The sequence below is a fragment of the Cyprinus carpio genome, chromosome A5 (genome assembly GCF_018340385.1).
Source record: "Cyprinus carpio isolate SPL01 chromosome A5, ASM1834038v1, whole genome shotgun sequence".
Classification (NCBI taxonomy): Eukaryota; Metazoa; Chordata; class Actinopteri; order Cypriniformes; family Cyprinidae; genus Cyprinus; species Cyprinus carpio.
In genome coordinates this window covers 4,449,072-4,575,781 of record NC_056576.1, presented here as the reverse complement: position 1 = coordinate 4,575,781, position 126,710 = coordinate 4,449,072, and the positions used below count along the sequence as shown (strand labels likewise).

At 34.7% G+C, this 126,710-nt stretch overlaps 1 protein-coding gene across 1 annotated transcript; it reads left to right on the top strand.

Annotated features, from left to right (window-relative positions):
• The first annotated feature begins 8,312 nt into the window (after positions 1-8,312).
• Positions 8,313-114,721, top strand: LOC109068678 (peripheral-type benzodiazepine receptor-associated protein 1-like). The gene is given in 36 exon segments (XM_042757246.1): positions 8,313-8,536; positions 8,853-8,897; positions 10,784-11,797; positions 60,640-60,747; positions 62,015-62,143; positions 64,532-64,696; positions 65,411-65,563; positions 74,822-74,983; positions 75,540-75,623; positions 75,717-75,806; positions 76,718-76,840; positions 76,934-77,038; positions 77,894-77,944; positions 78,867-78,887; positions 82,045-82,225; positions 83,743-83,820; positions 86,805-87,025; positions 89,634-89,740; positions 89,935-90,044; positions 91,552-92,439; positions 92,570-92,721; positions 92,816-93,310; positions 94,053-94,205; positions 94,207-94,557; positions 95,011-95,169; positions 95,600-96,312; positions 96,376-96,403; positions 100,145-100,241; positions 102,380-102,510; positions 103,615-103,783; positions 105,574-105,642; positions 107,110-107,163; positions 108,766-108,869; positions 108,950-109,021; positions 111,785-111,904; positions 113,046-114,721. Coding segments are annotated over 34 exon segments (6,801 nt in total). The 5' UTR covers positions 8,313-8,536; positions 8,853-8,897; positions 10,784-10,882; the 3' UTR covers positions 113,289-114,721.
• Positions 114,722-126,710: the final 11,989 nt, after the last annotated feature.

Sequence of the window (126,710 nt, the reverse complement as noted above, 5' to 3'; positions counted from 1 at the left end):
ATCATTACCGCCCATGTGCCACTGTGTGTTTGTGAAGCGTTTTACCTCAAATAGCCTTTGACCCATTGGGTTTTCAATCTATACACCATAAAACCATAATGTACCAAATCCTACAGGTTTCCATGCGTTGTGAATGTCCGAATACCTGAAGCGTGTGACGGAAATGTTACCCATTACAAAGAAGGCATTTGTTGCATCCAGTGGGGACATAATTACTGATTTTAATGACTTACGGTATATGGTCTTTATACACGTTGCGTTGTGTATTGTGCTGCATAAACATAAAACCATGTCTGCATTTGTGATCGGAGAAACGACAAACAACAAGCGATACTCTACACTGCTCAAAACTCCCGTTTGAACCATCAGTGGTGAACTCTTTAAATATGAAAACATACTTACAGGTTCTGAGTCAGAACAGCCGGCATTGCACAGATACGAGTCTAAACTTTTATAAAGAATATCTCTCTGTGTTTGAGACTTTAGTCTTTGCAACGTTACTGATCTTATCTATGCACGAACAGCTTGTAACACTCCAAAGAGAAAGGAAAATTAAAGGGTTAGTTCACCCAAAAATTGAAAATTCGTCCATGTTTTACTCACCCTCGAAGCATCCTAGGTGTATGTGACTTTCTTCTTTCAGACGAATCTGATTGGATTCGCTACAGGAGGCCTTTATTCACCCCCCGGAGCCGTGTGAGGGACGATTTATTACAGATGCACACACTTTATTTCTCGTCTTCTGAACGGTTGAAAACAAACACCCGCTTACCCTCATTGAAAGGCTTGGAGGGGCCAGGACAATAATAAAAATAAAACCAAATTCATCCATCTGAAAGAAGAAAGTCACATACACCTAGGATGCTTCGAGGGTGAGTAAAACATGGACAATTTTTCATTTTTGGGTGAACTAACACATTAACTTCAAACCATTGCTTCTGGCCAAAATATGAGTCTTCTATCCATAATAAAGCTTCCTCCAGTGAAAAAGTCCATCCCCTGTTGTCCTCTCACATCAAAAGTCACCCACATATTGGTTTAGAGCTGTTTTGTCTTGTAAACGGTGCTTGATCTGTACAGTTTTCTCTCCTGATTCAGATCAGACCACTTTTTCATTACTATGGATTACTATAGATTATGGTTTTAATATATAGCTGGAGTCAAGGAAAGCAGACAGATCTGACAGTAGCCAATATCTTAATCTTTTCTTATTTTTACCTATGCGGTCATGTAATTTGAGGAAACTGAATTAAGAAAAAAAGGACGATTTATTATTCCATGCAGAAGTAACATAATCCAGGAACTAGTGTGATGTCTGGAATCAAGGAATATCCCGGAATATCACACTAGTTCCTGGATTACATATTTCCTTTTGTGTGGTTTTTGGATATTTTGTATATTTTTGTTTCCTGATTTGACATAGTTTGATGTTTCATAAACACTGAAATATAATCAGTCCACATGTACAGTAGTTTTCATTGTGAAATGACACGTAGATGGAACATCATTTCTAAACATTTGATTTTTGGGTGATTTTGTAATTCATTCCCTTTTTTTCCCCGTTTCAGATAAAGATGGGAGACTTTTAAGAAATAATATAACCAAAAAAAATGTTATAGTATATTTTATGATTCTTGTGTTGCCAGTGATGGAAATACTTTTGTAGCCCAAGCCTGGCATTTCATAAACATCTAAATGAGCATTTTCTGGTAAGCTTTATCATTTTACTTTATCAAAAATAGAGAAAGTGTGCACAAAACTAAACTGTGTGCATATTGTTTACTATTGGACTTCCACAGACTTACATTGAAATTTTGACCATAAATTCTTTGCATGTTTACATTCATTTTGTTTGCAAGGATTTTTTTTTTCTTTTTTTCTGCACTGGCCCTCTACACTGAAAAACTATTGGAACACTGAAAGACTGAAATATTTCGTCTAAATCATATTCCAGGAATCTTGTTTAACCTTTTATTAACAAATTAAAAAAAAAAAAATTATGAGTACCACCAATTTCAGAAATACGGAAACCTGTTTCCACCACACACACACACACACAAAGTAATTACACCTTTTTATCTCACAATTCCATTTTTTTTTCTTGCAGTTATGAGAAAAAAAGTCAATTGTGAGACATAAACTCAGAATTTTAGCTTGCTTTCTTGCAACTCTGAGTTTAAATTTCATAGTTCTGATTTATTTTATTATTTTTTTTTCCAGAATTCTTAGTTTAGGCTACATCTTGCATTTTTTATGTTTCTAGCACTTGTAATTCTCAGTTTATATCTCACAATTCAGACTTAGCAACTCTGAGAAAAAAAAAAGTACAAACTTGCAATTGACTTTTTTTCTTGCAATTATGTTTTTTGTTTCAACCACAAAATAAAAAAAATAAAAAAGGTAATTATGACTTTTTTTTTCTCAGAATTGTTGGTTTATATCTTGCAATTCTGAATTTGTATTTATGATTTATATCTATATTTTATATCACACTTTTAGCCTTTTTTTCCCGTAACTTTTTATAGAGGAAAAAAGTTAGAATTGGGAGGAAAAAATGACTGAATTGTGAAATAAAAAGTCGTTTTTTTATATTTTTTAGCACCTTTAAACCAGCTTCCATAGATATCTGCACTAAATAGTACATAAAAACCAAACAAACTGTAATTGTCTGCTTTGCTTGTCTGTCAGACAGTCTTTTCCTGTCAAAGTGGGTGTTCTTGGCCTGCATTCAGACTTATCCAGTGTTATGCTGATACTGGACTGTACATGTGCATTGGCAGGTCCAGCCTAAAACATAAGTTTTTAATGCTATTTGAGCATGAGAAAAAACATTTATGAGATGAATTGAGTCAGTTTCTGCTATCGATTTGAAATGTGTTATTTAGTAACACTTTACAATACTTTAGTTAACATGAACTAAGCATGAACAATATACTTCTACAGCAATTATTAATCTTAGCTTATGTTAATTTCAACATTTACTAATGCATTATTAAAATCAAAATTTTTGCTAATTAACATTAGTTAATGCACTGTGAATTAACATGAATTAACAATGAACGACTGTATTTTCATTAACTAACATTAACTAATAGAACCTCATTGTAAAGTGTTACCTATTATTTAAAGCAGTTTTTGAGATTTCAGGATTTCCCCATTCAAGTAGATAGGACTTGATTCTGGGTGCCCAAAATAGCTGCCTGAAGGCAAATATGCTGATGATGCAGTCTGCTTCATGCCCACTGTACGCTATCCCTAGTGTATATTAAAAAAAAAAAAAAAAAGTATGCTTTGGGCTTCACTGTATAACAGCTATTGACTCATTTGCATCTATTTGTATTATAAAGTAAGAATTAAGTTTTTTAATTGACCTAATAACATCTAAAATAAAGCAGTCCTGTTCGATTCTTAACCAATTAGCAACTTTAATAACATCACTTTAAATTTGATTATTTCCAAGTTTCCAATCAATGCACTTCCTTTCCCACAAACCTACTCTTAAAAGAACCTGAATTCTCTCTGGAAGCTACACAGGTGACCTAATTTTCCCTACATGAACCCCAACCTGTTTATCACCAAGTGCTCCGTTTCATGTTTGCTGTTGCCAACCTGTTTTATCACCAGTTGCCAGGAAGCAGGTTTAAAAAAAGAACACAAAAAAACATAGCTGGTGTTTGTGTCACTAATACTCAAAATAAAGGAGGACAATTCATGGGAACTCAGTTCTTTTAAAATTTTGACACAGACTTTATTTGATCTAATGAGTACTTAAAAAATTAACAGTGTAGCTAAGCATGCTGGGAAGTCAAAAAAAGTAACATGTTGGGACAATATTGGTACAAGTTTTGGACAAATCTTTTCAAGTTCATAAAAACTGAACAAACTTTGTATTCTTTTCAGTTCATAAAAATACTAAACAATCTTTGTTTTACCATCTTTGAACAAACTTTGTTTTAATATTTGTTATAGGCAGGGATGGGCAGTATTTCAGATACATGTATTTAAAATACTTATTTGAAATACAAAATACTTTTTTGTATTTTAAAGCCTTTGAAAAAAAAAATTGCATTTAAGTACATTTTTCCACACAGTATTTTGTATTTGTATTTTAAATACATTTTCATGTATTTATGCCCATCTCTCTTAATATTTTAACATTAATTCGATATCTGAGAAATGAAATTTTACAGTGTGTCGATATCTGAGAAATGAAAGCTTTAAATTGTATTATTTTAACAAATGCTTGAATTGCAAGTTAAAATCTGTTTTTAACATATTAAAAAAATGCAAATGCAGAGACCCAAGTTAACCCAAGTTAAAATAAAATCAATATTTTTTCGTTGTTATTTTTCTTTCTTTTTTTTAAAATAAAAAATTCTAATCCATTTATTTTCTTAATGTGCTTTTTTAGTCTCTTTGACATCCACATACAAACTGTACATTTTTCCCCCTTATGTGTATAAATAAAACATTAGAGTATGTTTTAAAAGAATTAAATATAACAGTCTTTTGTTTAATTCAGTTATAAAAACTAATATTATATATATATATTTGAAAAATACAACAACATTTTTAGAGAAAAAATTCCAAAATTCTTTCTATAATATATTCTGCCAGTATTTATGAAAATTATTTTTAGCCCAATAGCTGGATGTTTTATACTGTACAGCATTAAAAATGTATAGTTCTGCCTTGTGAAAATGACACTGCTCACTGCCTCCTCATGCATTTGAAGGTCACGGTGAACTTATGTAAGTTTCTCGATGTCTTCATACGGGTTATATAACAGTAGCACATGTACAGATATTCATAATTCTGACACATTCCAGTTTAAAATTTCGCACCACTTTGACTTTTGGCACTTAAATGGGTTATGAAGCTGTTCATTTTTTTTTTATATCTATAGGTTTAGTGAGGTGTTACAGTGACTTTACTGCATCTAAATGGTGAAAGCCCTAGTTAGAGGAACTTTGGTGGTTCTTCAGTTGGACAGAATGATTATGAAATGCTGGATTGAATGGATTTAATTATGTCTGTCAATTTTGTATTAAAATATTTGTATTATTATCGGACGCTTGTTAGAGTATGCTGTGTATTTTACACAAACAATGTTCTTAAAAATGATCAATAAAGAAAGAAAGCAGTATTAGTAATCAGAATTAGTCTAATCAGATAATATTAATAAATGTATTCTCATTATTATCATCTGTAATTATCAGAATAGAAACTTCTAATAAGACAATATTTATTAATAATACTTATTCTCATTATTAGTCATAATTATTGGAATATATTCTTCACATCAGATAATATTTGCAAATAATGTTTATTGTCATTATTACATATTTATTGGAATTAATGTCTATTCAGATAATATTTGCAAATAATTTTTATTGTCATTATTACACATACTTATTGGAATAAATATGTCTATTCAGATAATATTTGCAAATAATGTTTTTTCCTTATCAAAAATAATCCGAATAAATACTTCTACTCAGATAATAGTTAATGTTTCTTCTCATTATTATACATAATTATTAGAATATATATAATCAGATTTATAATGTTTATGATGATGTTTATTTTTTATTTTTTTAATACTATCTATAAGTAACAGAATAAATATTTAGATAATATTTATTGTTGTTTATTCTTATTATTATACAGTACATACCTTTTTGGAATAAATACTACTAATACTAATAATATCAGATAAAATTTATAAATAATATTTATTCTCTTTATTATCTATACTGATTAGAATAAATACTTCTCAGATAATATTTAATAAAGTTTATTCAATTTATAATACATAATTATTGGACTTAATACTCAATCATTATGTTTATTCTCAATATTACCTATAATTATCAGAATAAATGCTTCAATAAGATAACAATAATTATTACTTAATCTCATTATTATTCATAATTTTTGGAATAAATACTTTTGATCACATAATGTTTATAAGTAAAGTTTATTCTCAGTATCTATAATCATCAGAATAAATACTTCAGTAAGATTAATATTTATTATTAATAGTTATTCTCATTATGTTCCATAGTTATCATAATAAATGCTTCAAACTGATAATATTCATATTTTTCATGATTCAACTTTCTTTCAAGAACATTTTTTAAATTAAATTTATAGCAGTTTCTACTAATTTAGCTGTGATTATGTTTAGAATAGCATGCATACTATTCCTATCACAGTATGTACTATATAGTGTGCCAGTATGTGCAGAATATGACACTGTATCCCAGAAAGCAGTGTAATGAATGAACCACATTTTAATTAATCAACCATTTCTTTTTTAATCGACTCTATCAAAAATAAAATAAATGCAAAAAAAAATTATAAATGCAAAAAATATTAAAACCTAATATTACATCTGAAAACAATCAAAACAATATAAAATAAAACATAAATAAATTAACACCTAATAAATAATTTATAAAGTAGTCAAATAATCTATTGTTCTGCTGGTACAAAATAATAATATATATTTTTTTAAATAGTAGGCCAATCTTTTTTTGTTCTGGTAGCCTTAAATATGATATTGTATATTTGTATTTCAATGCACCTGTGGTCTTAATGTGCAGCAGATGCATGATGATCTGATGCTCGTGTCAGACTCTCTCAAATAAAGAAGCGGGTTAGAAAGGAACAGACTCGAGTGTCCTGGAATGAAGGTGTGTATGTGAGATCACAGCCTGCAGCAGCAGGATCATCCCTCGTGAGGTTTTGTTGGACTCATGAATGAATTAATAGCGATTATGGAAGGGGTTGCTGCTCCACTTTGCCAACGAGGATCATGTTGTAGCTTCTGGGTTTTATGATTGAGAATGAAGTATCAAAACGACACCAATATATGCAGTCGTCTATGAGAGATGATAAAGTGTTCTGCTGACAGTTTGAAGAAATAGTGTCAAGTATTATTCTTGTAAATCTTTTTTAGTTTTTGGAAACTATAATATGACCTGAAGCTTTAATATATGAACTGATCTGATGAGCCTGTAATGCAAATAACTATATTTTAATCTCTAAAAGAACAAATATACAGTAAAAAAGAGTCTAATAATACAAAGTTCATTGGTGAACCTAAAAAGCATAAAAAATCATCATCTGACCTTTATTTAAAGCAGGTTTGAGACAAAGGTGTTTTATTTTAATAGTGATTTATTTAGTCATTTTTGTGCTATTAAGAATTGAAAATAATGACAAAAATGATCATTTATAAATCCAAGTTATTATTCTAATAATAATGAGAATAAACATTATTAATAAGTATCTGATTTAGAGGAGTTCTTTATTCTCATAATCATGGATAATAATGAGAATAAATATTAATAAATAATATCTGGCTAGAAGTATTTATTTAGATAATTATGGATAATAAATATTGTTTAATAAGTTTTTATTCTGATAATTATGGATAATAATGAGAATACATATTATTAAACATTATCTGACTATAAGCATTTATTAAGATGATAATGTGAACAACTATTCTAAATTAATATTGTCTAATTAAAAGTATTTAAGCACAAAAAATAAAGACGTTTCTGGTGACCAAATTATTTTAAAATATTAAGAAAAAAGTGCAAAGCAGAACATTCCTGATCTTAATTCCCTTAAAATATATTTATTATAGATTAAAAGATCAGTGTTGAGAATAAGTCACACAAATAAAGTTTTCTGGTGACCAAATTAATTTAAAACACTAGGGAAAAGTGCAAAGCAGAATATTCCTGATTTTATAAATTTTAAAATATATCAAACGCTTTAAAATACAAAAAAAAAGTTTTTTGTATTTCAAATATGTTTTTTAAAATATATGTATCTGAAATACTGCCCATCCCTGTTATAATGTATATTCATTATGGATTAAAAGGTCAAAGATTAGGAAAAAGTACAAAGCACTGATATTTTATTTATATATCAGAATCAGAATATATATATACTATATATATATTTATAACATTTTAACACTAATTCTGATTATAAATATAAATAAAATAATATAATACATATTCTGATTATATATATATTAGAACATTTTAACACTTTTTTAAACTATTTAATTATAGATTACAAGGTCAACAAACCCAAACACAAAAAAACCAAACAAAAAATAACCCTTTAAAAAATAAAAAAATAACAATTAAAAAAATTAATAAAAATAAAACAAATAAAAATAAAACTATAAAATCTATAAAAAACAGCCCTTTAAAAAAATCAGCTGGGATACAGAAAATCTACCCTAACATGATTAAAGTCAAACCTGTAAGTCTGAGTGTTGCACTGTCTCCTGGTGTCCAGCAGCGGTCGCTGTGTGCTCAGTGAAGCTCTGATGGACAGCGATGTCGTGCACTGAAGCAACTGGTGCTTAAGACGCGTTCAACAACAGCGAACAACGAGCGACATCGCGCTGACGCCGACTCCAGAGGATCAACGCGAATTTGAGCGCGTTTCCAGAGGATCTGGAGGAATATATGAAGCGCATCCTGGAGTTTCCGTGAGGAGGAAGGTCAGTGTGTTTATGTCCCGCTCGTTTAAAGACACGCGTCTCAGAAGAGACTCTTACTGCACGATGACGCTTACATGTGTCGTTTTTAGGGACATATGATACATTGTATCGTTTTGTTTGTGTATCATCACGTTTGTGTCATTGTGACAGTGTGACTGACTGTGTGTTACTGTATCATTGTGTATTATTGGATCTGTGTGTGTGTGTGTATGTGTGTGTGTGTGTGTGTGTGTGTGTGTGTGTGTGTGTGTGTGTGTGTGTGTGTGTGTGTGAGTGAACAATCAAACCAGTAACATTTACCTCGTTTTCTCTGCAGATTTCTGAGTGACACAGAGGTTTTGGTATTTTCTGTGAAACACAGGTGAGATCCAGCCTGCGTTTAACAGTATTCTGTGTGTAAAGAAAACCTGTCTTGGAATATATGCCTTAATGACGCCAAATATACTTTTACTGTCAACCAGTCAAAAGAGATGACACACTCGACTGAGTTTAATATTAAGGTGTATGCTGAAATATTTAAAATTGTTTTGTAAACTAATACATGTTGTTGCAAATAATGTAAGCTATATGCACAAATAAAAAAAATTATAAATTGTTTTTGATCACTACATCATTCCCATACATCCATTTGATTTTTTTTCATAGACTTTATTGTTGTTCTAAAACTTAGAAATGATATATAACAATGGGTGTGTCCAAACTTTTGACTGTCAAGGAGTTTTTATTGTTTATATAGTTTTGCTTGTTCAAACAAGGGCAGTACTGGTGTGTTCTTCTGGGAAGTTCGTATTCAGGAGATGGGAAGTCTTAATTACAACATCAGATGTGTTCAAGTCATTTTGGTTGGAGCAAGATCACGATGTAGCTATATATATATATATATTTCATGCGATTTATGAAGGTGTTGTAATTTGATTTATGCATTGTTTTCTACAAGAGTATTCAACAATATAATTTTTTTTTTAAACATTTTTATTTATTTTTATGTTTTTATTAAATTTACGAAGGTGCTGTAAATTGATATATATTATATCCTAATTGTACAGTACTACAATATTTTGTACATGCAGCTTAGCTAGTTTTATTATACCTAAGAAATATATATCATTTTATTATTTACATCAATACAAATGCTGCATCTTTTGGGTCTACCATATTTTCTCATGGACTACTTGGAAATTCAGGGCTTCAAGATAGTTCAGAGCTTCCCGCTCGTAATTCTGACTCTGTGATGACACTCATGTAGGGTGACCATACATCCTCTTTACAGATCCCAACGTATGGTCATTCATGTGCATAAACACGATCTTTCTGACTGCTTGACTTGAACGAACCGAATTCCCTGAGCTCTTCAGTGACTGATTGCATGTTAAATGCATTTTTTTTTTTTGTATTGCTATTTTGTATCAGTTTGTTTATAAAGATGGTGCATGTGATCCTAAAAGCAGTGTGGGGGGAAACACATTACACGTAACGTGAGTCACGTAATCTGATTACTTTTTCAGGTAATACATTACTTTTTAATTTACAAGAAAATATTAGTTACTCTCCAGATAAGTAATGTCTGATTTATTCGCTGACAGCTCTCCTGTTGAGAGAAATCAGGAATGAGTGCAGATGTGTTGCGTGCGCTGTAGTGCTAGACTAAATGTGAACATGCATTTATTCATATCTCACTTGCACAAAAACAGAGTCAGCATTTCTCAAAATTAATAAAAACAGTCAAATGCAAACTCAGAATATGACGCAAACCTGCGATTAATTAAATGTTTACACAAATATAATTAATTCCATTTTATTAACCAATGTCTTTGTTGCTGATCTTTGATGTTCCAGTTTAACCACACTAATAAGCAAAAATGACCATAGAAAATATTGTTTCAGTGTATTTTTTTTTATTACTGAAGATTGTTGAACTTTCTTTTCCTGTGTCCTAATCTTCATGCAATCCAGAAAGGTTTGTTTGAGCTGTGCCCTCTAGTGCACAGACCTGAGGCTTATTCGTTTCACTTTTGGTCTGAAAGGGCTTTAACATTTGCCAAAAATATAACTTTTTATATTAAAAACAAAAAGCAAGCCCATCCCAGATAAGAAAAAGTAATGCAAAAGTAACGTTGAAATATTGAACGTTGAAACAATATTGTAATGCATTACTTTTAAAAGTAACTTTCCCCAGCACTGCATAACAGCTTTCTGAATCTTTCTGTCGCCATGCTGATAATCATCTTTCATCTTTACTCTTTTCAGTTGGCATGTTGGATTGTATGTGCATGCTGTCTGCTGTACAACATCGTCATTTTCATCCCACCTGCATGCTACTTCTGTGTGCGCACCATTAATGTCATCATGGGTGAAAACTGTGATGCCACTAACCCTCCGATTCTCTCCTTCAAGAAGCACAGAAGCTGCAAGCGTGATTCCGTCTCCGATCCGTGGCGGGACGTGGAGCGTCTCCGAGCGGCGTTAGAGGTGGAGCGCAGTCGTAACCAGCAGGCCCACCGGCGCTTCTCTCTGGAGCTGCGGAGGCAACGTGAGGAGGCGCGTGAGGAGCGGGAGCGAGCGCTGAGGGAGCTGACCTACCGACACGAGCAGCAGAAGACGCTGGAGCTGCTGAGGCAGCGGGAAGCTCTGGACCGAGAGCGTGCGGCGGAGGTCCGGCGTCTGTTACGCTGGCGGAGTCAGGAGTTGAAACATAGCGAGAACTTGACGCTCAGGCAAACCCAAGAAGTGGATCATCAGCTAGCGGATGAGATCGCAGGTGGATCTGCATTTCAAGGTCTCAAACTTGGATGTAAGGGCAATGAGGCGGCATATCGCAAACTTGAGGAACTCTTGAATACTCTGCTTTCTCAGTCAGATGGACAGCAGGTCGCTGTCCTGCAGCTTCTCCAAGAGGAAGTGGAATTAGAGAAGAGCTACTTCCTGTGCCACCTGCTGGAAGCCCACAGCGGGACGTCCCGCGTTGTGAAACGATCCAGGCCGAGGTCGAAGAGTTGTGTGCATTTTCTCCTGCAAGGCCAAAACCTCCCGGAATCCTGTAAGGAAGGAAAACTCGCTCTATTTCGCTCTTGTTCGCTATCCCAGACATCCCGAAGTGAATTGTCTCAACCTATGAAGAAGAAAAAGAAGCAGAACTGCGAAACATCTCCTCTCAGCTCATCTCCAACTGAGGAAGAGGATTTACCTGAGCCGTGTTCATCTGATGAAGGATTGGAGAAGTGCTCACCATCCAGATGTTCAGAGGACAATATGGATGATCTGGTAAGAACTTTATGGATGTTTATGGATTTTTGTTGTTTTCTTCTTCAGGGCAGTCCTGAACGTTTTTTTTAAGTGCTCAAGCAGGATTTCATGCATTGTTGTGTTCAGAAATGTGTCATAATTTGTTACTTAATGCAAAGATGGTTTGCATTTTCTGCATTGCTCTCAGTTTTCTCTTTCACCTGCTGTCATAATGCAAATCAATTCACATAGATCAGGGATCAAAAAGCCAGTATTTGCATGCATATGGCAACTCCTGAAAACTAAATACTAAATACTGTAAATACTAAATACTAAATACTGTAGGATTTTTTTTTTTTTATATATATGCACTACCATCTAAAAGTTTGAGGTAAGTAAGGTGAAAAAAGTCAAGGCTGCATATATTTGATAAAAAATACAGTACAATTAGTAATATTGTGAAATATTACAATTTCAAATAACTGTTTTCTATGTGAATATATTGTAAAATGTAATTTATTCCATTGATGCAAAGCTGAATTTTCAGCAACATTACTCCAGTCTTCAGTGTCACAGGATCCTTCAAAAAATCATTCTAATATGCTGATTTGAAGAAACATTTATTATTACTATCAGTGTTGAAAAGAGTTGTGCTGCTTCATTTGTTTTCAGTGCATTTGTGTTGGTTTATTAGAGCTTGTATTGTGTCCTTCCACAAATTTTCATCAGCTCACACATCCTGCAAACAGAATTTTATTCTGAAGCTTAATAAGCTTTTATTGGGGCAGTTGGCAGAATCTGGCATTAGATCAGTGTAGAAAAGCACCTCTTAAAAAGATTCCCTCTGCACATTTCTGAAGAGCTGCTGAGTCTTCAGCCTTGTTTAGATGTGATCGATTGTGACTGTGAATGCAACCAGTCTGGAAATTTTTCCTAAACAGTCACGTCAACTTCACTGCATTGCTGCCAACATGTTACATTTTAGTTTAACAGATTCTTTAACATTCCCTTTGGTCTTTAAAGGAACCGTTCACCTAAACATGTAAATTTGCATCCATCCAGGATGTAGATGAGTTTGTTTCTTCAGATTTGGAGAAATGTAGCATTGCATCACTTGCTCACCAGTGGATCCAAAACAGCTGATAAAAACATCACAATAATCCACAAGTCCATCAGTTAATGTCTTGAGAAGCCAAAAGAAACAAATCCATCATTAAGCCATATTCAGACCTTTGCTTCTGGCTAAAATATTTGTCATCTATCTATAATATTGTTTTCCCCATTGCTTTATAGTGAAAGAAACAGACATTTTTGTGACACAGATATCGTTTTATTAGTAGTTCTTTTTGCTAAGGCATGCACCACTATTGCTTTTGTTCATGCACAAAATTTTTAAGTTCAGTGTGAAGTTCAGTGTCTTCAGAATATGTACAAAATCTAGTTTTTTTTGTGTAATGCAAACCATGAGGAGAGAGTGAGTGAATGTGGGCTGGTGGTGCTATGAATAATTCAGAAGTACAGGGAATAACCATAAACTGCCACTGTGAAACCGTAGACTAAACTGTTGTTCGGCCCTTAAAATTGATGTACTTGGAGAGAGACGGATAGTGGCTAAAAGTTGAACTTTTGGACACTGGCGTTATGTTTATGCATTGAAGGGCTCTTATGATGTTTAAAGGGATACTCCACCCCAAAATGATTTTTTTTACATTAATCACTTACCCCCATGTTGTTCCAAACCTGTAAAAGCTTCATTCATCTTCGGAACACAATTTAAGATATTTTGGATGAAAACAGGGAGGCTTGTGACTGTCTCATAGACTGCCAAATAAATAACAGTGTCAAGGTCCAGAAAAGTATGAAAAACATCATCAGAATACTCCATCTGCCATCAGTGATTCAACCGTAACGTAATGAAGCGACAACAATACTTTTTGCAAGCGAAGAAAACAAAAATAATGACTTTATTCGTAGCAAGTGCAAATCACTGACCTTTGTGACCTGGAAGCAGACTGCAGTGGCTCCATTGGCGTGAAATGGTAATGGCTCAGATATCTGCATGAAAACTAAGGTCAGGAAAGGGCTTCTCTGAGGTGTCACTTGCACAGATCAGACCACTAAACACTGTGACTGTGCTCTGAAAAATATCAAGCACATGCAGAAATGCAAATTATTGCTCTGAATGGGTAGACGGCTTAATTTCTTTCATTTGGTGTTTCTTGCAATAAATATAAACAGCTACTTATGAATCCATTAGGATAATGTGTATATTCATGTCTGTGTTTGTGGGAGTGAGCGATTGACTGTTGGAAGTTTATAGTCACTTAATTTGAAAACGTTAATGGCACATCTGTCAGAGAAACTGAAGGATGCAGCCACACAAGTGAATCACATTACAGGAGACCGCTGATGCACTGTAAACAAAAAAAAAAAATATTATGGTAAAATAGAACTTCGTAAAAAAAAAAAGGTAGGTAGCTACATGTTAGGTTTTACAGACTTTAAAGTTTAAATTCACAATAAAAAACACACTTCATTAAATGATGTAATGTTAATAAACCAGCATATTGAAGTACTAATATCTATTTTGAACCATTGTAATATACTGATAACCACCAAAAACAGGTGGTGATGAGAAAGTCACATGATGAATCAAAGCTCATCACAAACAGCTCTTCCACAAGCTGAGCAGGGAAATACTATATATGTGTGTGTGTGTGTGTGTGTGTGTGTGTGTGTGTGTGTGTGTATGTATGTATGTATGTGTGTGTGTAGAAGGTCATTCACACAAACACTAAACACCATCATGGTATCACACATCATACAGAATAATGCAATAAACATTAATTTAACAACATTAAATGTAAGATAAAACCCTAATGTACACAACTTATAAGAAAAACCTAAGAAGAAATATAGTTATTTCAATGAAAAAACCTAAAATATGAAGTGTCATGCAGGGAATTCTGGAAGTGTCAATTTATGGTTTTTCACTGTAAATTATACATTGACTTTTTCTTTTTTTCAAAAACCGTAATTTTAACTGTATTGTACTGTAAAATTACATTAAATGTAATTACAGTTATTCACTGAATATAGTATGGAAACTTACTGATAACAAATCAACAGGCTTTTACTGTGTCATTTTTACAGTGTGGTTAATTAGATAATTTTTGGTCATTAATGTCTGTATTTGTGTACTGCCTACTCTTGAGAGAAATAGCACATGAAACAACATACATTAAGCAATGATAAACATTGAAAAAGTAGTATGCTTCATGTTGTCACTTGACCTCACTACATTGCATGTTTAATTCAGCCTTTCATTTAGCATTTTATAAATTTTTGTGGGCAAAAAAAAAAAAATATATATAAATAAATTTAAACAATTTAAAAAAACAAAAGACCAAAAGACCTAATATCACATCTGGTTCAGGAAAGTAGAAGATAAGATTTAGTGCACTGCATTTTGGCGAATGTAGCTCCTTTGCGTATTTCATATTTTCAGAAAATGTGCATGCATGAAAATAATTGTGCATTAATGCAATATTTTCAATATGCAACTGTGCATAAGTGTGCATACTGTATTCTGCTTCTGACCAGATCAAAACAAATAGTTAATGTGTGCTTTGTGTCAGTTTAGCATTGTGTTAATGCATTTAGCATATTTTGAATGTACACACATTTGTTTTGAAACAAAGCAGTGTGATAAATATCGTATGACATGAACAGACAGCATTATGTTAATCTGATCTGTTTAAGAAAGACTTTAAATAGCCTAGAATATACTATGCTATTATAGGTATGCAGTGCAGCTGGTGGGATATAAGAAGAAACTGACATGTGGTGAGTGTGTGTGTGTGTGTGTGTGTGTGTGTGTGTTTATTTTAAGAAATAGGCCTATACACTACTGTTCAAAAGTTTACCAAGATTGTTTAAAGATTTTTGAAAGAAATCTCTTCTGCTCACTAAGGCTGCATTAATGTGATTAAAAAACAGTTAAAACAGAGAAATTGTGAAATAGTATTACAATTTGAAATAACTGTTGTGACTATATCGTGGAATATAATTGATTTCTGTAATTTTAAGCATCATTACTCCAGTCTTCAGTGTCACATGATCTTTCAGAAATCATTTGCTGCTCAAGAAACATTTAACGTTGAAAACAGTTGTGCTGCCCAATATTTTTGTGGAAACTGTTGCATTTTATTTTTCAGGTTTCACAGATAAACAAAGTTCAAAAGAACAGAATTTATCTAAAATATAAATCTTTTGTAACATTATAAATATCTTAACTGTCTTTTTTTTTATCGACGTCATGCATCCTTGCTGAATAAAAGTATTAAATTCTGTAGTGTGTATTAGATTCAGCTATGTTTTTCCTCTTCCTTTGTCCTTCACAGATCTCTTTGACGCAATAATACATTTGATTAAATATTCACATATAGATTACTGTTTATGTATGTAGGTTTGGAGCCAATTTACCAGCACTAGTTTTTGTTATCAATATTTTTGGTCAGTACTTCCAACCACATACATTTTGGTTGTCACTGAAATGTAGTGACAGATTGTTGTGTTGAGGTAGGATGTTGCTTATGTTTTATTTTGAGCTAATAGAGTCACTGGGGTCTGTTTGTGGCATAACTGGGTTACCCACTCCCTCCCAAAAACTGGTGTGAGGTTACACAGAGCAGCTCTGAATTATTGATATTAGCTTGAGATCAACTCAAACAGCAGTGTGACAGCGGCAGACGCTCGTTCACTACATGAAAAAAAAAAAGGCCATGGATGTCTCAAGCTTTTTCATCCTGGAGAAAATATGTTATAGTTGTGTTTTGTCCATATATTTTTATCTCTCTGTATGGTACACGAGTCAGCTTATTTAGGCTGTTTGGCAAAGAGTCACTGCTGATCTCATTTTCCTCTCTGCTTAAGCCAAGACACTGATGATAAATCTCATTTATATATTTGAAAGAAAAGCAAAATCTCCTGCTGCCCATATTTTGCATTGAAGATCTAAATTAGGACGAGTGCATCCTTCACGCTGTTCTGTGTCTGAACTTCCAGTTGGGAAAACCTTTTCAAAAGCTTAAAAGACATTGCAGTCAGTTGGGATGTCTAGTGAATTCCCTCAGTATTTCTTCACTGCATGCACCGTACCATCCGAGCTTAGTAATTGATAAAGCAGCCAAGAGCACCGCAACCACCCCATGAAATTGTGTCTCTTTGTATGAAGACCTGACGTCTAATGAGATGTTAATGGAGTGTGTGTTTTACCTCAGACACACACACACACGGGGGTTTTCATCAGCCTGAGTTGGGTTCTCCTCCCCGTGAGGGTTACACTCGATCTCTGTGTGTGTTTGCTCAGTGGAGAGGCAATTAGCGCAGCGCTTTTACATGTGAGAGTAAGCCAGTTGAACTCCACGGAGGTGGATAGCATTGCTTGATAATTAGATTTCAAACCACTGGGAGTTTCACTGCAATTTATTTGCTTCTGTATGTATTTGTCTTTCTGTCATCAAATTACATTATTTTAATTAGGTTTTATTTTAAAAATTTTCTGTTTTAATTTTTGTTAAATATAATTTAGTTAAATATAATACGTTTTAGTTATTTTGTTTTGTGTTTTTGTCACGTATTGTAGTTTTTTTTTTTTTATATGTGTCTATATAGTTTTTATTTCAGTTTTAGTTATTTTAGTATTTCAAGTAAAACTTAAAATGAGAAATGTTGTCTCGGCAAATAGCTGAAATAATTTTTTTTTTAGTTAATGTTGTTTTATTTCAAGTAACAAACTTTTTTTTTTATTTGTAACTTTTTTTTTTTGTTGTTGTTGTTGTAGTTAAAGGGTTTGTTCACCCAAAAATGAAAATTACTCCATAATTTGCTCACCCTCAAGCCATCCTAGGTATATATGACTTTCTTCTTTCAGATGAATACTATCAAATCCTTACAAAAAAAATCCTAACAATTCCAATCAAAATAATGTCAATAAACAATAGTCCAAAAAAAAATCCAATAAACTGTATCCATCCATCATAAAATAGTGTTCCACATGGCTCTGGGGGGTGAATAAAGGCCTCCTAAAGTGAATCGATGCATTTTTGTAAGAAAAATAACTGTTGTATGCGCATTCACGATGAGGATGAGCGGATGACGTAGGACGAAGCGTAAGCTCCGGTGAGAAATGATGAAGGCAGAAATGCAGAGGAGAGAGCAAAACAAAACACCATCACAAATTAAAAGTACAAAACTAAAAATAATAAACAAAATATACAGATAAAATCCAAAAAAACAAAAATTATACCTTTAATCCTTTAATAAAGTAAAGCTGTGTTTCCACCGCTGGAACTTTACCCAGGAACTAGGGACTTTGGGCTGGTACTCGGTGTGTTTCCACCACAGGAACCAGGATCTAAATAAACCTCCGGGTAAAAAAAATGCCCCTCAGAAAGTCCCTGCTTGCGAGGTAGTACTTTTTCAAAGGTCAAAAACTTTCGGGGGTGGGACATTAACTGACTGGATTATTATTTGTAAAATAGGGGCTTTATGGAGTGTGTTTATACATGGTTATAAGTATAATTTAGGGAAATGAACAAGTGTCTTAGCCCTCAAGGGACTTTTTGGCCAACCAGCTTATTCCTGCTTGAAATGCAAAATGTTACTGATATTGTAAAAAACATCAACTTTGAAGCACCTGCTGATTGATGGACTAGCATTACTCAGCATTACTTACTACCTTCCAGCAACACTACATTCAATGAAGCTAAAATAGTAAAAAAAAAAAAAATTGTTCATTTAAATGGAACCAGAATCAGAACCGGAAAATTTCTAACTAAACCCAACCCTACTTATGAAGATCTGTATGCTGTAATATATGTTGAATTTTGACATTGCCAACCTTTAAATTAAGTTGACAGTAAGTAATAAACAGTATTGACTATTGAGTATTTGAGTATTGTGCAAAAATAGTTGTTTAAAGATTTTAAAATGGAACCGGAACTGGAAAATTTAAAGAATGTTTAGTTTGATGTTAATTATTTTTAAATAATAATATAAAATTTAAATTAATATTATAACTTTTATTTTTTATTTATATTTACTTTATTATTTTTTTTTATTTAAATTAATATCTACCAGTGACTGAATATAGCTGACATTTAACTAATACTGACATTTTATCTACCAATGACTGAATATAGCAGACATTAACTAATACTGACATCAGTCCTTTCTGAGGCAGAACAACAAATTATGTTTAATTTAAGATTTTGAAGACTTGAACTTGATAAATAGTTCACAATAAGATTAACAGCATGCATAACAGAATCACTAGTAATAATGCATTGCGCTTGTGTATTCCTATATTTCCACACTCTCCTGTTTAATTCCACATTCCAGACACCGTACGTCATCGCTACCATTGTCTCTCAATGTTAATATTGGAGAAAGTGCGTGTGGCGGTCCTTTGGTCCTTTCTGTTGAGCCTCTTTGATGATCAATAGAGCGACATCATTCCAGCATCATCTCCATGGAAACCATCCTGCTCCGCCACCAGGATTGGCTCCCTCCCAGGGCTTGCTTGAGTGTGATTGGAGGACCCCCCTCCCCACTCTCTCTCTCTCTCTCCTTCGCTTTGCTCAACCACACACTCTCCTCCTCTTCATCTTAATGTTGTTATCTTACCAAACACACATTTAGGCAGAGCACCGAGATCCAGCGTGACCATTGAAGCATCACTGAAAACCAGGATCACTCCTTCATGAACTGGCACGTCAGAGTGGAGGAGATGATAAGGATGAGAGGACGGTGCAATGAGCCGAGTGCAAATCCAGGCCACGGAGAGAGAGGAAATTAAGAGACCTGTTAGAAAATAAGACGTCACCTATTCCGTTGGCTTCAAACTGGTCTTTGTACAAACCAGTTGTCTCTTTTTCTGTCTTTGAGTCAGCAGGAGGAGGTCGAGCAATATATGGATGATGGCAACACACTGGGACTAAATATCATCAGATCGTCTTGCGATCTAGGATTTTATTTTGTACTGGAAATGCTCTTTTTTTTTTTATACAAAACATTGACATTCCTGCATTTTATATAATGGGGGAGTTACTTTGAGAGTGATGCACTTGATTTGTGGTACTTGAGCTTGGTAATGTCTCTTTAAGAATTTGCAACAGCTGTGCTGCTTTTTTGCATTCTCACTTGCATTAATGAATTGTTTTGGGTCGTTGATAAGCGTCTTATTGCTGTGCATTTACAAACTGGACCAGAAGAGGTTTTGACTCTAGATGAAGCATTTCTTCAAGGCTTGGGAGATTAAAAAAAGTGTTAATTTTTCTCCATGTACTGAGTTGCGAACATATCCTTCTCGAGACATCCTTGAAACCTGTCATTGCGCTCGTAAACAGAGTAATGCACGACTTGTGTACTAGGCCAGACTCCTCCGAACCACCTCAGCACTGTTCACCCACGCCGGAGATGAGTAGTGGTGAACCTGAGTCTCCGGCTGAAACCGGGCATCCTGACAGAGCGAAGCCAGAGGAGCGAGCGCTAGCGTCAGATGCATTGAGCGGGATGAACCTGGGATCCTCCACCATGACTAATGGAAACGGCAGCGTGACGGTGCCATCCGCTGTTCTGTGCAAACGGCATCATTCTCTTTACGAAGGGCTGAACGGATGTGAAGCGGGAGGCTTCGGAAAGGTGCGTTTTGTTGGTTGAAAATATGGTTAATGTGTGCAGATTTTGAGGGCCTCTTATAGTCTTTCCATTATACAACCAGTGGGATCCATTTGATATTCTATATATTCTTTTTTTAGGCCATTTAGTCATTTTAACCCTTGAATAATGTAATATTGCTTTACCTTGTTCCATATTTCAAACTATTAATACTTTTATCCTTGATTAGTAATTAATCTTGGGTATCTAGGTTTGAGATTTCACATCTGTAAACCCTGAGCTGATGTTCTTGATGTTGCGTAGTTATGAGTATAATGTGGATTGATCATGCAATATATGTGTTTATGTGGAAATGTTGCAATTTAGATCTCAGACAGTGTCTATGTGAATCTTTTTAATGGTTTGCATGCATTTTTATCCGAAAGCTGACACCAAACCCAGTATATGAAAGTTTACTAAGCTCATTAATATTCAATGAGGAGAGCATCTATCCAAGTAATGATTGGTTGGCTATTCTAGAACTCTCTGTATAGTGCTGCATTGTTTTATGGTTTTTCCAAGGGTTAAAAGCAGTGCGAACCCACTATCAAGATCTAAAATGTGGTTTGACCCAGGGTTAAAACTTTCCATCATTCAGGGTTAACCCATGGTTAAGAGTAGTGTGGAAATCCCTGTAGTATTTCACCCAGTTGTTCTTGTATTCATTTGCTGTTCAGCGTCAGAGCTCAAGGTCTATCGAATCAGAACACTATCCAGAAATCAGTCGTGTGGATCTCAAACACATGCAGAATAGTAGGTGTTTACTGAACTGTCAGATTGAAACTTGCATCGTGTCTGTAATGCATTTGACAGCAGCTAAATTCAGACGCAGTGAGTGACCTCAACCCATATTCACCGCTGCTGCAGCAGACTCAATGTGGGACAGCGCAGGATTCACTTAATGCAGCCTCATTGAAAATCAATAGCAGCACTGCAGATTGTGATCATTCTGAAGGTGTGAAGGCGTGAAGGCGTGGCTTAAGTGACCTTGACCTGGACAAGTGTGCTCTTTTCTCAGCAACTTGTAAAGCTAGTAGTGCTTAACTGCACTTTTTGTACAGAATGAAAGTAGTGTTTATGTTGTTTTTAACAGTAATGTGCCACAAGTAGTAGCATAACATGATAAAACATGAAATCACTGACTTTTGTTTTGTCACATGGTATTTATTCAGTGAACGGAATAATTAAATGATTAATCTTATTGCATTTGTTCATTAGGATGATTCATACACCAAATCAGTTAAAAAATCATAAATGCTGGTATCTCAAAACTATATGGTAGCACTTTACTTAAAGCTTTTATAATGAGTTATAAAGGTATTCATAAAGTAAGTTATAATGCATTATAGCTTGTCATAAATAATTGTAACCAAAGTTAAAATGCAAAGTTAACATTTTTTTTGAAGGTGTTTTAATACATTATATTTTCAAATGGTGTAGCAATGAGTAGATATGTATTATAATGTATTACAATGATTTTAGGGAAGCTTTTACTTTAATATTTGTTTTAAATTATTTTATTTTTAATTGTTTTGAATGCATCTCTTTTGCTTATTGTATAATTTTTATATGATGTATTTTATTTGTTCTTGTAAAGCGCTTTGAGATTTTAAAGGTAACATTTTAAGTTGCCATATAAAGATTATTATTATTATTATAACTTAATTATAGTCTTTAATTATAGTCTTTATAGTCTATTTATGAGACCATACATGCATTATAATGTGCATTACAAGGAATAATTAATGCATTAAAACTTCATTTATAATGCATTATATATTAAAGCTTTAAAGTGTTACCTATCTATTTAATAATATTGCTTTCATATTGCTACTTTTTCTAAAGGGTAACTTGACTGTTGTTTAACTACTTTAAATTGAGTAGCTTGGTACTTTTTACACAAACTTTGTTTTGCTCGCACAAATAATCGTTGTTATTCAATTGAAGTCATACTGATTGTGGTGAACATGCTCACATTCCTCCCATTGGTGTCTTTCGTGTTTGCATTGCAGTTAAACAAGTGTGTGTTGAATATTTCTGCATCGCTTTAGGTTGAGAGTAATGTCTCTAAGTTGTACGTTTAGATGCATGACTGTGCGGGTTAGTGCATAAGGTTTCTGGTCCAAAAGTCTGAAGAGTCTGACTGTGTCATGTCCAGCAAATTGCCTCAAGATACATTGAGGTCAAGATTTATTTGATTTGAGCTCTTTGCATCTTTGTAGTTAAAGGAATAGTTCATACAGAAATAAAAATTTCCTTAAAATCCTCTGCAGTGAATGGGTGCCGTCAGAATGAGAGTCCAAACAGCTGATAAAAACATTATAATAATCCACAAGTAATCCACACAGTTCCAGTCCATCAGCTAACATCTGCAGTAGAGGAAAGCTGTGTTTCTAAGAAACAAATCAAACTGTTGAACAATAACGTAACGTCAAACTCTTAATCAGGAAAGAAATCTTCACAGAACAAGCACAAAAAACAAAACAAACAATCCAAAACAACAAAAAAAAACAGAGACATCAGGAGATGGACTTTTTCACTGGAGGAAGCGTTATTATGGATTAGCCAGAAGTAATGATTTAAAGTTTTTAACAATGGATTTGTTTCTTAGAAACACACTACTTTTTTCTTCCTTTTTTGTGCCTTTTGAAGCTTGACATATGTGATCAATTTGCAGTGTCATTGTGTGATCATTTTGTAAAAATATGACAATATGATTGTAAATGACTTTTGGGTGAACTATTTCTATAAAGGGCTATGAATTCTAAAGGCTGGAGCTCCGGGGCCAGAAATAGAAATAGGTTTGAGAATAAGATCGGGACCCTGAGAGGGAGGAGAGCGATCTCTGTAAGAGGTGCTCCCATGGGAAGCTGTGATGATGGATGAATAGAAAGATGGATTTTGGCTCATGCATGATTGAATTGGTGGCAGGGATGTGGTGTGGTGCGTTATATCGTCCTGACTGATTCGTGACATGCTCTCCAGCCCTGTGGGGGGCAGACACAGTTCAGACACTATCTGATATTTAAAAGGCCTTTCAGAGGACGTCCAAATTATCATCCTGTCTCAGTCCAGTTTGGATCTACCAGTTATTTGATGCAACGTTCTTTGTTATTCTCATGTGCACCTACTAATTTGGGGGTGTTTTCTCTGTAGGAGTTTCCTTCAAATGTTAGTTCACTTCTTTCCGAACAGCACTAGTTTCTTGATGTTTTTTGTTTGCTGCTGCAGTAAAGACCACAGCTAATATCACAACACTAATAAATAAATACACTTAAAATAATGAAAGCCTCTGTGTCAAATCAACCAAATTTCTGATTTGATTTTGCTAATATTTTTTTCTGAAGAAAGATAGACGTGTAAAGTGATGAAAGCCAAAATATTAAATGCCATGGATGAATATTTACTGAGTAATCCACTATTTTGTAGTGGGTGGTCAAAATGGCAATTTTTCTCCTGAGATTCAGAGCCAAATTACAGGGGGTTAAAATGACTTCATAAATATGGCAGCTTCATGATGTTATTTTTACACAGAGATTGGTAGGTCTGTTAGTAAAATCTGTTGACTTTAGCCATCTTGGTTGCATTGTGCCACTTGATGGCCTGGTTACTGTCTGCTTTGTCATGCTTTCTGCTTAACATCTCATTTTGTGTTGTACTGAAGATCATACGGTTTTGAATGACAGAAAGGTTAGTAAATTAGCTGTTATTGTTGTGTGAGCTATTCTTTTTAATGTGAAAATTGTAATCTTTTGCTCTTGAGTTGTGAATGTTGTGAATGTTGGTGTGATGTTGAATATGAAAAGTCTGTCATTGTAAGAATGCATGTGTTATTTGGAATGAATAAGGGGTACAAAAAGAATCAAACAGAGAGGAGTAGTACCGGGAAATTATCAAATATAGGCACAGAAATGGTTATATATACAAACATATAGAAGGAAACAATGTGATTTATACCAGGCTGCATTTAATCTGCACTGAAATTCTGAGCAAATTCACTTGAACATCCAAAATATATCACATTTCAATCAAACATTGAATCATTGTGGGCACTGAGTCTTTGTATTTAATATATGTAGGAATGAAGATTCACTTCCTTTTCACACTCAAATCACTGTGTTTTTGTTGGTAGTAGGAACTGGAGGATCAGTCTTGAATTTGAATACTGATATTGTAGGATTGAACTTGAAATACTCACTGATTTGAATCCTTCCTGAATTCAGGTTTTGGGTTTTTCCCAGGAACTGCAAGAACTGATAGAACTGCATATATTTTGAATGCAATGCAATTCGCTTTGCCAGATGCATAAATGTAAACCTTCTGAATCAATTGCTGTAATGCATACATAATAACAAACAAACAAACAAAAAATCTAAAAACAAATAATTGACTATGGCCATGTTAAATCTGATTAAGTTGTGGGTCTTTTGCACCCTTGAATGTTTCTGACATTATGAATAAGCTCAGTTGAAGTTTCTGTAGTGAAATGGGGTCTGCTGGTGAGTTAAAAGTTTTGCCCAGACCAAAAAAAGTTTCACAGACCAGGCTTAAGCCTAGTCCCAGACTAAAGTGTAAATCTGAGCTGTTTTAACTGAAAGAAACTTGCACTGACTGATCTTGAAATATATCAGTGCCTTTGTTTTGTCTTAAGATGCACACAGGTAATGTTTTTTTTTTAAGGCATGTTAATAAAAATTAATTAAATGTCCTAATTGAACTATGGCCTAATCCTGGCTTAGTCTAAATCGTGTCTGTGAAACTGAGCCTTGAAGTGTTTTAAGAGGTTTGATGTGTTTTTATGAGATGAAGAACATTTAATGTTACGCCTCAGGACACGCATGAACAGAACACATCACATATGTTTTCTCTCTCTCACTGTGTTTTGTTTTGTCTTCAGACTATTAATTTTCCTCCTGCATGGACAGCCGGTCTCTGAAGAAAACCCCCTCTCCATGTTTGCTGTCTTCTATTTTAAATCTTTCACTTCATTACATGCTGTGTTTGCTATTTCTTCTTTTGTCGCTCCAGCCCTCACATCCTGTTCTATTTCTCTCACATTTCTTCACAGGACTCGCTGTGCTTAAAAGGCAGATGTTAACAATGTTATTTTTGGCTGTGTGTCCCGTCTGCCAAGGGGTGAATCAGTTTTTGGATACCAAACAAAGCGCTTATCGAATTGATTAGGGTGTAGTTGTGTTCCTTCAGCAGAGCCAGAGTGAATGCACTTATTTCAGATACAATAGCACTGGAGTAACCTGAAATTCAGTTACTTATTCAAGGACACAGCGCTGGTTGTTCATGACTCTCTTCATATAGAAATAAGAGACCATCTGAAAAGATTGCGAGAGGTCCCAAGTTCAAATCCCGGACGAGCCCCCAAACTGGCTCACAATTGCAACAAGAGCCAACACGGACAGCCGAGTAGTGAAGGAAGTAATTCAATGAAACATCATAATTAGGGATTCAAGCAATCTGTAGTCAGTATTAATGGAAGTCAGTGGTGAAAGTGTACATGACAGGGGACTGCTCAAGGACTAAATTGGATGCGAACATAATAAACATAACAAACAAAAAACAGTAAAATAACAGTCACTTCGTAGCCAGCCCCCCCACCAGACAATCATAGTGCTGTAGTTATAATAACCCAATAATGAACCTCAGGTGGAAAAACACACCCCAACTATCCACCATACCTGCACACAAAACAAAGCAGAAGAAAAACTAGCCCAGCACTCACTGGGACATAACGCAACAGACTGGAACTGGTGATTGTCAGCAGGTCTTGTCATTTTTGTGCGCAATATGAATGTATTTGTCTGTAGAAGAGGGCTGTGCAGATTTGTAGGGCAATTTCTTATGTTAAACCAGGCATGAAACCCACACACACACTCTCTCTCTCACACATCGACACACACAGCACCTGTCAGATTGCCAAACGCCCACCGTCTGCACTGGGTGGCCAAGGTGACACTTTAGCACAGTAAATCTCTGACTGAGAATAGATCTGACATCTACAGTCCTGTCTCACACTACAGCCTCCACCACTGTGACCTCGAGTATCACACTTAAAAGTCATATATATATATATGTGTGTGTGTGTGTGTGTAAGCATTGACTTTCTTTTGCATTTGCATGTGCTAATAATAGCATATGTATCAGCATTTAAGTTGATAAATACCAATGTATGTGATACTTGCACATGCAAATCCAAATAGGTTTGTCTTAAAGGTATATGTAAATATGGGTATTAATGTTTAATGAGCATTTTTGTTGTGATCAGAGTTATTATCTTTTATTAAAACTAAAACCATAAAATACCATTACATGAAACAAACTGAAATCTAATATATATATATATATATATATATATATATATATATTTATATATATATATATATATATATAAAATTTCAGGGAGTTGCCAAGGCAATATTTATAATTTTTGTTTTGTGCGTTAAAAGTAGTAAAGTCACTAAAAATAAATAATCTAAAGCTAAACTGTAATGAAATCTTTACAGACATATAACAAAACTAGTAAAAAAGACCTAAAAAATTAATAAAACAACAGAAGATATAAAATAGTTAAAATAGTTGTGATGTTAATAAGCTATTATAGATTTTTGTCTTTTCGATATTGCATTAATGTAATGTCCTAAAAAAAATAGGCTTCATTTCTTTCTTTAGTTTTGAAATATGACCTGCTCATTTTCTTGGCAAGTTCAATGTTATTCGATCACCTAGTGCACTGATATCTCTTATTTAAAAAGCACAACATCCTGTTTGTAATGATAAAAGCCTGTTATAACTTGTAATTCTTGCAAATCTTCTTTTGTGTCTTTTGCTGTCGCAAAAGATCAATAATATCAGAATGGATGGAGCTCTTTGAGAACATGAGCAATCATGTTATCTGATTAATAGCACTGAGCTGTAATACACCTCTGGGAGCAGTGTGTGTGTGTGTGAGGGGGGTTTTGAAGGAGATTCGATTTCTTTTATATATCGATCCGGATTCTCCATTCTCCTCTCCATATTGTGCTTTTCCTCTGGAGCGCTCGGAGAAGATTGATTTCAGTTTTCCGGTTTCAGTTTTTCAGAGACGGCCGGTCTCTGAAGAAACCCCCCTCTCCATTTTTGCTGTCTTCTATTTTAAATCTTTCACTTCATTACATGCTGTGTTTGCCATTTCTTCTTTTGGCGCTCCATCCCTCACATCCTGTTCTGTTTCTCTCACATTTCTTCACAGGACTCGCTGTGCTTAAAAGGCTGCTGTTAATGATGTTATTTTTGGCTGTGTGTCCCGTCTGCCAAGGGCTGAATCAGTTTTTGGATAACAAACAAAGCACTTATCGAATTGATTAGGGTGTAGATGTGTTCCTTCAGCAGAGCCAGAGTGAATGCACTTATTTCAGATACAATAGCACTGGAGTAACCTGAAATTCATATACTTATTCAAGGACACAGCGCTGGTTGTTCATGACTCTCTTCATATAGAAATAAGAGACCATCTGAAAAGATTACGAGATTTCCCAAGTTCAAATCCCGGACGAGCCCCCAAACTGGCTCACAATTGCAACAAGAATGAGAGCCAACTTTTGAAGGAGATTCGATTTCTTTTATATATCGATCCAGATTCTCCATTCTCCTCTCCATACTTCTCTATCCCTCTGAAAAGATTTATTACAATATTCACAAAATTTATCACAAAATCCAGTACATTCTCCTTCAGTCTGACATGACAAGAAAGAGGTTTTCTTTCAAAGAGCCCTTGAATGATCTCGACAGCTCAGTTTAGAGCCAAAGAACAAATAACCACTGTAAAAGCAGCAAATAGTCCTTTCCTTCTCCATTATCTTCATTTTCACCCAACAGTAGATGAGTCGTTTTCTCATGTTTAGTTCAGGCTGAGTTTAGTTCAGGACAGTGTCATTTCACATCTGAACAGGACGGTGGTTGTAATGTGTCATGTTTAAGGTGGTATTGACTTTCTGCTCACATTATTATAGGCAGTTTCTTGCTAGTTTGGGTCTGTGCTGTGGGACATTACATGACAGGAGATCCATTACACAGATATGAGGCTTGCATCCTGGTTTTTAGCTAAACCTAAATGGGTTCGGTCTTTAAACCTGCGTCTCTTTTAATGTGAGATGGTTCAGTTTTGTAAAAAAAAAAAAAAAAAAAAAATTAAATAATATTTAGCTGGTTTTGTGTGTTTACATCTGAAAGGTGAAAGACATTTTGGGGAAAAATATAAAGTAAATTTTTTTACTGAAAAACAGTAAAAATGCTACAGTAAAAAACTGTTAATTCATTAAAAAATGTCAGCACATAATCATAAATAGATTAACATTACACTATATGCAATTTCACTATAAAATAATGTAAATTTTATGCAATTTCTTAAAGTAAAACTATGAATTACCATACTTTTATGTTGAAAAACAATAAAAGAAGTCCCTGTGTAACACCACATAATTTTGTTTTTTAAAAGTTTTTTTGTTTATTATTTTTGTTATCAGTTTTTAATGTACAGGCAACTGATGCTGATTCATCATGTAACTTATATTGTACCATCTGTTCTGTGATGGTTGTGTGTACATTTAAATTTCCACTTGCTTCAACTTATTATCCTCCAATCTGCCAGTAAATAAACCTCCTTAAATATTTAAGTATAATCAAATTTGTTGTTTTTTCAACTATTTTAACTATTTTTAAATCTTAACCAAGTAAAACTAAATCAACCTAAAACTCAAAAATGAGTGAAAAAAGTGGTGTTTTTTATTTATTTTATTTTTTATCATCATGCTCTTCTGCTGCGTTTCTGCTGCAGTGAGGAACTGCATTGACCCAGTTCTCTACCATGATATTAGCGAGAGAAGTGGAGCGATGCTTCACAGCTCCCTGCTTTCATTCAGATATATGTGTGTGTGTTATTTTCACCCTCTTGTTCTGCTGTGCTGTCAATCAGAGCGCTCTGCTGCTGTGAGTGTGTTCAGTCTGGCAGCAAGTCGTGTCAATCAAAGCTCAGTGGCTTCCACAGCCGCTCACACACACACAAACACACACACAAACCCGAAGGACTGTGGTTACCCCCGTTTCTGATCCCCCTCAAAGGGGCTTTTGGGACTTTTGGAGCTGAACTATCAAAGCAGATTGTGAGTGTGACCCGAGCGATCACACCCAACGCTCTGATGTGCTTTGAAAGAACGCTTGTCAGCTGATTCTGACTGTAGACCAGTCCATCGCGGTCCCGTTTGGGAATGCTCTGGATGTCAAATAAAGGAAACATTTCCATTGGATTGAAATGGAATCCAAACATCTCCTCCCAGAACGCTTTAAAAACACATCAAGACAAATCAAGACAAAACAAAGAGAATTCTGATGAAGTAGATCTGTTGAGAATCAGGGTTATTAGTTTACTTAGACTTAAACCATTTATATATAAAAAAAACTTTTAACTGAAATAAAATAAAATATGAAAAAGTTTTTTCAGATAATAATTCAAAATATTCTTAAAAAACTATATCTTGATGATACTAAAATATTTCATCCCAAACTCAAATGAACAAAATACTAAATTTTATTTAGAATAATGCAATGACTATTTTTGGAATTACTGTGAATGTGACACAAAACAAATACAACTTAAGCATGTTTCCTGTCAAAATTATCATTATTATAATGCAAAATCTCATATTTATTACGATGTGGGGAAAAACAACAACAACAACTTAATTTATGTCTCATTAAATGTCTCATCACTAGATGTTTTTTTTTATTATTATAATTATCTATTAATTTTATTAATTTATTTCTTTGCATTAATAATTCTAATTTAGGAGGAAAAGTCATGAATATCATTACTTTATAATAATAAACATGCATCCTAAAATAGACTTCATTTTCTTTATGCAAAATATTGTGGTTGCTCTGAGTCTCGCTTGCATTTTTGGTGCAGTTTCAGTCATGATCCAATTATCAGTCAATTATGATGCATTGATGCATATGTGCTGCTATGCGTATGATATCTTATGACAGGATCGTTGCTGATACCCTAGTGCACCCACGCACACTCATTATACACTGTGAGCTCATCTTCTTATTGTAAAATTCACACAGCCTCATACTTTTCAGAAAAGATCAAAGGACTGGCAGTATTATTTATTTATTTACGTGTCACATCAGAATGCAGCAGGATGAATATTAATGACTGCTCTCTGGCCCTGTCTCTCTCTTTTCTATCATCCAGGCTGCTGAAATGTCTGACGTGATGTTTTTGTTTGGTTGAAAACATCACGTTTGATGGGTTTAAGTGCTTTGAACAGCACAAGGGAATGAAACAGCACTGAGCTTATGAGTGTGTGTGGGTGTGTGTGTGCGCGCGCATGCCTGGCCAGATGTGGTTGTCACTTATCTTCAGAGTATTTTGTCTCATTCTGTACACACAGAGTTCAGTTATTTACTGAAATGACAACTGTATCGTGAAGATTTCAGGTGATGATATTGTGAGATGTAAACTTGCAATTGTGAGGAAAAAAAAAGTCACAAACTGTGCGATTTTAATGGCAGAAAAAAGAAAAGAAAGAAGTGTGAGATGTAAACTCTCACGTAAAAAAAAAAATCAAATCTATACGATAAAAAAAAAGACATCAAAACTTTAAATAAAAAGATAAAAAAAGTCACAACTAATTGATTAAAATTAAAAAATCTAATTTTTTTAAAAAACACTGAAGAATTATAAGAATTTCTCAAAATTTTTATCATAAATTTCACATTTATAGAACACAGATCTGTTTATACAGAAGAAAAAACAAAATTTTTAAAAACAGATTTTTTTTTGTGAGTTTATTTGATATAAACTTTATTTTTTTTATTCCATGGCGGGGATAAAAGCTGAATTGTGAGATGTAAACAGAATTCGAAGGAAAAAAAAAATCAGAGTTGCAAGATATGAAGTCAGAATTGCAAAAAAAAAAAAAAAAAAACTGAATTGAAAGATATGAAGTCAGAATTGCAACAAAAACACAGAATTGAGAGATATGAAGTTGGAATTGCAAAAAAAAAATCAGAATTGAGAGATATGTATTGGAAAAAAAAAAAAAAATAAAAAAAAAATAAGAATTCAGAATTGCAAAAAAAATCAGAATTGCGAGATATGAAGTCAGTATTGGAAAAAAAAATAAAACAATTGTGAGATATGAACAGAATTGCGAGATATGGAGTCAGAATCGCAAAAAAATAAATAGCAGTCTAGATGATGACAGCTTAAAGAACATGAAGCAAACGATTACATTTTGATAAAAGATCACGATGGCATGCATCTTGAGAATAATGTACACTGATAAATCATTTGTGAAACATGATCTTGGTTTTATTAAGAATGCAAATAGAGCTAATTCTGATTTCATGTTGACTTCAGTGTGGAGGCAGAGAATGTGAACACAGACAAAGCCTGTTATTGGATCCGTTCACCCTCTCAGTCTCATGGGAGGCGTGCAGCTTCTGAATCTGTTGTCTTTTCAGAGCTGCATTTCCAGTGTGTTTGTGCGTCATTATTTGTCATTTTACTGAGTCAAGAGGACTCATTGTGTTCATGAAACGACACCTGAGCTCTGATTGACGTTCAGCACAAAGTAATGAACAGAAACCACATCTAATGATGCTTTAATCTTATATTTTATGTGCAGTGACTGAAGACTGTCTTTAAACCGTTCTCTTTGTAAGCTACAGTTGAAAAGCTTGTGTTTAAATGAGCATTTGGGGATCACAACAGTTTTATGCTCATGTTGTTCATAAAGCACTCATTAAATATTTACAAAAGTAGGGATTTTAATTGATAATGTTGTCTAGATCGTACTTTTAGTGGTGGAGCTTTTATTTTGGTGGATGATTTTAGTATTATTGAGATTCTATTGTAGTTTTTTTTTATTATTAATATCTGGAAATTACTTTTGTTTTTATATTTTCTATTTTCTATTTAAAATCAGTTAATGTTTTTCTAATTTTGTTGTTTTTGTCCTTTAGTATTTTTTTTTATATTTTATAATTTTTTATTTCAGTTTTAATCTTCATTGTTTTAATACATTACATTTTTAACCATTTCATTTTAACCATTTTACTTTTTTATTTGTTATGCTTCCGATGTGATTATTTATATCTTTTTATGTAAATCTCTTTGTATTTACCATTTTGTATGAAATGTGCCATATAAATAAGCTTGCCTTTTTTATTATGTATTAAATGTATTAAACTGTAGTACATCAAGATACTTTAAGTGAAAACGAGAAATGTTGCCTTACCAACTAGCTAAAATTAAATAAAAATTTAAAGTTTTAGTTAAGTATAACCATCATACAATACCAAATCATATCTCTTTAAAAACAATATATTTTTTTTTTAACAATGTTTTACAAAATTTAGAAGGTTTTTTTGTTTTTACAATGTTTTACAAAATTAAGAAGGTTGAAATCGTGCATTTGTACTGTTGCTGCCTTTTAAAAGAATGAGAAATTGAAATGATGTTCTGTGCTGATGAACAGCGTGTCACACATGCTCTCTAGAGCTTGACATTTGAACCCGAGCCGTTTCTTTAATTATATTTGTGGAAGGGGCGTGTCTTATGGGGGTGGCTATGAAGGGGGCGTGTCGATGATGGATCAGCTGACCTTTTGTGTTTGTCACACTCATTTGCTTTATTCCTGAACTGAGCGCACACATTCATATCAAGCGATGAAAAACATTAGGAAACAGGATCAGTGACAGATCGCGTCCTCTGAAAAATGCGTCCTGTCTCTGACCGTCCTTGGATATTAATTCTGGTCAGACACGGACCGTCTCGCTGACTTTAGTGTCAAGGTCTCGCAGCAGCTGCCATGTCCTTGGGTGTGTTTGAAATTCTTCACAACTGTACTGCAATTTTTGCAGCATATATTCCTGACATATTCAGGGAACCTATATTGCCACATATGAAATTACTGCCAATATGGTTTGTGAGACTTACATCAGTATAACTTCTGTTCACTTTTACAAATAACAACTATATATATATATAAATTAAAACTTACAATACAGATAGTTTCAAAGCAGCTTCATAGTAATAATATATGTAGCATTTTATACTTACAATACAGATAGTTTCAAAGCAGCTTCATAGTAATAAACATGAGAGAAAATGTTAATGTTGCAAAATTATGAAGCAAATAAAACATGAGCAATAAATAATCTCTACAGAAGGCAATACTGGCATTATTCGGATCAGTTTAAATCAAAACCACACAATTCAGTGTAGATTCAATTCAGTTCAATAACAATGCAATATACTATAATCATAAAATACTATCAGTGTAGAGTCCATTCAGTTCAAGAACAATTGCAATATACTATATCAGTTCAATAACTAATATAAATATACATACATAAAATACAATTATATTACACAAACCTAATTCATGCCAAAAACACTTTTAAATAAAATATATATTTATAGTACTTACAGATAATTTATGATTATAGTTTATATTGATAATGTGATTTTATAAATTTATTAATTCATAATTATTGTATTGAATAATTTATGGTATTCATTTATTTTTAATAATTGATATATTAACTGAAATTACGTTTATACCATTTATAATAGAATACAAAATCACAATACACATTTTAAATGTCCTACTTAACAATAGTCTAATCTATCCCTCTATCCCTCCTCTAGACTCACAGTACAGTGTGTAATGTGTTTCATAGCTTGTGTCTATTGGTTGGCACAGTGCCGGCTCTCTCTCTCTCTCTCTGTTGGCAGTGATTATTAATCAGAGGTGTGCACTTGTGCGGCCTGTTGGGTAAGATTAAGTGGTTAAACATTTTACTCATTTGTAGAGTCATTCACACAGACCCGGTTTGCTTTAACCCTATAAATCCTACTTTATCATATTTGTAGATCATATTTCTATGGCCTCTAAATGATTAACATGATCAAAATTGTTGCACATGCCTTCTGTTGCCTGATTGACAGTTTAGACTTTTTAACAATGAAGAGGTCTTTAGTGTAATTGTACAAATGTCCTCACATCTTTTGAGGTGGGTTTATTTGTTCATCTCTCAATCATCATTGGATTGCATTGCATTAGATGTTCTTCTATGTAATGGTTTATTTCTGACACTTTACACTGTTTTAGCCGGCACATTTCCAGAGACATTTGAAACATCCTGCATATGTGAAAACACCTCATGCCTTTGCCTCGTTCTGTCTCTCACTCTCTCTCTGATTTGGCTCATTAGCGGCTCGTTTAACCCCTCATAAGTCCGGACTCTGCTGCTGGGACTCCCACGATGCATTAGTATTCTGTAAACATTGCTCACATTGGCGCTCAGACAGACACACATCTGTATTGACTGCATCGTCCCGCTGGGATGTTTGGGTGACATTTCACTCTCAGACACATGCAGGTAATCAGCAGTAATCTGCTTCTCAATGGGAATTTCACCGGTCAGAGACACAGGGAGGAGGCAGATGGTCACTGATTAGGTTTGGATCATTTCTGATGACTCTATTTAGTGTCTTTAATCAAACTTTTGGTGACAAAAATGTTGTTGTGCACCTCTGATATTGAGCAGAAATGTGGCTAGTCTATTTTGGGTAGTCTGTGAGTTGTGAATATTAGAAAATGTAGGGTAGGTAAAACTAAAAAGGTAATGTATTATTTGCTTTTTTTTTCTTGTATTTGTTTTCCTGTTTTTTTTTTGTTTGTTTGTTTGTTTGTTTGTTTTTTGCATCTGTTCTTATTTACAATAACAAAGATCAAATAAAAATAGCTATATTTTGATTATTAATATAGTAATTATTATTAAGAGAAGAACTGGAAGAAAAGATTGCAGGTGATTTTCCTTTGGAACCTTCAGAAAACTTTAATTAGATTTTTCTCAAAATTGACTTTGCTGACTCTATCGACTTCAAACTGGCATAGCTCAGTCATTTTTCATCCAATTCAAATCATACATCATTATGAAAGTCTTTTAGTGGAGAATGTAAACATAAAAATAACTCATTTTTTAAAATTTGCTCTATATATAATTTGCTGTGTGTGTGTGTAAGTTTATTAATTTAGGAAAATGTTGAGTAGCAGAAGTTTTCACAATTGTAAATTTTAGAAAATTGGTTTCTCTGGGGTTAGTGTTGCTGTGCCCTGCTGAAACGGTGCTCTTGTCAGAACACTAGTTCTGAATTGGAGGCACTGGTTTGAAACACAGAGATTCGCTCCTGACATGATGAAAGAGCCATTGCAATTTGCACCACGAAATGCATTTATATTGAACAGATGAATTAATATGCTGCTGTGTGATGTACTGCAGCTAAAACAGAAATCACTTTCCCTTGTGTGTTTAATTAAAACTGGCAGTGGAATGTGAAGGCCTCTGGGCTCTTCTCTGTCTCTGTCTCTCTGCTCTGGTGGTGATGAGGGACAGTCCTTTATACTGAGTTTGTATTGTTCTTTTAGTACTTTGATAGCATCTACAAAAACGCATCCTTATCTAGTCATGCAGCATCGATTCAACGAAGTTTGCTTTGCTAAATTCAATTCAAGTTTATTTGTATAGCGCTTTTTTTTTACGATACAAATCATTGCAAAGCAACTTTACAGAAAATTAAGTTTCTACAAATATTTAGTAGTAGCTTATCAGTGGTGACTGTCAGTTTATGTGTATAAGGCAGAAATGTTCTGAAAAAATTAATAAAAGACATAAACAAACAGACGATTAACACTATTAACAGCAATTATGCAATCAAACTTATAGCAAAATGTGGTAGTTCTGTATGTTGTCTCTGGGTTAGCATCATCTGAGGTCCTCTGAGGGGTTGGCATCATCTCTTCTCAGGTGTTCTGGATCCAGACTGGAGCTTGTGTAAATCCTAGTTACCACGGGATGTAAATCCCAGCAGAAACAGAGAAACATATAGAGACATAATTAGTGTAGCTGCTGTTCCAGCCAAGTAAAATTAATTAGTTTAACCCAAGCTAAAATATAATAATGCACATTTGATCAGATATAACTGCAGTCCAAAATTATGAGATGCATTATTTGAATGCTTGGCCAAAGAGGTGTGTTTTTAATCTAGATTTAAACAGAGAGAGTGTGTCTGAACCCTGAACATTATCAGGAAGGCTATTCCAGAGTTTGGGAGCCAAATGTGAAAAAGCTCTACCTCCTTTAGTGGACTTTGCTATCCTAGGAACTATCAAAAGTCCAGCGTTTTGTGACCTTAGGGAGCGTGATGGGTTGTAGCGTGGTAGAAGACTAGTTAGGTACGCAGGAGCTAAGCCATTAAGGGCCTTATGGGAGAGAAAGTTCAGACATTATACTTTCTCTGGAATCTGTTAGCATTCATCAGTCAGTTTGAATTGAGTCGTTGATATGCTTAAATGCAAGAGTTTATTAAATAATCAAATCACAGTTGTGTCCATCAGTGTTGGAGGACAGGTTGACCAGCAGACCTCTTCAGCATTATGAATGTAAATGCATTAGCGGCTGAAGAGCGGCGCTGTTATCATTTGGCATGTTTTTTGCAGCTCTGTGGGGGTGATGGACACAAGGTCAGCCGCTTCGCTGAGAGCTCATGACACCCCGCTGTGTTAATGGAGCTATTTACGTGTTTTTAATTTATTATGGTTCATTTGGGGTCTGCTGCATAAGAGTAATGCTCTGGATGTATGTCTGCACATATTGAAGACCCATCTGTCTGTGGGAATCCCTTACTGAAAGTTGCATAGGACTAAATCTTCTAGTGTAAGGTTTGCACTTCATGAATTTGATTATAGTAATATTTTAATAGAGTGCAACGGTGTCCGCTCACTTTTCAGTGAAGTTGTTTCTAGAAGTGTTTTTCTCATTAAACAGCATTTTTTTTTCTCCTATAGGTATTTTAATAAGTCCTTGTTATAGAGTTATAAACCACAAACTTTGATTTGAAACAAAAAGTCTTTGAAAATTGAACTAAAAGACAAAGATACAAGACTTAATGACTTTACTGAGGGAAAGAACTACAATCCCATGAAGCATTGCAAATTATGTAATCAAATTAAAAATGGAGAAATATAAACTATTGACTTGTTTTGTATTGTTGTCATTGAACGTACAGTAAAAAAAACAAAAGCTGTCACTGTGCAAACGGTATTTAAAAGTACTGAAATGACACTTTAGGTTATTAAAAAATTGGTGTGCAAATAGTATTTCATGTTGAAATGAACCTGTTAACACACCAATAACAATAATATAACAAACTAAAAAATAAGTAATCAAATAGTAATTCATTAAAAAGTAACAACATGTATTTGAAACCTGTTTAGTTCACTATTCTGCTTTTTTCTCTTATCTATTAAAAAAGTCATAATTTATAAGTTGTAATCTTGTAACAAGATGTAAAAAAAGTCAGGTAATTGTGAGACTTTTTATCTTGCAATTCCCTTTTTTTTTAATTTGGTGAAAAACCAGCTCCCATAGTGTTAATCCCTAGAAAAAAAGTCAGAATTGTGAGATGAAATGATATGCAATTACCTTTTTTTTCATCCTGTGGTGAAAACAACCTTTTCCCATAGTGTAATGATTGACTGTAATGTGCAGATTATTTTAATGCACCCTGTATTTCTTAAATATTGATATATATTATAAATACTCTCAATACTCAATATATTTAATTTCTAGGCCACTTCCATGTGTGTGTGTGTGTGTGTGTGTGTGTGTGTGTGTGTGTGTGTGTGTGTGTGTGTGTCGAAGCTTTAGGCCACTTCCATAAATATCCTCCGTATCCTGCTGTTAAAGTGATACTAGCCTGTCAGTGTGAGGCGATGTCAGGCTTGGAGTGTGTAGTGCTGTATGAAACACATGACCAGATTAAGGGCTCATGAGCGTTTGAAGCGGTCGGGGTCTGGGGTGCTTTGGGGGTGATGAGATTAGATGGCAAATACAACCCCCGTTCTTAAACAAGACACTAGACCCAATTACTGACCCGCTGTGAAATACATGCCATAATCTGATGAATGCGTCTTTTGCATGCTTGATATCTAACGCAGGAGCCACAGCTGCGCTCTGTAATTGAGTTGATAAAGCAGCAATCATTCAGAGTTAGTCGATTTCTCTGTTTGTATGTGTGTATTGACAATCTATTTCCTGTTTGACACTGTAAAACTGCTTTGATATAATCAGTATTGCATAAAGCGCTAAATAAAGACTTGTCTTCACTCTTGAGCATCTGTGTGAGTGTGAAGTGTGTTTGTTGTAAATCCAAGAGGATGAATGACAGTAATATTGTGAAATATTATTACAGTTTAAAATAACTGTTTTCTATGTGAAAACCTGTTAAAATGTAATTTATTCCTGCGATGCAAAGCTGTATTTTCAGCATCATTCCTCAAGTCTTCAGTGTCACATGATCTTCAGAAATCATTCTAATATGCTGATTTTCTGCTAAAGAAACATTTCTGATTATTATCAATGATGAAAACAGCTTCATATTTTTGTGGAAACCGTGATACATTTTAATTTTCAGGATTCTTTGATGAACAAAAAGTTCAAAAGAACAGCATTTATCTGAAACCGAAATCTTTTGTTACATTATACTGATGAATAAAACTGTTCATTTCAAACTGAATATAGTGTTTCCTTAATTTTTATTCGAAAGAATGCAAAAAATGTTTGTGCATTTAGTGTTTAATTCAGTAAATGTGTTTCCATCATAGATACTGAAAAAAAAAAAAACTAAAACTACAAGTTTTGCACATTTCGTGATTCTATGTGGTTTGCATGTTTATGCATAAATATATTGTAGTTTTAAACTGGTAAAAGGTACGTCTTGTACACCTTGAATGCAATGCAGATCAGTTTGGATAAAAACCGAAAGCTCTCCGAGATAAAAACACATCAGACCACCCAAACTAAACTGACATCAAGCACAAAAACACAACACAGACCAACCAAACATAAACCGACATCAACCACACTAGAAAAAGCGCTTATGGGGCCCAATACCGCTGGTGGGTGGAATTGGGTGTAAAAACAACCTCTGCGTGTGTGAAGTCATGTGCTGAAGTCGCTGCAGGTCATTATTTAAGCAATGACCCTGGTATTTGCTTTATATTAGCATGCGATTACAAACAGTATGAGGCAAGGACAGGGCTAATACCTGCATTAAAGATCTGCTGTGCTCGCTGCTTTTGAATTATTCCTCACTGATGGGGTCATGCTTCATTATCATAGCATGGATTACAGCAAGGTTTTAAGGGCTCAGGGGGGGAAACTTCTGAAAATAAAGGTTTGGAGCATTTCAGTAGCCATATCAGTGGTTCCTTTTGTTTATGTGTGTGTGTGTGTGTTTTAAAAAAGTTAATGCTTTTAATCAGCAAGGATGCATTAAATTGACAAAAAGTGACATTAAAGACATTTGCAATGTTACAAAAGATTTCTATTTAGGGATGCACGATAAATATCGGCACGATATTTAATGCACATCTCATCAGTTAAAACCCGGTTCTGTAATCAGCGGTAGATCTCTATATGTGCATGCTTTCACATGGAGCAGCATTTATTACACAGAGCCGTTGTTCACGAGATGCGCATTTAATATCGTGCCGATATTTATCGTCCATCCCTATTTCTATTTCAAATAAATGCTGTTCTTTTGAACTCTCTTTGCGTTAAAGAATCCTAAAAAAAAACATGTATCATGGTTTCCAAAACAAATATATGAAGCAGCACAACTGTTTTCAACACTGATAATAATCAGAAATGTTTCTTGAGCAGCAAATCGGCATATCAGAATAATTTCTGAAGATCATGTGACACTGAAGACTGGAGTAATGATTCTGAAAATACAGCTTTGATCACAGAAATAAATTACATTTTAACATACATTCACTTAGAAAACACTTTAACGTTCACTCCATTTATTCTAGCCACATGCAAACTACATTTTTTTTTTTAAAATAGCATGAATGACTCATTCAACTAATCAGTCTTTTACATAAATCTACCAATGCATGTGTACATAGGCTAGAAATTCACAACATAATGCAGACAGAATGCCTACAAGCTCGTATTGACTTCTAGATTCAAGGACAGAGATGAGTTTGACCTGCAGCGGAGGATTTCTGTGGATTATCATCAACATCTTCATGGTGACAGTCAAGACCTTTTAAAGTGTGTGTGTGTCAAAGCAGATAGCGTGCACCTGGGGCTTTGTCCAGTTTACCCTCTTCAGTACAAACCGCCTGGAGCAGACAACAGTTAGAGGGCATGTGGGTAAATGTAGGTGACAGATAGAAATGTTAGCGTGTGTGCTGAAAAAAATGGTCTGGATGAAACTGGATGGAGAACCCTGATGTGATTTTAGTGCTGCTGATGTCTGCATACTTCCTCATGAAACCCCCAACACACACACACACACACACACACACACCCGCGACAAATCATGTGAGGGAAGCAAGCGGCACTTAAGGGTCTCTCTTCATGACTTATATATGAGTTTGGGGGGGTTGAGGCTCGTATTATCTGCCTCAGTGCTGCTGTAACCTCTGCTCAATATTGCACAGGTTTCATTTTGTTTTTATCGCTCTATTCCATAACCTAGTGAGCTACATACGCTGCATTTTAAGGCAACATATGTGTAAATAAATAGTTTTATTTCATTCAGTATCAAAACATTGATGATAATGTACTATTTTACCCAATATTTGCATGCACTTATGTGTTTCTCATGTACTTTGTTATGGATTTTACATAGCACTGTCAATCTTAAGTATTATTTTAGTATCGAGGTACTATTATAGTTTTTATTGATGTTTTGAGTCAGTTTTTATTTTATTTTGTTTTTATTTTCATTTTAGTTAAAGTTTTTGTCATTTTTAAATGTTTTTATTTAAATACCTACATAGTTTTTATCAATTTAATAATATTTCTGTATTTTATTTTTTATTTTATTTGGATATTTTATGTTGTTTTATTGTATTAGAAGTAGTGCTGTCAAACGATTAATCGCATCCACAGTAAAAGTTTTTGTTTACATAATATGTGTGTGTACTGTGTATATTTGTTATGTACATATAAATACGCACACATGTATGTATATATTTAAGAAAATTTTATATTTGTATATTAAATACATTATATATATCATCAATTATATAAATCTATACATGTAAATACATGTTAATATTTTCAAAATATGTATGATTGTGTATTTATATATGCATAATAAATATACACAGTACACAGTATATATGTAAACAAGAACATATTTTGAATGCCATTAATCGTTTGACAGCACTAGTTAAAAGAAAATTTTTTTAAAACTTTTTTACTTTTTAATTTTATTAAATTTTTTCATTTTAGTTTTAGTTAAATATAGTAACCCTGCAACTTAGCAACATTTTGATGTCAAACTTTGTTGTTAAAGTAAGTTTTGTTAAACTGATTAAATTTGACATAAATCTTAGTGTGTATTATTATTATTATTATTATCATTATTATTAATTAGTAGTGTGTTTAGTATTATTAGTCTTTTTTTTACAGAAACAATAAATGACCAATAATCTCGCAAACACTGTAATTGTCCAAGTTCTGTTCAAATATAAATATAAATAATGCATTCCTACAATTTCATTCATAAATAGTTGCCACTTTATAATTATTAATGTTCTATCATATTAAATTAGTTGTAATTCTTTCAAGTAATATTACATATGAATGTATCTTAAATATATATATATATATATATATATATATATATATATATATATATATATATATATATATATATATATATATATATATATATATATAAATGGCGATTAAAATAAAAAATTATGCATATACTTGCTAGTGTGTCTGTAGAGGGTTGCTTAGAAGTCAGCTACCTATGTAGGCTGTAGACAGCATGCTAGGGTACAGAACTATTGTGTTTTTCTCCTTATAAAGGGATCCAGGAGACCCCGTCCTCATCCTCAGGGGCTTTTTGGGTTGTTTTTCATTATCTTTCCAGTGTGATTAGATTTTGAGTCGACCACACTAGTCTGGGTTTTCAATTAAATGCACAGGCGTTAATCACAGCTCAGAGGAGACGTGAAAGCATGTGGTAAAGTGGTCAATGTTTTAATCTTATTCTTCGTAATATGTGCTGATGTGAAGAACAGGAAGGCAATAACAGAGACATGCGGTGTGGGAGTGTTTAATTATAACGGCGGTGGGTGTGTGAGAGCGCGTGTCTGGCTTTGTTCAGCTCTGCAGACAGACGTGAGCTAAATAAAGTTGCAGTTTCCATGCAGACTTTTTTTTTTTTGTTCTTGTTTTTTAATTAATATTGCAGATGTGGACTATATGCTCTAATTATGTCATTGTAAATGAAGACAAAGAGTTTCTTCCTGTATAACTTTCATTCATCAGTTGCACAGAATGAATGTTGCGGCTGCTCTGTTCTGTAATGCAGATGTCAGATGGACTACGTTTATGATTCTGTTTTCGTTCCAGTCAGATTTAAAACTGCAGCTCCCATATGAGCTTCACAGCGCAATGTGTCTGGAGAGATGAATTTACTTGATATTAAGCAAAATTGCATTGAGACTTGTTTTTCACTTGAAATTGGTTTGTATTTATTTCTCACCCCATTTGGTGTTCTTATTCATTAATCTAACAAAATTAAACGAGATTAAATCAAAACAATTTGCTAATGTGGTAGAACATTTTTTTTGCAATTACTATTGAAAATTCCATACTTTAAATGATCTTGTTTTAAGGATTGTTGTAATGTAAAACAAGATTATAATACTGATCGATAAAATAACTGTGATGTTATTTGAGCATTATTTATACACTATTATTTATAGTATTATCAATATTTTGAATTTTATTTGAGCTTTTATTTTCAGTTTTAATTTCATTTAGTTTTTTTAATATTTCTATTTAGCTTCATTTAAATTATATATATATATATATATATATATATATATATATATATATATATATATATATATATATATATATATATATATATATATATAATTTATATATAATATTTATAAATTTTAGTATTTCAACCTTAACTTATTTTCATTTAGTTGCCAAGGCAGCACTTCTCATTTTCATTTAAGTTTCTTAAGTTTTTTTTTCTTTTTTTGATTTTATCTAATATTTATTTTCATCTAATATTTATATTTTATTCATTTTTCAGCTTTGTCAGTTAACAAAAACGATGGCCCCTTTTCACAGACTGTGATGATGCATGATGTGTTTTTATGTCATTACCTTGGCATTAGATTTCAGAAAACTGGTTAATGCTGCTGCTCACCAACATAATCAATCTCTCAGCATTTTTCTCCTCTTTTGGAAAGTCATAGAAATGCAAGTGTGGATTTATTTTGCTGTTGGAGCAAATGGGTGTATGTTTGTTATAGTTTCCATTCACCACTATAGAAGTTTACCCAACTGTGATGAATGAAACACTAGTGAGGTGAATGAATGACTAGAGCTCCTCACACAGATTCATAAAGTACACAAGAGAACAATATCTTGTTTTTGCATGTGGTTGTGGCATCATCAACAACAGATGATGACCTCCATGTCAGAAAAATGGTAGAAAATGTTTATTACCAACTAAATTCTGCTTGCTGATCAAGGAAGACCTTGATTATTGATAGAGGGGGAGTAGAATAATAAAATGCTATTCAAGTGTAGAATATGATCTGTTTAACATACTGTAGAGTAGCACACAGAACTGAATGACTTTTATTAACAGCACAGTGTGGAAAATACGACGGCATGGCTCATTGTGTGGATGTAGGTCACAGGAAGCCGGTCGCTGGATCAGGAAGCTTTATTCTCCTGCTCCACATCCAGCCTCACAGCTCTGATTTGAAGAGCACATGGTGCTCAGGCAGCAAAAATAGAGAGCGGTAGGAAAAAAATCACCACTGAAATTCTTTTTCTAAACCGCTAAAACTTCAGGAACTTCAAGGACTTCACTGAGGGGAGCTGAGTGTAGACATGCGTCTGTTTGAAGTCTGATGAAAAGCAGCACAGAATATTAATGCAGTCATTTTTGTGTCTAGGTTGCATGCAGTGAATTTAGACTGATAGTAAGGAGTCTAAGTATTTTTGCTGATAATATATTTCTGTAATAATTTAATATGTATAGATGCATATTAGTGCTGTCAAATTTACCGCAGGTGATTAATTTTTTTAATTTAACGCAGAGGTGGAGCTAGGGTTGGCCACTCCACTCACAACTGCTGCTTCTGTCTCATTTTTTTTTCTTGAGAAGAATTGTGTTTATTTATACGCAGAATGTCTTTATGACCACATCAAACGGGAGACTTTTCAGATGCACATTCCAACTTCACTTCAGCAGGCGCTAGTCAGATGAGCGTGGAAAAGCTACAGGCGACGAGGAGCTGAACTGCGGTCAGATGAGATGTTTTCAGGCCATATGTCAGTAAAAACCAATTTTCCTCTCCTGTCAGCGGTATACTGTGCTTGTAGCATCCGCACAAATGCTGCAGCGTGCGCTGTAGCCTGTATGATTTCATATTTAAGCGCAAAAGAAACTATGAGCATGCAACGTCATAGGTATTTCATCAGTTAAGTCATGGAGTTACCAAAAAGGTGATTTAAGCTGCCTTTATGTACTGTCTTTATGTTGTTTCTACATTAATTTAAAGATATATTTAAAAACTATAACAATAAAAAAGAATAATAAAAAATAATTAAATTTTAAGAGTAAATATTAACAATCAAACAAACTTTTGCAATTAATTAATAATAGGGCCACAGGCCAACAAACATGGCAGCAGTCGCCTGTTAGACAACTTATTGAATTGAACCAGCAAGCTGGCATGGGACATATCAATGAAATATTTTATTTTATTTTATTTTAACCCATTTATTTTTATTTTATTTTATTTTATTTTATTTTTTTTTATTTTATTTTATTTTGTATTTATATGTCTGTAACATGCTTTGGTTAAAATTACTCAGGTTGTGTAAAACAACACCTCTTTTACGTTGTCAAAAACAGCTCTGTTCACAGCGAGCCCTGATAACAAAACAAAATCAAAACATATACCCCTCCCAACCCCCCGCCCCCTCTTCCTTTTCTTTTGCACTCTACCCCAAAAAACCAAAAAAAACCACTGAACTAAACTACATCGTACTCGATGGCCCTGATGTGATGAGAAAATTAAAACTCTTAAACACGTTTGATACTTAAACTCGAGCTTCGCGTCAGCGTAACTTCCTCGTGACTTAAGCTGCAGACTCATGAGAGTATTCACACTGGAAGCGTTTGTACAGCGTCACAGCAGCAGCTCCAAAGCTACATATTTCTTTACAAAGACAACTGTACATTTGTTTTAAGAAGCTGATCAGTTATAAACTTGAAAGTTTTCAAGTCTTGAAAGTTTGCGTGAGTGCGTGCTACGCAGCAAAGATAGACTCGGTTTGATAATTCAGAGTGTTTAGGTTTTTTGGGGATTTAAAAAAAGGGGGAAAAAAATATTTTTTTGTTAAACTAAACAGATCTGAGTTCCTTGTGTGTGAAAATCAATGTGTCAAAATCTGATTGTCAATGTGCACAAATCCACATACCACATACATCAAAAATTAAAAACCATATAACACCTTATTCTTTATAAAAAAATAATTTAAGCATAGAAAACACAGGAAGAGCAGGTTAAATGGGGAATTTAACTGATTTCTATTTATGATTTCCCATAATCACACATACACATCAGTTATGCTGTTCCATCAGGACACAGACACATTACTAACAAGATGTGCTTGTATTTCTGAATGACACTGATGGGTTTCCAACAACTGTGGATGTTTCTGGAAGCGCTTTTTAAACCAGGTGAAGGACTGTTGAGGTTTCTCCTAAATGAAATTCTTCCTAGTCCAGACAGTCGCCATTTTTAAGGCGATTATTTCATAGTGCCACAGACTGGCGTTCCGCTCAGGTCGGAAATCACATCTCGCCCATCACATCCACTCCAAAGCAGGACAACACACATCCCGATCCAATTTAGATGGCGGAATGGAATTTCTCTGCATTCCAAGGCATTCTGACATATGGAATTCCCGTGTATAATAGGAGTTCCCTCAAGGAAGAATTTTTGGAATTTAAAAAAAAATCATGATGATGTTGGATTGGCGAACGGCGTCTCATTGTTATGCAGATGTGGCGATTGTTCTCAGAAGCAGGTTTTCGCACTGCAGACGCTAATATCCAATTCTAATTTATATTCTGACACTTTAGACAAATGCAGCCCGTTTTCTTTTTAATGGAAACGAATCACAGGATGTATGATTGTGTTTGATTGAATGAGACGGGAGAAGGGATGAATATAATGAGCTTTATTGTCTTGGTTACTGGAGTATATTTTAGGACGCAGACGCTCTTATCACAGCCGTACACAGCAGCGTCTCTGAGCTGTCAGTCATGTATCAGCAGAGAGTTTAATATTGAATGTTAGGTTGACTAAAGCTCCTTCACATGGAGTTAATGGACCCCCAGTGCTTATTTAATCAGCGACCTCTCATACACACACTTGTGTTTAATGTTGCTCCAGCAGTCTTTAGCTAAAGCACCTGACAGTGTTATACACAGACCTGCAGAGATGCTGATGTTCAGTTATTCAACTCATAATGCAGTGATTTATGAATGCACACTGAACTCAATGCAGCATGACCACATCTGATTGTGTTTTATACCATTGTCTCTTTGCATTGCTTTTATATAAAGGTCAGTAATTTTGTGTAGACATTTCTGATTGTAAATGTCATGCACTGTTTTGTCTGAAACACAAGTGCTAGTGAAGGCTGAGCGGTGTGACCTTCAGTGTTTCGCTGTATAGAGCAGCTGCCAACTGTGTTTGAATTATCAATGTCTCATTCTGCTAATACTAGTGCTGCACTTCATCAAAATAATGCTGAAGTCGGGACATGAAGAGCTTATTGTCTGTTTTCAACAAAAGAAGCTTTAAGGTCTCCCTGAAGTTTTCCACTAAAATAAAAGCTTGATGGTTAAAAGTTTGAAAATGAAGAATTTAAGAAATATTAGTATTGTAATTTTACAGTTATTACATTATATTATATTTTTCTAAAATACTTTATTTTGTTTATTTTAATGGAAAATATTAGAATAGTAATATTTCATTTTAAAAGTATTTCATTTAATCATTATTATATTTTGTCATTTTTTTCATTACAGTATTATATTTTTCCTAAATACTATTTTACATATTACTATAATATTTTTTCAAATATTATAGTATAAAATATTTAATAATATATTATTATTATTATTGATTATAATAATAATAAGTATTATTATTGTTATTGTCATTATTATAATATTATTTCACAGTATATGTTCTTAAATACTCAATTGTTATTTTACAGTAATCGTAGTGCCTAGATCAACCTAGACACTTTGACCATAGAACCTCCAGCATCTCTCTTCTGTTGATTTCTCCTCAGCCACTGAGTCAATAGATTTCTACAACTAATCTCTGAGCAGTCTTTTAGATTTCCATGTTCCTATCAGAACTATAACTGTCACCTTTTCGCGCTCAGCTCCCTGGTACACCTGCGAACTGCGAAAGGTGAAGACAGCTGGGCGTGTCCTTGAGCGTCGCTTTATGGCCTCAGGACTTACTGTTCACAGGCAAGCCTACAGAGAGCATCAAAAGGTCAATGCGAGGTCTTTGAGAGATGCACGGTCACAGTTCTACTCCAATATCATTAACAATAGCCCTGGTAACTCTAAGCAACTTTTTTCTACTATCAACTACATCCTTAAACCTCAAACTCATTATCATTCAGGAGCTGCAGAGGAGAGGTGTAACAACATCCACTTCGTCCTATCCAGCTCCCCTGTCCTGTCTGTCCCGACTGTCGACACGCAGCCTGGGATTTCCCAACCTCACTACTGTTCCTCTGACATCTCACAGCAAGCGGTTGAGAACATTATTAGAAAGATGAAACCATCCACCTGTGCCCTGGACTCCTTTTCCACATCCTTGGTAATATTTAACCTCTGTGTTATAAGTCCCCTGATCACCAAGTTCATCAGTCACTCCCTCCAGACTGGCCATGTTCCATGTGCATTTAAAACTGCTGTCATCAGACCACTTCTCAAAAAACACACCTTAGACCCAGAAGTCCTTGACAACTACAGGCCTATCTCCAACCTTCCATTCCTTTCCAAAGTGCTGGAAAAAGTAGTAGCTGTGCAGCTTCTGGTCCATTTAAAACAAAGTAAACTGTTTGAGAAATTCCAGTCTGGTTTTCGCTCCGGCTACAGCACGGAAACAGCCCTGGTCGGGGTTATGGATGACCTACTGATGATGGCAGATGCTGGCTCCCCATCTCTCCTTATCCTGCTGGATTTGAGCTCAGCATTTGATACTGTGGGACACAGCATTCTCCTTCATCGTCTGCACTCCACCATTGGTCTCTCTGATTCTGTGTACAACTGGTTCTCATATCACTGGAAGACTCACTGGAAGGTTAAATCCTGAGTGTCCCTCATGTGCTCGGCCCCATCCTGTTGCTCCCCTAAGTCATGAATCAACCAGATGTTTCTTTCTTGCTACACTGGACACTGACCAACTCAACCTCATCTGCTCTCCTGCCAATCGGACACTCCAAGGAGACCGTGGATAAAGCAAAATTAGCTAAACAGCTCCAAAACTGAAGCCATCCTATTCGGCACCCCCAACCAGCATCTTTACCATTACCTTCTGGCCAGGATATTTCACTTTCAACATCAGTCACCAACCTGGGTGTTAAAATGGACACTCATCTGACCTGTGAGGACCACATTAAACATCTGTGTCAGACCTCTTTCTTCCACCTGAGGAACATCGCCAAACTTCGCCCCATGCTCACTCTTGCAGTTCAGAAAAGCTTATCCATGCCTTTTGTTTCTTCCAGGCTGGACTATTGCAATGTGCTCCTTATCGGGAGGTACAAGGTTTCCCTTCTCACCCACCAGTGATGCCCAACCCCCCACCACCACCACCACAAGAAACTCCTCACTCCACAATGCTCTACACATACCCTCCGTTCTGTTTCAGCATATCTCCTGAAACCTCCTAGGACCAAGCTCTGTACTATGGGAGATCGGGCTTTGTGCTCAGCCGCTCTCAGTCTGTGGAATGACTGTGAAATGACTCCCAGACCATCTGAGGACACCACAGTCTGTGGATTCTTTTAAATGTGGCCTTAAAACCCACCTTTTTAGTAGAGCTTTTGCATGATTTTTTTTCTTTTCTGCTCAGCCGCTCCCAGTCTGTGGAATGCTCTCCCAGACCATCTGAGGACACCACAGTCTGTGGAGTATTTTAAATTTAAAATTTTAAATATATTATTATTTTTATTTAATGTTTCATGTTTTGTTATTTATTTAATAGTGTTTCATGTTATTTAATAATAATAATTATAATAATAATGAAATAAAATAAAATAATATTATTTTGAAGTTATATCACAAAATCTTTGGCCAAACCTGGAGTTTTTCTTTTCTTTTTTTAAATGTATTTTAAATTACAATTTTAATAAAAATAAATAAATGAATAAAAATTGCAATTAGATTTTTCCCTAACTCGTGCAGCCCTAACTAGTACTATTGTAGAAGTATGAAGTAAATGCACAGTATACATGCAATGTGTATGTAAAAAAAAAATGTTGCATTAAATACCTGGAAAAACTGCTATATTTGCCAAAATGTGCAGTATAGAACCGGAATGCATTCTAAGCAATAGCCATCATTGCAGTGTGTTAAACTGACTGCCAAATGTTTAGTTATTTTGACAAAATCAGATTAAAAATACAAAAGTGAATATGTAATGCATAATAGATGAAATCTGGATGCCACTCGCTGAGATAATGCAGCATAAAGCATACTAACGTTTGAAACCTTCATCTCTGCAAACTGTTTCACATGCTAGTTTTAAAATAATAAGCAGTATTGAGCATACAGCGCGGTGAGCAGTGCACTAGTGCTCTCGTCTGAACATGACCATTATCTATAAAAACCATCAATAAACAGAAAGAAACTATAAAAAAAGTCTATACCCCATCAACATACTCTTTCCCAGCACTATGTATTGGTGTGGAAAGAGTGGTTATGTTTTCATTAGAGCTGGAGAGCAGGACGAGACCTGTCAATCAAAGCAGGAACTGCGTCTAACCCTAAGACCAATTACCAGAGGAAGACTAGGAAAGTCTAAACTCGATTTTTACATTTACTGAAGAAAATGTAAGGAGCATTAGAGTGTTGTTAGGTTGCCAGGGTGCTGCTAGGCAGTTGCTAAGGTATTTTGAGTTGGAGGAGTTTCTGTGCTGTTGCTAGGGTGTTAAGAGTGGTTGCTAGGCACTTGTTTTTGCAAATATCTCTCAGGTCCCTCCTTAAATGTGCATCTGTTGGATTGTCCATCAGGTGTAATTGTAAATATGAGCACTTAGTAAAGTAACAGCACATACTCTTAAAATGACTCAGGGGCTTTGTAAATATCGCAATAATAAATATCATAATAAAATCTCTAAATATCACTTTGGTGCATATTTTGTCAAAAATGTACATATGTCATAAAAGGTTTTTTTAATGAAGAGAAATTAGTATTTGACTAACAAATTATATTTTTAAGATATACTTTTGTTCAATTTCAGTCAGAATATTTGACAATTGAGAACTTTAATTATTAATTCCATGCAATTATTCTTCATATTTCACAATATCCTAAGATGTGTGCAATCGCTAGCTAATTTTTAACTGCTTTTTTATTGTATTCAGATGAAATAGGTTCATATCACTCATAATTTTTTTTTTTTAAATTGATATACTCAACTGTTAAAGTTCTGCTAAATTTTGTCATGGTACCAAATTTACATAGAAAAGGAAATGGTGTATAAACAATTTTCACTCAGAAATCATAAATTTCACAGTTAATTATGAATAAACAGCATTGCAGAGTAACAGGAGAAAAAAAGTAACACATTGAATTTTAAATTAGACTGACTAAAATAGTATTTTCTTGTAAAACTCCAATAATCTTTATTTACAACTTTGATTTTTTTTTTTTTTTTTTATTTTTTATGTGTTTGTTTTACAGTTTCTGCTGCTTACTTAAATGTTAAATGCATCTTAGTTTACATTTTTAGAGTTTGAGGAACAAACTGTGCAGAATTAAATGTAATGCTTCATGTTTGAGATTTGTTTATGATCAGTCTTACTAGTGATGCGTGTCTTAGCAATAGAAATTACATATCTAATCAATAATTTTGTTTATAAAGGAAAATTACAATAGAAAGTACATCTTGAGTTATTAATGTCCCTGTAGATAGTCTGACTGAGCTCATCAATCTGTTCTAATCATGCATTGTAATACACTCACAGTATCAGACTTTTGTCTCTTGCAGACATCTGGAGTGTGTGTGTGTGTGTGTGTGTCTGTAGGGATCACACACACACACACACACACACACACGTTTTATTCTTCTGTTGCTCGTAACAGCCGGTGTGCTCGTGGTTTCTTGTCTCTGGGGATTAGTTGATGGTAAAATGCTGATGTCTGTGTTTTCCATTGACCTGCGAGAGGCTGATTTGGTCACGTGCATCTTTACAGTATTTTAAGAAGAGAAGTGCACTGTTATTTTACTAAAACAAAGGCTATTCTTCCGAGTCTCTTTACTGTACATGTTCACAACCACTTCACCTAACACATTAACCACAATTACATCAAAACCAAAATAAACAACACATATAATTAATGAAAGAAATAACACATATATGATTATGCATTCATATTTAAAGCAGCTGTACTCGATGTGCTCTTGTGTTTTATATAAGATAATCACTGTAAAACGTCCTAGAGTCCAAGGAGAAATTAAAAATGCATTGCTAGATGGATATGAAAGTAATCTGCAGGATATGATGGTGTTTCCCCTGTACTCAGAGTCCAACATGTCGTTTTTCTGCACTGCCAATAGTGGGTGAAATGAGAAAAATTTAAACTGCATTATTATTTTTATTACAATTTTTTTATGTCCTTTTGAGAATGCAATTATTCAGCATTTTTTCATGCACGTTAGTGGAAGAAAGCACAGGTGATTGTGTTTGTCACCGCCAGAGTTATTTTAGCATCGAGATATTATTATAGATTGTACTATTATATTATAACACATATTATCATATATCATTTTTAATCAATTTTTATTTTCATATTTTCTTTCTTCATTTTAATTTTAGCTATAGTACTTTTGTTCCATTGTTTTTGTCTTTTTTTAGTAGTTTTTAAAAAACAGATCTATATAGTTTTTTTAATACTTTAAAGTAGGTTTATTTTAAACGTCTTAGTAATCTTGTTGCGTGTTTTTGTCATTTTTAGTAGTTTTTGTGTTTTTAAAACTGTCTGTATATATTATGAATGTTTCCTTGGCAACTAGCTGGAAGAAAAACTGTTAGTTTTAAATTTTTTAAATGTATTAACAATTATTTTATCAAATATGTTTTTTATATGGTTTAACTTAACTATTATAATTCTGGTCACAGCATAATATTTGAGATGAGTCTCTGTCTCTCATTGTGTCTTTTTCCTAGTGTTTTGGTTTCCTGGAGACAAAAGTATCAGTAGTAGATATTTCTGATATTCTATGAATTTTCCACTTTGATGAAAGTCTTTAGAAGTGTAAAGATTCATGACATTTGTTTCTTTCATGGATGCTTTGTATTGCTTCGATTTACAGTTTTCATAAAGTTAGTGTGTGTTTGTTTGTGTGTGTGTGTGTGTGTGTGTGTGTGTGTGTGTGTGTGTGTGTGTGTGTGTGTGTGTGTGTGAGTGAATGTCAGGATGTTTTTATGTTGCTCTTATTAGACACGTCATCTGTCTGTCCATCTGTCTCTCACTCTCACCCAAACTGAATATGTTTAAAAATCCCACTCCAGTTTTAGACGGTGAACCCAGTCAAGTATTTCTGACTTGTCACAGTTTGACTGTCACATCAAAACCGATGTCCTGACATATTCTGAACTTATTATTCATCTCACAGCGCTGTCGCTTCACACTGCTGGAGTTTAACGGAGAGTCACTGTGTAGAGGATAGTTCACCTGAAAATGAAAATCCTGTCATTATTTACTCACCCTCATGTCTTTCCAAACCTTTATTTCAGTACTATTTTAGAGTTTATTTCTTTTGCAGAGTAGGGCCCCATAAATTTCATTTTATTTTGTTCAAAATTAAATTTTTTGTGTTTAAATTTTTCTAGATTCCAAATTTGTATCATGCTGATTACATATTACTGTAGCACAGTTTGTGCTGAATACAGTGCAGTCAGACTTTAGCCATTAATATGATTTTAAGATACTGAAAAAGCACAAATGTCAGGATGTTTCAAAACTTCTCCAGGGCCCTAAAACCCCCTCAGACCCCAGAGGGTTTAATTCAAACAATGAGGGAAATTTTCACTATTCCATAAAATTATTATTATTATAAAATAATATTATTGATCTTACTTTGAAAAGTACTGTATTTCTGTAAGCGATGTATTTCTGTCACAATTTCTTCAAATTAAACCACTAATTAGTTTGGTAGAATGTTGCTCTTTCTATACAATAAAGTCAGACAGTGATGAGGACTTTCATTTGCATTTACATTTATGCATTTAGCAGACGCTTTTATCCGAAGTGACTTTCAATAGAGGAGCACAATCAGTTTGTCAAAGAACTGACTTTTCAAGCTCCAAAAAGATTTAATGTGCTGTATATGTTTAATGGAAGAAATTGACATTATGATGAGCAATTGATGACTGATTTCAGGCAAACTATTCCTTAAACAGGCAATTAGGCAATTAAAGCATTTGTTCACTGTGTAATTTTGTTGTATTTATGTACTCTTTTCCAGTGCTTCATTTATGCCATGCATAAATGTAATGAACAGTGATGATAATGTTCAAAAGTCGCCCACAATATGGGACAATAACGAGCTCAGATTTACTCCGGCAGACCTTTGTTAGATGAGCTTTTTTTTTCTCTGTGCTGAATTTGGTCTGATTAATTGACTTCCCGTGGAGTTCTTGGCTGAAACAGCCCAATTTGTTAAAGACGAGTCTTTGTGCTGGTAACCCAGGGGCCAACGCACTTCATGAAAGAGACCTGAAACATTTGTGTGTCGATGAATGTGTCGTCACTGATCTGAGAACAGCTCCACCTGTGTCTCTCCTCACATGCAGGGGTCGCCCCCTGCGCTTCATTGGTTATGTGTTTGTTAATGTTATTTCCCCGGAGTAATAAACTCGGTGGCCTTTCGCTGAATCGGCTGATGGAACGCTGGCTTAAAAGCACCATTGCCATGGAAACCGCCTCCAGACTCGTCGCCGGGTCAGCGTGTGTTTGAAAGCAGCGCGCAGCCTTCAATTATCTCTGTTTGTATCTCCGCTGATTAGAGAGGAAGAGAGAGAGAGGCATGATGGGAACTCCAGCAGACAGTCTTTTCTCCGCCTGAATCTTCCCACACATGCAGTGTGTGTTTGTCAATGCAGTAACAAATGCAGAAGTCCAGCAGGCCTCCGGTGGACTGATTACAGGAATATTTCAACCAAACATGGGAATATGTTTTTAAACAACAACTTTTTTTATGTTTTAGAATCATTACATTTAAAATAAGTGAAGTTGAAGTAAATATCTCTGAGAAAAACTTCCCATTGTGGTTTATAAACTCTGTTGGAAGTTTTAATTGCGAAGTGTAAACTCAGAAATTTAAGGTTAGAATTGTGAGATGTAAACTTGCAATTGTGAGTTTTTTTTTTTTCTCTGAATTGTGAGTTTGTATCTCACCGTTGCAAGTTATTAATTACAAGATGTATAGTCAGAATTCTGAGAAACAAGTAAGAATTGCGAGAAGTGCACTTGTAATTTCAGACTTCAATCCAAAATTACAATCACAAATTGCGAAATGCAAACTTCGAAATCTATACTTTTTTCTCTGAATTGCGAGTTTAGATCTTAATTATAAGTTATTAATTTGCAAGATGTAAACCCAGAATTCTGTTAAAAAAAGTCAGAATTGTGAGATGTAAACTTGTAATTGCAATTTGTAAACTCTCAATTTCTGACTTTTTTCCTTACAATTGCAACCCCAAATCCCACAAATTAAAAACATTAAAAGAAGCAAAATCAAAACTCAAAACTTATTTTATTCTTATTTGTTTTATTAACTTATCTCATTAATTGTTACTGTGATTCTCATTAGGTTAACTTTACTGTAATACAGTATTTTAGAAAGAGTTGTCAGAAAATAATGTCAAAATGCAATTAAATGATACACATTATAAATCATAAATAACATTCAGTCTTATATTAAAGATATGATAATTTTAAAAATAAGAGATTATATTTTGCATAATGAAAATGAAAGCTCTTTTAAAAGTAGGATTATTAAACACATTTTACTAAAGCATAGACATTTTATTTATTTATTTTTAAATTTTTATTATTTTTAAATTCTCATTCTTAATGTTATTCATGTTAAATTATCATTACGGTAATACAGTATTTTACAGTGAATTGTCATGGAAATAATGTCAAAATGCAAAACTTTTCATGGTACTAAAATAGGCTTCATATTATGATTAATTTCAGACGTTAATCTCAAAATGTAATTTCCTAAGTTTTTGAGTTTTAGGGTGAAATATCTAATCATGTTGTTGGGCATTCAGTCAGGGAATGCTGCCGGATGTGTGTTTTCTCTTCCTTGGAGCAGAAAGGCCATCTGTGCGCGGGGAGCCCCTGTCGACTCCATTATGCTGCTAATGGAGGTTTGTGTTTTAATGGAGATGAGCTTTGCTCCAAGAGCCTTCGCATCTGAGATGCAGCTATTAATGTAGAGTGGCGTGACCCATCTATTATCAGGACAAAAGGCTGGTCCTGCCGTCTGTAATGAGCAGGCATCAGTCATATCCCATCAGCCCCGGCGGGAGACCCGAGCGCTCGGATAAGAGTCATGCACACGTGCGCGGTCAATCACAGCGGATTCAGGCAGGATCGCTTTCACACGTGATTGACAGCGCTCTTAAACATTACTTAAAGTGTATTTAAGATAATGGCAAACCTGTATAACTGCAGAATAACTCTCATGAATATTATAATTCAGCAGGGGCCGTTTTAGAGGTTGTGGCTCTTATTGGGGTCTTTTATTGTTCCCAACTCATATACTGTTATTTTTTGGTGAAAAACAAAAGAAGAAATTGTTTGAATGTTCATTCCGCTCCTTTCCATACAAAAAGAAACAAGATTTTTAGTGAATAACAATTTATTTTTGGCTCTGTTCCTCACAATTCCTCTTTCAAATGCCTTAAGAAGACCTAGAATTTAAAGATAATTTTTCTTGCTTTTATGGTGTTTTCTGCAGTAAAAATACAATAAATACAGCCGTATACATTAAAGCACAGTAGAAACAGTAACATTGTGCAACATTTCTATAATTTAAAATAACTATTATTTTCTATTTGGATATATTTTAAAATGTAATTTTTTCATGTGATTGTTTATTCCTTTATGGTGTTTTTGGAGCTGTTAAATAATAATAAATAATAGGGCTGCACAAATAATCAAAATAAAAACAAAATTATGATTTGGCTTAGTGTGATTATCAAATCACTGAGGCTGAAATTTCATTAAAATAAATTAATTAAATTTGATTGATTGATTTTACTTAGTAACAAACAGAAACACATACCAGAACCACCTTGAACTGAGGTGAAAAATACAAATAATTTAAATAACATAGAAGTAAAATATTATTATTGTTATTATAATTAATAATTAATAATAATATAATAATAATAATTCTGATTTATGCAACCCTGCACAATTATTCAAAATAAAATCTAAATTTTGGAATGGCTTAGTGCAATTACAAAATCACAAAGACTGAGAATATATATACATATATAGTATTATTTATTTATTTATTTATTTATTTCACTTATTAACAAACAGAAACAATTACCAGAATCACCTTGAACTAGACTGAGGAGGAAAAAAAATAAACAATTAGAATAATTAAAATAATTAAATGGAAATGTAAAATACAATAATGATAATAAGAATTAGACATATTGCTATATAATTACATAATCACAACATTTTGGCCAAAGTGTGCAGCCCTACACACTTGTATTAAAATTTTTAAATTGCACTAAATTGCAGTTTTTATCAGAAAAGAATCCACGTTTTTCCACAAAACATGCAGCCCTGATAGATAATAACTGACAGTCCTGTCACTGTAACTAAAAGTAACGATTTAAATGTAAGACTGAACAATTAAGTCTCCAATCTGGTGTAGCAAAGCAGGGGTTGTTTCAGAGCAATTCAAATGATCCCAAATGCTGGATGCTGAAGTGCCTGTCCGTCTGGCATCTGGACGTCCTGGCAGCAGGCGAGTCTCGTTAGACGCAGAGTCTCTCATGTTTGGCGACCTGAGCTGTAGTCTGGTTTCATTAGAGGAGAAAGAGAGAGCGGCAGATGCTGCTACTGAGTTCCTGTCTCAAGAGGTTTGTGAAGAACCTTTATACCTGGATGGAGAATTCAGATGCACGCTATTGCTGCTGCGTTAATGTGTATGAATATGTATCTGTTGATAAATGACTTGCGCAGCCCTGCATTATGGATGAAGATGGGATCTTTTCTCCGTGGTTTGTGGTGTCTGCCTCTTCGGCTTTAAATATAATCATGCATATCGGCTCTAGAGTTGATTGCATCCCAGTTGCACTCAGCAGACGTCTGGATTGGCATCTGTACAGTCAGAATTAGCAGTAGGATGAGCGGCTGGTTTGTATTTCGTCTGATGCAATAGTAACACCCAGTCGACACCAACAAGAGCAGTGTGTTGTGATTTAATCAAATCTGGTTAACTTGTGCTGTTAAGCTGTGTGTATAGAGTGAAGTTGAAGCTGGAGCACTGTAGTTATGATGCTTTGTGACATGCTTTTTGCTTTCAGTCAAGATAAAATAAGACAAACTCGAATTATCCATTATAAATGCATCATTCATTCATTAACTCAGAAGTAGTTCTGTGTAGTGTCAGTTTAAAATACAACCAACATCCTTCAATATATAATGCATATTCTATGTTTTCAGATCAGTTTTAGTGATTTTGAGTAGATCGTGTGTATTTGCACAATTTAAATTCAACATTGTACGCATTAAATTTTATTATTATTATTTATTTTGAAAGTCACTTCTGCTCACCAAAGGAGTATTTATTTGATTAAAAATATTTATTATATTATTATATTATTATTGCAGCATTTTATTATTATTATTATTATTATTATTATTTTTATTATTATTATTTATTTTGAAAGTCACTTCTGCTCACCAAAGCAGTATTTATTTGATTAAAAATACAGGGGGGAAAAACAGGAATATTGTGAGATATTAATACAATTAAAATAAAATTTAATTTTTTTTCTGTGTGAATGCGTTTCTTCAGTGTCACATGATCTTCAGAAATCATTCTAATATGCTACTTTGCTGCTCAAGAAACATTTCTGATTATTATCAATGTTTAAAACAGCTGCACTGCTTCATATTTTTAAGCAGACATACATTTTTGTTCTGTGATGAATAAAAAAAGCATTTATTTGAAATAGAAATCTTTTGTAACATTATAAATGTCTTTCCTGTCACCTTTGATGAATTTAATGTGTCATTGCTGAATAAAAGTATTGATTTCTTTAACAAAAAGCATTGCACTGTGTTGCAAAAATCCTGCATGCTGCATGCACTGAAAACAGCGTTCATCCTGAAGTGACAGCAGTTCCAGCTGGCATGACACGAACAAAACACACACGCTCTGCTGAAATCAAAGCTGTCACCCGTCAGATAAACAACCAGGCAGAAATTAAGTACCAAAAAATTGAATTATAAATTGTTTATTGGTGTTTTAAACTATATTTACAGCAATGGACCTAGCGAGGAGTTTACTGAAACTATATTTAGGGGGGTTTCGTGGCGTTCAGTACCTAAAAAAACCCATTTAAAATCACTTTATGCACCCCAAAAAAACACCTTTTAAAATCACGGTATGCAGGCCTTGAGTGGTTTATTACTTTATGTTGCTGTATTTTCTGCTCTTTGCATCACAGTGAATATACTGCGTGCCCATTTCTAAAATCTTGGTCACATTTATGATGATTTAACATTGAGTTGTTTTATTGTTTATTGGTGTTTTTAATTATATTTATTGTTTTTTTATTTGTAGAACTAGAGAACAGAGCGGTAGCTGATATATGCTGATTTTCCAGTTAGTTCAGTGCCTAAAAACACTCCTTTACTCTGGTAAAAATCACTGTGTGCTGGCCTCGGCCTTTATTTTGCTGTGTTTTCTGCTCTTTGCATCACAGGGAGGAGACGTTTCTGATGATGATGATTTAACGTTGAGTTCTTGATGTTTTTGAATCATATTTATTGGGTTTTCCAGTGAAAGCACTAACTAGAGATCTGCCGTATGCTGATTTACCACAATTAAAGTTATTAGTACCTAAAAACACCCCTTCACTATGGTAAAATCAAGCCTGATTTAGGAGTGATTTGTTACATTATTTTGATATATTTTCTGCTCTTTGCATCTGAAGTTTTTCATCACAGAGAGGAGACTGCGTGCACATTTTGGTCACATTTATGTTGATTCCACATTAGTTCCTGAATTATTTATTGCACATTTGGTGTTTTTGTAATCATATTAATTGGGTTTTTCAGTGGAGAAGCTGAAAGCAGAAACTAGAGACCAGCATCTTGGCTGATATATGTTTGTTTACCATGATTAAAGTGTTTTCCACTTGGTTCAGTTACTAAAACACCACTTTACTTTCTAAAACCAGCATCTTGAGTGGTTTATGATGTTATTTTCTGCTCGTTGCATCACAGGGTTTGCCGTCTGTATCTGTTCATGTGTCTTTATTGCTTTCTTTCTCAGATGAATTAAGTCGGACAGATACAGTAAGGGACTCTTCAGGGTCCACGGCTCAGATAGTTGAATGTGTGTCTGTCTGTCCTCTGGACGCTTTAGAAATCTTCATGCTAGCACTGAAACTGCTCTTCTGGTGTGTTTGCTCTGGACAGAATGGCAGGGATTACGGTTTCCTGGTGCGGCAGAACTCAGAGCTGCTGCGGGCGCTGGAGGAGGTGGAGAAATCATGCAACGCTCTCAGAGAGGAGAACAGGATTCTGGTGAGGCTCCATCAGCTCATATGAGTGTTCAAACTTCTCCACTGATCGGCCATGTGTGCAGTTTATTTGCATTTGTAATTTACATAATTTGTTTCTTCAGTATATTCAGTTAAAATGATGAAAATATAGAATTTGTAATGGAACATATATATATATACATACACAGTAAACTGTGACATATTATACCCAAAAATTCTTCATACAGTGGACTACCACTGACCTGACCATGTTTTGCTTAAGTGTTATCTAACATTATCAAGATGACTTTGTTCTGAGTTCTTTTTTTTTCATTTTCTAAACTTTTCTAAACTAGCAAATAAACTGTGATCATGTGTGAAATGTTGAAGGTGTCTGAATACATTTTGGTTTGACTCTATATATTTTTAGACACTATATATAGAATTTTTTCACACACACACAAAATATATAGTTTTACATTTTTAGCTAAAACTAATAAAAAAATTGGTAAAACTTTATTTTAATGACAAATTCTCATTATTAACTAGTTGCTTTATATAAGCATGCATATTACTAGCATATTGGCTGTTTATTAGTACTTATAAAGTGCATATTTATGCCTTATACTGCATGAGCTTATTTTAGATCCTTTAATTCTAAACTTAACAACTACCTTACTAACTGTTCACAAGCAGCAAATTAGGAGTTTATTGAGGCAAAAGTCAAAGTTCATAGTTTAAAAATTGGTCCCCAAACTAAAGTAAAAATAAAATAAAGCAAAATAAACATTAAATGAAATTAAATTGAATATTAAAAATGTTTCTCATTTTATTTATGTACTAGAATAACGAAATCTAAATAACCTACAACTAATAAGGAAACGTTAACAAAAACTATATAGAGATATAAAAAACTAATAAAAATGACAAAAAAAAACAAATTTCTAAAACTTTCAAATTAAAGTCAAAACAGAAAATATTAAAATTAATGTACTTCAAAATGAAGACAAAAACTATAATAGTATTATCAGTGATACTCAAACAACACTACCTTTTATTATTAATCTCTTTACATTTTTCCTAATTTTTTTTTCATATTTAATCACATTTTAGCTTGTTTGCCATTCTCAAACTGTCCTGGTGTTACACTATTTTTTTTAAATATCCAGTTTTTAAAGACAATCTGCATTGTTGAGCTTGAATCTGTTGTTTATGTTTCACCACTTTGAACATCTCTGATGTTGCTTTCAGTCTCTCAGATTCTTTCTTTGTTCTCCAAATCAAGTCGTCCATTATCCGTGTTTCCTCAGAGGAAGAGCAGTTCTCCAGAGACCGAGGAGAAGGTGAAGAGGTTGAGGAAGAAGAACACCGAACTCGCCGTCATCGCCAAACGTCTGGAGGACAGAGCACGAAAACTACAGGAAGCCAATCTGAAAGTGGTGCGTACACAATTATGCATCTTCATATGATTTAGTGTGCAGAGTTGATGCACTACAGCAGGAGTTTTAGCACTTACACTGCAGGCAAAACCATCGTTTTTTCATGCATGGGTCAAGTTTGAGGCTATTTTGCTTCCATAATACATCTTCTTTCAGACTAGTGGAGAGAAAGCATTCAAAATACACATTTAAAATCCACACTTTGTCTATTTGCATCTGTGGAATTCATTTCAAATCCATATCTTTAAAGAGTTTTCCTTCACTTCAGCAGCACTTACACCAAACTTTACAGTTTTTTTCCTATCTATATTCTGAAGGGTTTTTTTTACACAGTGGGTTTGTTTACATATCATTCACCTTATTTTATACAACATATTATTCCTAAAAACATGGTAAAAATGCATTTATTTATTTAGTTATTTATGGCTGTTGACAGCATTTTCTGATTTATGAAGTAATAAAATGAGAAACCCCAAATTCTCTAAAAACCTTTACCTCTTATATATCAACAAAATCAAACGAGAATGTCAAACGTGGCTTTAATTAGTGTTTAGATTTCTGTTCTGGACATGTATGCAAATTAGTGTGTGTTTAATTCGATCATGTCTTTTTTTATTTGCATATTTCAACATAACATTTCAGAAAACTTGTAATAGAACACAACTGTACCGCAAAATGTTCAGTAGAATAATTGATATCTATTAGTTCATTTTTTACCCTATACACCTGTTGTGTTTTGCCTTAAATGCATTGCATTCATCAGTGTAAAGATAAAGTCAGCCTTTCTAGCTTGGATTACCTTTTAGGTCTCATTATGAAGATGTTACATGCTCTTTAAACTTTTAAAGCGATAGAGGATAGGTGAATGACTGCACAATATTTATTTTTGATAAAACTGTTCCTTATTTGTATTACTGGACTGTTGTTATCATCTGCCCTTTTGCCTTTGCTGGTCACTGAATCTTGTCTTTTAGTGTCTTTTAAACTGAATACAATACAATAGAGAGCAGATGACCTGACCTGACCAACCCATCCAGATCAGAATCACTCATTGCTCTCTTTTGTCTCAAATATAAAGCCAAACCACAGACAGAGCTTTTAATGACTTGTCTTGCTGTTGACTTTGTCCTGAATGACTGTGACTAGTTAAATACATTTCAGATCTATTCTTAAACAGGCTTCTGTTTCACAATGACATTGAACTTTTGATGTATAATGACAAAACTGGTTACATAAGACGAGACGATACTGCACACAATACTGTAGTAGAGAAGAGAATGGTGACGTGTGTGTGTGTGTGTGTGTGTGTGTGTGTGTGTGTGTGTGTGTGTGTGAGAGAGAGAGAGAGAGAGTTTGGACATAAAGTCACCGAATCCTCGCCCTTCACCCCTCTGTATGTCTGTTACACTGTAACTCTAGTCCACTTGTGCGGCCACCTGTCAGCTCCCAGGTGCTCATGGGTAACGACATCTGTTACACACTTGTATCAGTCCTGTCTCTCTCTCTCTCTCACACACACACACACACACACACACACACACACACACTGGACATACAGGTGGACTACAGGCATGCCCTCTGTTCCTAGATCAGCTGATTCTGTCTTTGAGTGTGTGTTCTTTTAATTAGTTCACATGTTAATATACTTAAGGTATGTTTTACAGTGTTTTCAGAGGACTGTTGTATTGATTCTCACAAACTTTTTAAATATCAAGACCACCTTACCTTACTATAAAAAATAACCTTCAATTAAAAATATAATAAACATTCAAAAAAAAATATAAAAATAAATAATAAATAATAATAATAAAAATAATAAAAAAAATTTAGTTTTAGATATTGTGTCTGTTTTTATAAACTTTGTTTAAAAAAAGTGTGGAAATTGTTTTAAGGTCCATTCAAACCCAGAATGAAAACTAAATATAAAGATAACTAAAATGATAACTATTTTAGCATCCAGACCAAGTTTTTCAGTCAATACTATATTGAAGTTCCTCCTCTTTTTGTTTTTTAATTTGCAATTCTTCTCAAATCTTTTTTGAGATCTTTAATCTTTAATTTTTTATTATTTTCTTTAATTTATGTTTTTATAAACTTTATATTAAAATGACATTATCATTGTAGTTGTGCCGGACTTCACTATTCAATCAGTGATGACATCATTTGTGAAATTTACATATCGAACTGTGATTGGTTTCATTCGTGCATTTATTGCAAGCACTGATATTTCCTTCAGAAGATCCAAGAATAGCATCTGATTGGCTGGTTTATCTGAAGGCGTGTCCTCTCTGTCATTTCTGATTGGTGGAATGATGTGATTGACAGCTGGAGTAATTCATAGCACTGACTGTAGTAGTTGTAGATGATTTCTCTATAAACTGTTTCCAGGTCAATACTCCGATGCCGGTGAGAGCGAGCGCTGTGGAGCAGTACAAGCGTGCGTTTGCCCGTCAGAGAGCCAGAGACCTGGCGCAGCACGCAGACACACTGCTGTGTAAAGACAAACAGATCGCAGCGCTGCAGCAGGAGTGCAGACAGCTGGGACAGGGGAAGGTACACAAACACACACTGAAACCATTCGGCATCTTTAACAAGTACCATTCGCCACATCACTAGTCAAACATCACTAGTAGCGTTACTTTAATTAGGACAGTTTTGCATCAGAATCTCAGCTAGAGCTCAATCCTCAGAGTCTTCAGAGTTGATTATTGCCAACAAAGTTCTAGTCAGCCATAGTCATATATATATATATATGATGGCAATTTATTTTATTTTGGCTAATGGCCATTTATTTTCAGAATCAGAATAGATCTGTTCAGATATCTGACCATCTGCAGCTGCATTGCTCATATATTTCAGCTATCAGTTCCCTCTTTGGAGTGTTCAGTGTTGATTACTGCCACAAAATTTATTTTATTGTATTTTTGATAGCATATAGTAAAAAAAAAAAAAAAACTTAAAATATCTGACCAACATATTGTTTGTAATTACTAAGTATCTAACATGATTTCTGTGCACGTGGGTATGTATATCAGCTCTCAGTTCCCTCATGCATTTTCATTAATATGACTTATGTCGCCACCTGCTGGAGATGACATGTACTGCACAGAGTCAGCATTTACTCAACACTCGCTTTTAATACATAGACATAAATTTGGAGTCTGAACCTGGCACAGAAATTCATCTGTCACACCGCAGGATCATTTATGTGAACTGCTCCTAAAGCTGTGAATGTCTTTGAGATAATTGATCTTCTCTCTCTCTCAGGGTCCTGTGGGAGTCAGTGAGTTTGAGCGTCTCCTGAAGGAGTCTCAGAAGGAGGTGTTGCGTCTGCAGAGGCAGCTGTCTGTCACCTCCACCAGAGACCAGAGCAGTGTGACGGCAGAAAACCCTTCAGAGAGACAGGACAGAGACGGCAGGGTGAGAGCAAAAACACGCCCTCTGCTACAACACAGGAACGCTTACTCATGAAAGACATATTTTATTCCTTATTTAGCAAAAAAGTATTAATTATTTAAATGGGTCAATGGCATTTTAGTATTACTGAGATATTATTATTGTTTTTATTAATATTTTGAAGAAGTTTGTATTTGTATATTTTTTTTAATCTGAAGTTTTAGTAATTTTTTTTTAAAAACAAAATCTATTAAAAACAAAAACAAAAATTTATAAAATAAAAATTTATCAATTAATATTTATATTATAAATTTTTTTTATGATTTTAGTGAAATATAATAGCCTTGGTCAATGGTCATTTTTTATTTTCCTATTCAGCCCTCAGTTTACATATTGTTTGTTTAATGTGCAGTTTTTGGTTTGATTTTAAGGGAGTTTTTGTTTAATTTTGTATAGTTTATTGTAGAAAATGAGTCTAGTTTTGATTATTTTAGTGGTCGGTTGCCTTGTGTAAAAACCACTGAAAATCTCTGTCCTGCATCAAACTGACCAGTCTGGTGTAATCCTCTCAATCCACTGGTGAACTGTCGTAATGCTGTTATTGCTCAGCCGTTTCTCTGTGCTCTGAAGTGTCATTGATATAAACAGATATCTGGAGGATTCTTCCTGGGCAGAGTCATCTGTTCTGTGAAAGCGGCTGGTCAGGAGTCGGATTATTGTGTGTGTGTGTGTGTGTGTGTGTGTACACGCGTGTGTGTACGCGTGTGTGTACGCGTGTGTGTACGCGTGTGTGTACGCGTGTGTGTTTGTTATGATGGGTCTGTTCCTGTGGGTTTTTTTCAGGGCTTATTTTTTGTTTACACTTTTGTGTTTCTGCTCATGTAATGAACTACACCATAATCTATAATAATAGCTAATGAACAACTCTATATACTGAACCCAACATGTACGTGTGTGTGTGTGTGTTTTTTTTTTTTTTTTTTTTTTTTTACCACCCTGTGTGGTGTGTGTGAGAGAGAGAGAGAGAGAGAGACAGAGAGAGAGAGAGAGAGAATGCTTTCCCGTATACCAATTTAATACTCAACTCTGACTCAACCAATGATGTGAGTTTGGGGTGGGACTATCTGTTTGGTGGCCAATGATAATTAGGGGTGAAGCAAGTGCAGTAGGAGTGTTTAATTAACAAAATTTATGACTGTTTTTTCTAGGTTAGTGCTTTCAGTGTTGCAAAAATGATCACCTTTAATGGAAAAGTTCACCCAAAAATGAGAATATACTCATCCTCCGGCCATCCAAGATAAAGATGAGTTTGTTTCTTCATCAGATCTGGAGAAATGTAGCATTGCATCAGTGTCTTAGCAATGGATGCTCTGCAGTGAATGGGTGCCGTCAGAATGAGAGTCCAAACAGCTGATAAAAACATTACAATAAACCACAGCACCATACTCCATAAAAACGCTTCCTCCAGTGAAAAAGTAGTTTTGTCTGAATCAGGAGAGAAATCTGCACAGATCAAGCACCGTTTACAAGCCAAAACAGCTCTAAACAAATATGTGGCTGGATTTTGATGTGAGAGACAACAGAAAATTTAAATTTAAAAAATATTATTAAAACGTCATGTTTTGGCCAGAAGCAATGGTTTAAAGTTAATAAATATTATTAATATGTTAATAATGATGGATTTGTTTCTTACAAACACACAGCTTTTGTCTTCTCCAGATGTTAACTGATGTACTGGAGTGGTGTGGATTACTTGTGGATTATTGTGATGATTTTATCAGCTGTTTGGACTCTCATTCTGACGGCACCCATTCACTGCAGAGCATCCATTGCTGAGACACTGATGCAATGCTACACTTCTACAAATCTGATGAAGAAACAAACTCTTCTACATCTTGGATGGCCTGAGGGTGAGGACGTTTTCAGCAAAGTTTCATTTTTTGGTGAACTATTCCTTTAAGTCTTAATCAGGTTGATTACATCAGTTAACACACTGTCTTTCTCATCAATATGCATGTTCTTTGCATACGTACATTGTGTGCAAAAGGCTTCTAACTAAATGCTTGAGGTAAGTTAGTGAAATGTCTAAAGTTTTGACTGCTGGTCTGTGTTGCACACACTTTACTGACCATTTGAAGTTTCAATCTCAGCTGTCCTCACTGTCTCTGTAAAGCCTGGATGAGAATAGCGGTACAGGGTAATCTGGTCATTTGTGACACACACACACACACAGAAAGAAAGGGGCCATGTTGTGTGCGCTCTAATCCCCTTTGACAGCAGAATGGTATGGTCCCATAATCCTCTGGCTGTTGCTGTGGTAGCGTTGAGAGGGTTTTGGATGGTAGCTACGACTTCAGCCCAAAGCGAACCAAAGATTCCCGCAGCCGTCCCACACGCGGACACTTTTCTTTCCATCGGCTCACAGGACAGGGGTAGGCCACATTTACATATAGTGTTCATACTGTACGCCGTTGCTGAGACGAACACATCCTGTAGCCGTGATAATTGCATGAATGCTGTAATGATGTAACATGCATGTGTTATTTGAGACTGAAGAGTGTGTGTGCGCGTGCCGTCAGCACAGGAGCGATTATAACACTCACCTGTCCTCATCAGCAGACGAGCGCTGGCGTATGATTACGGCCCTTCCAGCTTCTCAAAGCTGCCTTGTACAGTTTTGTCTTTGCATGCATAAAATGTGTGCACTATTGTGCATGAATGAATAGCTACAGTAGAGTCACTTTTAGGTCTAGTTTGGATGGTGCATAACAAAATTTGGTGTTTTACAGTAGTTCGGCTCAGCCAGATGTGTGAGTTTGAATATGCAAACAGATTGCAATAGCAGAAGGAAGAGATGCATAAAGACAGTTGATGCATTTCATTTTAAAGCAAACCAGCGGCAGGCAGGCCAATCCATTAAGGTGCTTTTTAAAGAAGTGATCTAGTTACCCGTTTCAGTAGTCCACGGGGATTACAGCAATGTGCTTATAGCGAACGGAGGCCGGCGTATGGGGTCGAACCGCCTTAGTGCAAATAAAATAAGCCTTAAACCGAAGGTTCGGTTTCAGATGAGTTTATTTGACTGAGTTTTAATTCTTAAAGGTGCAGCTGAATAGGATGGTGAACAGGTTTTAGCTTTAGCCACCATCAGGCCTGTGCATGAGGACTCAATATAAGGCAGTTTAACCAATAAAGTGGGTTAGTTTTGTGGGTTTAGTCTTAATTTGGGGGTTAGTTTTGCCTTAAATGTAGAATATAGATGTATACTCTCATGATGACTGTTTGTCAGTGCAGATCTCATGTAATCAGAACGAGAGTTGTGTGCATGTTAGCTTTGCAGCTAATTTCAATATGCTAGTGTTTTACTAAAAGTTGACAAATGTTCAGCAGATGTGCATATTTAAACTTCTAGGGAAAAGGAAACTGTTGAACATTTTGATCAGGACAAGTTTTTGTCTAACAAAGTGCTCACTAGATCGAGATTCAAGCATAATTCAACCTGTCGGTGACTAGCAATAGCAATTAGCATGTTAATGACTGGGACGGAAACGAGATGCTAGGTTAAAAATGTGCATAATCACAGGAAACAGTACTGCCATTTATGAGCTCACTGATATTACGTATGAGTTGTTTTCCTGCTTCATCACTGTTGCGTCTAGTGTTTTTTCAGGATCACATGAACACAGAAATGCACATAAACACAGACTTGTTCATAACTCTAATGCACTGTTTATGAGAATATTTAATTCGTCAGATATTTAAGGCAAGATGCTAGAGGCAAGTCATTGTTTTTTCATGCAGGGGGCAATTTTGCTTCCATATCATGTCTTCTTTCAGACTGGTGAAAACATCAAAAATACACAATTAACATTAATTTTATTACACTTTATCTTTATGCATCTGTAGATTTAAATGCCAATACATGTCACTTCAGCAGCACTTAAATATACCAAACTTAACCGTTTTATTCCCAATCCACATGAAATATTTTTTACATTTTTTTTCTAAAAACATGGTAAAAATGTTTTTTTTGTTGTTGTTGTTGTTTGTTTGTTTGTTTTTTCTTTCAGACTGTTGACAGTATTTTCTAATATATGGAGTGATAAAAATACTTACAGTAAAATCTAATATAAATACAGAAAAAAAAAAATATGAAACAAGACTTCATCCGATGTTCGGATTTCAGTTCTGGAATTGTATGTAATAATAATGAGATAATATATCATTTGTATATGGATATACAGTACAGACCAAAAGTTTGGAAACATTACTATTTTTTAATGTTTTTGAAAGAAGTTTCTTCTGCTCATCAAGCCTGCATTTATTTGATCAAAAAATACAGAAAAAAAAATGTAAAAATTGTGAGATATTAGTACAACTTAAAATAATTGTTTTTAAATTTATTATACTTTAAATTTATCATTTATTTCTGTGATGCAAAGCTGAATTTTAAGGATCATTATCACATGATCCTTTAGAAATCATTCTAATATGATGATGGATTATCAAAGTTGGAAACAGTTCTGCTGCTTAATATTTTTTCAGAACATGTGATACTTTTTTAGGATACTTTGATGCGATAAAAAAAGTAAAAAAAAAAAAAAAAAAAAAAGAATCTATGTTTTTAAAATATAAATATTTTTGTAACAACAATATACCACTACTGGTCAGTAATTTGGGGTCAGTAATTTTTTTCTTTCTTTTTTTTTAAATAAATCAATACTTTTATTCAGCAAGGATGTGTTAAATTGATAAAAAGTGATAGTAAAGAAAATATATTATTAGAAATATATTATTAGAATTTTTTTTTTATTTTGAATAAATGCAGTTCTTTTTAACCTTTTATTCATCAAATATATTAGACAGCAGAACTGTTTCCAACACTCATAATAAATCAGAATATTAGAATGATTTCTAAATGATCATGTGATAGACTGGATGTTACATGTGACACTGAAGACTGGAGCAATTGATGCTGAAAATTCAGCTTTGCATCACAGGAATAATTATTTTTTTAAAGTATATTCAAATAGAAAACTATTATTTTAAGTTGTAAATATTTCACAATATTACTGTTTTTTTCTGTATTTTTGATCAAATAAATGCAACTTCTTTCAAAAACATTAAAAATAGTAATGAAATTGTTGTTGTTTTTCCCCCCAAGTATGTAATAATAATGAGATAATATATCATTTGTATATGGGTCAGAGAGGAAAAAGGGTTTAAGCATAAAAACAATAAGTGTAATACTGCTTTAAATTGTTGTTGTTTTCCCCCCAAAATTAAAAAATAAAAAATAAAATAAAAAATATTCTACATTTTTCCCTGATTTACAGAAGAGACCCAGTAAAATGTCATTCAGTGTAACAATGTTGTCAGGCATATTTACAACAAAAAGCAGTAATTTTACATTTTTAAAATTTGTCACTATCCTAAGTTTTGCCCATTTGTCAGTAAGAATTTTTTTCTCATTTAAAACACAATCTAATTTAATAAGCTCCCTTATTCTTTTATATATTTTAATATGTACACATCAGAATAAGCATGTTGTTTGAATTTTTCTATGGACATAAAATCACTTTTGTGAATTTCTTTTGATGCAGACAACCTAATGTCTTTGACCCATATTTAAACATAACATTTCAGAAAACCTGTAATATAAAACCATTGTCTTGATGTACTTTGATTCATCTTTGATTTGTGTATTTTAATGTATTATCTTTGTACAAGTCAATGGGGACCACGAACTGAAATTCTGTCATCATTTACCCTCAAGTTGTTCAAAGTTATGTAAAACATAAAATAATATATTTTGGTAACCAAACAGTTGATGGTCCCCAAAATGCTATACAAGTCAATGGGGACCACGAGTTGCTTGGTTACACACTTTCTTTAAAATATCTTCCTATGTTTTCAGCAGAATTCAGAATTATCCATAAGATGTGTTTTTGATCATCTATCCGGCTCTCCCAGCAGTCAAATATCTCGGCTGGATGTGTCTGACAGTTTAATTAAAAGTGGATGCACAAATCTGTCATTATACGGCTGTTTCAGGGACTCTGGAGCTTTTACTCGTTTCCTTTAAATGACAGATCATTTCCACTGCAGATTGTGTGACAGATCAGATGACAAAAACAAAAGACAGGTGCTCAGTCAAAAGAAGAGGAGATTTAACTCAAAAACACACATCTCACACTACAGAGGAAAAGTACTAATGAAAAATAAAAGCAGAACACAGAATTAGTCACTCACTTCTGCTCGGTTATTTCATCATGTGAATCATTTTGGACCTCCACAGATGTTGGAGATTTCAGCCGTATGTGGAATAGCGTGTTATAAGCCTTTAATTTGAGCTAATGAGGGTTTTTATGCTGCTGATTGTTAGCGGTTCAGGGAGGTTTATCATTTTGCATTGCTGTGTAAACTTGTTTTGCCTGTTGTATTTTGTATTACAGAGCAACAACCACTTCTTCAGCAGCCTTGGTTCCAGAATTATTTTCTGGAATTTAGAAAAATTATTTTATGAAATATGGCATTAATTAATTAGACCGGCCTGAATGAAATCCAATACTCATTTCTTACTAATTCTGTGCTGCTGATTGCAAAAATAGTGTCTGTTTTGCTGGAAAATGTTGCATTTTCTCACAAAATATGAGGCATTTTGTAGCGTTTTTGCATTTGACAACCATTTTTAAGGTGAATTTGTCTTGTATTTTCTCTTAATCAGCAGAAAAACACATGATTCCTTTCTGGATCCGAGTCTCATTAAAACTATTCGATCTCAAGGTTACAATTATAGTCAGTGACAGAAGAAAATGCAAACATAAGCCATATGTTTTCTGACACATCGCTGGGAGTTTTACTGCATCCAAACAGAAACAGAAAATTACAGATTTAGTGAAAAAAAAGCTGATTTCGCTTAAGTTTTTGGAAATTAAATGGAGTATTTGAACATGTTTTTTCCACTGCTTTGCATATTGTAAGCTAAATAATACATTATCGATACTTGTTTTTGTCTTTAAAACTAGGGATGTAATGATTGACCGCAAACCGGTTAAAAATCTATTCAAATATGTGACGATTCAAATCGGCTGAGATGCTAAACAAATCGTGATTCATTTAAGTGTAAGAGTTTATATGATTGTATGTCTGAGGGGAACTTACTGTCTTTAGAAAAGTTTAGATGGTATTTTTTCTTTTATTCCTGCCTCTGTATAATGCATATTAAAGTTCATAAGTGCAGCGCTGCTTTGTTTACAGCGGAAACCAAGGAAACGCTTTAAGCGCCACCTGCTGGCAGAGAGTGAATCTGCGTCACGTTCAGCTCGTCTGCTGTTTCTGTTTCCATGCAGATAATTTTAATGCATAGTTTCACAAAACTGAAGTCAAACCATTCTGTTTTTGCTTTAGATTTTGAAATTATACAATCTAATTTAGATTAGAAACTGCTCGTGATGCATGTATGCAGCATCTTTGTTTGGATCATGATTAAAATGCAGCGGTTGCCTCTCATTTTAAATGGAAAGAGCAAAGACAAAGCTTTATTTTGTTTATATGAAGAGATTTCTTTTATTTGTGTTATTTATTTATTTGATTTGGGGCTTGTTTTCAAAATAAAATTAAGTTTTGTTATTTACATTTATATAATATTTACATTTTGTCATTTAGCAGACGCTGTTATCTAAAGCAACTTACAAATGACGACAATAGAAGCAATCAAAACCAACAAAAGAGCAATAATATACTATATTAGTATACTATTATAGTGTTATATTTCAAGAAATTATAAGAAACATGCAGCATTTTGTGCAAGCAATAATAAAAGGACACATTAAATGTATAATTTGTCTTAAATCCCATTTTGTTAAAAAAAATTGTGAATCGAATCATGAGTTGAGTGAATTAAAACTAAAACATTTGACATTTGACTTTTTTTTTTTTTTTTTTTTTTTTTTTTTTTTGGTAAGTGCATTAAAGCTGATATATATATAATTTGAAAAATATTTGTTCTTATTTTGTGGGGAAAAAAACTGTTCATGATGGAAAGTTTTTATTTATGTTTCTAAACTTAGCATTATCAAATTAGGTAACATTAGGCATTTTTTGCAAAGCATCAGGACTTTTTTTTTCAGATGCAGGTGTGTTATAAGTTAACACTATATTTAAAGTTTATTTCAAAATAAACATGCATTTAAAACTTTAAATCGCTGACTTGATTTCAGTAGCTCCTATCATCTGCTTTGAGAGGTTAATGCTTTATTATTCAGTTTCTCTTTGGTGAGCATGAATGGGATTTGAACTTCCTGAAGCAGACTGTTGCACTGAATCATTATAGTGTGATAATTCCTCATCATTATGGATCTCTCATGGTAGAATATAACTCTATAACAGCTGAAGTTTGGCCAGTACGTGCGAGTGTGTGTGATGCTAATGAGTCTGAATGCTGACGAAGCTGACGGATGGCTCCTCGTTGGCTGTTTGATCCTGTTACCGGGTCGTGGCTTTGGCCGCAGTGCAATAGCTCCACTTAGAGCATAAGTAGGTATGGTCACTAAAATTAGCTTCTAAGGCATTTGACCCTTAACCTGCTGAGTAAAGACGAACTGAGAGCAGATCTCATCTTTTCCAATGACTGATGCTTTAGACAAAAACTAGTCAAATGGACTTTATTAATGACTGCAGAAGAACGAATCTCACAAAAACTGATGAGAAATGTCCATGTTTTTATTACATTTCCTTTTTAAATATGCCGTTTTACTCAGAAATAGGTCATAGTATGTAAGTAAATTATGGAAGGATTGCATTTCATGTTTCCTGTTGACTTTAAGAACATTACACGTTTTTTGCCTTTCTTTTTTTTAAAACTCTCATTATCATTATTGTTAAGTGGAGAAAATTGGTTTAAAACCATTTTTTTTCAGATTTACTTATTTTCAGAAATTGAGTAAATTTCACAAACTAATAAAGAAAAAATTGGTTAACATTAAATTTTAAATAAAAAAACATTTTTTTCAGATTTTTTACTGAAATCGTTTTATTTAAATTTTAGAAATTGATGTTGTAATTTCTGGTTTAAAAACGATAATAAAGAAATGGCAAGTATTATTTATTTTCTGTATTAGACATTAATATTTGGAATAATAAAAAACTGAAATAGAGTATTTCTTTTTGTTTATAAAGTGTACTTTATTAATCTTTGTATTTGTCATCTTCAGACATGAATCTTTCATTTACATCATGGTACTTGAAACCCCGCCTAAGTGTTTTTTTCTCTCTTTTCAGGTTGCACTTGAAACCCCGCCCACAGTAGTAGATGAGGCCCCTGTTAAAGGGGAGGAGACTCCTGCAGAGGGGGAGGAGTCAGAGACACAAGTGAAGCCCGAGCAGGGCACAGGCTCCACCCAGCAGGAAGAGCAGACCACAGAAGAGCGTCTTCAGTTGCTGGTAAGAGTCACATGATCACAGACATAGAGATGTACCGTTTGCATGTACATTTCCACTGACATCAAATATATAAATAATTATATATGCACAGATTTTGCACCGTAACCCCAAAAAATGCCAAAATACCTGAATACATGGGAGCCTGGGACAAATATATGGATTAAATGGGCAAAAGTATGCACATGATTTTCACTATCAGAATCAATTAATGTAAATAATTGTTAATTGTTTAAATTTTGAGACATTTAAATAAAGGAATACATCCTTTTTTTGTAAAAAAAAAAAAAAAAAAAAATGTCATTCATGTTAAAAATTTAAAATCTTTGTGCACAGAGAATTTTTCTAGCATTTATCAGCTGTAAAATTTTCTATTTTAGAAATTGTTCTTTGCTGAATAATTAAAAATATTATTATTATTATTATTATTATTTATTAATTAGTTAATTAATTGATTTATTTATTTTCCCTTGCTCAGTAAAAATAAATCAAAGCAAATCTTTTAATTTAATTAAAATAACCATATCCATGAACATGAACATGTGCGATGTTTCTGCAGGAAAGTGAGTTGGGCAAGAAGAGGAAAGAATGTGAGGTTCTTGAGCATGAGGTGCGGAAGAGACAAAAACGATGTCTCGATTTGGTGAGTGTTTAAGTCTAATATTTTAATGCTTACAGTTCATGCATCTCCTGCATGTCAGGCTGGAAAACACGCTGCGTGTGTGTTTGTTCACAGGAGAACCAGCTAGTGGACGAGCGCAGCAGAAATGAGCACTTAGTGGAGGAGGCAGAACTCCTCAGGAGAAAGGCTCAGCTGCTCGACCAGGTGAAACATTGTTATATTAAAATATAAAGGAATAGTTCACACAAAAATGAAGGTCTGCTGAAAATTAACTCACCCTCCGGCCATCCAAGATATAGATGAGTTTGTTTCTTCATCAAATTTGTAGAAATGTAGCATTGCATCAGTGTCTCAGCAATGGATGCTCTGCAGTGAATGGGTGCCGTCAGAATGAGAGTCCAAACAGCTGATAAAAACATCATAATAACCCAACGTCTTGCAAACAGAACTACAGCACATCAGTTAACGTCTGGAGAAGACAAAAGCTGCGTGTTTATAAGAAACAAATCCATCAAGACTTTTTTTTAACTAAACCGGATATAATCCATAATCCATAATAACACTTCCTCCAGTGAAAAAGTCCATCTCCTGTTGTCTCTCACATCAAAATCCATCCACATATTTGTTTAGAGTTGTTTTGGCTTGTAAACAGTGCTTGATCTGTGCAGATTTCTCTCCTGATTCACACCAGAACACTTTTTCACTGGAGGAAGCGTTATTATGGATTATGGACTCATATTTCAGCTACTATTTAAAGTTAAACACATATTAAAAATGGATTTATTTCTTACGAACACACAGCTTTTGTCTTCTCCAGATGTTAACTGATGGACTGGAGTGCTGTGGATTACTTGTGGATTATTGTGATGTTTTTATCAGCTGTTTGGACTCTCATTCTGACGGCACCCATTCACTGCAGAGCATCCATTGATGAGACACTGATGCAATGCTACATTTCTCCAAATCTGATGAAGAAACAAACTCATCTACATCTTGGATGGCCTGAGGGTGAGGACATTTTCAGCAAAGTTTTATTTCTAGGTGATCTATTCCTTCAAGTGTGTTTAAGCTCCCTCTGGGGGTTAAAGGTCAGTGTAAAATGAGTGTTTCTGTAGTCGCAGGCTGAAAATGAGGAGCTAAAGGAACAGCTCTGTGTTTTGAACGCTCAGCATAGTTCAGTTCTGGAGGAGAACCAGCGACTCCGTGCAAAGCTGGAGAACCTAGAGCAGGTCCTAAAGGTAAAAGACTCTCATTTAATCCGTTTCTCAACACGTTCACATTGCCTTCGGTGTGTAATGGGTTTGTATATTTGTGTGTGTGTGCGATGGCAGCACATGCGAGAGGTCGCTGAGCGCAGGCAGCAGCTGGAATTGGAGCATGAGCAGGCACTGGCTATCCTCAAGTTCAAACAGGATGAGATCAAGCGACTCCAGCGGGTAGGTTGCACATTGTTATCACAGTTATGGGAATTTAATATAGGACTGTTTGTGCTTTGTATTCCTGAATGCAAACCCTGACGATCTGTTGACATTTGGTTCTAATCAAGGTGTTATGTGATGAATCACATTTCTTGCGTATTCATTTGAGTTGACATCATGTCAACATGTCATGCTTGGTTTGACCATAGTGTCAAAGTTTTATACAAAAGCCACAGATGCTGTGGATAGAACTGTACTTTTATTAAACCCAGAATCATTCTTGAATAGAAAAATATATCTTTACTTGCCTCTCACCGTCAGAGAATGATAAATTGTACAGCTGACAAATTTTTTTTCACAGTTTTGATCCTAATTTTTTCTCATTATTATTTATTATTGCATTATTTATTATTTATTAGAATTTTATTTATTCATAATTTGTATTTATTTATTTTGGCTCTGTGACAAATTGCTTATGTCTCTCATTAATTCCTTTAGATAAGAGCACCTGCTTAATTAATACAATTAAAGGCATAATTTTAATTACTTATTATTCACTAAAAGTGTTAAATGTTTTAATAATTATTTTTTTGTTGGCTCTGTTACAAATTGCAAATCTGCTAAGTGAATAAATGTAAGTGCCAAAAGAGCCAATTCTCTGCCTCTGAGCCTTATTAAACTAGTTGATTATTTAATTCATAAGAACGGTTTAATGTAGATGGTTATTAATTTGTCAATTTAATCCATTTTTCAGTTACAAGCAGTTTTTCATCTCCGCTACTAGTGTTTCGTAATGTTGTTACAGCATGCCTATGATGAATCAGATTAGTGTATGTGTGATTTTGTGTTTAAGAGTGTCTTCTGGTTCTGCAGGCTCAGTTATTTGCTAAAAGAGAACATGAAGGTGTCGTGCAAATGCTGGAGGTGAGTTTCACATCTCGTTGCTTTGTGATTGTTTTCATCATGTCAGGTCGTGTTCTTGTTAAATTAACCATTTAAAGTGCATTAGCATAGGAGCTGTGATGAGTGGATGATAGAAGCCAACTGTGTTTATAATGCTCAGGGTTTTAATGATTGTGTATTTGTGTGTTGTTTAACTGAACTGTGTCTTTCTCAGGATCTGGTGCAGCTCGTATTGCACAGAGAGCTGGTAGAGTACAGCGTGTGCACTTCCTGTTTGATGTGTTGCATTTCCTGTTTCTTTCTTTAAACTGCATCACTGATGATTGTATCTGCATCCTGCAGAGGGCCCTGTTTACCTACAAGTCCAAGTTTTCTTATTTTTTTTTTTAAGTACTTTGAGTTGTTTTACATACAATATTGCCATAGCATCTATTCAAATTTTAATAAAATTAAATAATTGTAATAAAATAAATATGCAGTATGGAATAAAAGAAAATAAATATTCATTCAACAAGGCATGCATAGTGCTCAAAGCAGTCATTTTCTTTCTTTTGTCCAAAATGACTCGCATTGCATTTGACCTTTATACTATATCAGTATCAGAGGGAATCTAACCCTTGATCTTGATGTCGCAAGCAGGTTCCTGATTGTTTTCTGAGCGTGTACTGCTCAGACTGTCCTTACATTTGATCTGGAAAGACATAGTATGAAGCATTTCACTCTAGTACCTTGAAACATAAAAATAACTTCATAATGCTCTTGTTTTGTACATTTTGAGTCTCAAGGCTTTAGATGCGCTCAACAGTGATGTGGTGCAACAGATCATGGACTACAGCATTTAATAATCTAATTTAATATCTGCTCTGACTGCTTTTGAAATGCATGATGTTTCCTCTCTCTCTTTCTGTCCTTTACTTTTTTTGTTTTGTTGGCTGCTAACCAGAATACACTGGACTGCATGCAGGTATCAGACCCACTCAAAACGCATTCATTCGGCCCTTTAGAGCCAACTTGGCTTTAGTTTCTAGAGCTTGTGTGTGTGTGTGTGTGTGTGTGTGTGTGTGTGTGTGTGTGTGTGTGTGTGTGTGTGTGTGGTTTATGCAAGAAGGTTTTCTCAGCTAGACAAGGTTTTAGCACTTAAATAAGTGCAACAGGACCAGAAACACTGCTAAAAGTTTCGTTTTATTAGGCGGAGCTGATCAGCTTTTTGTGTTGCAGTGTGCCAATGCATTTTGCGGAGTATTTTCTATTTAATATCTTAACATTAAATGTGACACTTAAAGTTTGAATGTGACACATAGACTTTTGAGGTTAGAGTTTTACAGGAAACTCTTTATTTTTAGAGTTTGAGCAGGGACTAAATAAGTGACAGTCGGCCAGTTTGTGTGTGTGTGTGTGTGTGTGTGTGTGTGTGTGTGTGTGTGTGTGTGTGTTTGAGCCCTGTGCTCTCAGTGTGCCAGGAAACTGAACCACAGGGCCGGAAGTGAAACTAGCTCGCCGTACTCTCACAAACTCAAACTCCTGAGTTTTTATTACAGGCTTGTATTTTGCGCTCAGTAAAATGACTTTAGACCCCTTTCCTTTCCCCTGCGCACCTCCCTTTCACTCTCTGCTTTATCTATGATTCTTTATTGTGTTGCAAGGTGCTTTTTTAACAAAGACTGTGCATATATCATGTGGTGATTATAGCAGGCTCAATGTGTTGATGTAGTTATCTAGAAAACCTACACACCAGGCTTTTATGATTTTAGGGTTTAGCTTTCAATAACACAAATATTAATATTTTGAGAATTATTAAAATATCCAAAATAAGTAGTGCTTATGGTTATTGGTTTGAATAGACACAGCCACTTCACAATACACTTAAGACTTGTTATTTTCATCTGTTGCATGATAAATAATATTTATCAGAAAACTTATGAGTATACAGTGATAAATTTGTTCCCTAATTTGCACCTCCATAAGATGTTTTCTTTAACACTTTGTTAAAAGATGATAAATATTTTATAAAGACCATTGCTATAGTCTCAAACTCTTCTCAAATTCATTTGTTTTTGAGAGCACCTCCCACTAAAGTTCACAAAAATGTCTTGAAAACCAAAAACATTGAGAGCTCAGATTGACTTCTGAGTTAAATGTTTTCATTTAGATTAATAAACAATAACCATACACAATAACATATTTCAATCATCATCTCATCACCAAAAGCTCTGGGGTATGTTTCCCAAAAGCATCTTTAGCCAACTATGGTCACAAGTTCCATTGTTACCAACACAGTTCAACGATTCGGTGTTTCCCGAAACCATAGTTCAAACGAACATTCGCACACAGCTTTGCAAACATACGTGGTAGGAACCACAGCTCTCCACCTGTGGTTAGAAACATTGTTTCTTGTTAGTAAGACATATGGACTTGAAGAGGTCATATGATGCGATTTCAAGTTTTCCTTTCTCTTTGGAGTGTTACAAGCTGTTTGTGCATAGATAAGATCAGTAAAGTTGCAAAGACTAAAGTCTCAAACCCAAAGAGATATTCTTTATAAAAGTTAAGACTCGTCCACACCCTCCTAAAACACCTTGTTTAAACACGCCCCCACATGTCTACGTCACGATGTGGGAAGATTTGCATAAAACCGCCCAAATGTTTACGCAAAGAAAGAAGGTGTAACTATGATTCTCACTGTAGTATTGTTGTAGCTGCCGCCGCCATGTCGTAGAGACACTGTGTGTTTCGTTGTGAAAGCGAAAATACTTTGTTTGGCCTTCTAAAAGAGGACACGACTAGAAATCAGTGGTCAAGTTGTATTTACAACACTGTTCCAGAACAGTTCAAACCAAATATTCAGATGTGTGCAGCACATTTTATGGGGGACGAGGACCATTTCCTGTGAGAGTAGTCTACAGAGTAGTTTCTGACAAATAATGCTGACTCACAGCCTGTAAGTACGTTTTCATATTTAAATAATTTGCCAATGATTATTCAAACGTGAGGTTTGAGCAGTGTAGAGCAGCGGTTGTTGTTTGTCGTTTCAACGAAAACAAAAAAAAGTCCTCACTGGATGCAACAAACAACTCCGGCCGGTGTTCTGATGGTGAGGGGCACAAGTCATTATACTCAGTAATTACGTCCCCACTGGATGCAACAAATGCATAGTTTGTAATGGGTTTTATTGGTTTTGTCTCGTCGCGCCGGGACACACATCACAGTATGTTATGGGGCATAACATTTCCGTCACGCGCTTAAGGTATTCGGCCACTCACAATGCACTGGATAGCTGGCCAATCAGAGCACACCTCGCTTTTCAGAACGATGACCTTTGTAAAAATCGACGCATTTCAGAAAGGCGGGGCATAGAGGAGAAACAATAATGTACAGTATGTGGAAAATAATGTGTTTTTTGAACCTTAAACCACATAAACACATTTCATTACACCAAATACACAAAATAATGTTAATTTTTTAGCAATGTCATATGACCCCTTTAAATAAATTATGCTTTTGGGCACAATAAGCAAGCTAACATGCAGAACAATCTATATCTTCCATTCAATTTAAATATATGTATACATTTTAATTGATCAATTTTAGCACGTCCTCAATAAGCGCCGTTTTTGGAGAGTCCATATGTGCATAAATAAGGAAACCCCGGAGTATAACGTAAGAGGAAAACTGCGATGAATCAAACATCAAATAAAGCAAAATGACAGGGAACACAACATAGTAAAGTAGTCATCAGGTGCCATGTTCAATACAGCAGCATCTCAGAAATCTCGAATCAGTTAATTAGCAGAAGTTATTACTCCACCACATGTGTGTGACATCATTAACAACGGCCCTTAATTGTTGAGCTAATGTGGTTCAAACGACGGAGATGCGACCGTGTTTGGGAAACAGTCTAGTTTCCACAACAATGCGTCGTACTATGGTGGTTAATCAGTGAGTTACGTCGTTGTACGGGAAACGCACCCCTGGTTGGCTAATCCCACATGTGCACCATTCTTCGCTTTGGCTGATTAATAGCATCTGCATTTCTTCATCAGACAAGCTGATGTGTTTAACATATTAATGCAGCTCGGGGATATTAACTAATATTTGCATATTTATGTCGATCTTGTGTGTAGGCAAAAGTTCGGGAGCTGGAGGAGAAATGCCGCAGTCAGAGCGAGCAGTTTGGGATGCTGTCACAGGAACTGGATAAATTCAGGGTTCAGGCCTCAAAGATTGACCTGTCGGGCCCCGAGCTGCTGTCCAGCCCCAGCCTGACCCAGCTGACCAATGGGGTCGGCCTGCCCGGTGAGACAGGTACGCTTAAATACTGATCATTACCCAACACATAACAGATCCTTTTGTATCCTTTCAGATCTAAATTAAGATCAAAGTTTATAATGTTATTGATTTATTTTGCAGCTGAAGGCTGTTTATTGAAGAATTGTGTGTCGCTGTTATGCTTTAGTATTGCTGAGAGAGATTTTTGTGGACATTTTGTTTCTCTGAGCACATGAACCGCTGTGCAAGTATTGAGTCTTGAATAACTGAGTTCCTGTCCTGTTGATTCCTTTTGTACACGAAGACCAAAACAAAAGCGGCTGGTTTCCTTTCAGCTCTGTACCTAGAGATGAATGCTGCAAAATCGGCTGCTGTTTTACATCCTCAATCCACTATTTCGTTGGTGTTTTGCAGTGCAGTTGTTGTGATAGTTCTCATCAGAGATTGGTCATGTGCATCGGTCCACTGATGTGAGATAAAACAGCCGACTAAAGCCTAGTGAGCTCGCTGTCTACATAGGCATCAGTCTCAGCATCCTCAATGAAATGCAGCCAGTTATGTTTGAATGATTTGAAACGCTCTACATAGGCAGCAACACTTTTATATGTTAAGCACAGAGTTGATTCCAGTGGAGTTTGACATTATCATTAGTTTTAATGCTCATAACCATTATACTAATATGCAGCAAAAACCTTTTTTTTTTAATCAAATTGATTTAGTGTTTTTTATTAATGTTATATTCAGTACTCAACATGTAAGTTTGATAAATAAGTTTTGGGCCAATAAGATTTTATTTATTTTTTTTCTATTTTTTTGGAAAGAAATTACTTCTTTTATTTTGCAAAGATGCATTAAATTGATCAAAGTGACAGTAAATATTTTTTTATGTTGCAAACGATTTCCATTTCAAATAAATGTTGTTCTTTTGAACTTTATTCATCAAAGATAAATGTATCATGTTTTCCACAAAAATACTGGGCAGCACAACTTTTCGACATTGATAATAATGAGAAATGCTTCTTGTGCAGCAAATCAGCATATTAGAATTAATTCTGAAGATCATGAGACACTGAAGACTGGAGAAATGATGCTGAAAATACAGCTTTGCATCACAGATTTAAATTTAATTTTAAAATATATTCTAATAGAAACCATCTATTTGAAATTGTTAAAATATTTCATAATATTACCGTTTTTACTGTATTTCTGATCAAATAAATGCAGCCTTGGTGAGCAGAAGAGATTGTTTTTAAAAACATTTAAAAATCTTACTGACCCCCAAACTTGTGAACAGTATATCTATAATAGTAATAGTTTCTCTAGATTTTTTTTCAATCGTAATGCATTCTGGGTTTGCCTACACACTACAGTATGTTGCCATAGAACATGGCCAAAAAAGCTGTCTAACATAGTATTGCTGCTTACCTTTTGGACCAGCTTTTGTGTCAGATCACACCTACAGTATGATGTCTAGGTCGGCAGCTCACTAGGTTTTGGATGAGTGTCTGAGATCCATAAGTGCATTGCGTCTGCATTATCCCCTCTTTTTCCAGGCACAAATGCCTCATGGGAAGACATCGCGTTCTGGAGTTTGGAGGGTAATGAAGCCCTCTGTGATGCCTCTGAGTCTGGTACTATTGAATTCAGTTTGGTTCTAGGCTGAGACGTCTCGTGTCCGCCTGCATGAATAACACATGGAGTGTGACCGTGTAGTGAGCAGTGTGTGGCAGTGGGTCACATCCATGAAGAGTTTATTATGATCAGTGCTGAGCTAGAGCTGGGCGATATGACAGTATATAGCGTGAGAAAGCAGGTGGTCATAGCGCCCACCCTAACATGAACCTCTTTGTGATTTGATTGACGTTTTATGTGTTGATGCTGGTACTGTTTGCATAGGTTTGGTTTTTGTCATATGATCACTTATGCAGTTGGTAGCATGTTGCATGTCTCTCAGCTTTGTGAGGAAATGATTGGCTGTTTTATTCTGATGGATCAATCAGAATTTCTGAGCTGCTGCTTGATTGACTATGTTCAGAATGGTTCACTAGCATATTACTTACTTACATTATTTTTGCAGTAATGCTTATATATACATACACTACCAGTCAAAAGTTTGGAATAATTACAATGTTTAAAAAAATGTCTGTTCTAAAAGAAGTCGGTTCTGCTCACCAAGTCTGCTTTATTTGATCAAAATACAGCAAAAACAGTTAAATATTATTACAATTTAAAATAGCTGTTTTCTATGTGAATATCTGTTAAACTGTAATTTATTGCTGTCATCAAAGTTGAATTTTCCGCATCATTACTCCAGTCTTCAGTGTCACATGATCTTCAGAAATCATTCTAATATGCTGATTTGCTGCTCAAGAAACATTTCTGATTATTATTATTGTTGAAAGCAGTTGTGCTGCTTCATATTTTTGTGGAATTGATACATTTTATATTTAAATAAGTAATCAGTTTAATGTAGCCTTGTTAATATGTCAAATAAATGCTGTCCATTTGAACTTTATATTCATCATACAATCCTGTAAAAAAATGTGTCATGGTTTTCACACAAATAGTAAGCCGCAAAAACAGTTTTTACCATTGATAATAAGAACAAGTATTAATAATTGAGCAGTAACTAATGGCTGCTAAAAATTCAGCCTTCCCATCACCTGAATAAATTTCAACTTTCACAGCATGATTTTTTTACTGTATTATTTAATCAAATCAATACAGCTTTGGTGAGCAGTTTTCAAAAAATTGTCAAATTATTAAAAAACTTACTTAATCCATCTTTTGACTGGTAGTGTAAATACAAAATGAACATTTTTATAAGCATGAAATTCCTGAAGGATCTGCTGTTTTTTCAAAGAATACAATACAGTACAGAAAAGCAATCCAATTTACTCAACTAATGAACTGAAGTAATATCAACGGTCATTTGTGATGTTTTGCCTCATTATTTAATCAGACTGCCAAAAGTGATGTTTTTGCATTAAATTGGGTTAATGTAAAGTAACTGAATATTTCCAAGGTGATAGTTGATAATTGAAAACTTACTAAAATAAACATGCAAGTGTGGCATACTGCACTGTTTCATGTACTACTTTTACAAAATAACACTGAATGCACTATGTACTGCCCTGTTTGAAGTAAGTACTCCATTCTGAACATAGTCCTGATCTTCTGCTGCAGGTCTGGATGCATTATGATATTGTGATATCACACAAATAACAGCATGTATAAATGTTAACATGCACTATGCATTTTTGCATTTTTATTTGCTTCTTTCTAATGAATTCTGTTAAAGCTGCAGATCAAAATGCTTAATTAAAATGACATTTTATAGCATGCAGACAATGCATGAATATGAGCAGAGGGAGGAGGTGAAGGTCAAAGAGTGATTTCTACTGTAGTCTCATAGTGACGGGGTCGTGACCCTCATGCAAGCAGATGGTTGTCATTCAAAATAACCCTGATTCTAACCTGTAGATCACAGGGGTCGACTAGACACATAAACACATGCATGTAAACCGCAGCTCAAAGCATTATCCCACATCTGTGCACACACACATATGCATGCTTATATCACTGTCTCATTGAGGACATACTAGGGATGCACTGATACGACGTTTCTCAGCCGATACCGATAACCGATTATTCACAATGATATCTGCCCGTACCGATAGTTTAGTTTTCTTAAAGGAAAAAAATCTCTCTCAATTAATGCTGTAAACTATACGGTGAACCCTCTCATTTGGTACAGAAGGTTAAAATTATCAACAAAACTATTATATTAAATGCTATTTATTTTCATATGTAATAATCACAAGCAAATAAAAACATAACCAATTGCACATAAGGGAGTTTTAATAAAAATTTGTCTTTATGACAGATTTAGTCAAACATACATACTGTATATGATTAACCGTAAATAAACTCTGGGTAACTTTCCTGGGGAAAATGCAATGTTAAGTGACGTACTGTTCACAAGTTGTTTTATTTGACGTTCTTTTAGTTGAAACACAGATTGAGCGATTAGATGAGACATCATAGATTTCAATAAGTTGTACTGTATCGTTCAACACCTTCTGATGTTCATTCATGTTTATTTCATGCTATAACTTGTGGAAGAGACTCCACTTAAACTAAATCGGCTACAGTGTTCTGTCGCGAAACTTTAAAGAGCATCAAAATGCCATTTATTGTTTGAATGTTGTGATTAAATGGACATTATTTGAGAGCTGAGACTTTGTTTTTTATTAGAAGTAACAGCACTAAGCTCTTTGCGATTATTGGTTGGGAGGCGTGTTACACATAATGTTTGGTGGAACAGAACCTGTTAATTTAACTTCATCAACCCTAAACTCGACACAGGAAACATTTTCTTCATGCTTTTTTTTTTGCTTTTATCAGCCTACACCGATTTCTTTTAACGATATATTGGTGCATCCCTAGGACATATTCGTTAAATGATGGCTTTAAGTGCAATAATTGCTTTTAATCAGATATATTGGTGCATCCCTAGGACATATCATTTTGATATAAACCTGTTTTTCTAATAAAAAGCATTTATGGTCATCATTATTTTAAGTTGCATTTCTCTGCACTCATTGCGTGTTAGATGTGGCTGCGGTTTTGCGGATGGGCTCCACGCCACACGCGGCTGAACTGTCACGTCCCGAACGCTCACCGATCGTCAAACACCGAGAGCTGCCCACCATCAGCGTGAAGTCCGGCTCCACGTCCAGCCCTACACCACCCAGATCTGAGACCACTCACCTCTCACCCAAATTCGCTGGATCTCACCCGGCCAGCCCCCGAAAGGCCAGCCCTACACATGAGGTGAGAGGAACGACCAGCGATTACTTGTGTGCATTTAACAGATGCAAAAAGAGTAACATACAATGGTTTATCAGGCATCCGGATTAGTGCTGTTATCGTTAACTAAAACTATTTTTTTAAAACATTTATTGTTTTGGATCAAAGTATTATTATTGGGTCAAAGATGGACCAACCCAGCTTTTGGGTTAAATTTTTTAATTTAATTTTTAACCCAGTAGTTGGGTTTGTCAATATTTGACCCAAAGTTGGGTTGAAACAACCCAGGATTTTTTAGAGTGTAATTTAAATGAATGTTATAAGAAATAAAATAAGAACTTATTTATTTTTGTTCAGCAGCATTTCTCATTTTCTGTTAAAGTTCAAGTACTAAAACTGAAATAAAAACTAAAAAGCCATAAAAAACTAATAAAAATGACAAATAACAGAATGACTGAAACTAAAATAAAAATGTGATTAAAAAATATAAAAAATGAGGGGAAAGTAACAATGAATTGAAAATATAACAAAACACTATAATATTATACTACTGAAAAAAAAACCACTGCAATAAAACAATACAATTAGTGTCTACAACAAACTTATTGAAAAAAAAACCTTTAAAAAAAAATTCTTAAAAAAGGCTAAAAATCATTAAAAAGAAAATAAAAATGATTAAAAACTAAATAGACATTTTTAAAAAGAAATAGTAATAGTTCAAATCATTGATATATAATATTAAATAAATTGACATAAAAAACTGACATAAAATAATTAATAAATAAATAGACATATTTAAAAAAAATTAAATGACAAAAACAATTAACTTAAGCTTCAAATTCTCTTTTAGACTAGCACTCTATTCATTTGCCTCTTGTTTTCTTTAAAAAAATGACAAAAATAAAATTACTAAAAACTGTAAAATTAAAATAAGAAAAAATAAGAAAAAAATAAAACAGAAAAAAAAAAAAAAAAAATATATATATATATATATATATATATATATATATATATATATATATATATATATATATATAACAGAAGAAAAAAAAACTATATATATAAAACAGAAAGAAAAAAAAAAACTATATATAAAAAGAAAGAAAAAAAAAATATTTAAAAAAATTATTAAAATTAAAATAAAAAAATTTTTATACTACTACAATAGTATATTAATGATATTAAAAAACACTGCTTATAAGCGCATGTGTCTAGTTCAGAGGTTGGTAACCTTTTTTACATGAACTGGGACTTCAAAATGTCTTAAACATCTAAACAAAGAAGTCATAAATGAGCTATTTCTTTTGCTGCACTATTTTTATGTAGAATCGTCTGGAATACAGATCATTTGTTGGGTTCTGTCTGGGTTGGATTCCATGAATGAGTTTACCTGGGAGCGTTTGTTTGAGCTTTAGCTGTGAAGTTTAAAAACTGTTCCCGGGTCAGAGTGCAGGCGCTCGCGGTGCTCGTGCAGCTGTCTAAAGCTGATATTCAGTGAGATAATCCCGTGCAGTGCTGCTGGATTATGAAGGTCGTAGTAGTTGTAAGTGATTATCCATAAAAGGTTTTACCCTTGAGCTATAAATACTGCCTGCATGACTCCATTTACTTCATACTCACAGCAGCACTATATTTAGATGATGACTCTGCAAGTTTAACGAACCACAGGCATGTAATTATTATTTACTTATGAAGATTCTACATGTGCTGCATAATGTGAGATGCTGGTATTGGACAATTTTTGTCTTTTTAAGTAAATGAGCACAATGCATGTATTTTTTTTATTGGTTTTTAGTGACTTGGTCAAATGTTTTTGAAGATGAGGGTGTCATGCAATCTGTCCATTTTGACATCTTTGTAATTAGATTGATAACATTGCATTTGATTGGAAAGACAACAACAGAAAATAAACTGGGAAGTGTTTCTTCTTTTTCATTAAAAGGCAATCAGCCTATTGATTTTACTATGCACAATTATATGCTAAGTTGCATTATATTATTTATATTTAGCAGGGTTTTTTTCTGCTGTACCATACAGTATTATTTTAGTGTCACTGAGATCATTTTTAATTGATAATAATATTTTTTTTTTTTTTTTTTTTTGCATTTTAATTTTAAAGTTATAGTAATTTAGTTTTTTATGTCTATAAAAAATTAAAATTATAATTCATTTAAAAATAAAGGCAACTTTTATAAAAAAAAAAAAAGAAAAATAAAGGCAACTTTTTTAAATAAAATTAGGTGGGTTTTTTTTTTTGGTTTGGTTTTTTTTTTTTAAGCTTTTTTTATATTTTATTTCAGTTAATATTTATTTTAATTCTAATTCAAATTTAAATTCAAAAGCTTTGTCTATCCGCTAATCTAAAAGTTTTAAAATGCTAATGTTGGTAGAGATGAATGTCCTCTTATACTTGGCCTTTCTCACCAAAGGTACTTTAGAATATTTCTTATAGAATATTCAGTTTAAAAATAAAAATGTTAATAGCCCTGGTACCATATTAGAACTCATCTACGACCCTTTTTTCACATCCCACAAGTTTTTTTAAGGAGACATAAACCCTGTTTCATGCATTCAGTGTTCTTATTTCATTCATCTGTTCAATATTCTGAGTGTGTGTTAATGTGTGTTTCAGGTGGACACTGCTAGTGAAGTTGAGGAGTTGGACATTGACGTTTCTCCGGCGCCGTATTCGGTCACTAAAGGAGCAGCAAAACTCCAGGTCTTCATCGCACGTTACAGGTAAACAGCATTAATCTTAATTTATTGATTTGTGCTTAGGAGTTTACAGCATGTGCTAAACTGCGTGGAGAAAATCAGCCTATGAATGGTTTGCTTGAATTATACAGTTGTCTCTGCATGTTCAAGTAGGAAAGTATCTAAACATTGATCAAATGACACTTTAAATGGAGCCTGGTTTCATTGTCTAAATACAGTTACAATCCCTATGATGGTCCTAATGATAACCCAGAGGTTGAGCTGCCCCTCACAGCAGGGGAGTACATATACGTCTATGGAGACATGGATGATGACGGCTTCTATGAGGGTGAGTTTATTTATTAAAATGTTGCATTACTTTTTACTATTTTATTACTTAATTATTATTTAATAAGAAAGAGCATTGTTGCACTCAAATGAGACCAGCATATCTTCTGGTGTGTGGAGCAAAAAAAAAAATTAAATGTTAAAATTTCCAGAAGGATGCACAAACACATACACACACACTTACAAAAAAACAGGCCGCAGAAGTTGATTAGAAATAGGTATTTATTTTTAATTACCATGGTTAGTGAGCAGACTTTTTAGCTTGTAACTTTCAGGTTGCTTTTGTAGTGCTCATTCAGTTTGCGTAACTTTTGAAACATTTGTTGAAAAAAAACAAAAAAAAAACATTTTAATCATTGATTTTTAATAAGTAATAAAATACTGAAAATATATATTTATACTATTTTTATTCATGTTTTTACATTTTTTTAAATTGATTTTTAATAAATAATTTGTTTTTTATAAATGCTGAAAAATGAGTATTTATGATATATTTCTATTAATGTTTTTATTTTGCATTTTTTAAATCATTGTTTTTGTAATGAATGATAAATTAGTTTTTCATAAATACTGAAAATGTTTATAAATTATTTTTTTTATAATTTTTTTTATAATTTTTTTGTTTACATTTTTTAAATCATTGATTTATGTAATAAATAAATGCTGAAAATGTTTATATATGTTTATATAGATATAAACATATATACTGTATACTGCATTATATGTGTGTGTGTGTGTGTGTGTACTTCTCTTCACACTTTTAGTGAGAAAATGTAAAAATCTAATTCAGTTCTCACTTCTAAACTTCTAAAAATCTAGTTTAAGTATAGGATAATGTACATCCAGCCCGTTGTTATCACAGAATAACCCCCGACAGGGTGATCAGGACCCTGACGTGAAACAGAGAATTGAGTTGAAATATTTGAACGCAAAGCTTCCATGAAGACAGCAGTTACGAGCAAGCGGCAAGTTCAAACTAGATGGACATTTAAGGGATACGGTGCAGTCATACCACTTATCACACAACATTTTACCACATTAATGATTATGGCGATAAAAGATATTGATTTAAGACAAAACTGTTTTAAAATCTCACCAGTTTGTTACTTGTCTTCTAATCCATTACAGTGTACAAAACAATCGTCGCAAAATGGCAGCAGCTGCTTTTGTATTAAACGAGAGAGCGAGTTCGAGATACCAGGATGATATAATTAAAATATTGTACACATAATATTGAATTGAGTTTTAATATTTTATTAGCTAACCAAACGCAAAGCTTCCACCAAGAAATAATGTTCCTAGCAAGAGTATAGTGCCGACTTCAGTTACCAGGATGAGCCTGTGTTATTAGCTTTTGCGGGTGGAATCAAGGGATAACATACCTCGGAATGTCGTGACTGACCAGTCAGAATCAAGTATTCCACAGAGCCGTGTAATAAATATCCTTCAACAACACTACCTACAACTAACACTAATGTGTTACACCATTTTTCTGTCACCCTCTGTAGGCGAGCTGATGGACGGCAGAAGAGGCCTCGTTCCCTCTAACTTTGTGGAGCGCGTGTCAGACGATGACTTCATGAGTTCGCACCCTCACCAGGCTGGAGATATGTCCCATAATTCCTTCCAGGAGAGCAGCTTCCACAGTGGCAGTGAGCGACTGCACCGACACCATTTACGTTTCGCCCACAGCGCCTCCGATAGGACAGAGACCTCCACAACAACCTCAGCTCCTGGTGACAATGCCAAAGCTAACCCCTCTAACCCTGCCCTGGCCGCCCCACTCACTAACGGCTTGGACTTGGATCTAGAGGAGGTTGGGGTGGACACTGTGCCTTACCCCCGCAAGCTAACGCTAATCAAGCAGTTAGCCAAGAGTATCATCATTGGCTGGGAGTCTCCGCTGGTCCCGGCCGGCTGGGGTTCTGTGTATAGCTATAACATCTATGTGGACCATGAGTTGCGGCTCAATGTGCCATTCGGTACCCAAACAAAGGCCGTTCTGGAGAGGCTGGATTTGGCGCAGAAGGCATATCGAATTGCGGTGCAGTGCCTGACGGAGCGTGGCAACTCGGATCAGTTGCGTTGCACTATACTAGTCGGACGGGACGTGTGCGTGGCGCCGACTCACCTGCGCGTTGAACGCGTAACGGCTACCTCAGCCAGTCTAACCTGGCTGCCTAGCAACAGTAACTATGTGCACATTGTGTCTTTGAACGATGAGGAGTGCGAGCTGGTAAAGGCAGGATGCTATTCACTGTGCCTCAGTAACCTCACACCCAAAATGCATTACAACATTAAAGTGGAAGCTAGGCCGCACCGCACAGCCTGGGAACTACCACAGGAGTGCCGAGAACGCAAAACCGCAGTGACCTCTTTCACAACCATGACTGCAGGTGAGATGCAAAGATTCGCTGATGATGTTCATAACAAGACCAGGAACATGGATTAAAAGAGTCCATTATGATTTAATTTTAACTTCAACATCCTTTGGTTTGACATTTGACCCTTTCCCTTGTCCTCCAGGTCCTCCTGATGCTCCTCTGGATGTGCAGCTGGAGCAGGGCCCATCTCCGGGAATAGCTCAGATCAGCTGGCTGCCAGTTACTATAGATGCCACTGGGACGTCAAATGGTGTACGAGTCACTGGCTACACCATCTATGCTGACAAGAAGAAGGTGAACCAGATAATGCTTCTGAAAAGTCCACTTTATATTTTTATATAACAATTCATTAAATAAGTGTGTAAAACTCTTTCACCTCTGTCTTCAGGTATTAGAGGTGTCATCACCTACAGCAGGCAGCGCTCTGATTGGTCCATCTCAGATCCAGACATTACAGGCGGCTCATGAGCTCACAGTACGGACCATGTCAGCTTTTGGTGAGTCGGTGGACTCATTGCCGGTGAATGTGCCCGCCAAATTGTCTGCCATCATGTCCGGTGTCTCACTGCCTCAATGCCAGTCTGTGCCAGCCACCGCCAGTGTCCTCACGGCCAGTGCCAACCCAGATCCTGCTGTCTGTGCCACATCTCTCTCTGCTGCCAAAACGCCCATTCTGCCACACGCTGCTACACTGGACGAACACACCACTGGTCCTGTTCGGGGAGTCTATGTCAATCCACCTAATGCAGGCGCTCCTGAGGCCCCTTCGTCTACTGCATCTTTTGTAGAAGCCTGGACAAACCCAACATCAGCTGCACCTCTGACGGTTGCCATGCCAGCACAGGAGGCACTGCCACTATATACCTCACATACTTACTCAACGGTAAGTTTAAAAAATAATAATTAAAAAAAAATCTAAAAAGTAAGAAGTAATTATTTAGCATATACTCTTAGAGCCAAAAGTGAAAAAGTTGTCATAGTTTACCCGCGTGTTGTTCCAGTTTCTGTATTCTGTGGGATGCAAAAGGAGATGTTTAACAGAATGTTGATGCTGCTCTTTTCCATATAGTGAAAATGAATGGGGATTTATGCTATCGAGATCCATAAATGATAAAGAATGTACTGTACTGTATGACTATACGTACTGTATGACTAGCTCAATTTGTTCAGAAATTTCTGAAAGCAAACAGTAGTGGTGCATAATGGACAGACCAGTATTCACTGAAAATGACCCTCTACTTGTAACCCTGGAGCGTCTCCTTGTGCCATAATTAAAAATACTCAAACCCAAAAGAGAATTTAGAACTGCAGTGGAGGTTAAATTTTGATCTGTTCCTCACAAAAGAATTACTGTATGTCTTCATAAAACATATAATATACCTCTCCTAATAAATTTTTATTCTTTAGAAATCACACAGAACATTCCTCTAAAGTTTAGAGGTTTCAATTTTGGCCTTAGACCAGTAACCTTTAGCTCTAAGCTTTCGCTACTACTTCAGCCTATGCTTATTCACAATATAATGTAGAATTGTTTTTACTTGAGTTGAGATACATTGTCTGTGTGCAGTGATCTGTTATGTATGGTTCTGTTTAGGGTTAAGCTAATAAAACATCTCTATCAACAGGTGAGTGTATCTGCACCCATGGTCATGCCTGTGCCTGTTGCTACACCAATGTCCATGGCCGTACCTGTTCCCTTGACCACACCCGTACATGCCCACACCAGTGTCCATGACAGTGCCAGGTCCTGTGGCACCTGCCGCCATGCCTGTGCCCATGTCTGCACTCATACCTGCACCTGTTGTTGTACCTGCATCAGTGCAGTCCAGTGTGGCTCCTGCTGTGCAGAACCCAGGCAGAGAAACAGAAAGCCCAGGAGGCCAGCGTCCTGTTGCCTCCCTCTCCGACTTCTTGGAGGACCCCCGTGCCAAACTTCACACACCACCACCCAGTTCTACCTCCCCAAAAGTCAACATTCCTGGAAAGGACCCTCTCGATGTTCCAGATACGCACCCACTGAGGCCTCCCAATCCGTCACCCTTTGAGTCAGAGGCCGAGGAGGACAGGGAAAACACCAGGCTTGTGTCCATAGAGGAGTTCCTGCGGCCTGTACCTCAACCTCGAATAAAGGTCAGTTTCCAAACCAAATCTGGAGACCATGTGTGTTTCCCTTTCAGTCATTATAATTTTGGACTGCGCTCATGTTGAGTATCTTACCAATGCCCTGAGAGATAATCTTCCTTCCTTAGTATTCTAATTTATTCCAGCAGAGAGACATAAATATTTTTAAATATTTGAAATACTATGTGTTGTCCTAGAGCAGGGGTGCCCAGTCCTGCTCCTGGAGGGCCACTCTTTTACAAAGTCAAGTTCCTACCCCAATTAAATATACCTGAACCAGCTAATCAAGATCTTTGGAATTACTAGACATTTCCAGACATGTGTGTTGGGGCAAGTTGCAACTTAATTCTGCAGGAAGGTGGCAACATTGGAGCAATGTAGCCACTTACTTTAGGAGCAACATTGGACACCCCTGTCTCAGAAAACTGTGTTGAAGTTATTGTTTTTGTGAAACCCTATCAGGTCTATGCTGGTGGTCTTATGGACCCTCCCCCAGATTACCACGGGGAGAGCAGTCGGTCTGATTTGTCTGATATACTGGAGGAAGAGGAGGAAGATCTGCACTCTGAGCCTATCGCTGACATCCCCTCCAGAGGTTACAGTACAGCTCCTACGGGCAGGGTATGTACATGCACATGAATGCTGTAGTATTCCTCAGTGAACCTTTGGACAAAATGTTGAGTCCTATTGTGATGTGGCAGGTGTCAGGACATTTTGTTGGTATTGCACCGGATAATCATGCTCACAGTGAAATGTCACTGGTTCAAAATCCTGATTAATAAAACTGTATGTTAAACATCCAATATGTTCTGATTGGCTGTGATTGTCCTAACAAGTGGAAACTTGTTGGGACAGTGTTAGCCATACTTGTCATTTAGGTTCTTTCTGTTCTTATATTTCCTCTGTTGCATTTTAATTTTCTTGTTTCTTTTTCTCATTTTATTCTACTTTCCACTTTTGATACCGAACAAAACCTTTGCCTCGTCTGTATCTGTCACCTTGCTCCTTTTCTCCTCTGATAACTCCCATTGCTTCTCTAAAACAACCCCAGTCTGAAATGTGGGAAACTGACAGTGATGAAGACATTTTAGAGAGGATTATAAAGCTACCTCCTCAAGCCTACCACAACAAGCAGCTCTTCAGCATTCCTGAAGTCACAGAAGAGGAAGACAACACTGAATCGGAACCCCACACTAGATCTTCCCCAGGCCGGACTGCTTCTGGCAAGGGCCGTCAGTGTGGACATGAGAGTCGCCGACATTCCCCACACCATCACAAGCATGGCCATAAAATGGAATTTGATTCACCCGTAGTGAGGTGCAAAGGGACTGCGCAAGTCAGGACTAGACCCAGAGTGCATTACGCTGACACGGTGGACACCATCGGCTATCTGGATGAGGATGAGGAGGAGGTGGAGTTGGACTCTGACAGTAGTATGTATGCTGGGCCTAGTTCTGTAAGTGTGGCTGCACGCCGCAAACCGCACAAAGGCCATGGCGACCGACTCAGGAGAGAGGCCTTGCTCCGTAGCCAGATGACTTCAGGAACAGTGCAGGGACCGTATTTACTTAGCAAGACCGTACACCGTGTGAAGTCACCCACTGGACCCTCAACAGAGATTGACGTAGAGTATGGAACCGATAATGATGAGGAGCATCAGCTGTTTGATCCTGGAGAAGTGGTGTTAGACCAAATGAGCTCTGAGTGGTGGGTGGAAGGCAGTAACAATGAGTACCACCACTTGCCCCTGACATGCAGACCCCAGCCGCCCCCCCCCTTTCCCCCCCCCCCCCCCCCCCCCCCCCCCCCCCCCCCCCCCCCCCCCCCCCCGCTGCCCCCAAGCAGCCGATCATGGGTGGGTTGTCCTCTATCCATCCATCTCCTGCTGTACCACAGCCATCTTTCCCTTGAGATGCTCTTTTTGAGAGTCTGCCCATCCCTTTAGGAGATGGCTAAAACCTTTTGCGTCCTGAAAGAGAAGATAAGTGCAAGTTTGCACCCACATCTGTCACTATTCTGATCCGTTCACTGTAAGGGGTCCTAAATTACCTGGAAGGCACATACCTGCAGATTCCTAAATCCAAACTTTAACAAACACACTAGCCCCAACTTTGAACAAACTCACTTGTCTGTAATCCTAAAGACCTTGATTAGCTGGTTCAAGTCCACTCCAAAGGGAGATATTTCGTTTTTAAAAAATCCCTTTTCAAGAACTACAATGAAGGGCACGTTTGGACTACAGCATTGTTTACTGGGGTTTTGTGATGTCACAAACCGGCTAGATTCTGAGAACCACTGACAAAACAACTAATCTTGTAAAATGTGTGGTAAGCACTTCTGCTCCATATAAAAAAAACAGAGTACATGCGATCGCGAATCTCGAAAGTGAAATTAAAAAACGATCGTACATTCAAAAGCAGTTTCAATGCCAGGCATAATAGCAACTCCATGATGACAACAATTTATGTAGGCCTACAGTATAATTACCCAATGATGTAACTGCGAGAGAAAGTAATGAAATATATATTTTCTTCCCATCTTGTATTTATTCCCTTTAGGGGTTCGTGTTCCGTATACACGTCATTTTCTTTCCGAAAACGGTATTGGGTGTGCTTTCCACTGCTTGTAAACAAGGCACAGCGCACCTTGATAATGGCGGTAGATGGTAACTCGGGAGAGAAGAATTGTTGAATAAAGTTGTTATTTTTGTTTATTTGCGCACAAAAAAAAATCATAGCATCATAAAATTACGGTTGAACCATTGATGTCACATGGACCATTTTGTTGATGTTCTTGGCACATTTCTGGGCTTTGAACGTGGTAGTTACCTTGCTGTCTATGGAGGGTCAGAAAGCTCTTGGATTTCATCAAAAATGTCTTAATTAGTGTTCCGAAAATGAACGAAGGTCTTATGGGTTTGGAACGACCTGAGGGTGAGTAATTCATGACAGAAGTTTAATTTTTGGGTGAACTATCCCTTTAATGGAACTGAAAGACAAAAACAAAATGTCAGTTCTGATTGTTATTTATTCCCAACTCTACATGGATTTAACATTTCAAATGCATTAATTTATCACATACTGGCAGCTACTGTGGCATATGGGATTACAACAAGTGTACAATGACTCTCCAACACTAATTTCACTGTGGATGCAAAAGGTTTAAGCCTGTACATCATGTTCCTTGCAGTTGATTGTGTACCCCACACCCTTTTACCCAGTCTCTAGTCAAGGCATCTTCGTATTTGTAGTTGTGTAGCTGACAGCACTGCTCTGTGCATTTGTCCTATGTCTTATTCTTCCCAGTGTTCAGTTAGAACGTTGATGTGCTAAGACTGTGGCTGTGCATTATCGCTCAGTAGGTTTACTTGCTCTATTGCATCTCCTTTCCTTGATACAACTGGGATGCTTCTTAACCCACATATGGTTCTAGGGTGTCAAGAGACTGCTTGAGCAGTTAAAGTAGAGACTGGACTGTATGTAACTGTATGTTGTGCTTGCACAGGGATCTCCTGTTTGTTCCCATAATTCCACTGTGTTGCTACGAAGAACAACCCCAAGTGCTGCTTCTGTTGATCTGGAATTAAATGTCGCTTGAGCAATGGCTTTTTTGACTTATGTATGTGTGTGTGCGTGTGTGTGTGTGTGTGTGTGTGTGTGTGTGTGTGTGTGTGTGTGTTTCAGGGCTCCAGGCTAATTGCTAATTCAGTAAAAAAAATGTATAATTTGATTTCAAATTTCAAATATGGCTTCTTTAAATACTCTTGGAAGGTGCACAAATGCAGATTCAAATGTTTGGCCAATGCAATTGCAGTCCATTGTACATGACTAGAATCTCTTGCATATAGTTGTGTAGACAGTTTCAGGCCTTTTGGTTAACAAGTAGCAAGCTAAGCAAAGTAAGCTGCACACAGGAACATTGTGTATGGCAAATGTTCCAAATGCTAAATTACAAAATGTTTTATTAGAAGCAAGTGGCTCCTGAGGGATTGTTCTAGTCTGGGGACCCTAGTGTTCTTATGTGTTACTGTGCTTCACACCGCCGCCGTCGAGAGCGTCAAAAATCGCTCTGGCTGCCCTTCCACCAACGTTGTACAAAGGTTCGTGGACACTCTGACATAGATCAAATTCTTATCTTGTAGGCCTATTTAAAGGGGCTTCAAAGCAAACAAGCTTGTTGATCTTGTGCAGACTGACCACAAGGTTAACCTCATTAAATATTGTTGTGAAAGTGAAAGTGAAAGTCGTGACATTTGCCAAGTATGGTAACCCATACTCTGAATTGGTGCTCTGCATTTAACCCATCCAAGTGCACACACACAGCAGTGAGAAGTGAACACACCGTGAACACACACCCGGAGCAGTGGGCAGCTATATATCCAGCGCCCCGGGGAGCAACTAGGGGTTCAGTGCCTTGCTCAAGGGCACTTCAGCCATGGGTATTGAGGGTGGAAGAGAGCACTGTTCGTTCACTCCCTCCCACCTACAACTCCTGCCACCACCGAGACTCCAACCTGCGACCTTCAGGTTACAAGTCCAAATCTCTAACCATTAGGCCACAGCTGCCCCTACATACTTTGTGGACAAAGTATTAAGATTCTTTACCTAATAATGTATAAAGCACTAATACCACACTGTAAAAATACTCTGATACAAGTAAAAGTCCTGCACTGAAAATGTTACTTAAGTAAGTATAATCATGTATAAACATTACTTAATGTAAATATAATCAGGAAAATTGATTTAAAGGTTTAAAAGTGAACTGGGACTATTATAATATTATTTATTTTATAATTAGATTATTATTCCTATAATGTTAATGCACATCAGCAACTCACTAGGAAACACCAACAATCTCAGACACCTTGGTCCACGCATCATTTTTTTATTTATGTCCCTGAATGCAAACAGGGACATTTCGTAGCATATTGGGAAACCCGCCACAGCAATAATCAACCTCTCCTCCATTTTGCTTGGGAACTAATGTGGTCGGTACCAAAGTTTACAGGACCGCATTCTCTGGAATCCTCTCAAGCGGAGGACTTCTACGTTCCGATTGATTGCCACCAATCCGAGTCATAGATCATTACCATAAAGTTGACCTGATTTCAACTCTCCTCGACGCCCTCACTGTCCAAGATGCGCCGCGCCGATGCTTGCCACTGGCTCACATTGAAAATGAATGACTTCTGGCCACTTTGACGCTCTCGATGGCGGCAGTGTGAATGCACAGTTATTACATGCAGATTGTGTGATTGTTGTTCCACTGAGATGTTGGTAGCACGTTAGATTAGAGAACACTATTCACTATTAACTAGTTGCTTATTAGCATGCATTTTACTAGCATATTGGCTGTTTATTAGTACTTATAAAGGACATATTAATACCTTATTTTGCATTACAATATTCTAGGTCCCTCAACCCTGCTTTATACCTAAACATAACTACTACAGACAACTACCTTGCTTGCTATCAGTAAGCAGCAAATAACAAGTTAAAAGAGAAAAAATTTAAAATAATCTCAATAATCACAATTATTACAGTTATATTATTTATCCCACGTGTCATTATCTAACTGTTTGTTTCTCAAAAACCAGGAGGCAGGTGGAAGAGAAGCATCGTTGGCAGATTCAGGTGCAGTGTGGTGCGATGTCACTCCAAAATCTCCACGCTCTGAAATTAGACTGCATAGAGGTAAGACTCTCTCACTTCCCTCTCTCTCTCTCTCTCTCTCTCTCCTGAACTGCATTCGGCTTCCATTTAGATCACATCCTTTTCTCTCTCTCTCTTCTCTCATTTATCCATTTCAGAGTCTTGCCAACCAGCCAATCTTTAAATTGCCAACACATGTATCTAGCCTAGTCTAAATTAAGACTTCTGTTTTGCTTAAATAAAACTAATTAGTAGTGTTTTATGAGTCTGTTTCACTCTTTTATTGCTCATTCTTAGGGTTAGTGATTTGATCAAACCTCTTTACACAAAGTATTAAAGGGATAGTTCACCCAAAAATGAAAATTATCCCGCAATTTACTCACCCTCAAAGCATCCTAGGTTTATATGACTTTTTTCTTTCAGACGAATCCAATCGGAGTTATATATATATAAAAAAAAATGTCCTGACTCTTCCAAGCTTTATAATGGCAATGAATGGGTGATTATTTAACCCCCAGGAGCAGTGTGGGACACTTTTTATGATGGATGGATGCGCTTTATTGGACTTCTTTTGGACTTTTGACAAGAAACACCCATTCACTGCCATTATAAAGCTCCGAAGAGCCAGGATGTTTTTTTTATATATAACTCCAATTGGATTCGTCCGAAAGAAGAAAGTCATACACCTAGGATGGCTTAAGGGGTGAATAAATCATGGGGTCATTTTCATTTATGGGTGAACTATCCCTTTAAAGTTTGGCGAGTAATATATTCAGAACTGGCTTGTTGAGGAGTGCTGTTACTTTCTGAAGTAATCAGATATTTATTAAATTGAAAACCCATAAATTTGCATTTATGGATACTCAAGTAATATAAAGTAACCATGACATCATAGGAATTTGGACTGACCTCATGCCAGAAATCCCAAACTTTGTTGCCTAGTACACCATTGCACTTTTACGATTAAAAAATATTAATTTAGTATATTTTTGATTATGTTTTTCCTTTGAGGACATCCCCAAAAGGTGGTTTTCCCAAAGGGTAGCTTATTTTTCTTCATATTTGCCCTCAAATAGGACACACAGAGGTTGTGAAGTGTCCTATTTTCTTGCTCTGCCCTTGATTGTTGCTACAGATGGTCTTGATCCTCTCTAATGAGATGAGCACATCTCACTGCTGGAGCTTAACACAGACACGACTGACACCTATTAGCACCACTGATTATACATCCCTGTTTTACACTGTATTCCTCACCCACCCTCTTCCAACTCATCTAGAAACAGGAAATTGATCCTGATGACTTCAGGGTGCTGACCTTTGACCTGATGACACTGACAGATGCTTCAGTCCTGCTGTCAGACTCCATTGTACAGAGCAGCAGTTTAATCTAGCATGCATGTCCAGTAAAGAATACAGTGGAGTTTTAGGGCTTTTGTGTTGTGCTATACATTTACTTTTATCTTTGCGGTTGCATTTATTCATTAAGCAGACAGTTTTATCTACTTCTGACTTACATTCATTTACTTTTGTCTACATAGTCTGAATCAATTCATATCATTCAGTAATCAGTTCATCAGCACAGCTGAATCTGAGCTGCTCATCAATACTGTTTTCATACATTTAACCAATAAGATTTAAGAGATTGTGGCTAAATTGTGATTTTTTTTGTTGCGACAGCATTAGCTTGACCCAATCAGCACTGATAACCAGAACTGGTTTGATTTTAAATGTAATCCTTGTTTGGTGTTTTTTTATATTGGGTGCTGTTTTAATCTCTACCATGACAGCATTGTTTAAAATCAGTTTGTTTATATATGAATAGACATATAGATGAATAGTCTTTCTCTCTTCCTGTCGTTCTCGCTCTGTACGGATGACTCATGTGCACACATTTCTGTAGCGGCTCATGGCAGCTTAGGATCAGGAGGTTTTAGTATGATTACCTCACTTAAGGACACGCCTGGGCCACACCATTATGGTTTTCAGGCAGGGGAGACAACGAGCATTGGGTTACTGACTGTAATGTTTCACAAGCACCATGAATTCAGCTTCCCAAAATGTGATGAAGGCATGACATGTCCAGATCAACCACCAGTGTGTTGCTGCATAAATACTAGAGGTGTTAGATGTACTGTTAAATAATTTCTTGATGAGTTTGCGTTTGCTCCTTGGTGTTGCAGAACCCAGAACATCTGGAGAAAATGAGGTGAGAGTGTTTGTTGCCCTCTTCCCATATGATCCTGCAGTCATGTCACCCAATCCTGACGCTGCTGAAGAGGAGCTTCCCTTTAAAGAGGGCCAGATTATCAAGGTATGACTCGGCTGAATTTAAGTTTGAAGTGATTTTCACACATGCATTTGTCTTCAACCTTATAAAGCATAACATGTGAAGTAGTAGTCAATAATAGACGTGGAACAGTTTATACTAAACCTTTAGATGAAAACAAACACTTTAAAAAAAATTTAATTGAATATATGTTTTATGTTTTGTATCATATTTCATACATCAGGCTTTTATGGCTCATATAGTATGATATAAGTTTATATAGTATGATCAGTTTTATTCAGAGGCCCAAAATAAGCAGAAATATGCAAATTGGTGCAGATGCTGATATTTATATTACCAAAAAGTGAAGAAATTTTGATGATTGTAATGTAAATAAATGAGGTCTATATAACAGTACAGCAGATACTTACATAAAATGATATAAATATAAGTCATCACTCTATATCTGCCAATAATATGTCTTCGTAAGATGAGATTTAAATGTTTAGTTTGATGATCAAATCATAATGATGATCATATTTGATACTGATTTTTCTAAAAAATGATGTCTGGATAATCAAATAAAGCTACAGTCCAGTAAGTGTTCATCTATGAAATATTACTGAAGATATTTTTACATTTACTTTATAAAAATCAGTAAAGATTTGACAGCAAAAAAACGCATGAAGCATGAGCTGATGGTGGAAGATTGTACAATTAGACTAAAAGGCCGTTTACTTGCTAAAAAGTCTGAACCATCAATGAGACGACAGAAGGCATGCAGTAGATTGAGTGTGTTCCTGTGGCTCAGTGGTAGAGTGTTGCGTTAGCAGCGCAAAAGGTTGTGGGTTCGATTCCCAGGGAACACATGTTAGGTAAACAAATGTTAGCCTGAATGCACTGTAAGTTGCTTTGGATAAAAGCGTCTGCTAAATACATAAATAAAAAAGAGTGACACATCTAAAACAAAAAATCTTATAACACTCATAACACTAGACCCCATAAAAATTATAAAAAGTAGGCTTTATAGGGTTAAAACTGCAAAGAAAGAAATGCCAAAACCTTATTATAATTCACAGAAAATACCATCTTGCTGTTTATAAAGCATCTAAAACAAAGTAAGTTGATTGCAGTGTTTCTGCTCCGCAGGTTTATGGGGACAAAGATGCAGATGGTTTCTACCGAGGCGAGGTGGGTAGCCGTCGTGGCTATGTGCCGTGTAACATGGTTTCAGAGATCCAGGTTGATGATGAGGAGACCAGAGACCAGCTCCTGATGCAGGGCTTCCTCTCCACCGAGGCGTCAATGGAGAAGATAGGTGTGTTTACCAGTGCATGCGTCAGTCATGCGTTTCACAAAATACCTGTGTGTGCAATGTCATTTTAGTTCTTATTTGATTCCTGAGCATATGCTGTAATCATTCAAACGCATTAGCATAATGTCGTTGCCTAGCTTCACATCAGGATCTTAAAGTGCCGTCTAGATAAACAACTGACCAGGTTTTGGAGCAGAGCTGTAGTCTGACTGACATTTATCCGAGGTCACATTTTGAGCATGTTTCTAAAATAAAAATAAATCTCTTAACTCCCTGTAATCGTTCAACGAAAAAGCCATAAAAATCCAGCCGCAGCTGACATTTTAGCATATCACATTTGTAGACATGAGCTTTAAAATATGCTTCAAGGTAACAACTTTGAGGAACTTCAAATCAAGTTCTTAAAGTGATAGCAGTGGATAAGTGGTGCTTTCATGTAATCCATAAAGATACGTGCAGTAGTTTTTCTCTCAGTTTTTCATGCATTGGTCAATTTTGGGATCTTGGACTGTTTTGATTCCATAACATGTCTTTTTCAGACTAGTGGAAAGAAAACATCCAAAATAAACATTTGAATGTTTGTTTTATAACACTTTATGTATTTGTGTCTTTAGTTTTCAGTTACTATGCATATCGTTAAAGGCTGTTAAAGGAGTTTTTTCTCCACTTCAGCAGCACTTACAAACACCAAACTTTACAGTTTTTTTTTTTTTTTCTGGCTTTTGACAGTATTTTCTGATTTATGGAGTAATAAAAATAGAAATACCAAATGAACCTGGCTTCATCCAGTGTTCAGATTTTTGTTCTGGAAATGCATGTAAATGAGTGCATATTTAATTAGATAATGTGTCACTGAAATTTCAGCATTGTCTTAATGCAGTGTGATTATTTAACTGTGGAAGTATAGTGAAACTTATTAGTTTTTCTTTTAGATACTGGTAGTGTCTTGCCTTAAAAAGTGTTGCATGTGAAGAAATGAATAGCACAAAATAATGTAAAAAAAAAAAAATCATAAACCTAATGAAGTTTTTTTTTACATGAAAAATCAATATCACATGACCAACCAAATACTAATCATTTTTCATTATCGGAGATTTTTTACTCTTAAAATTACTGAATCGTGGCTGACTGAGAATAGCTCGTTTCTACAAAGCCAGTGCACCTGAATTCCTCACTGCATTTCGTGAATCTGTTCTCGGTTTAATCTGTTTAAACTGAATAAAAGTACAAATTAATTAAAAAGGCAATTGCAACTTTTCATCTCTGGTTGTTTCTCACAATTTTGGCTTTATATCTGGCAACTCTGATTTTTTAGCTCAAAATATTGACATTTTCTTGTAAATTGCTAATTTATATTCCACAAAGTTTTTCTGTCAAAATTCTGACTTTTTTTTCGTTTTCTTCTTGCTATTGCGAGTTTATATCTCGCAATTTTGCATAATGAGAGAAAAAAGTCTGAATTGTGAGATGAAACGTTACATTTTTTTAAGCGGTGGCAGAAACAAGCTTCCATAGGTTTGTGTTTGACAGTCTGGACAATTTCATTTCAGATCTTCACAAAGCTTTTATGGTCACTGTGAGCAGCTCAAAGAGCAACAGTGTGGATCTTGTTTCCCAGAATGCTTTGCTGCAGTGGTGGATCAGCTCTTTCTTTCTCTTTCACTGTGGCACCTCATTGCTGATGCTTATTCTTATTCTTGTTTTGTGAAGTTTTTGCTTTCGTTTTGGCTTCTCATTCATTCTTGTCTGCTACTTGTCTTTTTTTCCTCGTATCCTGTTTAAATTTCATAAAGACGCCCGCTTACATGCACAGCTTCCACGCCGTCCCGCTGCACCGCCGAAACCTAGACGCTCCAAGAAAGGTGTGTGTCAGCGCTCGCTGTCTCCTCCTTCTCTCTGAGATTTCACCTGCGTTTGGTTTGAATTCACTCCCATCAGCTTTCTGCTTCTGCATCAGGAACTCTGACCAAAGGGCGACTAAAACATTAGACATTCTTAGTCTCGCTAATTTTATTTTTAAATCACAAAAACTACAAAATAAACACTTTACCAAATAAACAAACCAAATCTCACTGTGTATCAATTCATATCATTCATATCATAATAAAAAAATAAAAATCAACAACAAGAAAAAAAATGGTATTAACCAATAATACCATCCTCAAGTCTGTTTACACAAAAGGCCACTAAAAAGCAGAACACTTTTGAAACATTTTAAATACAATGGCATGTGAAATCAAGCTTCATGTTTCCAAACGCATTAAGTAAGTCTAAGTAGACTGTAGAAACCACTGGCTTACGATGCTTCTAGAAGATGCAACCCATATCAGTAAGTGAATAAATCACACTAGTCTATATATAATGATTATTAGAGCTGTAACTGCTGTTTTTCTTTTTTATAGACAAAAAGGACCTGAAAAAAAAACTAATAATAATAACAATCATAGAATATTTATATTTTAATTGCAAAAAAACAACAAAAACAAAAATTTTAAATTAAAAAATAAAAAAAAAATAATAATAATAATAAAGACGAAAAAATGATGATGAAGAAGACGAAGAAGAAATATAAAAACAAAAAATAAAAACATAAATTCATACAAAAAAACAACATAAGAAATAATATTAAAACAATAAAAAAATTTATAAATACATACATAAAAACAACATAAGTAGTAATATTTCGCAAATGCTATTTTCCAAACTATATAATAATAATACCTAAATAATATATTAAATGCTATTATTTCAAAATAAATGAATAATAATAATAATACATAAATGAATAATATATTAAAAAATAATAGTTATATATAATCTAAAAAAACTTGGGATAATTCACTTTATGCAACAAATGCTGTTTTTCTTTTTAGAAAAAAAGGTGCTGAAAAATTAAATAATAATAATAATGTTTAGTAATCATCTACCTCCTCTGTCTCTCTATAGTGATTTTATTTTATAGTGATTTTATATTTTTGTGTCACAAATGCTGTCAAACGTAGCTTGTATTGAACCTGGAATGAGTTCTGTAATCTAGTGTTTTCTAATGTGTGGACTCACTGTCCCCTTTGCTCAGCTCACCATCTCTATAGCAGCTGACTTCCTGAAGTGTGTGTGTTTGTGGTTCATGAATGCTGCACTCATAACCTCAAGGCTGTGTGGCTTGTTTTGTTTTTTGTTTTGTTTTGTTTTGTTTTGTTTTGTTTTGTTTTGTTTTGTTTTGTTTTGTTTTGTTTTTTTCCCCATGAGCCCAAGTGTAAGTCAAGGTCCGGCAGCCAATCAGATTGTGTCTAACCCTTCCCTCCTTGCTCACTTTTGTCCTTTTCCAGTGGAGTCGGCTGCGGCGTGGGACGACACGTCCGCAATGGACTCCTCCAGTCAAGGTTTGAGCTCCTCCTGTCCCGTCCTGCGTTTCTCTGTCATGTTTCCAGCCGCATGTGATGTGACTGACGGTTTAACAGCATGTTAATGTGCTGATGCGGCGCTGCATGCTGTTACCATGGAGATCTGCATCAAACATCCTCGTCTCTGATCTAATCACTAATGATCTTTCAGTCTCTCATCTGACAGTTGTGCTCATGTCTTCTGTGCTTGAATTGCTTCACTTTGCATGTGATTTCTGTCACAAGTGTTTCTCTTGAACAGTGTCATTAAGTGCCTTTTTCGTCTGTTTATCATGCAGTAGGTTTACCAGAAGTTTTTTTTTTAACAGAAATGATAAAGACAGTTTCTTTAATATGTCTGTCACTGAAGTAGCAAAGCTGCTACTCTACACATCAACCATTTAATTAATCATTTAATTAACTTGCTCGGCTAGATTGTCTTCAAACTATTCCCCTGCCGTGACACTTGTTGACCTGAAACTGATGACTGATGGGTTTCAGTACAGCTAGTTGTGTTCCGTTATGAATTGTGGTCTAACATTATACATGAATAAACAAAAATAAAGCTAACATAAATGCATATCTTATCAAACAGTACTCACAATACTTAAAACAGTAATATTGTAAAATATTATTAAAGTCAAAATAACAGTTATTGCGTTGAATATATTTGAATATATAATTAATTGTTGTGATGAAAAGCTGAATTCATTAGAATCCATTAGAAACTTAAGACACTAAAAAATGAAGCAAAAAAGCTCAAAATTCAACTTTGATCACAGAAATAAATTACATTTTAAAATGCATTTCAAATAGAAAACAGTTATTTTAAATTGTAATAATATTTCACAATATTACATTATTTTTTTATACCGTAATTATTCCAAACTTTTGACTGGTGTGTGTATATGTATTCTATATTTTGTAAAGTTCATGACATTAACTTTTTTTAATGATCGGCATTTTATGCAGATTTTTTTCTAACCATGTAACTTCACAGCAAATAAATATTTCAGTTAAATTAATTAATTGAAATTCTCAGTCTGGACAATAATGGCTATTAATCATTAAATCTAATAAACAGCAAATATTAAAAGTTGTAAATAATGCACGAAATTATAGAATAAATTTGAAGTAGTTGTCATTTCACAATGTTAGATTATTTAGTTTATTAGATTATTTAGACATCAAAGAAATTAATTATATATTTAAAAAAAAATGTTTTAATTGTTTTTTTTCCCTTAGTCTTATTTAAATGTTCTTTCTGTTCTAAATGTGGTATAGGTATGTATGTTTGTACCAAGAGCTCCTAAATAAAGCTCATTCTGAATCTGATAGATTTAGATATAATTGTCATTTCATGTTCTGAGGTCGTTGAGGGCCAGTCCTTCACATTCAAGCGTGGCAGTGTCTTCAGAGACACTAAACCATCACCAGATAAACCTAGAATACTGCCTTAACAAACGTATCAAATGTTCGAAATCAGATAAATATGTATTTTCTGGCATTTCTGTCACTTTCTGTGTCATTTTCACAGTGAACGCTGCTTCATTTCCAAATTTGCTTCACTGCGTTTTTAAAGAGGTTGCATTTGACTTGCAGACCTCAGTCGCTCCGCCGGCTCGATGGGAAGCTCGAGACCTCGCAGGATGGTGGCCATCTTTGATTACGACCCGAGAGAGAGCTCTCCTAATGCAGACATAGAGGTGACATTATTGCTATGACAAAACAGTTCCTTATACTAGTGAAGAGTCTAAAGCATGAGTCTAACGTACGGTTTTTCCAGGCTGAACTGACCTTCAGCGCGGGCGACGTCATATATGTGCTCGGGGACATGGACGATGACGGCTTCTACTATGTGAGTTTCTTTCAAACCTGTTTCTCTGTCTGTCTGTCTTTTTAATATATCCATAATAAATAGGGTGAAAGTTTTGTGCAATGACACGTTCATGACCGTACAACCATCGAGTTTTTTTTTTGTTTTATTGTTTTTTTGTGGTGTGTAATAAAAGTTGTGAAGTAATTGCTTCATAATAACTGTGCTTCGGTGCTGCAAAGATATTGTACAGTGCCAAGATCCCTGACTTTCTCATCTGAGCTGATCTGTCAGAGCCAGTGTTGGGGGTCATCATAATCAGATTACATTTTCAGAAGTAACTAAAAAAGTAACCCATTACTTTTAAATTTACAACAAAATATCTGATTTACTTTTTTAAATAAGTAATGCAAGTTACTTTGCTTTCCCATGTATTCACTGAGAAATTGTGAGTGAGGTGCATTCCTTCAGCCTGAGGCTGATTCATTTCACTTTTGGTGTCAAAGGGCGTTTAAAGGGTTTAAAACCCCCTGTTCCGGTTAGTTCTCACCACAATTTTGAAAAATGCAAAAAAGTGTGGGTGTGGTGCGCTGCAGAGTGAAGGGAGAAGAGGGGAGACGGGGAACACACAGTTTCAGTTTGTTTCAAGCAGTTTCATTTCACCCCCATTCAGTTGAAAGCACAAATAAATGCATGCCATTTGCATTTCACTCTGCATCGAAAACATATATGAACTCGCTGTTGCACCAACTTTTAAGACTTATTTTATATCAACACTATATAGATTTTAACCCCCGAAGACGAAAATAGCGCAAAAAGCTAAAAATTAACCCATCTATCATCCCCAAAACAAAAACCAACTCATAAAAACCAATAAAAACTATTATATGCAACACAAACACCTCTCCTAAAATCTCAGAGAAAGTTGTTTGGTGTTTCATGATCCTTTAACAATTTTTTTTCAAACCATACAATCACAACACAAAATTCAAAAACAAGTAACAAAAAATAAATCAAAAGCAATACAATTCATAAAAATTAACTAAAAAACTAACACTTAGACAAATTAACCCACTTAGTTACTTTTTTAATGGAGTAACGCAATATTGTAATGCATTACTTTTAAAGTAGCCGAGCATGAATTTCAGCACAGAGATTCAGATTTAACACTCTAACAGTGAGATGTGATGTTTGCTTATGTTATGATAGAAATATCCAGGGATGCATGCAACTTAACCAGAGCTGTGTTCAGCACATTAGGCATAAGTTTAATAAGTAGTGTTCCTGTGCCTCAGTGGTAGAGCATTGTGTTAGCAGCACAAAAGGTTGTGGGTTTGATTCCCAGGGAACACATGTTAGGTAAAACATGTTAGCCTGAATGCACTGTAAGTCACTTTGGATAAAAGCATCTGCTAAATGCATAAATGTAAGTTTAAGAATGAGTGTGTGCATGTTGTGAATTCATTTAATGAACTTTAAATATTTACAGTGTTTTTTGTTTCTTTAACAGATTCTCTTTATTCGTCTCCTTTATTCATTTAATTTTACAAAAAACAAGTGTCTGAGACCTTTGTATATTGATGTCAGTGGCTCGTCTGTGCTCAAAATTTAAAGTGATAGTTCACCTAAAAATTAAAATTCTGTTGCATTCTATTATTATTTAGTATTATTATACACAATTGTAGTTTTGATAACACTTTAAAATAGCCTTCCGTAGACCAATTAGTTACAGATTTTATGTATAATTTGTTAATGTTAGTTAATTATAATTACAATCTAACATTTATAACACATACAAGCTCAGGTATATTAAAAATATACAAGTACAGATTTTAAAAATGGATTAGTACATGTTGAAATTAACATTAACTATGATTAATTAATGCTTTAGTAGACTTTTTCATTATTAGTTAGTTCATGTTAACTAATGTAGTTAACCAAGGAAGTTTATTGTAAAGTATTACCATGGCTTTTTATATTTTGAATTACTTTTTCTATATAAATTTATAAATAACCTTTTAATTTTAGTTTGAATAATTTTATGTGCTTTTGTTATTTTTATTAGTTTTTTGTTGTTGTTGTTTTTGTTGTTATTATTAATACTATTTTTTATTATTACTATTCAGGTTTCATTTATTATTTAAGCTCAAGCTTTCATTTTATTATTCCCAATTTTAGTGCTTTATATTAAACTTATTTCAGTTAGTCACCAGGGCAACATTTCTAGTTTTCATTTGAAGGTTTTCATCTAATATTTATATTTTGTTTTATTTCAGCTTCATTTCAATTAACTATTTTTTAAATTGTTTTTTATTTAGATTATAACTTTATTTTATTTTATTTCCACTCTCATGTAAATTGTAAACAGTTAACTCCTTCTCAGCACTAGTTGCTTAAGTTTACAATAAATTCTAGTTTTCTAAAGTTCGTTATTTGTCTCCTCCTTTATTCCTTTAATTCGACAAGAAGCCTTCAAGTGTATGCATCCTGTGTAAAGTGAGATCAATGCATGATCTGTTTTAAAAATTTTATTTTATTACCTATTCAAATATTGTCATTCCAAAACCAAATGTTATTTTTCCATTACATTTTTCTTGTTTAAAAAGTCTGAAAAAAAGACTGGTTTTAAAGCTATTGTTATCTAAAATTAAGATTACTATCTCGGCTATTGTTAGATTAAATGGAGGACAAATGCACATATGTAGTGCAAATATATCAGAGAAATTCAGTATTTCTGGCCATGAACACATATGACTGAATGACTGAGCAAAGCAGCAGTGCATGATGGGATTGTGTTGTTTTCAGGGGGATCTGAATGGACACAAAGGCCTCGTGCCGTCCAACTTCCTGCAAGCTTTTCCAGAGACGGAAGAGGACACGGCGCGGACGGAGCACACGGAGACAGAGGGTCGCAGGGATTCACAGGTACATGTGTGTGTGTTTATTGCATGCATTAATGTTAATCATTGCATGCATTTTTCATTCTGTTCTGTCCATCCCTGATTAACAGCATTAGTTTCTCCAGCTGTCGTTTGTTCTGCATGTCATCTTATGTGTGTTTGTTTTTATTTTTGCATGGTTTTCAGAAGCACAGGAGAGGTGTTCACTTTAAACAGTGACCGTAAGTGTTTCACAGATCTGACCCGACCTGCAGCAAACCCTCCTCTTCCCCATTAGAAGATATATATATATATATGACACTGAGACACGCCTCTTTTTACCTGTATGACTGACTTTCTTCAGTGGAACACGAAAGGAGAAGTTTTAACAGCTCAGAAAAACAAAACACTAAAAAAAAATTATTTAATATATAACCAGTATTTTTTAATCTAAAATATAATTATTGAAAAAACAAAACACACTGCATACCAAACCAAATCTCAACATCACAACATAACATAAAAATTAAAACCACACCCCATCCCCCAAATAATTGTTTTTTTTGTGTGTGTTTTGTTTTAGGGACCCATGTTATTTAAGTGTTATTTATATGTTTTTACTAATATTTCGGGTTACATAATAACCCTGGTTTTTTTGGTGAACTAGCCCTTTAAAATCATAGTGAGACAGATGCCTCCATGAGTTTGATTTGTCATTTAAGCTGAAGCATTTTTAAGATCATGACAAAGTCAGGTGTCTGTCAGATTTGTGACTGGAACAGTATCTTACTTCATTTTAATCTTTTATTTTATTTTATTACTCTTATGTAATTGGTAGAAAGTTATCTCTCTTAAAGGCTTATTTAATTTTACTCTTTTTTTTATCTTCTTCTGGTAAGGTTTTACCATTTTTATCATATGTACATTTAAACATCTTATGTAGTTTTAATCTTTATATTTATTTATTTATTTATTTTATTTTATACAACTCTTATGTAATTGGTAGAAAGTTAACTCTGTCTCAGCTCTCTTAAGGACTCTCTTAAATAAGAATTTACCAGAAACAGGTTTTGAATTTTTAGCATGTGTGCATTTAAACAGCTTGTGTAATTTTATTTTTATTTTTATTTTATTTTTTAAATCTCAACTTCTTGCCCACCTTCACTTTTCATGTGTTTTTCTCCCAGGTGAGCCAGACAGAATCGTCTGAGCATCTTGATCCCGTAGGCTCCTCTCAACTAGACCTGAATCTACCAGCTCTGCCAGAACCGAACCCTGAGCCGGACTCTGAGCAGAAACCGACCCTGAGCTCATCTCTGCCCGCGACCCCTCCGTCCCCCGACGCCTCTCTGCACGAGAAAAAGAAGAAAGGCTTCTTCTCCAAGGGCAGGAAGCTCTTCAGAAAGCTGGGCTCCAGCAAGAAGGAGTAGCTGTGAGCCTGAAGATCTGCAGATTGCACTTTTTCTCGTGTGTCGTGTCAGTTTGAGTGTGTTTGACTCCGTCCAGCAGGAGAATCATTCTCATTCTCTGATGTTTGTGTCCATGATGACACAGATTCACCAGCGCTTTCATGTGTCAGACTCTTCCTTCTTTTCAAAAATAATCGCAATACTTGTGCAAACAGGGAAATGGGTTTAAACCCATTAAAGCTGTGACTAGAGCTCATGCCTGTTGAAAAGCTATAAAAATACTCAATTAAAGAGGAAAAAGATAGCGAAATATTCTAAATAAACACTTAACTTCAATATAACAGCATTTAGACATGAACTAACCATCTGCTAGTGTTCACAAACATCATCCACACTTGGATAGTAGAGATATGTTGAGATGATATTTATTCCAGGAATTCTGGAAAATAAAGTGAAGGTGGGCGACAAAATAATTTTGTCGCTACAAAAATATTTTGCACTACAAGTAGGGTCCAAGACTGCAGAGCTGTCCCTTTATCTGTTGTGTGTTGCTGGTGTTATCCGGTTAAAGCTAGAGTAATACAAACCGGTTAGTTAGTTAAACCAATACAGACTGAACTCAATTTTTTGCATATTAATTCATTCATTTTTACCGGAGAAAATCTGAATGATCACCGACTGGCCAAAACCTTTTCATATCCATATCACAATATTTTCTACAGTTTCAGATTATTTCATTGTTGTTGTATTCTACTTAAAATAGTGTTTTATTATATTCTACACACTACTGTGTGGAAGCCCGTCTCCGCCACTGAATAAAAAATTAATTTTTTTGCGACTTTTTATCTCACGATTCAGACTTTTTCTCACGAGTTTACATCTTACAATTTTGACTTTTTTATCAGAATTGCAAGATCTAAACTTGCAATAGTGAGAAATTCTCTCAATTCTGACTCTTTTCTCATAATTCGAACTTTTCTCGTAATTGCATGTTTATATCTCGCAATTCTGACTTTTTTATGGATATAAAGTCCAATTCTGAGGGAAACAAGAAGACTATTTTCTTACATTTGTGAGTTTATATCTCAACTCACAGTTGCGACTTTATATCGCACAATTCTGACTTAATTTCTCAGAATTGCTTGATATAAAGTTTGAATTACAATTTTATATCACATAATTCTGAGAAAAATAAGATCAGAATTGTGAGATTAAAAGCCACAGTTACCTTTTTTATTTTTCATTCAGTGGCAGAAACAGGCTTCCATACTTCTGTGCTCATTTCGACAATCAGTTACATTTTCATGCATTTTTTTTTTATTATTATTATTGAATATTATGCTTGCATTTGCTCAAAAAGCAATACATATTTATTATCAGTTTCATCTTTATAGTTTGTTATTTGCATGCTAAAACAGCATTTCAATCCAGAAAATGTTGATCTTTCTCTAAAAAAATAAATATCGATCATATGATGCACCAAAGAATCTATTATTGTTCGTAATGAACTCTTTGTATTTTAGTTCAGCTTGGCCTTTTCTACATGGAACTCACTTTACAATAGCGGCAATGATAATTCACTCGTTTATAATGTGGGATAAAGCATCGAAATGTACAGAAACATCGGCTTCTTTCTGCATGAGCTCTGTTTTAACTCTTCTTGCTTGGATCCTAATCTCTTTTCCTCCGTTTTAGGAGCGTTGTAATTAAGACACAGCATGTGAGCGCAACACCGCACACCCTTCAACTTCACACTGCTATGTAATGCAAGCGAAATGTGTTTGTTTTTCTAGCGTGATCCGTTGGTTCTTGTGGTCTCACGGGGCTCACATGAAATCATTTCTCAGGTCGAAGCGCTCATCAGATTCGCGTCTTAAGTCAGCTCTTGCTCTTCTCAGGCGAGACTGCCCAAACCACACAATCTTGCCAAAGGTTGAGGTGCTCTGCACATCACTACAGCAACCAATCACAGAACGCCAGGCACTTGGAGGGGCGGAGCTAGAGCCCAAATGTCCTCACAGACAGGAAGTAGGTTAAAGTTTCAACCGTTTCTCGAACAGAATATACAAAGAAAGTTGTGTTTTAGCATTATTGCAGATTCCAGATATCATCAAACAAGCATCTTTGATTATTTTATGGGTAGTGATGTGCTGTACAGCCCCTAATATCAACTAGTCAGGTGATTTTCCCCTCGCTGCACTATATAATCCAGATGCATGCTGTGATTCCTGCCACGGTGAAGCTGAGGAACGCACAGGCCGCAGATCTTACCATCATAACATCGTATCCTAGGCCATAATAAAAACTAGCCTTATGAAACCTCGTTTAGTCTTAACTTCAAGTTTACTACAGCTGTGTTTGTAATGACTGCATGCATGATGGGTTTCCATCTGTACTCGGCCTTATTTATTCTATTCATGTGTCGTAGTAGTTGCACGTACCTTTGTTTGGCCGTACGCGAAAGAGTGAGCTCTGTGTATTTTTGTGATTTGAGGTATGATATTTTCATACTGCGAGAACGAGAATCTATTCTTGTGTCTGTCCTGAAGGATGTTTTTTTGTACATTTTTGTAATGCATTTTTTGGAAACTCATCTGTAAATACAGCTTCTTTTTGTAAAGTATTATTGGGGTTTCTTTTGTGCATGCCGAAACTGTTTTTTTGGATAGTCACACGGGCTTCATGCTTGGTGGAGAAAGTCATAGTGATTTACTTGAAGTGAAAGACTTGTTGCAATATGGACTTTTTACAGAAATAAAGTATATTTTCACATAAAATGGGTTTTTGTTGTGATGGACTCAAATCAGTGTTCATATATATATATATATATACACACACACACACACGTCTATAATAAAATGCTATTCATATAATAGATGTAATATTTTGTGAATATTTTGAATAGGTTTTTATTTTTACATGTTCATTTTAGTTTAGCCTTTTTTTGTAGTTTTTGTTTTTTATATGTTTTTTATATGTCTGTAAAGTTTTTATTACTTTCATTTCAGTTTTAGTTTTTATTTTCAGTTGACATTTTAAGTAATGGAAAAGTTTTTGGTTAACTTTTTCAAGTAACAAAAATGTTTAATAAATATTAATGTTTTTTTTTGAAATTAAATAATAAATAAAAAAAAACTTATCTAGCAAAAAAAAAAGTTTTATTTAATTATGTTTTCATTATCTCAAAAAAAAAATACATCAATCAAACCTTGTCTCAGAGACAAAATAGTTTTATTTTTTCCGTTTTATTGAAGTTAAAAAATTTAGACAGCATGCATCATACAAGACATTTACAATGATTTTACAGCAACATCAATCAGAGAAACCCGGCTTCAGTTTCTGCAAGCGTGCTGCCGTCTCACGTGGACAAGCATTGACACTATGAGACGTGCACGGCTTTACGAAACCAAGCCAGTTCCTCTTTTCTCTCTTTCCTGTCGTTCTGTGTCGAGCGATGTGAAGTTTCCCAGCAGCCAACAGTACACTCATCCATAAAGTAGGAAACACTACACTGTGGCGAGGGGTTTAGTAGTGCTTTCTACTTTATGGATGACTGCACTGTATGTCCCAATGTCCAGGTGTCCAGGTGTCCACGTCTCCTCTGGAGAAACGCTGGAGATCTCAAACTCCTCCTTCACATAAACACACACACATTTCCACTTCTGCACAGCTCTTGAACCGCACCCAAGCTCTATACAGACTTCAAACTATAAACATTTCAGGAAATCGAGTTTGATTGATTGCTATTTGAACGTACAACAGGCAAAACAGAATTGTTTTGCAATTAATAATTCACTGAACTAGATTTAAAATACAGTATGAACAACAAATATACTGCAACATGCATTTTGTTGAATTATGTTAAAGTTTATACAGCAATTTTTGAAAATAAGTTGATTCAAATAGAAAATGTAAGAATAAACAATGCGTCATTCGCAAATGCTGGCGGTAGCGACACAAACGTCTTCCTCACATCAGATGGTAGCCATTTTGATCAACATGAGTAAGCTTTTTCTTTCGAAAGAAGATGAGTGTTTTATTACAGGAATTTATTTTAAAATGCAATTTTTTTGGTTATGCTGTTGTTTTGTGTGGGGGAAAGAAGAAACTTTACAGATAGAAAATTAGCGTTATTTATTTATTTTTTTTTGTACACTTTTTAACATTTCTGCTAAACAGGAACTGGTGCACATGCATTATTTTTAAAAGTTGTTCTACATCTTGTTAATAAATAATACTGAAATACAATTGACAATCTATTGCATTCCAAAAATTGACAAAATATTTTTTTGAATTTTTAAATTGTATGCATGTGTCAATGGAGAGTCCAAACGTTACAGTGAAAAACTTGAAAATATTTATGCAGAACATTAATGCATAAAGTTATAAACAAAAAAAATTAAAAAAGAAACAAAAAAAACGCTCAAATTTTACCAAACAAACCACTACATGATTACAACAAAACCCAACACAATGATAAGCCCATACGTTACCCATCAGAACTTGTATTTTATGGCTCAAATACATCCATACCTCTGTAGATCAAGACCAGTAGTGCCATGGTTGCCTCTTTCTTCTTCTCCAGGGTTCTTCAGGCGTCTTCCTCTGCAGCCCAAGTAGAAATGGGCCTAAAACAGAAGTGGTGCTCGTATTTAACCTTGCTGCCAACCACGTGGTGCTCAACCACACAGGAAGAGGCATAACAGTCAGTGGCCTGCGCCTCTCTTTCATTCGCTGCTCTTTTTGACCCCCGACTCGTTTAAGCGCATGCTAATGTCCACACACACATACAGTATTCACGTATTCGCATTTCCTTTGCTGTGACGTGTTTGAATGTAGCGTTTATTTTATAGGTGCTGTTTCGGGAGAGACGGACGCTTTGAAAAATAGACATTAAAACTCACTTAGTTTGGATAGTTCATCCAAAAAATGAATGATTTACTCACCCTGAAGTTGTTCCAAACCTGTAGGAATATCTGTGGAACATAAAAAGATATTTTGAATAATGTTGGTAACCCAAAAGTTATTGGTCCCCAGTAGGGGGGAAAAAATACTATGGAAGTCAATGGGTACCATCAACTTTTTGGTTTCCAGCATTCTTTAAAATATCTTCTTTTGTGTTCAGCAGATGAAAGAAACTCATACAGGTTTGCAGGAACTTGATGGTGAGAAAATTACAAAATTTTCCTTTTTGGGTGAACTGTCCCTTTAAGAGTCTCAATTCAGTTTAATGCCAATTTGTATTATAAGAAAAAAAAAATGTTTTTATTGTCAATCACTGATGCCTGTTGCACCAGTGTGCTATTCTGCTCTTTTTAAAAATTCATTTATTCATTTAGCAGACACTTCTATGATTCATCTTCACATGCAAGTGATTCATCTAAAAATACAAGTGATTTAACTTAAATACAAGCAATTCTTTTTAAAATAAAAGTGATTCATTTTAAAATACAAGGGATTAACCTTAAAATATAGCAGTTCATCATAAAATACAAGTGACTCATCTCAAACACAAATGATTCATCTTGAAATACAGGCTACTCATCTTAAGGATGTAACCAAATATTCAAAATTGAGGGACCAAATGTTTCATAAGTTTATGTTAAATCATAAAATGGTTCAAATGAGCATAAATGTCATAGATGACTATTTCCCAGTCAGCGTTCAGCCTTATCTTGCTTTCTGCTCTCCCGAGCTCTTTCGGTTTGTTTTCCCATTGCTAAACAGTTGCAACACGAGGGGAAACGCCAAAGCGTGTCTCTTAAATCCCCATCAGAGGGAAGTGAGTTATCAGCCGATGCTAGATTATGAGTGAGGAAAGTGTGTGGGAGAAACGATTGAGTTTGTATGTGACTGACCAGGATTGCATTCAAAGCAGAATCCAGATCGATACACTCAGTTTATTTGTGGAATAGCCAGGTTATTAGTTCTGAAAGCATGCTAAAATGAAGTAAAGTTGCCTAAAAGAGAAGAAATGCAGATCTGATGTGATCAGGCACAGGAAGGAGCCGTAAAGCGACCCGAGCGTGTTATTTCCTGTGTGCAACACCTGCAAAAAACTGCATGCATGCATGCTGTCTGATGAGCAGTTGCTTGTAGGTTCTTCTTTATTTTACAAAGCATTTAATAACGGCGTGTTGGTGTCAGATGTATTTTGATGATTGCATGCATGCAAACAGTCTTACAGCTGTAGTTAAAGATCAGTCGATTAATGACAATATACAGAGAGATGAATAATGTCTGAATGTGATTTTTAACCCAGATCTTTGGAACATTGTGGTTTTAAGAAGGACTGCTCTGTTGTTTCAGTGGTTATTGATAAGCACATGATGCTGCATTGTCCTTCTCTTTCTTCTTTGTGTCTGAATAAGGGCATCAGATATAGCTTGGGTTTGAAGGCCCGAGCGTTTATTTTCATACAGGGAACACCGGCCGGGTTTCAATTCCTCAGCTCACGTTATCAGACCAGCCTTTCAAAGTCTGTTTGCAGCCATGACAACCTGACACAGAGAGAGCCGGGGAGCTGGGGATTTTTTGTTTTTATGTGTGTGTGTGTGTGTGTGTGTGTGTGTGTGTGTGTGCTTGAGGTCAGAGCCACATGGTTTTTGAACAATTATAAAAAGCAGAGTGGAAAAAGGTGTGGTGAGAGAGATGTGATCTGAAGTTGCCTCTCGTCTGGTTTGGTTTCACTATGACACATTTACCCGCCAGTTTCAATGTCTTTATCTTTTAAAAGAGGAAAAAGTATTGAGAATTTAATGTTTAAAAAAATACATATTTAATGTTCAGTATATATTAATACTGTTTTAAGATTAGATATTTGGATATAGATTAAATATATTTAAATATTATTATATTTTTATGTTAAACATAAATATTAAAAATATTCTTTTGAAACCTCTGAAATATACACAACAGTGCTGTTCACAGGCCTAAGTGTGTTTAAGTACATTAAAATTAAAGTTGTTGTTTTTAAAAAAAAAATAAAATAAAAAAAATTCCTGAATATTCAAGACTTTAGTTAAAGTTTTAGTAATTTTGTTGTTTTTTATCTCATTTTTATTCGTTTTTTAATGTCTATATAGATTTTATTCATTTATTTTTAATAACATCTTTATTTAATTTTATTTATTTTAGCTTTTTATATTTTATTTCAGTTCATATTAATATAATTATTAATACATTATTTATTAGTTTTAGCTACAATTGACTAAAATTATAATTGTTTTATTTTATTTTATTAATAAAAAATGTATTTATTAATATATATATTAATAAAATAAAAATAAAGAATATTTTTTAGATTAAATAAAATAATGTCATATTTTATTTCATTTCAGTTCAATGTTTATTTTAATTTAAAGTAGTAATAATAATAATAATAATAATAATAATAATAGAAATAATTAATAATAATAATAATGGATTTAGTTTAATTATAAGAACCCTGTAGCAAATATCAATAGATAAGACTTTGAAAATGGAAGTTTTATTCATGTTAAATAGAATTTTAGTAACCAGAAAATGGCTAATGAGAAACATAAAAAGGTTTGCAATTTAAAATCTGTCATGGTTTAATCCAGCAGGAAATGGACTTTCATATTTACACAGCACACAAGGTAAAGCAGCACATGCAGGTCAGTAAGACAATCTGAAGCTTGGTGTCATCTGCTGAATAGATTGATGAAAGATGCTGTGTGAAGCAACTATTTTGTCTTTTTCCCCCCAACATATCAAGAAGGGAAAGAGGAAAACAAGTGAGAAGAGAGCGAGAGTTTGTCTGTAGACACTTTCTCATGGCAGCTAAAGTCTAATTGTGTGTCACTTTCGTGCTCTTTTACTCTTCCTGGAGTGAGTCCATCTACAGGTGCATCTCAATAAATTAGAAAATCGTGGAAAAGTTCATTTATTTTAGTAATTCAATTCAAATTGTGAAGCTCATGTATTATATAAATGCAATGCACACAGACTGAAGTAGTTTAAGTCTTTTGTTTTTTTAATTGTGATGATTTTGGCTCACATTTAATTCACATCTCAACCATCTAACAAATTAGAATACTTCATAAGACCAATAAAAAAAACATTTTTAGTGAATTGTTGGCCTTCTGGAAAGTATGTTCATTTACTGTACATGTACCCAATACTTGGTAGGGCTCCTTTTGCTTTAATTACTGCCTCAATTCGGCGTGGCATGGAGGTGATCGATTTGTGGCACTGCTGAGGTGGTATGGAAGCCCAGGTTTCTTTGACAGTGGCCTTCAGCTCATCTGCATTTTTTGGTCTCTTGTTACTCATTTTCCTCTTGACAATACCTCATAGATTCTCTCTGGGGTTCAGGTCTGGTGAGTTTGCTGGCCAGTCAAGCACACCAACACCAGGGTCATTTAACCAACTTTTGTGTGGGGGCAGGTGCCAATCCTGCCGGAAAATGAAATCAGCATCTTCAAAAAGCTGGTTAGCAGAAGGAAGCATGAAGTGCTCCAAAATTTCTTGGTTAACGGGTGCAGTGACTTTAATTTTCAAAAAACACAATGGACCAACACCAGCAGATGACATTGCACCCCAAATCATCACAGGACTGTGGAAACTAAACACTAGACTTCAAGCAACTAGAGCTATGAGCTTCTCCACCCTTCCTCCAGACTCTAGGACCTTGGTTTCCAAATGAAATACAAAACTTGCTCTCATCTGAAAAGAGGACTAGGACTTTGGACCACTGGGCAACAGTCCAGTTCTTCTTCTCCGTAGCCCAGGTAAGACACCTCAGGAGTGGCTTAACAAGAGGAATACAACAACTGTAGCCAAATTCCTTGACACATGTCTGTGTGTGGGGGTGGCTCTTGATGCCTTGACCCCAGCCTCAGTCCATTCCTTGTGAAGTTCACTCAAATTCTTGAATCGATTTGCTTGACAACCCTCATAAGGCGGCGGTTCTCTCGGTTGGTTGTGCATCTTTTTCTTCCACACTTTTCCCTTCCACTCAACTTTTCTGTTTAACATGCTTAGATACAGCACTCTGTGAACAGCCACTTCTTTGGCGATGAATGTTTGTGGCTTACCCTCCTTGTGAAGGGTGTCAGTGATTGTCTTCTGGACAACTGTCAGATCAACAGTCTTCCTCATGATTATGTAGCCTATGAACCAAACTGAGAGACCATTTTGAAGGGCTCAGGAAACTTTGCAGGTGTTTTTGAGTTGATTAGCTGATTGGCATGTCACCGTATTCTAATTTGTTGAGATAGTGAATTGGTGGGTTTTTGTTAAATGTGGAGCCAAAATCATCACAATTAAAAGAACCAAAGACATAAACTTTAGTCTGTGTGCACTGAATTTATTTAATACTCGAGTTTCACAATTTGAGTTGAATTACTGAAATAAATGAACTTTTCCACGACATTCTAATTTATTGAGATGTACCTGTAGAAGCAAAATATCATCCACAGCAATTATTGTTAAACAGCTCAAACGTCATTTTGTTTTTAGGTGTTTTTATGTCAAAAGAAAGTCAAATCCCTATATTTAGTGCGTTAATGTGAATTATTATGAAGAAAAAAAAATGTTTTTCTCTACCTATAAAACGATTTTAGTTAGTGTTAACCAATACTCAGCTAATTATTCACTGTTTAACGTGGCTGTTTTATAATGCATTTCATTATTGATGGATAAAATAATGTTTTCTTGCTGAATATCCATTTTCATTTTAAAATACCTCGCATTATGGGAGTAAAATGAGTTGCATATTGATTTGAATGCATACAGCTAAATAATATTGTAAATTATAATTAATGCAAACATTAAATTATATTACTGCATATAATTTAATAATATAAAAATTCTGATAATAAATGTAATAATAATCCTTATCTTTAGTAATAATTATATATTTATATGTATGATATATTTATATATATTACGAATTTCATAATTATTATTAATTTAAAAAATATTTAATATTTATATTTCTTCATTTTAATTAATGCGATTCTCACAACTGTGGTTGCTAAAGTAACAGGTTAACTTATAGATCTGTCTGAACAGGAAGTGACCTCTGCTTGTGCTGAAAGCTGATTGGCTGACGGTGAGGCAGTTCTGTCCAGACTGATAGACCTGTCCCCTCCTCGGCTGTCCACCCGTGTGTCTTTGTTCCCTTCATTCGTTGTCCCTCTGACCTAACTGTCCTCAAAACCGACTGCTGACCAGTGATGGCGTCACAGTTTGTTACTTCCTCTGGTTTTAAAATAGGACTCTGAACCACTCTGTGTGAGAAAATTAATAGCCTGAATATTACAAAACAATTTGCAAGTGTCTTTATTTATTTATTTATTTATTTATTTATTTTTGCCTGAATATTACAAAATCATTTAATATTACAAAATAGTTTGCAAGTGTCATGTCTTTTTTTTTTTTGCCTGAATATTAAAGAAATCATTTAATATTACAAAATAATTTGCAAGTATCTTGTTTTTTTTTGCCTGAATATTAAAGAAATCATTTAATATTACAAAATAATTTGCAAGTATCTTGTTTTTTTTTGTTTGTTTGCTTTTTTTTTTTTGCCTAAATATTACAAAATCATTTAATATTACAAAATCATTTGCAAGTGTCTTTTTTTGCCTGAATATTAAAGAAATCATTTAATATTACAAAATAATCTTCAATTATCTTGTTTTTTTTCTTTTTTTTTACCTTTTTTTGCCTAAATATTACAAAATCATTTAATATTACAAAATAATTTGCAAGTGTCTTGTTTTGTTTTTTGCCTGAATATTAAAGAAATCATTTAATATTACAAAATAATTTGCAAGTATCTTGTTTTTCTTTCCTTTTTTTTTTTGCCTAAATATTACAAAATCATTTAATATTACAAAATCATTTGCAAGTGTCTTTTTTTGCCTGAATATTAAAGAAATCATTCAAGCAAGTATCAGATTGAATAGTACAATCATGTAATAGTACAAAATCATTTGCAAGTATCTTTTGTTTTGCCTGACATTTAAAGAAATCATTCAATACTTAACACATTACAAAATAATTTGCAATTTTCTTTCCTTTTTTTTTTGACTAAATATTACAAAATCATTTAATATTACAAAAAAAATTACAAAATCATTTAATATTACAAATTTTTTTTTTTTTGTTTTTTTTTTTACTGAATATTACAAAATCATTTAATATTACAAAATCATTTGCAAGTATCTTTTTTTTGACTGAATATTGCAAAATCATTTAATATTACAAAATAATTTGCAAGTGTCTTGTTTTGTTTTTTGCCTGAATAATAAAGAAATCATTCAATATTACAAAAGAATTTGCAAGTATCTTATTTTTTAGCCTGAATATTACAAATTCATTTAATATTACAAAATAATTTAACATTACAAAATATTAAATATTACAAGAATCCATTTAATATTACAAAAAAATAAAAATAAAAAAAAATAAAAATATCAAAAAAATCTTTTTTTTTTTTTTCAGCCTTACAGCCTGAATATTACGAATCCATTTAATATTACAAAATAATTTACAAGTGTATTTTAATATTACAAATCCATTTAATAATACAAAATTTGCAGGTGGCTATTTTTTTGGCCTGAATATTACAAAATAATTGAATATTACAAAATAATTTGCAAGTGTTTATTTATTTATTAATTTTGTCTGATTATTACAAAAATCAGTTAATATTACAAAATCATTTTCAAGGGTCTTTTTTTTTTTGCCTGAATATTACAAAATAATTTACAAGTGTCTTGCAAGTGAGCTTTTACTTTGCTAAGTGATCATGTGCACTATTTTCACCCGCTGGAACATATAACGAGTGGAAAAAATCCCACAGATGCACATTAAAGATCAGTTTTTTTAATACAAAAACCATTCAGACAACCCACACTGTGAGATGAGTTTTGTTTGCTCACATTCATTAAATCAGTCATCTACACTCACTAGTGCACACGTCTCCAAATATGGCCATAGAAGGAACCGGCCAATAGCGTTTGTCCTGGCAGACGTGTCATAATGAGGTCACACACGATGGCTGTCATTCTGACTTTAAACTGAAGACTGTGTGACTGAAACACTCAGAGATCCTGTTATTGACCAACTGTGTGTGTGTGTGTTTCCTACAACCGGAGGATATTATGTAACATAGCATGATTAATATTTGTGGTCTGATTTGTTTGATAAGTTATGCTTTAGTCTGAAGTGATTCAGACTCTCATTGATCTATTGATGGATTAAAGATTCTGTTCATCACAAAAGACAATCCTTATAAGCTGACATCCCTGCACTAATATATAATTTATATATATTTTTTTTGAAGTTTAACAAAGATTATTATTAGAAAATTTTGCATTTTACATTAAATTCAATGTTACTTGTAATTTCTTTTTGTTTTTTTGTGAAATTTACTAGCAATTTCTGAGTAAAACTTGTTTCAAAGTGAATCTTACACCACATTTCTTTCAATGTAGCGATCAATATAACACTCACATGGAGGTCAAAAGTGATTTTTTTTATTTCAATGAAATTAACATTGAACATTAACATTTTTATTATTATTATTTTATTTAATATTTTGTATTTTGAGGGGATTTTATGGTACTAAATTATATTTATGGAATAGTCATGGTACATTTATTACCTGTTAAACACTTTTTTGATTTTAGACCTGAAGATTAAATTTCCAACTTAAAGTGACGTAAATCTTTAATGCTGAGGAGCACAGATTTGATCTTTTTTTAAAGAGAATGATTGACAGATTATTGAAGTGGAACATGTTTAAGCTTATTATCATAAATACACAAAAATTCTATTTTTTACATTTTCCAAAACACATTTTACTTTAAAACTGCATGAAAATCAAAGCCATCAATCTAAACAAACTGTGTTCCGAATTTGAAGTTGATATCACAAAAAAATGACTAAGATTTTGTTCTGGCGCAGTACCAGCTGTTTCCACCGGATGAAATTCACTTCCCATTCATTTCCAATGCTGTCATTTTCGACAGTGAACAGAACAAGTGTGACTTGTTTTTCCGGACTATTTAACCTTTTCGAATCATGTCCATGATTTTATTTGTCTTAGCAAGTGACAAAACCTTTGCACCATTCTGTTGAAGCAAAAAAAAAATTTTTTTTTTTTTTAGTCAAAAGTTCAATATTTACACACGTGTGACAGTTAAGGTAGTTTTTGTACAGTAGAAAGTGAGCGGCGCTTTTAATCAGGTCAATCAGAGTGTGACGAGACTCAACGGTTGATCTTGAAACAGGAAGCTGGTGTGGATCTGGGCTTCAATTCTCTTCATTTGATTATCAGTCAAGCTTAGAAACTCAGCTTGGTTTTTTCAAACTCATTTTTGTGTATTATTAGTATTTCCATGCTTGAACTTGCTTTTAAATGTTATAAAAATTTGATTTATGTGCACACAAATTAAACATAAGAAA